Source organism: Hyla sarda, chromosome 4, assembly GCF_029499605.1.
Source record: "Hyla sarda isolate aHylSar1 chromosome 4, aHylSar1.hap1, whole genome shotgun sequence".
NCBI classification, from domain to species: domain Eukaryota; kingdom Metazoa; phylum Chordata; class Amphibia; order Anura; family Hylidae; genus Hyla; species Hyla sarda.
In genome coordinates this window covers 19,758,063-19,897,225 of record NC_079192.1, presented here as the reverse complement: position 1 = coordinate 19,897,225, position 139,163 = coordinate 19,758,063, and the positions used below count along the sequence as shown (strand labels likewise).

General features: G+C 44.8%; 46 non-coding genes across 46 annotated transcripts; 13 read left to right on the top strand and 33 right to left on the bottom strand.

The window, feature by feature from the left end:
• Positions 1-77: 77 nt before the first annotated feature.
• On the bottom strand, positions 78-159 carry TRNAL-AAG (transfer RNA leucine (anticodon AAG)). The gene has a single exon. It is a non-coding gene; the product is annotated as a tRNA-Leu (tRNA).
• A 521-nt stretch (positions 160-680) lies between these two features.
• On the top strand, positions 681-752 carry TRNAQ-CUG (transfer RNA glutamine (anticodon CUG)). The gene has a single exon. It is a non-coding gene; the product is annotated as a tRNA-Gln (tRNA).
• Positions 753-1,435: 683 nt separating this feature from the next.
• TRNAL-AAG (transfer RNA leucine (anticodon AAG)) lies at positions 1,436-1,517 on the bottom strand. The gene has a single exon. It is a non-coding gene; the product is annotated as a tRNA-Leu (tRNA).
• Positions 1,518-6,148: 4,631 nt separating this feature from the next.
• TRNAW-CCA (transfer RNA tryptophan (anticodon CCA)) lies at positions 6,149-6,220 on the top strand. The gene has a single exon. It is a non-coding gene; the product is annotated as a tRNA-Trp (tRNA).
• Positions 6,221-6,618: 398 nt separating this feature from the next.
• On the top strand, positions 6,619-6,690 carry TRNAW-CCA (transfer RNA tryptophan (anticodon CCA)). Its single transcript has one exon. It is a non-coding gene; the product is annotated as a tRNA-Trp (tRNA).
• Positions 6,691-7,088: 398 nt separating this feature from the next.
• On the top strand, positions 7,089-7,161 carry TRNAW-CCA (transfer RNA tryptophan (anticodon CCA)). Its single transcript has one exon. It is a non-coding gene; the product is annotated as a tRNA-Trp (tRNA).
• Positions 7,162-8,205: 1,044 nt separating this feature from the next.
• On the top strand, positions 8,206-8,277 carry TRNAW-CCA (transfer RNA tryptophan (anticodon CCA)). The gene has a single exon. It is a non-coding gene; the product is annotated as a tRNA-Trp (tRNA).
• Positions 8,278-12,371: 4,094 nt separating this feature from the next.
• Positions 12,372-12,443, bottom strand: TRNAW-CCA (transfer RNA tryptophan (anticodon CCA)). The gene has a single exon. It is a non-coding gene; the product is annotated as a tRNA-Trp (tRNA).
• Positions 12,444-13,352: 909 nt separating this feature from the next.
• TRNAW-CCA (transfer RNA tryptophan (anticodon CCA)) lies at positions 13,353-13,424 on the bottom strand. The gene has a single exon. It is a non-coding gene; the product is annotated as a tRNA-Trp (tRNA).
• Positions 13,425-23,746: 10,322 nt separating this feature from the next.
• Positions 23,747-23,818, bottom strand: TRNAW-CCA (transfer RNA tryptophan (anticodon CCA)). The gene has a single exon. It is a non-coding gene; the product is annotated as a tRNA-Trp (tRNA).
• Positions 23,819-31,127: 7,309 nt separating this feature from the next.
• On the bottom strand, positions 31,128-31,199 carry TRNAW-CCA (transfer RNA tryptophan (anticodon CCA)). The gene has a single exon. It is a non-coding gene; the product is annotated as a tRNA-Trp (tRNA).
• A 7,311-nt stretch (positions 31,200-38,510) lies between these two features.
• TRNAW-CCA (transfer RNA tryptophan (anticodon CCA)) lies at positions 38,511-38,582 on the bottom strand. Its single transcript has one exon. It is a non-coding gene; the product is annotated as a tRNA-Trp (tRNA).
• Positions 38,583-38,982: 400 nt separating this feature from the next.
• On the bottom strand, positions 38,983-39,054 carry TRNAW-CCA (transfer RNA tryptophan (anticodon CCA)). Its single transcript has one exon. It is a non-coding gene; the product is annotated as a tRNA-Trp (tRNA).
• Positions 39,055-45,892: 6,838 nt separating this feature from the next.
• Positions 45,893-45,964, bottom strand: TRNAW-CCA (transfer RNA tryptophan (anticodon CCA)). Its single transcript has one exon. It is a non-coding gene; the product is annotated as a tRNA-Trp (tRNA).
• Positions 45,965-46,364: 400 nt separating this feature from the next.
• TRNAW-CCA (transfer RNA tryptophan (anticodon CCA)) lies at positions 46,365-46,436 on the bottom strand. The gene has a single exon. It is a non-coding gene; the product is annotated as a tRNA-Trp (tRNA).
• Positions 46,437-46,834: 398 nt separating this feature from the next.
• On the bottom strand, positions 46,835-46,906 carry TRNAW-CCA (transfer RNA tryptophan (anticodon CCA)). The gene has a single exon. It is a non-coding gene; the product is annotated as a tRNA-Trp (tRNA).
• A 5,563-nt stretch (positions 46,907-52,469) lies between these two features.
• TRNAL-UAA (transfer RNA leucine (anticodon UAA)) lies at positions 52,470-52,672 on the bottom strand. Its single transcript has 2 exons — positions 52,636-52,672; positions 52,470-52,514 (listed from the first exon to the last, which is right to left on the bottom strand). It is a non-coding gene; the product is annotated as a tRNA-Leu (tRNA).
• Positions 52,673-53,344: 672 nt separating this feature from the next.
• On the bottom strand, positions 53,345-53,426 carry TRNAS-UGA (transfer RNA serine (anticodon UGA)). The gene has a single exon. It is a non-coding gene; the product is annotated as a tRNA-Ser (tRNA).
• Positions 53,427-54,101: 675 nt separating this feature from the next.
• TRNAS-UGA (transfer RNA serine (anticodon UGA)) lies at positions 54,102-54,183 on the bottom strand. The gene has a single exon. It is a non-coding gene; the product is annotated as a tRNA-Ser (tRNA).
• A 1,416-nt stretch (positions 54,184-55,599) lies between these two features.
• TRNAS-UGA (transfer RNA serine (anticodon UGA)) lies at positions 55,600-55,681 on the bottom strand. Its single transcript has one exon. It is a non-coding gene; the product is annotated as a tRNA-Ser (tRNA).
• A 1,339-nt stretch (positions 55,682-57,020) lies between these two features.
• TRNAL-CAA (transfer RNA leucine (anticodon CAA)) lies at positions 57,021-57,102 on the bottom strand. The gene has a single exon. It is a non-coding gene; the product is annotated as a tRNA-Leu (tRNA).
• Positions 57,103-57,774: 672 nt separating this feature from the next.
• TRNAS-UGA (transfer RNA serine (anticodon UGA)) lies at positions 57,775-57,856 on the bottom strand. Its single transcript has one exon. It is a non-coding gene; the product is annotated as a tRNA-Ser (tRNA).
• Positions 57,857-65,121: 7,265 nt separating this feature from the next.
• Positions 65,122-65,203, bottom strand: TRNAS-UGA (transfer RNA serine (anticodon UGA)). Its single transcript has one exon. It is a non-coding gene; the product is annotated as a tRNA-Ser (tRNA).
• Positions 65,204-65,872: 669 nt separating this feature from the next.
• On the bottom strand, positions 65,873-65,956 carry TRNAS-UGA (transfer RNA serine (anticodon UGA)). Its single transcript has one exon. It is a non-coding gene; the product is annotated as a tRNA-Ser (tRNA).
• A 539-nt stretch (positions 65,957-66,495) lies between these two features.
• Positions 66,496-66,577, bottom strand: TRNAS-CGA (transfer RNA serine (anticodon CGA)). Its single transcript has one exon. It is a non-coding gene; the product is annotated as a tRNA-Ser (tRNA).
• A 672-nt stretch (positions 66,578-67,249) lies between these two features.
• On the bottom strand, positions 67,250-67,331 carry TRNAS-UGA (transfer RNA serine (anticodon UGA)). Its single transcript has one exon. It is a non-coding gene; the product is annotated as a tRNA-Ser (tRNA).
• Positions 67,332-67,490: 159 nt separating this feature from the next.
• Positions 67,491-67,573, top strand: TRNAL-AAG (transfer RNA leucine (anticodon AAG)). The gene has a single exon. It is a non-coding gene; the product is annotated as a tRNA-Leu (tRNA).
• A 903-nt stretch (positions 67,574-68,476) lies between these two features.
• Positions 68,477-68,558, top strand: TRNAL-UAG (transfer RNA leucine (anticodon UAG)). Its single transcript has one exon. It is a non-coding gene; the product is annotated as a tRNA-Leu (tRNA).
• A 1,043-nt stretch (positions 68,559-69,601) lies between these two features.
• On the bottom strand, positions 69,602-69,673 carry TRNAQ-CUG (transfer RNA glutamine (anticodon CUG)). Its single transcript has one exon. It is a non-coding gene; the product is annotated as a tRNA-Gln (tRNA).
• Positions 69,674-70,192: 519 nt separating this feature from the next.
• Positions 70,193-70,275, top strand: TRNAL-AAG (transfer RNA leucine (anticodon AAG)). Its single transcript has one exon. It is a non-coding gene; the product is annotated as a tRNA-Leu (tRNA).
• An 896-nt stretch (positions 70,276-71,171) lies between these two features.
• On the top strand, positions 71,172-71,253 carry TRNAL-UAG (transfer RNA leucine (anticodon UAG)). The gene has a single exon. It is a non-coding gene; the product is annotated as a tRNA-Leu (tRNA).
• Positions 71,254-72,679: 1,426 nt separating this feature from the next.
• Positions 72,680-72,751, bottom strand: TRNAW-CCA (transfer RNA tryptophan (anticodon CCA)). Its single transcript has one exon. It is a non-coding gene; the product is annotated as a tRNA-Trp (tRNA).
• A 1,476-nt stretch (positions 72,752-74,227) lies between these two features.
• TRNAW-CCA (transfer RNA tryptophan (anticodon CCA)) lies at positions 74,228-74,299 on the top strand. Its single transcript has one exon. It is a non-coding gene; the product is annotated as a tRNA-Trp (tRNA).
• A 472-nt stretch (positions 74,300-74,771) lies between these two features.
• TRNAW-CCA (transfer RNA tryptophan (anticodon CCA)) lies at positions 74,772-74,843 on the top strand. Its single transcript has one exon. It is a non-coding gene; the product is annotated as a tRNA-Trp (tRNA).
• A 479-nt stretch (positions 74,844-75,322) lies between these two features.
• Positions 75,323-75,394, top strand: TRNAW-CCA (transfer RNA tryptophan (anticodon CCA)). The gene has a single exon. It is a non-coding gene; the product is annotated as a tRNA-Trp (tRNA).
• A 1,521-nt stretch (positions 75,395-76,915) lies between these two features.
• Positions 76,916-76,987, bottom strand: TRNAW-CCA (transfer RNA tryptophan (anticodon CCA)). The gene has a single exon. It is a non-coding gene; the product is annotated as a tRNA-Trp (tRNA).
• A 1,040-nt stretch (positions 76,988-78,027) lies between these two features.
• On the bottom strand, positions 78,028-78,099 carry TRNAW-CCA (transfer RNA tryptophan (anticodon CCA)). The gene has a single exon. It is a non-coding gene; the product is annotated as a tRNA-Trp (tRNA).
• Positions 78,100-84,070: 5,971 nt separating this feature from the next.
• TRNAW-CCA (transfer RNA tryptophan (anticodon CCA)) lies at positions 84,071-84,142 on the bottom strand. The gene has a single exon. It is a non-coding gene; the product is annotated as a tRNA-Trp (tRNA).
• A 12,316-nt stretch (positions 84,143-96,458) lies between these two features.
• Positions 96,459-96,540, bottom strand: TRNAL-UAG (transfer RNA leucine (anticodon UAG)). The gene has a single exon. It is a non-coding gene; the product is annotated as a tRNA-Leu (tRNA).
• A 155-nt stretch (positions 96,541-96,695) lies between these two features.
• Positions 96,696-96,767, top strand: TRNAQ-CUG (transfer RNA glutamine (anticodon CUG)). The gene has a single exon. It is a non-coding gene; the product is annotated as a tRNA-Gln (tRNA).
• A 686-nt stretch (positions 96,768-97,453) lies between these two features.
• TRNAL-AAG (transfer RNA leucine (anticodon AAG)) lies at positions 97,454-97,535 on the bottom strand. Its single transcript has one exon. It is a non-coding gene; the product is annotated as a tRNA-Leu (tRNA).
• A 1,337-nt stretch (positions 97,536-98,872) lies between these two features.
• TRNAL-UAG (transfer RNA leucine (anticodon UAG)) lies at positions 98,873-98,954 on the bottom strand. Its single transcript has one exon. It is a non-coding gene; the product is annotated as a tRNA-Leu (tRNA).
• A 3,691-nt stretch (positions 98,955-102,645) lies between these two features.
• TRNAL-UAG (transfer RNA leucine (anticodon UAG)) lies at positions 102,646-102,727 on the bottom strand. Its single transcript has one exon. It is a non-coding gene; the product is annotated as a tRNA-Leu (tRNA).
• Positions 102,728-103,667: 940 nt separating this feature from the next.
• TRNAL-AAG (transfer RNA leucine (anticodon AAG)) lies at positions 103,668-103,749 on the bottom strand. Its single transcript has one exon. It is a non-coding gene; the product is annotated as a tRNA-Leu (tRNA).
• A 284-nt stretch (positions 103,750-104,033) lies between these two features.
• TRNAL-UAG (transfer RNA leucine (anticodon UAG)) lies at positions 104,034-104,115 on the bottom strand. Its single transcript has one exon. It is a non-coding gene; the product is annotated as a tRNA-Leu (tRNA).
• Positions 104,116-105,063: 948 nt separating this feature from the next.
• On the bottom strand, positions 105,064-105,145 carry TRNAL-AAG (transfer RNA leucine (anticodon AAG)). The gene has a single exon. It is a non-coding gene; the product is annotated as a tRNA-Leu (tRNA).
• Between the last annotated feature and the right edge of the window lie 34,018 nt (positions 105,146-139,163).

Below are 139,163 nucleotides of genomic sequence, written 5' to 3'. Positions count from 1 at the left end.
GGTACCTGCCTCAACCAATCCATATTCTGGGCATGTAACGTGAGCTGAAAGAGCAAGTAAAAGCAAAAGCTACTCAATGGCAACGGTGGGATTCGAACCCACGACCCCGAAGAGACTGGAGCCTTAATCCAGCGCCTTAGACCGCTCGGCCACGCTACCACATGGTGTTGCAGCTTTCCGACCCTACCTGGGGACATAGACCTAAGTAAAGGGCAAAACAAGCATAGCTTCCCCTTCGGGAATTCGGAGCCTGGATACCTGCATGACAGGCAGGAATACTCACAACTATACTAACGAGGAACAACCTATGCCTGCTGCTCCATGGTAATGTCCTTAAAGGGTCAGCGTTTAATAGTTCTGAAGGGAGAATTAAACGCTTTAGCTCAGCGCTAGGGATCAAAGGTGTAATCGTTATCCCTCTGAAAACAGCAAAAAGTGCCTAATGGCAGCGGTGGGATTCAAACCCACGCCTCCAAAGAGACTGGAGCCTAAATCCTGCACCTTAGACGGCTCGGCCACGCTACCACACACAACTGCTGCTTTTCAACCCTACCTGAGGACGCAGACCTAAGTAAGGGGCGAAATAATCATAGCCACCCCATCTGGGAACCGTACCCCGGTTTTCTGGAGATCTGGAGGAAGAATTAAAAGTTTTAGTGTGGCAGGTGAAGGTACTTAATGGTTCCATGGTGTAATGGTTAGCACTCTGGACTCTGAATCCAGTGATCCGAGTTCAAATCTCGGTGGGACCTTTCTTTACTTTCCTCTCATTACTCAGTACTGTATTAAAATTATTTAACCTTCTTCCAGATGTGAGCTTTTCACATCCTTAAATGCTGCTTCCATACCTTTGTGTTCTGTCGCACCAAGGTGCAATTAGTTGAGAACTTGGATGAAAACTCATGCCTCAAAGAAACCCAGAGCACTCAAATCCCCCCGGGAGCCATAATGCCAGACATATGTGTTATCCAGGATTAGAAAATAAAGTTAAAATGCCTCTTTCTTGCAGAAACAGTGCCAGCTCTGGCTAGTATAGAGTGGAGTTCCTGATTGGTTAACCTCTGTGAATATCCCTGGCTTTTGCAGCTCGGTGCAGATTATGGTGTACGCTGCTCTGTGCCTATGTTTCAGATCTAGGGAAGGATTAAGGCAAGACAGCAAGGGTCAGTTTTGTAGTTCTTCCTGTTCACCCTATTCACCCTATTCATCACAGAGTACATCTGATCCCTGGGGATCCCTCATCAAGGATTGTATTCCAGATTGTTCGCGCAACATCTTAGCAGGTGGTAATACAGCGCCAATACTGAGAGAGGGACGAGAGGTTCTCCTGCATTAAAAGGGGAAGCGCTGATTAGTTAGCTGGCGGCAGGTACCTGCCTCAACCAATCCATATTCTGGGCATGTAACGTGAGCTGAAAGAGCAAGTAAAAGCAAATGACAACGGTGGGATTTGAACCCACGCCCCCGAAGAGACTGGAGCCTTAATCCAGTGCCTTAGACCGCTCGGCCACGCTACCACATGGTGTTGCAGCTTTCCGACCCTACCTGGGGACACAGACCTAAGTAAAGGGCAAAACAAGCATAGCTTCCCCTTCGGGAATTCGGAGCCTGGTCACCTGCATGACAGGCAGGAATACTCACAACTATACTAACGAGGAACAACGTATGCCTGCTGCTCCATGGTAATGTCCTTAAAGGGTCAGCGTTTAATAGTTCTGGAGGGAGAATTAATCGCTTTAGCTCAGCGCTAGGGATCCAAGGTGTAATCGTTATCCCTCTGGAAACAGCAAAAAGTGCCTAATGGCAGCGGTGCAATTCGAACCCACGCCTCCGAAGAGACTGGAGCCTAAATCCAGCACCTTAGACCGCTCGGCCACGCTACCACACACAACTGCTGCTTTTCAACCCTACCGGGGTACGGTTCCCAGACGGGGTACCTAAGTAAGGGGCGAAATAATCATAGCCACCCCGTCTGGGAACCGTACCCCGGTTTTCTGGAGATCTGCTAGTTTTAACCAGTTCTCAGTCCTTCTTCAAGAAGGGTATCACTGGCTTTCATGTCTATTTTTTAAGAACATAAGCTTTCCTAACTTTCCTACTTCTGTCTTAGTCTTCTTTCTGAAATGTTTCTCAAGAGCAAGACAGGACTATCAGATAGGCAGTTGCCGATAGCCTCAGTTTAGGGGGAGGAATGAAAGAAGGCTTAGAAGGTCAAGAGCAAGACAGGACTATCAGATAGGCAGTTGCCGATAGCCTCAGTTTAGGGGGAGAAATGAAAGAAGGCTGAAAAGGTAACTTTTAGAGATTGGTTGTTTCTTGAAAATGTTTTTTTGGAACAAAAAGCTGTCCATGGATAAAAGCTGTCCATGGAAATGTCTTTCTAGGATATGAAATCAAGGGTCCTAAAACAATGTGAGAGCTTACAGTGCCAGTTGACCTCGTGGCCCAACGGTAGCGCATCTGACTCCACATCAGAAATTTGCGTATTCAAATCACGTCGGGGTCAGGAGACCTTTTACTCCTTGCTTAAGCACAGAAACATTGCTCTTAACCTGATAATTTTCACCAGTTCTCAGTCCTTCTTCAAGAAGGGTATCACTGACTTTCATGTTAATTTTTTACGAACATAAGCTTTCCTAAGTTTCCTAACACTGTCTTAGTCTTCTTTCTGAAATGTTTCTCAAGAGCAAAACAGGACTATTAGATAGGCAATTGCCGATAGCCTCAGTTTAGGGGGAGAAATGAAAGAAGGCTAAAAAGGTAACTTTTAGAGGTTGGTTGTTTCTTGAAAAGGTTTTTAATGGAACAAAAAGCTGCCCATGGAAAAAAGCTGTCCATGGAAATGTCTTTCAAGGATATGAAATCAAGGGTCCTGAATCAATGTGAGAGCTTACAGTGCCAGATGAACTTGTGGAGCAACGGTAGCGCGTCTGACTCCAGATCAGAAGGTTGCGTGTTCAAATCACGTCAGGGTCAGGAGTTCTTTTCCTCCTTGCTTAAGCACAGAAACATTGCTCTTAACCTGCTAATTTTAACCAGTTCTCAGTCCTTCTTCAGGAAGGGTATCACTGGTCTTCGTGTCAATATTTTACGAACTTAAGCTTTCCTAAGTTTCCAACCTCTGTCTTAGTCTTCTTTCTGAAATTTTTCTCAAGCGCAAGACAGGACTATCAGATAGGCAGTTGCCGATAGCCTCAGTTTAGGGGGAGAAATGAAAGAAGGCTAAAAAGGTAACTTTTAGAGGTTGGTTGTTTCTTGGAAATGTTTCTATTGGAACAAAAAGCTGTCCATGGAAAAAAGCTGTCCATGAAAAAGTCTTTCTAGGATATGAAATCATGGGTCCTGAATCAATGTGAGAGTTCACAGTGCCAGTTGATCTCGTGGTGCAACGGTAGCGCGTCTGACTCCAGATCAGAAGGTTGTGTGTTCAAATCACGTCGGGGGTCAGAAGGTTGGTTGTCTCTTGGAAATATTTTTATTGGAACAAAAAGCTGTCCATTGAAAAAAGCTGTCTATGGAAATGTCTTTCTATGATATGAAATCAAAGGTCCTGAATCAATGTGAGAGCTCATAGTGCCAGTTGACCTCGTGGTGCAACGGTAGCGAGTCTGACTCCAGATCGGAAGGTTGTGTGTTCAAATCACGTCGGGGGTCAGGAGTCACTTTCCCCCTTGCTTAAGCACAGAAACATTGCTCTTAACCTGCTAATTTTAACCAGTTCTCATTCCTTCTTCAAGAAGAGTATAACTGGCCTTCATGTCAATTTTTTTTACGAACATAAGCTTTCCTAAGTTTACTACTTCTGTCTTAGTCTTCTTTCTGAAATGTTTCTCAAGAGCAAAACAGGACTATTAGATAGGGAATTGCCGATAGCCTCAGTTTAGGGGGAGAAATGAAAGAAGGCTAAAAAGGTAACTTTTAGAGGTTGGTTGTTTCTTGAAAAGGTTTTTAATGGAACAAAAAGCTGCCCATGGAAAAAAGCTGTCCATGAAAATGTCTTTCAAGGATATGAAATCAAGGGTCCTGAATCAATGTGAGAGCTTACAGTGCCAGATGAACTTGTGGAGCAACGGTAGCGCGTCTGACTCCAGATCAGAAGGTTGCGTGTTCAAATCACGTCAGGGTCAGGAGTTCTTTTCCTCCTTGCTTAAGCACAGAAACATTGCTCTTAACCTGCTAATTTTAACCAGTTCTCAGTCCTTCTTCAGGAAGGGTATCACTGGTCTTCGTGTCAATATTTTACGAACTTAAGCTTTCCTAAGTTTCCAACCTCTGTCTTAGTCTTCTTTCTGAAATTTTTCTCAAGCGCAAGACAGGACTATCAGATAGGCAGTTGCCGATAGCCTCAGTTTAGGGGGAGAAATGAAAGAAGGCTAAAAAGGTAACTTTTAGAGGTTGGTTGTTTCTTGGAAATGTTTCTATTGGAACAAAAAGCTGTCCATGGAAAAAAGCTGTCCATGAAAAAGTCTTTCTAGGATATGAAATCATGGGTCCTGAATCAATGTGAGAGTTCACAGTGCCAGTTGATCTCGTGGTGCAACGGTAGCGCGTCTGACTCCAGATCAGAAGGTTGTGTGTTCAAATCACGTCGGGGGTCAGAAGGTTGGTTGTCTCTTGGAAATATTTTTATTGGAACAAAAAGCTGTCCATTGAAAAAAGCTGTCTATGGAAATGTCTTTCTATGATATGAAATCAAAGGTCCTGAATCAATGTGAGAGCTCATAGTGCCAGTTGACCTCGTGGTGCAACGGTAGCGAGTCTGACTCCAGATCGGAAGGTTGTGTGTTCAAATCACGTCGGGGGTCAGGAGTCACTTTCCCCCTTGCTTAAGCACAGAAACATTGCTCTTAACCTGCTAATTTTAACCAGTTCTCATTCCTTCTTCAAGAAGAGTATAACTGGCCTTCATGTCAATTTTTTTTACGAACATAAGCTTTCCTAAGTTTACTACTTCTGTCTTAGTCTTCTTTCTGAAATGTTTCTCAAGAGCAAAACAGGACTATTAGATAGGGAATTGCCGATAGCCTCAGTTTAGGGGGAGAAATGAAAGAAGGCTAAAAAGGTAACTTTTAGAGGTTGGTTGTTTCTTGAAAAGGTTTTTAATGGAACAAAAAGCTGCCCATGGAAAAAAGCTGTCCATGAAAATGTCTTTCAAGGATATGAAATCAAGGGTCCTGAATCAATGTGAGAGCTTACAGTGCCAGATGAACTTGTGGAGCAACGGTAGCGCGTCTGACTCCAGATCAGAAGGTTGCGTGTTCAAATCACGTCAGGTCAGGAGTTCTTTTCCTCCTTGCTTAAGCACAGAAACATTGCTCTTAACCTGCTAATTTTAACCAGTTCTCAGTCCTTCTTCAGGAAGGGTATCACTGGTCTTCGTGTCAATATTTTACGAACTTAAGCTTTCCTAAGTTTCCAACCTCTGTCTTAGTCTTCTTTCTGAAATTTTTCTCAAGCGCAAGACAGGACTATCAGATAGGCAGTTGCCGATAGCCTCAGTTTAGGGGGAGAAATGAAAGAAGGCTAAAAAGGTAACTTTTAGAGGTTGGTTGTTTCTTGGAAATGTTTCTATTGGAACAAAAAGCTGTCCATGGAAAAAAGCTGTCTATGGAAATGTCTTTCTATGATATGAAATCAAAGGTCCTGAATCAATGTGAGAGCTCATAGTGCCAGTTGACCTCGTGGTGCAACGGTAGCGAGTCTGACTCCAGATCGGAAGGTTGTGTGTTCAAATCACGTCGGGGGTCAGGAGTCACTTTCCCCCTTGCTTAAGCACAGAAACATTGCTCTTAACCTGCTAATTTTAACCAGTTCAAATTCCTTCTTCAAGAAGAGTATAACTGGCCTTCATGTCAATTTTTTTTACGAACATAAGCTTTCCTAAGTTTCTTACTTCTGTCTTAGTCTTCTTTCTGATATGTTTCTCAAGAGCAAGACAGGACTATCAGGTAGGCAGTTGCCGATAGCCTCAGTTTAGGGGGAGAAATGAAAGAAGGCTAAAAAGGTAACATTTAGAGGTTGGTTGTTTCTTGGAAATGTTTTTATTGGAGCAATAAGCTGTCCATGGAAAAAAGCTGTCCATCGAAACGTCTTTCTAGGATATGAAATCACGGGTCCTGAATCAATGTAAGAGCTCACAGTGCCGGTTGACCTCGTGGCGCAATGGTAGCGCGTCTGACTCCAGATCAGAAGGTTGCGTGTTCAAATCACGTCAGGGTCAGGAGTCCTTTTCTTCCTTGCTTAAGCGCAGAAACATTGCTCTTAACCTGCTAATTTTAACCAGTTCTCAGTCCTTCTTCAAGTACGGTATCACTGGCTTTCATGTCAATTTTTTACGAACATAAGCTTTCCTAAGTTTCCTACATCTGTCTTAGTCTTCTTTCTGAAATGTTTCTCAAGAGCAAGACAGGACTATCAGATAGGCAGTTGCCGATAGCCTCAGTTTTGGGGGAGGAATGAAAGAATGCTAAAAAGGTAACATTTAGAGGTTGGTTGTTTCTTGGAAATGTTTTTATTGGAGCAATAAGCTGTCCATGGAAAAAAGCTGTCCATCGAAACGTCTTTCTAGGATATGAAATCACGGGTCCTGAATCAATGTAAGAGCTCACAGTGCCGGTTGACCTCGTGGCGCAATGGTAGCGCGTCTGACTCCAGATCAGAAGGTTGCGTGTTCAAATCACGTCAGGGTCAGGAGTCCTTTTCTTCCTTGCTTAAGCACAGAAACATTGCTCTTAACCTGCTAATTTTAACCAGTTCTCAGTCCTTCTTCAAGTAGGGTATCACTGGCTTTCATGTCAATTTTTTACGAACATAAGCTTTCCTAAGTTTCCTACATCTGTCTTAGTCTTCTTTCTGAAATGTTTCTCAAGAGCAAGACAGGACTATCAGATAGGCAGTTGCCGATAGCCTCAGTTTTGGGGGAGGAATGAAAGAAGGCTAAAAAGGTAACTTTTAGAGGTTGGTTGTTTCTTGGAAATGTTTTTATTGGAACAAATAGCTGTCCATGGAAAAATGCTGTCCATGGAAATGTCTTTTTAGGATATGAAATCAAGGGTCCTGAATCAACGTGAGAGCTCACACTGCCAGTTGACTTTGTGGCGCAACGGTAGCGCGTCTGACTCCAGATCAGAAGGTTGCATGTTCAAATCACGTCGGGGGTCAGAAGGCCCTTTCCTCCTTGCTTAAGCACAGAAACATTGCTCTTAACCAGCTAATTTTAACCAGTTCTCAGTCCTTCTACAAGAAGGAAATCACAGTCCTCTACCTCCTTGCTTAAGCAGGGAAACATTGCTCTTAACCAGTTCTCAGTTCTTCTTCAAGTAGGGTATCACTGGCTTTCATGTCAATCTTTTACGAACATAAGCTTTGTTAAGTTTCCTACCCCTGTCTTAGTCTTCTTTCTGAAATGTTTCTCAAGAGCAAGACAGGACTATCAGCTAGGCAGTTGCCGATAGCCTCAGTTTAGGGGGAGGAATTAAAGAAGGCTGCGTGTTCAAATCACGTCGGGGTCAGGAGTCCTTTTCCTCCTTGCTTAAGCACAGAAATTTTGCTATTAACCTGCTAATTTTAACCAGGTTTTGTCCATGTCTTTCTAGGATATGAAATCACGGGTCCTGTATCAATGTGAGAGCTCACAGTGCCAGTTGACCTCGTTGCGCAACGGTAGCGCGTCTGACTTCAGATCAGAAGGTTGCGTGTTCAAATCACGTCGGGGTCAGGAGTCCTTTTTCTCCTTGCTTAAGCACAGAAACATTGCTCTTAACCTGCTAATTTTAACCAGTTCTCAGTCCTTCTGCAGGAAGGGTATCACTGGTCTTCATGTCAATTTTTTACGAACATAAGCTTTCCTAAGTTTCCTACTTCTGTCTTAGTCTTCTTTCTGAAATGTTTCTCAAGAGCAAGACAGGACTATCAGATAGGCAGTTGCCGATAGCCTCAGTTTAGGGGGAGGAATGAAAGAAGGCTAAGAAGGTCAAGAGCAAGACAGGACTATCAGATAGGCAGTTGCCGATAGCCTCAGTTTAGGGGGAGGAATTAAAGAAGGCTGCGTGTTCAAATCACGTCGGGGACAGGAGTCCTTTTCCTCCTTGCTTAAGCACAGAAATTTTGCTATTAACCTGCTAATTTTAACCAGGTTTTGTCCATGTCTTTCTAGGATATGAAATCACGGGTCCTGAATCAATGTGAGAGCTCATACTGCCAGTTGACCTTGTGGCGCAACGGTAGCGAGTCTGACTCCAGATCAGAAGGTTGCATGTTCAAATCATGTCAGGGTCAGGAGGCGCTTGCTTAAGCACAGAAACATTGCTCTTAACCTGCTAATTTTAACCAGTTCTCAGTCCTTCTTCAAGAATTGAATCACAGTTCTTTTCCTCCTTGCTTAAGCACAGAAATTTTGCTCTTAACCTGCTAATTTTAACCAGTTCTCAGTCCTTCTTCAGGAAGGGTATCACTGGTCTTCATGTCAATTTTTTACGAACATAAAAAATTGACATGAAATGAAAGAAGGCTCTAAAAGTTACCTTTTTAGCCTTCTTTCATTCCTCCCCCTAAACTGAGGCTATCGGCATCTGCCTATCTGATAGTCCTGTCTTGCGCTTGAGAAAAATTTCAGAAAGAAGACTAAGACAGAAGTTGGAAACTTAGGAAAGCTTAAGTTCGTAAAATATTGACACAAAGGCCAGTGATACCCTTCTTGAAGAAGGACTGAGAACTGGTTAAAATTAGCAGGTTAAGATCAATATTTCTGTGCTTAAGCAAGGAGGAAATGGACTCCTGACCCCGACGTGATTTGAACACGAAACCATCTGATTTGGAGTCAGAGGAGCTACTGCAGCGCCACGAGGTCACCTGACTCTGTAAGCTCTCACATTGATTCAGGACCCGTGAATTCATATCCTAGAAAGACATTTCCATGGACAGCTTTCTTCCATGGACAGCTTTTTGTTCCAATAAAAACATTTCCAAGAAACAACCAACCTTTAAAAGTGAACTTTTTAGCCTTCTTTCATTTCATGTCAATTTTTTATGTTCGTAAAAAATTGACATGAAGACCAGTGATACCCTTCCTGAAGAAGGACTGAGAACTGGTTAAAATTAGCAGGTTAATAGCAAAATCTGTGCTTAAGCAAGGAGGAAAAGGACTCCAGACCCCAATGTGATTTGAACACGCAGCCTTCTTTCATTCCTCCCCCTAAACTGAGGCTATCGGCAACTGCCTATCTGATAGTCCTGTCTTGCTCTTGACCTTCTTAACCTTCTTTTATTCCTCCCCCTAAACTGAGGCTATCGGCAACTGCCTATCTGATAGTCATGTCTTGCTCTTGAGAAACATTTCAGAAAGAAGACTAAGACAGGGGTAGGAAACTTAGGAAAGCTTATGTTCGTAAAAAATTGACATGAAAGCCAGTGATACCCTTCTTGAAGAAGGACTGAGAATTGGTTAAAATTAGGTTAAGAGCAATATTTCTGTGCTTAAGCAAGGAGGAAAAGGACTCCTGACCCCGACATGATTTGAACACGCAACCTTCTGATCTGGAGTCAGGCGTGCTACCGTTGCGCCACGAGGTCAACTTGCACTGTGAGCTCTCACATTGATTCAGGACCCTTGATTTCATATCCTAGAAAGACATTTCCATGGACAGCTTTTTTCCATGGACAGCTTTATGTTCCAATAAAAACATTTCCAAGAAACAACCAACCTCTAAAAGTGACCTTTTTAGGTTGGTTGTTTCTTGGAAATGTTTTTATTGGAACAAATAGCTGTCCATGGAAAAAAGCTGTCCATGGAAATGTCTTTCTAGGATATGAAATCACGGGTCCTGAATCAATGTGAGAGCTCTCAGTGCCAGTTGACCTTGTGGTGCAACGGTAGCGCGTCTGACTCCAGATCAGAAGGTTGCGTGGTCAAAACACGTTGGGGGTCAGAAGGCCCTTTCCTCCTTGCTTAAGCACAGAAACATTGCTCTTAACCAGTTCTCAGTTCTTCTTCTAGTAGGGTATCACTGGCTTTCATGTCAATCTTTTACGAACATAAGCTTTATTAAGTTTCCTACCCCTGTCTTAGTCTTCTTTCTGAAATGTTTCTCAAGAGCAAGACAGGACTATCATATAGGCAGTTGCCGATAGCCTCAGTTTAGGGGGAGACATGAAAGAAGGCTAAAAAGGTAACTTTTAGAGGTTGGTTGTTTCTTGGAAATAAGCAATATTTCTGTGCTTAAGCAAGGAGGAAAAGGACTCCTGACCCCGACATGATTTGAACACGCAACCTTCTGATCTGGAGTCAGGCGTGCTACCGTTGCGCCACGAGGTCAACTTGCACTGTGAGCTCTCACATTGATTCAGGACACTTGATTTCATATCCTAGAAAGACATTTCCATGGACAGCTTTTTTCCATGGACAGCTTTATGTTCCAATAAAAACATTTCCAAGAAACAACCAACCTCTAAAAGTGACCTTTTTAGGTTGGTTGTTTCTTGGAAATGTTTTTATTGGAACAAAAAGCTGTCCATTGAAAAAAGCTGTCCATGGAAATGTCTTACTAGGATATGAAATCAAAGGTCCTGAATCAATGTGAGAGCTCATACTGCCAGTTGACCTCGTGGCGCAACGGTAGCAAGTCTGACTCCAGATCAGAAGGTTGCATGTTCAAATCACGTCGGGGTCAGGAGGCCCTTTCTTTCTTGCTTAAGCACAGAAACATTGCTCTTAACCTGTTAATTTTAACCAGTTCTCAGTCCTTCTTCAAGAAGGGAATCACAGTTCTCTTCCTCCTTGCTTAAGCACAGAAACATTGCTCTTAACCTGCTAATTTTAACCAGTTCTCGGTCCTTCTTCAGGAAGGGTATCACTGGTCTTCATGTCAATTTTTTACGAACATAAGCTTTCCTAAGTTTCTTACTTCTGTCTTAGTCTTCTTTCTGAAATGTTTCTCAAGAGCAAGACAGGACTATCAGATAGGCAGTTGCCAACAGCCTCAGTTTAGGGGGAGGAATGAAAGAAGGCAGCGTGTTCAAATCACGTCAGGGTCTGGAATCCTTTTCCTCCTTGCTTAAGCACAGAAATTTTGCTATTAACCTGCTAATTTTAACCAGTTCTCAGTCTTTCTTCAGGAAGGGTATCACTGGTCTTCATGTCAATTTTTTACGAACATAAAAAATTGACATTAAATGAAAGAAGGCTAAAAAGGTCACTTTTAGAGGTTGGTTGTTTCTTGGAAATGTTTTTATTGGTACATAAAGCTGTCCATGGAAAAAAGCTGTCCAGGTAAATGTCTTTCTAGGATATGAAATCAAGGGTCCTGAATCAATGTGAGAGCTCACAGTGCAAGTTGATCTCGTGTTGCAACGGTAGCACGCCTGACTCCAGATCAGAAGGTTGCGTGTTCAAATCATGTCGAGGTCAGGAGTCCTTTTCCTCCTTGCTTAAGCACAGAAATATTGCTCTTAACCTGCTAATTTTAACCAGTTCTCAGTCCTTCTTCAAGAAGGGTATCACTGGCCTTCAAGTCGATATTTTACGAACTTAAGCTTTCCTAAGTTTCCAACCTCTGTCTTAGTCTTCTTTCTGAAATTTTTCTCAAGAGCAAGAAAGGACTATCAGATAGGCACTTGCCGATAGCCTCAGTTTAGGGGGAGAAATGAAAGAAGGCTAAGAAGGTCAAGAGCAAGACAGGACTATCAGATAGTCAGTTGCCGATAGCCTCAGTTTAGGGGGAGGAATGAAAGAAGGCTAAAAAGGTAACTTTTAGAGGTTGGTTGTTTCTTGGAAATGTTTTTATTGGAACAAATAGCTGTCCATGGAAAAAAGCTGTCCATGGAAATGTCTTTTTAGCATATGAAATCAAGGGTCCTGAATCAATGTGAGAGCTCACACTGCCAGTTGACCTCGAGAATCAACAGTAGCGCGTCTGACTCCAGATCAGAAGGTTGCGTGTTCAAATCACGTCGGGGTGAGGAGTCCTTTTCCTCCTTGCTTAAGCACAGAAATTTTGCTATTAACCTGCTAATTTTAACCAGTTCTCAGTCCTTCTTCAGGAAGGGTATCACTGGTCTTCATGTCAATTTTTTACGAACATAAAAAATTGACATGAAATGAAAGAAGGCTCTAAAAGTTACCTTTTTAGCCTTCTTTCATTCCTCCCCCTAAACTGAGGCTATCGGCATCTGCCTATCTGATAGTCCTGTCTTGCGCTTGAGAAAAATTTCAGAAAGAAGACTAAGACAGAGGTTGGAAACTTAGGAAAGCTTAAGTACGTAAAATATCGACACGAAGGCCAGTGATACCCTTCTTGAAGAAGGACTGAGAACTGGTTAAAATTAGCAGGTTAAGAGCAAAATTTCTGTGCTTAAGCAAGGAGGTAAAGGACTCCTGACCCCGACGTGATTTGAACACGCAACCTTCTGATCTGGAGTCAGACGCGCTACCGTTGCACCACGAGGTCAACTTTCACTGTGAGCTCTCACATTGATTCAGGACCCGTGATTTCATATCCTAGAAAGACATTTCCATGGAATGCTTTTTTTCCATGGACAGCTTTATGTTCCAATAAAAACATTTCCAAGAAACAACCAACCTCTAAAAGTGACCTTTTTAGCCCTCTTTCATTTCTCGCCCTAAACTGAGGCTATCGGCAACTGCCTATCTGATACTCATGTCTTGCTCTTGAGATACATTTCAGAAAGAATAATAAGACAGACGTAGAAAACTTAAAAAATTGACATGAAGGCCAGTGATAAATTGACATGAAGGCCAGTGATACCCTTCTTGAAGAAGGACTGAGAACTGGTTAAAATTAGCAGGTTAAGAGCAATGTTTCTGTGCTTAAGCAAGGAGGAAAAGGACTCCTGACCTCGACGTCGCGCCACTAGGTCAACTGGCACTGTGAGCTCTCACATTGATTCAGGACCCTTGATTTCATATCCTAAAAAGACATTTCCATGGACAGCTTTTTTCCATGGACAGCTATTTGTTCCAATAAAAACATTTCCAAGAAACAACCAACCTCTAAAAGTTACCTTTTTAGCCTTCTTTCATTCCTCCCCCTAAACTGAGGCTATCGGCAGCTGCCTATCTGATAGTCCTGTCTTGCTCTTGACCTTCTTAGCCTTCGTTCATTTCTCCCCCTAAACTGAGGCTATTGGCAACTGCCTATCTGATAGTCCTTTCTTGCTCTTGAGAAAAATTTCAGAAAGAAGACTAAGACAGAGGTTGGAAACTTAGGAAAGCTTAAGTTCGTAAAATATCGACACGAAGGCCAGTGATACCCTTCTTGAAGATGGACAGAGAACTGGTTAAAATTAGCAGGTTAAGAGCAAAATTTCTGTGCTTAAGTAAGGAGGAAAAGGACTCCTGACCCCGACGTGATTTGAACACGCAACCTTCTGATCTGGAGTCAGACGCGCTACCGTTGCGCCACGAGGTCAACTTGCAGTGTGAGCTCTCACATTGATTCAGGACCCTTGATTTCATATCCTAGAAAGACATTTCCATGGAATGCTTTTTTTCCATGGACAGCTTTATGTTCCAATAAAAACATTTCCAAGAAACAACCAACCTCTAAAAGTGACCTTTTTAGCCCTCTTTCATTTCTCCCCCTAAACTGAGGCTATCGGCAACTGCCTATCTGATACTCATGTCTTGCTCTTGAGATACATTTCAGAAAGAATAATAAGACAGAGGTAGAAAACTTAAAAAATTGACATGAAGGCCAGTGATAAATTGACATGAAGGCCAGTGATACCCTTCTTGAAGAAGGACTGAGAACTGGTTAAAATTAGCAGGTTAAGAGCAATGTTTCTGTGCTTAAGCAAGGAGGAAAAGGACTCCTGACCTCGACGTTGCGCCACGAGGTCAACTGGCACTGTGAGCTCTCACATTGATTCAGGACCCTTGATTTCATATCCTAGAAAGACATTTCCATGGACAGCTTTTTTCCATGGACAGCTTTTTGTTCCAATAAAAACATTTCCAAGAAACAACCAACCTCTAAAAGTTACCTTTTTAGCCTTCTTTCATTTCTCCCCCTAAACTGAGGCTATCGGCAACTGCCTATCTGATAGTCCTGTCTTGCTCTTGACCTTCTTAGCCTTCTTTCATTTCTCCCCCTAAAATGAAGCTATCGGCAACTGCCTATCTGATAAGTAGGAAACTTAGGAAAGCTTATGTTCGTAAAAAATTGACATGAAGGCCAGTGATACCCTTCTTGAAGAAGGACTGAGAACTGGTTAAAATTAGCAGGTTAAGAGCAATGTTTCTGTGCTTAAGCAAGCTTTATGTTCCAATAAAAACATTTCCAAGAAACAACCAACCTCTAAAAGTTACCTTTTTAGCCTTCTTTCATTTCTCCCCCTAAACTGAGGCTATCCGCAACTGCCTATCTGATAGTCCTGTTTTGCTCTTGAGAAACATTTCAGAAAGAAGACTAAGACAGGGGGTAGGAAACTTAGGAAAGCTTATGTTCGTAAAAAATTGACATGAAGGACTTCCGGTTCCGGCGCACGGATGTAAGGAGTGCTCAGACAGAGCTCCGTCCGCACCGCTGCCTTCACCCGTTAACTGCCGCACATATCTGCACATCCAGGGACTCTGAATAGCTGCACTATCTTCTGAACGCTCCTGGGAACAAGATGGATCGTTTTATCTCCCGAGGCGGGGACGGACAAGGTCAGAGAGCGGGATTTCCTTCTCAGGCCGTGGGGGAGGGAGGAGGAGGTAAGATGGCGGAGATGCGCGCCACAACGGAAGTAACGGGACAGAATGCCCCACTTACACAGCAGGAGATACCGGCCCCCCTGCCACCTGATACTGACAACAGTCTTATCCCAGGACTGCCTTTCTCTATTAAAACTCTGGCCACACTTCTGGCGGCTGAAGTGGCTAAATTAGTGCTGACTGACATAAAACAACAGTTGGATTCCACTATAACGTCCTCCCTGTCAGCCATACAGGGGGAGGTTTCTCGTCACTCCTCTCAAATTGCTGAACTTGAAGAGAGATTAAATGTGGCTGAGGGGGAGATAATGATGACGAAGCAGCAACTACATAAATCTCAGAAACTTACAGCAGCGCTCCAGGAGAAAACGGATGACCTGGAAAATCGCTCCAGAAGGAGTAACCTTAGGCTAGTGGGTCTTCCTGAATCCATTCCGGGTCATATATTGCATATAATCTGCGCTGAAGAGTTGCCAACGGCGCTGGGGCTATCGGCCAAATGCTCAGTGGAGAGGGCCCACAGACTGGGACCTTTACGGCACACACTTCCTTCTACTACCACTACAGCTGACAGGTGATCGCCAAATATCTTAATTACGCTGAAAAAACTCTTATTCTGACAACTTACAAGAAACTGACTACCCCACTAATGATTAGAGGTCACCGTATACTCCTATTCAATGACTTTTCTGCTGAGGTGACCAAAAAACGGAAGGCCTTTTCCACAATATGCTCCCAGTTGGTGGCACAGCAGCGAAAATTTGTATTACAATACCCGGCTATCCTGAAAATTTTTAAGCCTGATGGTTCTATGGAGATATATCGCTCACCTGACGAAGCGCTGGCATCGCTACGCCTACGGGAGGTAGTGGAGTCCCATTCTGAGACAGAGAAGCACAAACGCCGCCGCCACAAAAGCCCGCCGCTGATCTTGGAAAGCATGGAGTGAGCTGTCCTCTTGTTTCTCTTCTGGAATATTGGACTGTTCTATGAATGAAGACCATCTCTCCTTACTAAGGAACTATGGAGGGACTATTGGATCTCTGTTTTCCTATTATTATTCTCCCTGGACGAGGAACGCTTCTGCATACAATCTCCGAGACAATTTGTTCCCCCTTTTCTTTTTTTTTTCTCTCTCTCTCTTTCTCTTTCCTTCTCTCCCTCCCCCTCTCCTCCTTCTCTGCTCATCTCGATTTCCCCCTTGCTCCTCCCTCCCTGCATCTCTTCTTATCCCGTGTTTCTCTTATCTTGTTACACTTCTTACTGCGTCCATACGGACGCTTATGGTCGGGGCCCGTCCTCAAGGGTCAGGTTGCCAACTGATAGATACATCGTATATGTGGATGTGCGAGGATCCGCTAATGGTCCATGGAAGAAGTGAAGTCCTGACTTTACTTACCTCGCTAGGGCTCTTAGAGCCAAGATGGTTCTTATTGTTACAGTCTTGTTGTTATTTATTCGGTTTCATATTACTGTTTTGTGAGGCCATTCCCCCATGCTATGCAAGTCGTGTCGTCTGTGATACTTGTGCACATTGCTTTTGGTATACTGCTTACCTTGTTGTTTATATAGTCTTTAACTGCATTTCTATCCTTTTAATGCAAATTATTTAGTAATGAAAGTAGTAACGTGGAAAGTAAAAGGATTGCGGTCTCCTGGAAAGCGGTCACTAGTACTTCGACATTTGCAAAAATGAAAGGCTGATGTGGCGCTTCTCCAGGAGACCCACCTACTTACTGAGGACTTCATACGCCTTCAGAAGAGGTGGGTGGGGGCAGTAATAGGTTCTCCGGCAGTTGAGAGAAAAGGTGGTGTTTTAATCCTACTGCATAAAAACTTAGCTCAGTCTGTCCACTCACATTGGGAAGACTCAGGAGGTATGCTACAACATATGGTACTAGAAGAGGGGGGTCGCTTATATAGTATTTACAATGCATATGGCCCACATATAGGTAAACAGACCTTTTATGATACTTTGAGTGCGCGCCTCAGAGCAGACAATAACATATACAAAATACTCGGGGGAGATCTTAATACTGTGATGCGCACATCAGAAGATAGGAGACGCAGCACTGCGATCACTACCTCGTCTGAGGAGTTGTTTCTACAGAACCTCACACAAACTACTGATATGATTGACTCCTGAAGGTATTATAACCCGACTGACAGGGTGTTTACTCACTTTTCCCACGCACACCACTCGTGGTCGAGACTAGATTATCTTTTTCTTTCCCAGACACTTCTGCCCCAGACCATTAATGTTACGCCTAGCGCTCCGGGTCCCCGCTCCTCCCCGGAGCGCTCACGGCGTCTTTCTCCCTGCAGCGCCCCGGTCAGTCCCGCTGACCGGGAGCGCTGCACTGTTTTGGCCGTTGGGGATGCGATTCGCACAGCGGGACGCACCCGCTCGCGAGTCGCATCCCAGGTCACTTACCCGTCCCGGTCCCCTGCTGTCATGTGCTGGCGCGCGCGGCTCCGCTCTCTAGGGCGCGCGCGCGCCAGCTCTCTGAGACTTAAAGGGCCAGTGCACCAATGATTGGTGCCTGGCCCAATTAGCTTAATTGGCTCCCACCTGCTCCCTGCCTTTATCTAGTCTCCTCCCTTGCACTCCCTTGCCGGATCTTGTTGCCTTGTGCCAGTGAAAGCGTTTAGTGTGTCCAAAGCCTGTGTACCTGAACTTCTGCTACCCATCCTGACTACGAACCTTGCCGCCTGCCCCCGACCTTCTGCTACGTCTGACCTTGCTTCTGCCTACTCCCTTGTACCGCGCCCATCTTCAGCAGCCAGAGAGGTGAGCCGTTGCTAGTGGATACGACCTGGTCACTACCGCCGCAGCAAGACCATCCCGCTTTGCGGCGGGCTCTGGTGAAAACCAGTAGTGGCTTAGAACCGGTCCACTAGCACGGTCCACGCCAATCCCTCTCTGGCACAGAGGATCCACTACCTGGAAGCCGAATCGTGACAGTAGATCCGGCCATGGATCCCGCTGAGGTGCCGCTGCCAAGTCTCGCTGATCTTCCCACGGTGGTCGCTCAGCAATCGCAGCAGATTGCCCAACAAGGACAGCAGCTGTCGCAGTTGACCGCCATGTTACAGCAAATTCTGCCCCTGCTACAGCAGCAACCATCTCCTCCGCCAGCTCCTGCACCTCCTCCGCAGCGAGTGGCCGCTCCTAACCTCCGCTTGTCCCTGCCGGACAAATTTGATGGGGACTCCAGACTCTGCCGTGGATTTTTGTCTCAGTGTTCCCTGCATATGGAGATGTTGTCAGACTTGTTTCCTACAGAACGGTCTAAGGTGGCGTTCGTAGTAAGCCTTCTTTCAGGAAAGGCCTTGTCTTGGGCCACACCGCTCTGGGACCGCAATGATCCTGCCACAGCCACAGTCCAGTCCTTTTTTGCTGAAGTCCGAAGTGTCTTTGAGGAACCTGCCCGAGCCTCTTCTGCTGAGACTGCCCTGCTGAACCTGGTCCAGGGTAATTCTTCCGTTGGCGAGTACGCCATACAATTCCGTACTTTTGCATCTGAACTATCCTGGAATAATGAGGCTCTCTGCGCGACCTTTAAAAAAGGCCTATCCAGTCGCATCAAGGATGTGCTGGCCGCACGAGAGATTCCTGCCAACCTCCAAGAACTCATCCATTTGGCTACCCGCATTGACATGCGTTTTTCTGAGCGACACCAAGAGCTCCGCCAGGAAAAAGACTTAGATCTCTGGGCACCTCTCCCACAGCATCCTTTGCAGTCTATGCCTGGGCCTCCCGCCGAGGAGGCCATGCAAGTGGATCGGTCTCGCCTGACCCAGGAAGAGAGGAATCGCCGTAGAGAAGAAAATCTCTGTCTGTACTGTGCCAGTACCGAGCATTTCTTGGTGGATTGCCCTATCCGTCCTCCACGCCTGGGAAACGCACGCACGCACCCAGCTCACGTGGGTGTGGCATCTCTTGGTTCTAAATCTTCTTCTCCACGTCTCACGGTGCCCGTGCGGATTTCTCCTACAGCCAACTCCTCCCTCTCAGCCGTGGCCTGCTTGGACTCTGGTGCCTCCGGGAATTTTATTTTGGAGTCCTTTGTCAATAAATTCTGCATCCCGGTGACCCGTCTCGCCAAACCGCTCTACATTTCCGCGGTCAACGGAGCCAGATTGGACTGCACCGTGCGTTACCGCACAGAACCCCTCCTGATGTCTATCGGACCCCACCACGAAAGGATTCAGTTCTTCATTCTCCCCAGTTGTACCTCTGAGGTCCTCCTCGGTCTGCCATGGCTCCGGCTTCATTCCCCCACCCTTGATTGGACCACCGGGGAGATAAAGAACTGGGACTCTGCCTGCCATAGGAAGTGCCTCTCCCCCCCTCCCAGTCCCGTCAGGCAAACCTCTGTGCCTCCTCATGGCCCCCGTCCTGGTGTCACACTGCCCCGTGCCCGGCTTCGCCCTCTGCCCTCCCTCCCCATTCCCACTCCTGCTGTACTGCCTGCCGTTGAGGAAACCCTCCATTCTTTCCCGGGGTCCTCATCCCAGGGGAGGCAGTTGCCGGTCAAAGAAAAGGGGAGACCTAAGGGGGGGGGTACTGTTACGCCTAGCGCTCCGGGTCCCCGCTCCTCCCCGGAGCGCTCACGGCGTCTTTCTCCCTGCAGCGCCCCGGTCAGTCCCGCTGACCGGGAGCGCTGCACTGTTTTGGCCGTTGGGGATGCGATTCGCACAGCGGGACGCACCCGCTCGCGAGTCGCATCCCAGGTCACTTACCCGTCCCGGTCCCCTGCTGTCATGTGCTGGCGCGCGCGGCTCCGCTCTCTAGGGCGCGCGCGCGCCAGCTCTCTGAGACTTAAAGGGCCAGTGCACCAATGATTGGTGCCTGGCCCAATTAGCTTAATTGGCTCCCACCTGCTCCCTGCCTTTATCTAGTCTCCTCCCTTGCACTCCCTTGCCGGATCTTGTTGCCTTGTGCCAGTGAAAGCGTTTAGTGTGTCCAAAGCCTGTGTACCTGAACTTCTGCTACCCATCCTGACTACGAACCTTGCCGCCTGCCCCCGACCTTCTGCTACGTCTGACCTTGCTTCTGCCTACTCCCTTGTACCGCGCCCATCTTCAGCAGCCAGAGAGGTGAGCCGTTGCTAGTGGATACGACCTGGTCACTACCGCCGCAGCAAGACCATCCCGCTTTGCGGCGGGCTCTGGTGAAAACCAGTAGTGGCTTAGAACCGGTCCACTAGCACGGTCCACGCCAATCCCTCTCTGGCACAGAGGATCCACTACCTGGAAGCCGAATCGTGACAATTAACACCCAAATACATAACATTGTGATATCAGACCACGTCCCGGTGTCCTTAGACCTACTAGACTCATATCCTCAGGGTACTGATAGGGTATGGAGATTCCCATCGTACCTACTAAAAGATGAACACTTTACACAACTGTTAAAACACTGGTGGGAAGAGTATAGTGATAACAACAACCAACATATGTCTGAACCCTTTTTATTTTGGGAGGCAGGTAAAGCAGTTCTGCGGGGGAAGATAATAGCGTATATTACTCATCAGAAGAAGAAGGCTTCGGAACAATACTCACGTGTGTCAAACACTTTAAGACAGGCCTACACGGAATTTTTGTCTACACCGACAAAGTCTAATAAGGAGATATGGGTACAAGCTCAGCGTGGTTTTGAGGCTTCCCAGGCAGCATTAGAGACTTTCCGCTCTGACCGATTTGCGGCTGAATTCTATAAATTTAGCAACAAGTCTGGCAGACTATTAGCCAATTTGGCAAGGGGACAGAGGAGGGTGACGCCCATTAAGCCAATGGTAGATGAGAGAGGTGTGTTAAAGAAGAACCCTAAGGACATAGCTGACATTCTGGGTCATTTTTATCAACAATTATATTCCAAGCAACACATAGATGAGGAGGGGGCTGCCTCCTTTATAAACACACTATCCCTGCCTTCCCTACACATGGATGACCTGTACATCCTCAATGCCCCTATCTCTGTGGAGGAGATAGAATCGACAATAAAAAACTTGAAAAACCAAAAGGCTCCGGGTCCAGACGGATATTCTGGAGAGTTCTTTAAAATCTTAAAAGATAAACTTAGTGTACCCTTGCAAAATGTTTATAATACTATTCTATCCACAGGTCATTTGCCACAATCGAGCAACATGGCCTACATAAAGGTTCTACATAAAGAGGGTAAGGACCCTTCCATGCCAGGTGCATACCGCCCAATATCGCTAATCAATGTGGATATAAAAATTCTAGCTAAGCTGCTCGCAGATAGATTAGCTTTGGTCATGCACAAACTAATTGGACACCACCAAGTAGGCTTTATTAAAAATAGAGCAGCAGTTTACAATATTAGAACTGTTCTGGCGGTGCAGGGAGCGGTTACTTCACAGCCTTACTCCAGCCAGGTCCCGGCTTTGTTAGCATTGGATGCGGAAAAAGCATTTGACCGCGTGGACTGGGCCTGGCTGGACATGGTATTAGACAAAGCTGGCATCCAGGGACAATTTAGATCCTTTTTAAGGGCATTCTATTCTGCCCCGGTGTCTAGGGTACATTTGCCAGGTTTTCTCTCTGCTCCTTTCCCCCTCCAGCGAGGTACAAGACAAGGATGTCCCTTATCGCCCCTCCTTTTCAATTTAACTTTGGAGCCATTGGCACAATATCTCTTACAGACCCAGGTGTATCGGGGAATTAGAGTGGGATCCACCGAGGTAAAAATTAGCTTCTTTGCAGACGACGCATTGTTGTATTTGAGTCAGCCGGAGACACAACTGGGAGAGGTCTTTAAGGCTCTAGATATGTTTGGGTCATACTCGGGTTACAGAGTTAATGTGGACAAATGTCAATTATTGTTCTTGGGGAATACCCCGTCCTTGCCTCTGCAGGTTCCGTCAGTCCAGGTGGCCAGACAACATATCACCTATCTCGGAATTAAGATTGGACGTACCCCCCTGTCACTTTATAACTTAAATTATCCCCCACTCATTAAAAAAATAGACAGGGAACTGCAACGCTGGAGCAAATTACCTTTGTCCCTCTCAGGTAGAACACAGCTCATAAAGATGATGAGTTTCTCTAAACTCTTATATATGTTACAGACGGTTCCACTGCTTCTACGACATGTTGATGTCAGGAAATTGCAGGCCATATCTACGAAATTTATTTGGTCCAATAAAAGGCCTAGGGTAGCATACGACACTCTGTGTTTAGCGAAGGGGACGGGGGGATTACGTATTCCTAATGTACGTCTATATAATTTAGCGGCCGTTTTTCGCCATGTGCGGGACTGGATATTTGACACGTCTTATTTTTCAAATACCAAATTGGAGGAGGAGTTATGTCCTATAGGTAATCTCAAAATACTATTTCATCTCCCCTACAGAGATATCCCATCTCAGATAAGGAAAAACGTTTTATTTAGTGATACTCTGGCCACCTGGAAGACGTTGAGAAAATCATATGGACTACCATGGTGCCTCTCTAGATTCTATAGTTTGTGGCATGCACCAGCGTTGAAACATTGCTTCAGTAACCCGGTTCGTAAGATATGGGAGGACAGACGTGTAACTTCATTTGGGGATTTTCTTGACAATAGAGATGGGATTCTTTTAAGTTGGGAGGCCTTTAGAGAGAAATATGCTCTTCCAAACTCACATCATTGGTTCTATAATCAGCTATGTTCATATTTTGGCAGTCTGGTCCGAAGCTATAGATCAGTAGAAAAACAAGGGAAATTTTGCACGCTCATGTGTACCTCCGCAAGTCATAAATCCTTATCACTCATCTACACAAACATCAGGGATGTAGTGTTAAGAGGGGCGGAAGAGAAGGCACTTTTAAAATGGTCTACCCACATTAATGACCCGGATTTACAGTCCCATATACGAGAAGGTCTTTTAGCGGTAGGCAATTCTACTCCGAGTTCACAGCTTCAAGAAATACACTGGCGTATCATTCATAAAGCAACATATGCATTCAACTGGAAAGGCACTCACCCTCCCCCTCCATACTTGGACCATTGTCCCACATGTCACTTACCTAGAGCAGATTTGTGGCATTGCCTATGGGAGTGCCCACGGGTGCGTGAGTTATGGAACGACATCAGGTCATTAATTCTCACAGTTTGGAGCCTTGGGCTCCCTCCCACACCGGAGCCATATCTATTTCATTATTTACCTACACGAGAATCGAATCCTCCAGACAGAGGAAAACTGACTAAGAGCATACATATCTTACTTTTGGTCACCAAGCTGTGCCTACTTAGACATTGGCTTACCCCCACGCTCCCTACTATAGCTGAAATACTGAAGGAACTGCACTGTATAGTACATAGGGAATTATTACTAGCTATACGGAATTCTGAGTTGCACGCTAAAAAGTTCTTTCAGAAATGGAGGGCCTATTTACACTATCTACCAGACGAGAGTGAGCGACACAGGATAGTGACATATTTTGCATCTACCACATGGTACAGCCTGGAATTTTTGAAGGGAACATTGGGGAATCTAGCTCTCCCACCTGATGGGCCTGCTGGTAATGTCACACACTGAAACATGAGTGGTGTGCTAATCTATGATGTGTATGAATGTCAGCATATGACACAGATGTTCTTTTGTATTCATGCATTCTTTTTTTCACATTATGTGGGGAAATGTGTTTTGCCTCTTTTTTCTTTAGTTTTTTCTGTTGTTGATTGATAACATTGCTATGTTAAAAAGCACTATATTGGAAAATGCTGAAGTTTCATACAGAAGGTTGATGTCGTTGCTTAAGACGAGTGACATCCACGGACTCTCTGTCATGAAGTTTTGTACAAATCCTTGTATGTTGTTCCAGTGTCATATACTGTATGCTTCTGAGAATAAAAACTTTATTTAAAAAAAAAAATTTGAAATGAAGGCCAGGAAAGCTTATGTTCTTAAAAAATTGACATGAAGGCCAGTGATACCCTTCTTGAAGAAGGGCTGAGAACTGGTTAAAATTAGCAGGTTAAGAGCAATGTTTCTGTGCTTAAGCAAGGAGGAAAAGGACTCCTGACCCCAACGTGATTTGAACACACAACCTTCTGATCTGGAGTCAGATACGCTACCATTGCGCCACGGGGTTTAACTGGCACTGTGAGCTCTCACATTGATTCAGGACCCTTGATTTCATATCCTAGAAAGAAATTTCCATGGACAGCTTTTTTTCCATGGACAGCTATTTGTTCCAATAAAAACATTTCCAAGAAACAACCAACCTCTAAAAATTACCTTTTTAGCCTTCTTTCATTTCTCCCCCTAAACTGAGGCTATCGGCAACTGCCTATCTGATAGTCCTGTCTTGCTCTTGAGAAACATTTCAGAAAGAAGACTAAGACAGAAGTAGGAAACTTAGGAAAGCTTATGTTCGTAAAAAATTGACATGAAGGCCAGTGATACCCTTCTTGAAGAAGGACTGAGAACTGGTTAAAATTAGCAGGTTAAGAGCAATGTTTCTGTGCTTAAGCAAGAAGGGAGAGTACTACTGACCCCGACGTGATTTGAACACACAACCTTCTGATCTGGAGTGAGATGCGCTACCGTTGCACCACGAGGTCAACTCGCACTGTGGCCTTTCGCATTGATTCAGGACCCTTGATTTCATATCCTAGAAAGACATTTCCATGGACAGCTTTTTTCCATGGACAGCTTTTTGTTCCAATAAAAACATTTGTAAGAAGCAACCTACCTCTAAAAGTGACCTTTTTAGCATTCTTTCATTTCTCCCCCTAAACTGAGGCTATCGGCAACTGCCTATCTGATAGTCCTGTCTTGCTCTTGAGAAACATTTCAGAAAGAAGACTAAGACAGGGGGTAGGAAACTTAGGAAAGCTTATGTTTGTAAAATCTTGACATGAAGGCCAGTGATACCCTTCTTGAAGAAGGACTGAGAACTGGTTAAAATTAGCAGGTTAAGAGCAATGTTTCTGTGCTTAAGCAAGCTTTATGTTCCAATAAAAACATTTCCAAGAAACAACCAACCTCTAAAAGTTACCTTTTTAGCCTTCTTTCATTTCTCCCCCTAAACTGAGGCTATCCGCAACTGCCTATCTGATAGTCCTGTTTTGCTCTTGAGAAACATTTCAGAAAGAAGACTAAGACAGGGGGTAGGAAACTTAGGAAAGCTTATGTTCGTAAAAAATTGACATGAAGGACTTCCGGTTCCGGCGCACGGATGTAAGGAGTGCTCAGACAGAGCTCCGTCCGCACCGCTGCCTTCACCCGTTAACTGCCGCACATATCTGCACATCCAGGGACTCTGAATAGCTGCACTATCTTCTGAACGCTCCTGGGAACAAGATGGATCGTTTTATCTCCCGAGGCGGGGACGGACAAGGTCAGAGAGCGGGATTTCCTTCTCAGGCCGTGGGGGAGGGAGGAGGAGGTAAGATGGCGGAGATGCGCGCCACAACGGAAGTAACGGGACAGAATGCCCCACTTACACAGCAGGAGATACCGGCCCCCCTGCCACCTGATACTGACAACAGTCTTATCCCAGGACTGCCTTTCTCTATTAAAACTCTGGCCACACTTCTGGCGGCTGAAGTGGCTAAATTAGTGCTGACTGACATAAAACAACAGTTGGATTCCACTATAACGTCCTCCCTGTCAGCCATACAGGGGGAGGTTTCTCGTCACTCCTCTCAAATTGCTGAACTTGAAGAGAGATTAAATGTGGCTGAGGGGGAGATAATGATGACGAAGCAGCAACTACATAAATCTCAGAAACTTACAGCAGCGCTCCAGGAGAAAACGGATGACCTGGAAAATCGCTCCAGAAGGAGTAACCTTAGGCTAGTGGGTCTTCCTGAATCCATTCCGGGTCATATATTGCATATAATCTGCGCTGAAGAGTTGCCAACGGCGCTGGGGCTATCGGCCAAATGCTCAGTGGAGAGGGCCCACAGACTGGGACCTTTACGGCACACACTTCCTTCTACTACCACTACAGCTGACAGGTGATCGCCAAATATCTTAATTACGCTGAAAAAACTCTTATTCTGACAACTTACAAGAAACTGACTACCCCACTAATGATTAGAGGTCACCGTATACTCCTATTCAATGACTTTTCTGCTGAGGTGACCAAAAAACGGAAGGCCTTTTCCACAATATGCTCCCAGTTGGTGGCACAGCAGCGAAAATTTGTATTACAATACCCGGCTATCCTGAAAATTTTTAAGCCTGATGGTTCTATGGAGATATATCGCTCACCTGACGAAGCGCTGGCATCGCTACGCCTACGGGAGGTAGTGGAGTCCCATTCTGAGACAGAGAAGCACAAACGCCGCCGCCACAAAAGCCCGCCGCTGATCTTGGAAAGCATGGAGTGAGCTGTCCTCTTGTTTCTCTTCTGGAATATTGGACTGTTCTATGAATGAAGACCATCTCTCCTTACTAAGGAACTATGGAGGGACTATTGGATCTCTGTTTTCCTATTATTATTCTCCCTGGACGAGGAACGCTTCTGCATACAATCTCCGAGACAATTTGTTCCCCCTTTTTTTTTTTTTTTCTCTCTCTCTCTTTCTCTTTCCTTCTCTCCCTCCCCCTCTCCTCCTTCTCTGCTCATCTCGATTTCCCCCTTGCTCCTCCCTCCCTGCATCTCTTCTTATCCCGTGTTTCTCTTATCTTGTTACACTTCTTACTGCGTCCATACGGACGCTTATGGTCGGGGCCCGTCCTCAAGGGTCAGGTTGCCAACTGATAGATACATCGTATATGTGGATGTGCGAGGATCCGCTAATGGTCCGTGGAAGAAGTGAAGTCCTGACTTTACTTACCTCGCTAGGGCTCTTAGAGCCAAGATGGTTCTTATTGTTACAGTCTTGTTGTTATTTATTCGGTTTCATATTACTGTTTTGTGAGGCCATTCCCCCATGCTATGCAAGTCGTGTCGTCTGTGATACTTGTGCACATTGCTTTTGGTATACTGCTTACCTTGTTGTTTATATAGTCTTTAACTGCATTTCTATCCTTTTAATGCAAATTATTTAGTAATGAAAGTAGTAACGTGGAAAGTAAAAGGATTGCGGTCTCCTGGAAAGCGGTCACTAGTACTTCGACATTTGCAAAAATGAAAGGCTGATGTGGCGCTTCTCCAGGAGACCCACCTACTTACTGAGGACTTCATACGCCTTCAGAAGAGGTGGGTGGGGGCAGTAATAGGTTCTCCGGCAGTTGAGAGAAAAGGTGGTGTTTTAATCCTACTGCATTAAAACTTAGCTCAGTCTGTCCACTCACATTGGGAAGACTCAGGAGGTATGCTACAACATATGGTACTAGAAGAGGGGGGTCGCTTATATAGTATTTACAATGCATATGGCCCACATATAGGTAAACAGACCTTTTATGATACTTTGAGTGCGCGCCTCAGAGCAGACAATAACATATACAAAATACTCGGGGGAGATCTTAATACTGTGATGCGCACATCAGAAGATAGGAGACGCAGCACTGCGATCACTACCTCGTCTGAGGAGTTGTTTCTACAGAACCTCACACAAACTACTGATATGATTGACTCCTGAAGGTATTATAACCCGACTGACAGGGTGTTTACTCACTTTTCCCACGCACACCACTCGTGGTCGAGACTAGATTATCTTTTTCTTTCCCAGACACTTCTGCCCCAGACCATTAACACCCAAATACATAACATTGTGATATCAGACCACGTCCCGGTGTCCTTAGACCTACTAGACTCATATCCTCAGGGTACTGATAGGGTATGGAGATTCCCATCGTACCTACTAAAAGATGAACACTTTACACAACTGTTAAAACACTGGTGGGAAGAGTATAGTGATAACAACAACCAACATATGTCTGAACCCTTTTTATTTTGGGAGGCAGGTAAAGCAGTTCTGCGGGGGAAGATAATAGCGTATATTACTCATCAGAAGAAGAAGGCTTCGGAACAATACTCACGTGTGTCAAACACTTTAAGACAGGCCTACACGGAATTTTTGTCTACACCGACAAAGTCTAATAAGGAGATATGGGTACAAGCTCAGCGTGGTTTTGAGGCTTCCCAGGCAGCATTAGAGACTTTCCGCTCTGACCGATTTGCGGCTGAATTCTATAAATTTAGCAACAAGTCTGGCAGACTATTAGCCAATTTGGCAAGGGGACAGAGGAGGGTGACGCCCATTAAGCCAATGGTAGATGAGAGAGGTGTGTTAAAGAAGAACCCTAAGGACATAGCTGACATTCTTGGTCATTTTTATCAACAATTATATTCCAAGCAACACATAGATGAGGAGGGGGCTGCCTCCTTTATAAACACACTATCCCTGCCTTCCCTACACATGGATGACCTGTACATCCTCAATGCCCCTATCTCTGTGGAGGAGATAGAATCGACAATAAAAAACTTGAAAAACCAAAAGGCTCCGGGTCCAGACGGATATTCTGGAGAGTTCTTTAAAATCTTAAAAGATAAACTTAGTGTACCCTTGCAAAATGTTTATAATACTATTCTATCCACAGGTCATTTGCCACAATCGAGCAACATGGCCTACATAAAGGTTCTACATAAAGAGGGTAAGGACCCTTCCATGCCAGGTGCATACCGCCCAATATCGCTAATCAATGTGGATATAAAAATTCTAGCTAAGCTGCTCGCAGATAGATTAGCTTTGGTCATGCACAAACTAATTGGACACCACCAAGTAGGCTTTATTAAAAATAGAGCAGCAGTTTACAATATTAGAACTGTTCTGGCGGTGCAGGGAGCGGTTACTTCACAGCCTTACTCCAGCCAGGTCCCGGCTTTGTTAGCATTGGATGCGGAAAAAGCATTTGACCGCGTGGACTGGGCCTGGCTGGACATGGTATTAGACAAAGCTGGCATCCAGGGACAATTTAGATCCTTTTTAAGGGCATTCTATTCTGCCCCGGTGTCTAGGGTACATTTGCCAGGTTTTCTCTCTGCTCCTTTCCCCCTCCAGCGAGGTACAAGACAAGGATGTCCCTTATCGCCCCTCCTTTTCAATTTAACTTTGGAGCCATTGGCACAATATCTCTTACAGACCCAGGTGTATCGGGGAATTAGAGTGGGATCCACCGAGGTAAAAATTAGCTTCTTTGCAGACGACGCATTGTTGTATTTGAGTCAGCCGGAGACACAACTGGGAGAGGTCTTTAAGGCTCTAGATATGTTTGGGTCATACTCGGGTTACAGAGTTAATGTGGACAAATGTCAATTATTGTTCTTGGGGAATACCCCGTCCTTGCCTCTGCAGGTTCCGTCAGTCCAGGTGGCCAGACAACATATCACCTATCTCGGAATTAAGATTGGACGTACCCCCCTGTCACTTTATAACTTAAATTATCCCCCACTCATTAAAAAAATAGACAGGGAACTGCAACGCTGGAGCAAATTACCTTTGTCCCTCTCAGGTAGAACACAGCTCATAAAGATGATGAGTTTCTCTAAACTCTTATATATGTTACAGACGGTTCCACTGCTTCTACGACATGTTGATGTCAGGAAATTGCAGGCCATATCTACGAAATTTATTTGGTCCAATAAAAGGCCTAGGGTAGCATACGACACTCTGTGTTTAGCGAAGGGGACGGGGGATTACGTATTCCTAATGTACGTCTATATAATTTAGCGGCCGTTTTTCGCCATGTGCGGGACTGGATATTTGACACGTCTTATTTTTCAAATACCAAATTGGAGGAGGAGTTATGTCCTATAGGTAATCTCAAAATACTATTTCATCTCCCCTACAGAGATATCCCATCTCAGATAAGGAAAAACGTTTTATTTAGTGATACTCTGGCCACCTGGAAGACGTTGAGAAAATCATATGGACTACCATGGTGCCTCTCTAGATTCTATAGTTTGTGGCATGCACCAGCGTTGAAACATTGCTTCAGTAACCCGGTTCGTAAGATATGGGAGGACAGACGTGTAACTTCATTTGGGGATTTTCTTGACAATAGAGATGGGATTCTTTTAAGTTGGGAGGCCTTTAGAGAGAAATATGCTCTTCCAAACTCACATCATTGGTTCTATAATCAGCTATGTTCATATTTTGGCAGTCTGGTCCGAAGCTATAGATCAGTAGAAAAAAAAGGGAAATTTTGCACGCTCATGTGTACCTCCGCAAGTCATAAATCCTTATCACTCATCTACACAAACATCAGGGATGTAGTGTTAAGAGGGGCGGAAGAGAAGGCACTTTTAAAATGGTCTACCCACATTAATGACCCGGATTTACAGTCCCATATACGAGAAGGTCTTTTAGCGGTAGGCAATTCTACTCCGAGTTCACAGCTTCAAGAAATACACTGGCGTATCATTCATAAAGCAACATATGCATTCAACTGGAAAGGCACTCACCCTCCCCCTCCATACTTGGACCATTGTCCCACATGTCACTTACCTAGAGCAGATTTGTGGCATTGCCTATGGGAGTGCCCACGGGTGCGTGAGTTATGGAACGACATCAGGTCATTAATTCTCACAGTTTGGAGCCTTGGGCTCCCTCCCACACCGGAGCCATATCTATTTCATTATTTACCTACACGAGAATCGAATCCTCCAGACAGAGGAAAACTGACTAAGAGCATACATATCTTACTTTTGGTCACCAAGCTGTGCCTACTTAGACATTGGCTTACCCCCACGCTCCCTACTATAGCTGAAATACTGAAGGAACTGCACTGTATAGTACATAGGGAATTATTACTAGCTATACGGAATTCTGAGTTGCACGCTAAAAAGTTCTTTCAGAAATGGAGGGCCTATTTACACTATCTACCAGACGAGAGTGAGCGACACAGGATAGTGACATATTTTGCATCTACCACATGGTACAGCCTGGAATTTTTGAAGGGAACATTGGGGAATCTAGCTCTCCCACCTGATGGGCCTGCTGGTAATGTCACACACTGAAACATGAGTGGTGTGCTAATCTATGATGTGTATGAATGTCAGCATATGACACAGATGTTCTTTTGTATTCATGCATTCTTTTTTTCACATTATGTGGGGAAATGTGTTTTGCCTCTTTTTTCTTTAGTTTTTTCTGTTGTTGATTGATAACATTGCTATGTTAAAAAGCACTATATTGGAAAATGCTGAAGTTTCATACAGAAGGTTGATGTCGTTGCTTAAGACGAGTGACATCCACGGACTCTCTGTCATGAAGTTTTGTACAAATCCTTGTATGTTGTTCCAGTGTCATATACTGTATGCTTCTGAGAATAAAAACTTTATTTAAAAAAAAAAATTTGAAATGAAGGCCAGGAAAGCTTATGTTCTTAAAAAATTGACATGAAGGCCAGTGATACCCTTCTTGAAGAAGGGCTGAGAACTGGTTAAAATTAGCAGGTTAAGAGCAATGTTTCTGTGCTTAAGCAAGGAGGAAAAGGACTCCTGACCCCAACGTGATTTGAACACACAACCTTCTGATCTGGAGTCAGATACGCTACCATTGCGCCACGGGGTTTAACTGGCACTGTGAGCTCTCACATTGATTCAGGACCCTTGATTTCATATCCTAGAAAGAAATTTCCATGGACAGCTTTTTTTCCATGGACAGCTATTTGTTCCAATAAAAACATTTCCAAGAAACAACCAACCTCTAAAAATTACCTTTTTAGCCTTCTTTCATTTCTCCCCCTAAACTGAGGCTATCGGCAACTGCCTATCTGATAGTCCTGTCTTGCTCTTGAGAAACATTTCAGAAAGAAGACTAAGACAGAAGTAGGAAACTTAGGAAAGCTTATGTTCGTAAAAAATTGACATGAAGGCCAGTGATACCCTTCTTGAAGAAGGACTGAGAACTGGTTAAAATTAGCAGGTTAAGAGCAATGTTTCTGTGCTTAAGCAAGAAGGGAGAGTACTACTGACCCCGACGTGATTTGAACACACAACCTTCTGATCTGGAGTGAGATGCGCTACCGTTGCACCACGAGGTCAACTCGCACTGTGGCCTTTCGCATTGATTCAGGACCCTTGATTTCATATCCTAGAAAGACATTTCCATGGACAGCTTTTTTCCATGGACAGCTTTTTGTTCCAATAAAAACATTTGTAAGAAGCAACCTACCTCTAAAAGTGACCTTTTTAGCATTCTTTCATTTCTCCCCCTAAACTGAGGCTATCGGCAACTGCCTATCTGATAGTCCTGTCTTGCTCTTGAGAAACATTTCAGAAAGAAGACTAAGACAGGGGGTAGGAAACTTAGGAAAGCTTATGTTTGTAAAATCTTGACATGAAGGCCAGTGATACCCTTCTTGAAGAAGGACTGAGAACTGGTTAAAATTAGCAGGTTAAGAGCAATGTTTCTGTGCTTAAGCAAGCTTTATGTTCCAATAAAAACATTTCCAAGAAACAACCAACCTCTAAAAGTTACCTTTTTAGCCTTCTTTCATTTCTCCCCCTAAACTGAGGCTATCCGCAACTGCCTATCTGATAGTCCTGTTTTGCTCTTGAGAAACATTTCAGAAAGAAGACTAAGACAGGGGGTAGGAAACTTAGGAAAGCTTATGTTCGTAAAAAATTGACATGAAGGACTTCCGGTTCCGGCGCACGGATGTAAGGAGTGCTCAGACAGAGCTCCGTCCGCACCGCTGCCTTCACCCGTTAACTGCCGCACATATCTGCACATCCAGGGACTCTGAATAGCTGCACTATCTTCTGAACGCTCCTGGGAACAAGATGGATCGTTTTATCTCCCGAGGCGGGGACGGACAAGGTCAGAGAGCGGGATTTCCTTCTCAGGCCGTGGGGGAAGGAGGAGGAGGTAAGATGGCGGAGATGCGCGCCACAACGGAAGTAACGGGACAGAATGCCCCACTTACACAGCAGGAGATACCGGCCCCCCTGCCACCTGATACTGACAACAGTCTTATCCCAGGACTGCCTTTCTCTATTAAAACTCTGGCCACACTTCTGGCGGCTGAAGTGGCTAAATTAGTGCTGACTGACATAAAACAACAGTTGGATTCCACTATAACGTCCTCCCTGTCAGCCATACAGGGGGAGGTTTCTCGTCACTCCTCTCAAATTGCTGAACTTGAAGAGAGATTAAATGTGGCTGAGGGGGAGATAATGATGACGAAGCAGCAACTACATAAATCTCAGAAACTTACAGCAGCGCTCCAGGAGAAAACGGATGACCTGGAAAATCGCTCCAGAAGGAGTAACCTTAGGCTAGTGGGTCTTCCTGAATCCATTCCGGGTCATATATTGCATATAATCTGCGCTGAAGAGTTGCCAACGGCGCTGGGGCTATCGGCCAAATGCTCAGTGGAGAGGGCCCACAGACTGGGACCTTTACGGCACACACTTCCTTCTACTACCACTACAGCTGACAGGTGATCGCCAAATATCTTAATTACGCTGAAAAAACTCTTATTCTGACAACTTACAAGAAACTGACTACCCCACTAATGATTAGAGGTCACCGTATACTCCTATTCAATGACTTTTCTGCTGAGGTGACCAAAAAACGGAAGGCCTTTTCCACAATATGCTCCCAGTTGGTGGCACAGCAGCGAAAATTTGTATTACAATACCCGGCTATCCTGAAAATTTTTAAGCCTGATGGTTCTATGGAGATATATCGCTCACCTGACGAAGCGCTGGCATCGCTACGCCTACGGGAGGTAGTGGAGTCCCATTCTGAGACAGAGAAGCACAAACGCCGCCGCCACAAAAGCCCGCCGCTGATCTTGGAAAGCATGGAGTGAGCTGTCCTCTTGTTTCTCTTCTGGAATATTGGACTGTTCTATGAATGAAGACCATCTCTCCTTACTAAGGAACTATGGAGGGACTATTGGATCTCTGTTTTCCTATTATTATTCTCCCTGGACGAGGAACGCTTCTGCATACAATCTCCGAGACAATTTGTTCCCCCTTTTTTTTTTTTTTTCTCTCTCTCTCTTTCTCTTTCCTTCTCTCCCTCCCCCTCTCCTCCTTCTCTGCTCATCTCGATTTCCCCCTTGCTCCTCCCTCCCTGCATCTCTTCTTATCCCGTGTTTCTCTTATCTTGTTACACTTCTTACTGCGTCCATACGGACGCTTATGGTCGGGGCCCGTCCTCAAGGGTCAGGTTGCCAACTGATAGATACATCGTATATGTGGATGTGCGAGGATCCGCTAATGGTCCGTGGAAGAAGTGAAGTCCTGACTTTACTTACCTCGCTAGGGCTCTTAGAGCCAAGATGGTTCTTATTGTTACAGTCTTGTTGTTATTTATTCGGTTTCATATTACTGTTTTGTGAGGCCATTCCCCCATGCTATGCAAGTCGTGTCGTCTGTGATACTTGTGCACATTGCTTTTGGTATACTGCTTACCTTGTTGTTTATATAGTCTTTAACTGCATTTCTATCCTTTTAATGCAAATTATTTAGTAATGAAAGTAGTAACGTGGAAAGTAAAAGGATTGCGGTCTCCTGGAAAGCGGTCACTAGTACTTCGACATTTGCAAAAATGAAAGGCTGATGTGGCGCTTCTCCAGGAGACCCACCTACTTACTGAGGACTTCATACGCCTTCAGAAGAGGTGGGTGGGGGCAGTAATAGGTTCTCCGGCAGTTGAGAGAAAAGGTGGTGTTTTAATCCTACTGCATAAAAACTTAGCTCAGTCTGTCCACTCACATTGGGAAGACTCAGGAGGTATGCTACAACATATGATACTAGAAGAGGGGGGTCGCTTATATAGTATTTACAATGCATATGGCCCACATATAGGTAAACAGACCTTTTATGATACTTTGAGTGCGCGCCTCAGAGCAGACAATAACATATACAAAATACTCGGGGGAGATCTTAATACTGTGATGCGCACATCAGAAGATAGGAGACGCAGCACTGCGATCACTACCTCGTCTGAGGAGTTGTTTCTACAGAACCTCACACAAACTACTGATATGATTGACTCCTGAAGGTATTATAACCCGACTGACAGGGTGTTTACTCACTTTTCCCACGCACACCACTCGTGGTCGAGACTAGATTATCTTTTTCTTTCCCAGACACTTCTGCCCCAGACCATTAACACCCAAATACATAACATTGTGATATCAGACCACGTCCCGGTGTCCTTAGACCTACTAGACTCATATCCTCAGGGTACTGATAGGGTATGGAGATTCCCATCGTACCTACTAAAAGATGAACACTTTACACAACTGTTAAAACACTGGTGGGAAGAGTATAGTGATAACAACAACCAACATATGTCTGAACCCTTTTTATTTTGGGAGGCAGGTAAAGCAGTTCTGCGGGGGAAGATAATAGCGTATATTACTCATCAGAAGAAGAAGGCTTCGGAACAATACTCACGTGTGTCAAACACTTTAAGACAGGCCTACACGGAATTTTTGTCTACACCGACAAAGTCTAATAAGGAGATATGGGTACAAGCTCAGCGTGGTTTTGAGGCTTCCCAGGCAGCATTAGAGACTTTCCGCTCTGACCGATTTGCGGCTGAATTCTATAAATTTAGCAACAAGTCTGGCAGACTATTAGCCAATTTGGCAAGGGGACAGAGGAGGGTGACGCCCATTAAGCCAATGGTAGATGAGAGAGGTGTGTTAAAGAAGAACCCTAAGGACATAGCTGACATTCTGGGTCATTTTTATCAACAATTATATTCCAAGCAACACATAGATGAGGAGGGGGCTGCCTCCTTTATAAACACACTATCCCTGCCTTCCCTACACATGGATGACCTGTACATCCTCAATGCCCCTATCTCTGTGGAGGAGATAGAATCGACAATAAAAAACTTGAAAAACCAAAAGGCTCCGGGTCCAGACGGATATTCTGGAGAGTTCTTTAAAATCTTAAAAGATAAACTTAGTGTACCCTTGCAAAATGTTTATAATACTATTCTATCCACAGGTCATTTGCCACAATCGAGCAACATGGCCTACATAAAGGTTCTACATAAAGAGGGTAAGGACCCTTCCATGCCAGGTGCATACCGCCCAATATCGCTAATCAATGTGGATATAAAAATTCTAGCTAAGCTGCTCGCAGATAGATTAGCTTTGGTCATGCACAAACTAATTGGACACCACCAAGTAGGCTTTATTAAAAATAGAGCAGCAGTTTACAATATTAGAACTGTTCTGGCGGTGCAGGGAGCGGTTACTTCACAGCCTTACTCCAGCCAGGTCCCGGCTTTGTTAGCATTGGATGCGGAAAAAGCATTTGACCGCGTGGACTGGGCCTGGCTGGACATGGTATTAGACAAAGCTGGCATCCAGGGACAATTTAGATCCTTTTTAAGGGCATTCTATTCTGCCCCGGTGTCTAGGGTACATTTGCCAGGTTTTCTCTCTGCTCCTTTCCCCCTCCAGCGAGGTACAAGACAAGGATGTCCCTTATCGCCCCTCCTTTTCAATTTAACTTTGGAGCCATTGGCACAATATCTCTTACAGACCCAGGTGTATCGGGGAATTAGAGTGGGATCCACCGAGGTAAAAATTAGCTTCTTTGCAGACGACGCATTGTTGTATTTGAGTCAGCCGGAGACACAACTGGGAGAGGTCTTTAAGGCTCTAGATATGTTTGGGTCATACTCGGGTTACAGAGTTAATGTGGACAAATGTCAATTATTGTTCTTGGGGAATACCCCGTCCTTGCCTCTGCAGGTTCCGTCAGTCCAGGTGGCCAGACAACATATCACCTATCTCGGAATTAAGATTGGACGTACCCCCCTGTCACTTTATAACTTAAATTATCCCCCACTCATTAAAAAAATAGACAGGGAACTGCAACGCTGGAGCAAATTACCTTTGTCCCTCTCAGGTAGAACACAGCTCATAAAGATGATGAGTTTCTCTAAACTCTTATATATGTTACAGACGGTTCCACTGCTTCTACGACATGTTGATGTCAGGAAATTGCAGGCCATATCTACGAAATTTATTTGGTCCAATAAAAGGCCTAGGGTAGCATACGACACTCTGTGTTTAGCGAAGGGGACGGGGGGATTACGTATTCCTAATGTACGTCTATATAATTTAGCGGCCGTTTTTCGCCATGTGCGGGACTGGATATTTGACACGTCTTATTTTTCAAATACCAAATTGGAGGAGGAGTTATGTCCTATAGGTAATCTCAAAATACTATTTCATCTCCCCTACAGAGATATCCCATCTCAGATAAGGAAAAACGTTTTATTTAGTGATACTCTGGCCACCTGGAAGACGTTGAGAAAATCATATGGACTACCATGGTGCCTCTCTAGATTCTATAGTTTGTGGCATGCACCAGCGTTGAAACATTGCTTCAGTAACCCGGTTCGTAAGATATGGGAGGACAGACGTGTAACTTCATTTGGGGATTTTCTTGACAATAGAGATGGGATTCTTTTAAGTTGGGAGGCCTTTAGAGAGAAATATGCTCTTCCAAACTCACATCATTGGTTCTATAATCAGCTATGTTCATATTTTGGCAGTCTGGTCCGAAGCTATAGATCAGTAGAAAAACAAGGGAAATTTTGCACGCTCATGTGTACCTCCGCAAGTCATAAATCCTTATCACTCATCTACACAAACATCAGGGATGTAGTGTTAAGAGGGGCGGAAGAGAAGGCACTTTTAAAATGGTCTACCCACATTAATGACCCGGATTTACAGTCCCATATACGAGAAGGTCTTTTAGCGGTAGGCAATTCTACTCCGAGTTCACAGCTTCAAGAAATACACTGGCGTATCATTCATAAAGCAACATATGCATTCAACTGGAAAGGCACTCACCCTCCCCCTCCATACTTGGACCATTGTCCCACATGTCACTTACCTAGAGCAGATTTGTGGCATTGCCTATGGGAGTGCCCACGGGTGCGTGAGTTATGGAACGACATCAGGTCATTAATTCTCACAGTTTGGAGCCTTGGGCTCCCTCCCACACCGGAGCCATATCTATTTCATTATTTACCTACACGAGAATCGAATCCTCCAGACAGAGGAAAACTGACTAAGAGCATACATATCTTACTTTTGGTCACCAAGCTGTGCCTACTTAGACATTGGCTTACCCCCACGCTCCCTACTATAGCTGAAATACTGAAGGAACTGCACTGTATAGTACATAGGGAATTATTACTAGCTATACGGAATTCTGAGTTGCACGCTAAAAAGTTCTTTCAGAAATGGAGGGCCTATTTACACTATCTACCAGACGAGAGTGAGCGACACAGGATAGTGACATATTTTGCATCTACCACATGGTACAGCCTGGAATTTTTGAAGGGAACATTGGGGAATCTAGCTCTCCCACCTGATGGGCCTGCTGGTAATGTCACACACTGAAACATGAGTGGTGTGCTAATCTATGATGTGTATGAATGTCAGCATATGACACAGATGTTCTTTTGTATTCATGCATTCTTTTTTTCACATTATGTGGGGAAATGTGTTTTGCCTCTTTTTTCTTTAGTTTTTTCTGTTGTTGATTGATAACATTGCTATGTTAAAAAGCACTATATTGGAAAATGCTGAAGTTTCATACAGAAGGTTGATGTCGTTGCTTAAGACGAGTGACATCCACGGACTCTCTGTCATGAAGTTTTGTACAAATCCTTGTATGTTGTTCCAGTGTCATATACTGTATGCTTCTGAGAATAAAAACTTTATTTAAAAAAAAAAAATTTGAAATGAAGGCCAGGAAAGCTTATGTTCTTAAAAAATTGACATGAAGGCCAGTGATACCCTTCTTGAAGAAGGGCTGAGAACTGGTTAAAATTAGCAGGTTAAGAGCAATGTTTCTGTGCTTAAGCAAGGAGGAAAAGGACTCCTGACCCCAACGTGATTTGAACACACAACCTTCTGATCTGGAGTCAGATACGCTACCATTGCGCCACGGGGTTTAACTGGCACTGTGAGCTCTCACATTGATTCAGGACCCTTGATTTCATATCCTAGAAAGAAATTTCCATGGACAGCTTTTTTTCCATGGACAGCTATTTGTTCCAATAAAAACATTTCCAAGAAACAACCAACCTCTAAAAATTACCTTTTTAGCCTTCTTTCATTTCTCCCCCTAAACTGAGGCTATCGGCAACTGCCTATCTGATAGTCCTGTCTTGCTCTTGAGAAACATTTCAGAAAGAAGACTAAGACAGAAGTAGGAAACTTAGGAAAGCTTATGTTCGTAAAAAATTGACATGAAGGCCAGTGATACCCTTCTTGAAGAAGGACTGAGAACTGGTTAAAATTAGCAGGTTAAGAGCAATGTTTCTGTGCTTAAGCAAGAAGGGAGAGTACTACTGACCCCGACGTGATTTGAACACGCAACCTTCTGATCTGGAGTGAGATGCGCTACCGTTGCACCACGAGGTCAACTCGCACTGTGGCCTTTCGCATTGATTCAGGACCCTTGATTTCATATCCTAGAAAGACATTTCCATGGACAGCTTTTTTCCATGGACAGCTTTTTGTTCCAATAAAAACATTTGTAAGAAGCAACCTACCTCTAAAAGTGACCTTTTTAGCATTCTTTCATTTCTCCCCCTAAACTGAGGCTATCGGCAACTGCCTATCTGATAGTCCTGTCTTGCTCTTGAGAAACATTTCAGAAAGAAGACTAAGACAGGGGGTAGGAAACTTAGGAAAGCTTATGTTTGTAAAATCTTGACATGAAGGCCAGTGATACCCTTCTTGAAGAAGGACTGAGAACTGGTTAAAATTAGCAGGTTAAGAGCAATGTTTCTGTGCTTAAGCAAGCTTTATGTTCCAATAAAAACATTTCCAAGAAACAACCAACCTCTAAAAGTTACCTTTTTAGCCTTCTTTCATTTCTCCCCCTAAACTGAGGCTATCCGCAACTGCCTATCTGATAGTCCTGTTTTGCTCTTGAGAAACATTTCAGAAAGAAGACTAAGACAGGGGGTAGGAAACTTAGGAAAGCTTATGTTCGTAAAAAATTGACATGAAGGACTTCCGGTTCCGGCGCACGGATGTAAGGAGTGCTCAGACAGAGCTCCGTCCGCACCGCTGCCTTCACCCGTTAACTGCCGCACATATCTGCACATCCAGGGACTCTGAATAGCTGCACTATCTTCTGAACGCTCCTGGGAACAAGATGGATCGTTTTATCTCCCGAGGCGGGGACGGACAAGGTCAGAGAGCGGGATTTCCTTCTCAGGCCGTGGGGGAGGGAGGAGGAGGTAAGATGGCGGAGATGCGCGCCACAACGGAAGTAACGGGACAGAATGCCCCACTTACACAGCAGGAGATACCGGCCCCCCTGCCACCTGATACTGACAACAGTCTTATCCCAGGACTGCCTTTCTCTATTAAAACTCTGGCCACACTTCTGGCGGCTGAAGTGGCTAAATTAGTGCTGACTGACATAAAACAACAGTTGGATTCCACTATAACGTCCTCCCTGTCAGCCATACAGGGGGAGGTTTCTCGTCACTCCTCTCAAATTGCTGAACTTGAAGAGAGATTAAATGTGGCTGAGGGGGAGATAATGATGACGAAGCAGCAACTACATAAATCTCAGAAACTTACAGCAGCGCTCCAGGAGAAAACGGATGACCTGGAAAATCGCTCCAGAAGGAGTAACCTTAGGCTAGTGGGTCTTCCTGAATCCATTCCGGGTCATATATTGCATATAATCTGCGCTGAAGAGTTGCCAACGGCGCTGGGGCTATCGGCCAAATGCTCAGTGGAGAGGGCCCACAGACTGGGACCTTTACGGCACACACTTCCTTCTACTACCACTACAGCTGACAGGTGATCGCCAAATATCTTAATTACGCTGAAAAAACTCTTATTCTGACAACTTACAAGAAACTGACTACCCCACTAATGATTAGAGGTCACCGTATACTCCTATTCAATGACTTTTCTGCTGAGGTGACCAAAAAACGGAAGGCCTTTTCCACAATATGCTCCCAGTTGGTGGCACAGCAGCGAAAATTTGTATTACAATACCCGGCTATCCTGAAAATTTTTAAGCCTGATGGTTCTATGGAGATATATCGCTCACCTGACGAAGCGCTGGCATCGCTACGCCTACGGGAGGTAGTGGAGTCCCATTCTGAGACAGAGAAGCACAAACGCCGCCGCCACAAAAGCCCGCCGCTGATCTTGGAAAGCATGGAGTGAGCTGTCCTCTTGTTTCTCTTCTGGAATATTGGACTGTTCTATGAATGAAGACCATCTCTCCTTACTAAGGAACTATGGAGGGACTATTGGATCTCTGTTTTCCTATTATTATTCTCCCTGGACGAGGAACGCTTCTGCATACAATCTCCGAGACAATTTGTTCCCCCTTTTTTTTTTTTTTTTCTCTCTCTCTTTCTCTTTCCTTCTCTCCCTCCCCCTCTCCTCCTTCTCTGCTCATCTCGATTTCCCCCTTGCTCCTCCCTCCCTGCATCTCTTCTTATCCCGTGTTTCTCTTATCTTGTTACACTTCTTACTGCGTCCATACGGACGCTTATGGTCGGGGCCCGTCCTCAAGGGTCAGGTTGCCAACTGATAGATACATCGTATATGTGGATGTGCGAGGATCCGCTAATGGTCCGTGGAAGAAGTGAAGTCCTGACTTTACTTACCTCGCTAGGGCTCTTAGAGCCAAGATGGTTCTTATTGTTACAGTCTTGTTGTTATTTATTCGGTTTCATATTACTGTTTTGTGAGGCCATTCCCCCATGCTATGCAAGTCGTGTCGTCTGTGATACTTGTGCACATTGCTTTTGGTATACTGCTTACCTTGTTGTTTATATAGTCTTTAACTGCATTTCTATCCTTTTAATGCAAATTATTTAGTAATGAAAGTAGTAACGTGGAAAGTAAAAGGATTGCGGTCTCCTGGAAAGCGGTCACTAGTACTTCGACATTTGCAAAAATGAAAGGCTGATGTGGCGCTTCTCCAGGAGACCCACCTACTTACTGAGGACTTCATACGCCTTCAGAAGAGGTGGGTGGGGGCAGTAATAGGTTCTCCGGCAGTTGAGAGAAAAGGTGGTGTTTTAATCCTACTGCATAAAAACTTAGCTCAGTCTGTCCACTCACATTGGGAAGACTCAGGAGGTATGCTACAACATATGGTACTAGAAGAGGGGGGTCGCTTATATAGTATTTACAATGCATATGGCCCACATATAGGTAAACAGACCTTTTATGATACTTTGAGTGCGCGCCTCAGAGCAGACAATAACATATACAAAATACTCGGGGGAGATCTTAATACTGTGATGCGCACATCAGAAGATAGGAGACGCAGCACTGCGATCACTACCTCGTCTGAGGAGTTGTTTCTACAGAACCTCACACAAACTACTGATATGATTGACTCCTGAAGGTATTATAACCCGACTGACAGGGTGTTTACTCACTTTTCCCACGCACACCACTCGTGGTCGAGACTAGATTATCTTTTTCTTTCCCAGACACTTCTGCCCCAGACCATTAACACCCAAATACATAACATTGTGATATCAGACCACGTCCCGGTGTCCTTAGACCTACTAGACTCATATCCTCAGGGTACTGATAGGGTATGGAGATTCCCATCGTACCTACTAAAAGATGAACACTTTACACAACTGTTAAAACACTGGTGGGAAGAGTATAGTGATAACAACAACCAACATATGTCTGAACCCTTTTTATTTTGGGAGGCAGGTAAAGCAGTTCTGCGGGGGAAGATAATAGCGTATATTACTCATCAGAAGAAGAAGGCTTCGGAACAATACTCACGTGTGTCAAACACTTTAAGACAGGCCTACACGGAATTTTTGTCTACACCGACAAAGTCTAATAAGGAGATATGGGTACAAGCTCAGCGTGGTTTTGAGGCTTCCCAGGCAGCATTAGAGACTTTCCGCTCTGACCGATTTGCGGCTGAATTCTATAAATTTAGCAACAAGTCTGGCAGACTATTAGCCAATTTGGCAAGGGGACAGAGGAGGGTGACGCCCATTAAGCCAATGGTAGATGAGAGAGGTGTGTTAAAGAAGAACCCTAAGGACATAGCTGACATTCTGGGTCATTTTTATCAACAATTATATTCCAAGCAACACATAGATGAGGAGGGGGCTGCCTCCTTTATAAACACACTATCCCTGCCTTCCCTACACATGGATGACCTGTACATCCTCAATGCCCCTATCTCTGTGGAGGAGATAGAATCGACAATAAAAAACTTGAAAAACCAAAAGGCTCCGGGTCCAGACGGATATTCTGGAGAGTTCTTTAAAATCTTAAAAGATAAACTTAGTGTACCCTTGCAAAATGTTTATAATACTATTCTATCCACAGGTCATTTGCCACAATCGAGCAACATGGCCTACATAAAGGTTCTACATAAAGAGGGTAAGGACCCTTCCATGCCAGGTGCATACCGCCCAATATCGCTAATCAATGTGGATATAAAAATTCTAGCTAAGCTGCTCGCAGATAGATTAGCTTTGGTCATGCACAAACTAATTGGACACCACCAAGTAGGCTTTATTAAAAATAGAGCAGCAGTTTACAATATTAGAACTGTTCTGGCGGTGCAGGGAGCGGTTACTTCACAGCCTTACTCCAGCCAGGTCCCGGCTTTGTTAGCATTGGATGCGGAAAAAGCATTTGACCGCGTGGACTGGGCCTGGCTGGACATGGTATTAGACAAAGCTGGCATCCAGGGACAATTTAGATCCTTTTTAAGGGCATTCTATTCTGCCCCGGTGTCTAGGGTACATTTGCCAGGTTTTCTCTCTGCTCCTTTCCCCCTCCAGCGAGGTACAAGACAAGGATGTCCCTTATCGCCCCTCCTTTTCAATTTAACTTTGGAGCCATTGGCACAATATCTCTTACAGACCCAGGTGTATCGGGGAATTAGAGTGGGATCCACCGAGGTAAAAATTAGCTGCTTTGCAGACGACGCATTGTTGTATTTGAGTCAGCCGGAGACACAACTGGGAGAGGTCTTTAAGGCTCTAGATATGTTTGGGTCATACTCGGGTTACAGAGTTAATGTGGACAAATGTCAATTATTGTTCTTGGGGAATACCCCGTCTTTGCCTCTGCAGGTTCCGTCAGTCCAGGTGGCCAGACAACATATCACCTATCTCGGAATTAAGATTGGACGTACCCCCCTGTCACTTTATAACTTAAATTATCCCCCACTCATTAAAAAAATAGACAGGGAACTGCAACGCTGGAGCAAATTACCTTTGTCCCTCTCAGGTAGAACACAGCTCATAAAGATGATGAGTTTCTCTAAACTCTTATATATGTTACAGACGGTTCCACTGCTTCTACGACATGTTGATGTCAGGAAATTGCAGGCCATATCTACGAAATTTATTTGGTCCAATAAAAGGCCTAGGGTAGCATACGACACTCTGTGTTTAGCGAAGGGGACGGGGGGATTACGTATTCCTAATGTACGTCTATATAATTTAGCGGCCGTTTTTCGCCATGTGCGGGACTGGATATTTGACACGTCTTATTTTTCAAATACCAAATTGGAGGAGGAGTTATGTCCTATAGGTAATCTCAAAATACTATTTCATCTCCCCTACAGAGATATCCCATCTCAGATAAGGAAAAACGTTTTATTTAGTGATACTCTGGCCACCTGGAAGACGTTGAGAAAATCATATGGACTACCATGGTGCCTCTCTAGATTCTATAGTTTGTGGCATGCACCAGCGTTGAAACATTGCTTCAGTAACCCGGTTCGTAAGATATGGGAGGACAGACGTGTAACTTCATTTGGGGATTTTCTTGACAATAGAGATGGGATTCTTTTAAGTTGGGAGGCCTTTAGAGAGAAATATGCTCTTCCAAACTCACATCATTGGTTCTATAATCAGCTATGTTCATATTTTGGCAGTCTGGTCCGAAGCTATAGATCAGTAGAAAAACAAGGGAAATTTTGCACGCTCATGTGTACCTCCGCAAGTCATAAATCCTTATCACTCATCTACACAAACATCAGGGATGTAGTGTTAAGAGGGGCGGAAGAGAAGGCACTTTTAAAATGGTCTACCCACATTAATGACCCGGATTTACAGTCCCATATACGAGAAGGTCTTTTAGCGGTAGGCAATTCTACTCCGAGTTCACAGCTTCAAGAAATACACTGGCGTATCATTCATAAAGCAACATATGCATTCAACTGGAAAGGCACTCACCCTCCCCCTCCATACTTGGACCATTGTCCCACATGTCACTTACCTAGAGCAGATTTGTGGCATTGCCTATGGGAGTGCCCACGGGTGCGTGAGTTATGGAACGACATCAGGTCATTAATTCTCACAGTTTGGAGCCTTGGGCTCCCTCCCACACCGGAGCCATATCTATTTCATTATTTACCTACACGAGAATCGAATCCTCCAGACAGAGGAAAACTGACTAAGAGCATACATATCTTACTTTTGGTCACCAAGCTGTGCCTACTTAGACATTGGCTTACCCCCACGCTCCCTACTATAGCTGAAATACTGAAGGAACTGCACTGTATAGTACATAGGGAATTATTACTAGCTATACGGAATTCTGAGTTGCACGCTAAAAAGTTCTTTCAGAAATGGAGGGCCTATTTACACTATCTACCAGACGAGAGTGAGCGACACAGGATAGTGACATATTTTGCATCTACCACATGGTACAGCCTGGAATTTTTGAAGGGAACATTGGGGAATCTAGCTCTCCCACCTGATGGGCCTGCTGGTAATGTCACACACTGAAACATGAGTGGTGTGCTAATCTATGATGTGTATGAATGTCAGCATATGACACAGATGTTCTTTTGTATTCATGCATTCTTTTTTTCACATTATGTGGGGAAATGTGTTTTGCCTCTTTTTTCTTTAGTTTTTTCTGTTGTTGATTGATAACATTGCTATGTTAAAAAGCACTATATTGGAAAATGCTGAAGTTTCATACAGAAGGTTGATGTCGTTGCTTAAGACGAGTGACATCCACGGACTCTCTGTCATGAAGTTTTGTACAAATCCTTGTATGTTGTTCCAGTGTCATATACTGTATGCTTCTGAGAATAAAAACTTTATTTAAAAAAAAAAAATTTGAAATGAAGGCCAGGAAAGCTTATGTTCTTAAAAAATTGACATGAAGGCCAGTGATACCCTTCTTGAAGAAGGGCTGAGAACTGGTTAAAATTAGCAGGTTAAGAGCAATGTTTCTGTGCTTAAGCAAGGAGGAAAAGGACTCCTGACCCCAACGTGATTTGAACACACAACCTTCTGATCTGGAGTCAGATACGCTACCATTGCGCCACGGGGTTTAACTGGCACTGTGAGCTCTCACATTGATTCAGGACCCTTGATTTCATATCCTAGAAAGAAATTTCCATGGACAGCTTTTTTTCCATGGACAGCTATTTGTTCCAATAAAAACATTTCCAAGAAACAACCAACCTCTAAAAATTACCTTTTTAGCCTTCTTTCATTTCTCCCCCTAAACTGAGGCTATCGGCAACTGCCTATCTGATAGTCCTGTCTTGCTCTTGAGAAACATTTCAGAAAGAAGACTAAGACAGAAGTAGGAAACTTAGGAAAGCTTATGTTCGTAAAAAATTGACATGAAGGCCAGTGATACCCTTCTTGAAGAAGGACTGAGAACTGGTTAAAATTAGCAGGTTAAGAGCAATGTTTCTGTGCTTAAGCAAGAAGGGAGAGTACTACTGACCCCGACGTGATTTGAACACGCAACCTTCTGATCTGGAGTGAGATGCGCTACCGTTGCACCACGAGGTCAACTCGCACTGTGGCCTTTCGCATTGATTCAGGACCCTTGATTTCATATCCTAGAAAGACATTTCCATGGACAGCTTTTTTCCATGGACAGCTTTTTGTTCCAATAAAAACATTTGTAAGAAGCAACCTACCTCTAAAAGTGACCTTTTTAGCCTTCTTTCATTTCTCCCCCTAAACTGAGGCTATCGGCAACTGCCTATCTGATAGTCCTGTCTTGCTCTTGAGAAACATTTCAGAAAGAAGACTAAGACAGAAGTAGGAAACTTAGGAAAGCTTATGTTCGTAAAAAATTGACATGAAGGCCAGTGATACCCTTCTTGAAGAAGGACTGAGAACTGGTTAAAATCAGCAGGTTAAGAGCAATGTTTCTGTATTTAAGCAAGGAGGAAAAGGACTCCTGACCCCAACGTGACTTGAACACGCAACCTTCTGATCTGGAGTCAGACGCGCTACCGTTGCACCACGAGGTCAACTGGTACTGGGAGCTCTCACATTGATTCAAGACCTTTGATTATTATTATAGTTTATTGATATGACCATTACCCCAGTCAAACCCCATTCAAACCCTTCTCCCTTCTTACTTCTTCTTTTCCTTTTCTCCCCTCCCCTGGGTTTAGGGAAGGGGTTTAGTTATCACGCTATGGAATTTATATATACTAACATTTTTGTTCCTATACCAATGGTCTCTCTTCCCCTTTTTGGGGATTCGACCACTAATCAAGAATAATGCCTTAGATAGATAGTGCTGTTTTTTAATGCTGATTCTTTTTCAATTTTCATCCACTAATATGTCCAATACTTACCCTGCGAATCAAATAATTGTTTTTTACATACAGCTAATATCCTTACTGTATACTTACCTGGGAGGTATCCTGCAATAAATTTAACCCCTTAAGGACACATGACGTACTGGAACGTCATGTGTCCACTCCCGATCTATAACGCGGGGCCACGGCGTGGCCCCGCGTCATAGCGGTTCGGGCCCGGCCTCTAACAACGGCCGGGACCCGTGGCTAATAGCGCGCGGCATTGATTGCTGTGCCGCGCGCTATTAACCCTTTAGACGCGGCGTTCAAAGTTGAACGCCGCGTCTAAAGTGAAACCGAAAGCATGCCGGCTAGCTCAGTGGGCTGTTCGGGATAGCCGCGGTGAAATCGCGGCATCCCGAACAGCTGACAGGACAGCGGGAGGGCCCCTACCTGCCTCCTCGCTGTCCGATCGCCGAATGACAGCTCAGTGCCTGAGATCCAGGCATGAGCAGTCATGCGGCAGAATCATCGATCACTGGTTTCTTATGAGAAACCAGTGATCAATGTAAAAGATCAGTGTGTGCAGTGTTATAGGTCCCTATGGGACCTATAACACTGCAAAAAAAAGTGCAAAAAAAAAGTGAATAAACATCATTTAACCCCTTCCCTATTAAAAGTTTGAATCACCCCCCTTTTCCCATAAAAGAAAAAACACAGTGTAAATAAAAATAAAAATAAACATAAATGGTATCGCCGCGTGCGGAAATGTCCGAATTATAAAAATATATCGTTAATTAAACCGCACGGTCAATGGCGTGCGCGCAAAAAAATTCCAAAGTCCAAAATAGTGCATTTTTGGTCACTTTTTATATCATGTAAAAATGGTACCGTTAAAAACTTCAGATCACGGCGCAAAAAATGAGCCCTCATACCGCCCCATACACGGAAAAATAAAAAAGTTATAGGGGTCAGAAGATGACAATTTTAAACGTATTAATTTTCCTGCATGTAGTTATGATTTTTTCCAGAAGTCCGACAAAATCAAACCTATATAAGTAGGGTATCATTTTAATCGTATGGACCTACAGAATACATATCAGGTGTCATTTTTACCGAAAAATGTACTACGTAGAAACGGAAGCCCCCAAAAGTTACAAAACAGCGTTTTTTTTTCAATTTTGTCGCACAATGATTTTTTTTCCCGCTTCACCATAGATTTTTGGGCAAAATGACTGACGTCATTACAAAGTAGAATTGGTGGCGCAAAAAATAAGCCATCATATGGATTTTTAGGTGTAAATTTGAAAGAGTTATGATTTTTTAAAGGCAAGGAGCAAAAAACGAAAATGCAAAAACGGAAAAACCTCCGGTCCTTAAGGGGTTAAATAATGTGTAACACTAAATAGTATTTTATTAATTTAATTCACTTTACTTTAATTTACTTCATTTATATAATTTCTCTTCTTTCTCTCTCTACTGTCAGCTCTGAATCTAAGTGTCTGTGTCTCCATTGTTCTTCCTGGTAGATGGTTAAGTGTTCGCGCACCTTCTAGTGCGCAGGCACTATTGGCGCATACAATGAGTAAGTGAAATGACTGCTAAGTTCTCGCGCAGCTGAGAACGGGCAGTCTGGACCCCGGCACATGCGCTGTCGGCATCTCAGGAACTCACAGATACGAAGTCCGCGCGCAGCTTGTTCTGCGCATTGTTTACACATGACGTCGGTGCCGGAAGTCCGGACGAACTCCTATTAGGAAGAGAGACGTGGCAGACATTCAATGGTGAGTTTCTTGAGCTATATGGTTGGCTATCAAACTTGTCACTCATTACTTGATACAGACCGATTGGAGGGTTCGCCACAATGACTGATGGGAGTCAATTTTGATTGGTACTAATATCAGTGACATCATAACAGAAGGTGTTAAAAGGTCCGGTCGGCGTTTCTGATCGCCATTGCCCATTTGCCTCTTGACAAAGCCACTTGGTGGCGAAACGTTGAGGGGGGCAGTGTTATGGTTTTAACTGCTATGTGCCCTAACAATTAGTAGTTCTGGGATGCAAAAATACAATGTATCTCCTACGAATTAAGGAAAGTGATGGAGCCAGTCGAGCCCAATAAGCTCTACCAATTCAGCTATTAGTTAGGAGCACATAGTGTTTTTAAATGTGTGATTTTTTCCTTCTTTTCTCACTATTACAATTTTGGACTCGTAAACTAAAGTCCTGTATATAGTAAATTTTTGGTTGGAACCCTCATGGCCTTTATTGGATTGCCTTTCGCAATCTATCAGTGATTATTGTGTATTTTGCCCTCCAACCATAAGTCTCGCCTTTTTGTATTATTGGCACAATACCATCTCTACATTAAGCCAGTTCAATACATTACATGATGTGTTACCAGCACTCACCTGGCCAATGTCAGCTCCTTTTTCCATAGTGTATACAGAACTAAAGAACCCATTCAGTAGCTCCGCTTTCTCTTTATCGCCTGTGAAAACCTCCCCATTATCATTATTAAGGGGTCCTACATGCTCTGTCCTTGGTTTTTTCGCATTTATATATGTAAAAAAATATTTAGGATTAGTTTTGCTTTCTTTGGCCACCTGTCTCTCATTTTGAATTTTTGCTGTTTTTATAACATTTTTACAGATTTTATTAAGCTCTTTGTACTGTTTAAATGTTATAGCTGACCCATCAGATTTGTATTTTTTGAAGGCTTTTTTTTTGTTGTTTATTGCTCTTTTAACATCATTTGTTAGCCATGTAGGATTTAGTTTTAATCGTTTATATTTGTTCCCCTTTGGTATATATTTAGCTGTACAGTTATTTAGAGTTGATTTAAAGATGTCCCATTTCCCTTCTGTATCAGTATTTGACAACACCTCCCCCCAGTCTATGTCCTGTAGTGCAGCTCTCAGCCCAGGGAAGTTTGCCTTTTTAAAGTTATATGTTTTTGCCTTCCCTGCCTGTCTTTGTTTTCTACATTTTAAGACAAAAGTAACTATATTGTGGTCGCTATTACCAAGGTTTTCCCACACAGTTACATTACCAACCAGCTCTGCGTTGTTGGAAATGATCAGATCCAACAAGGCATCACTTGTTGGGTCCTCCACAAACTGGCCCATAAAATTATCCTGCAATAAATTTAGGAATTGTCGCCCCTTTGTAGTTTTAGCCACCCCCGGACCCCAATCTATATCTGGATAGTTAAAATCTCCCATTATTACCACTGTACCTGCCCGGGCGGCCCTCTCTATTTGTTTATACAGCTGACCTTCTATCTCTTCAGTGATATTAGGGGGTCTGTAGATTACACCAAATACTATTTTTTCAGTATTTCCCTCCTTTTGTAATTCTACCCACAGTGATTCCACCTCCTCAGAATCATCACACACTATTGCATCGTTCACACTGACTTTCATACCACTTCTTACATACAGACAGACTCCACCACCTTTTCTGTTCATTCTATCTTTGCGAAACAATGTAAACCCCTGCAGATTGACAGCCCAGTCATGAGAGGAGTCCAGCCATGTCTCAGTGACCCCAACTATATCAATGTGTTCCTCCAGTATCAAGGCTTCAAGCTCCCCAATTTTATTTGCTAGGCTTCTGGCATTTGTGAACATACACTTTACATTTCCATCCTTTATGTTATTGGGGTTAATGGGATTCAAGGGTGTATGTTTTATTTTCCTATGAAGCCTATTCCTATTAACTATTCTAACCCCTCCCTCCGCTCCACCCCCAGGTACATTTATAATTCCCACCTCTCTATCTACACTGTCTTCCCCCTCTTTGCTGTAGGTTCCCTCCCCCCAAGTCCATAGTTTAAACACTCCTCCACCCTTCTAGCCATCTTCTCCCCAAGCACAGCTGCACCCTCCCCATTGAGGTGCAGCCAGTCCCTACGGTAGAGCCGGTAACCGACAGCGAAGTCAGCCCAGTTCTCCATGAACCCAAACCCTTCCTTCCTACACCAGCTTCTGAGCCACTTGTTTACCTCCCTGATCTCCCGCTGCCTCTCTGGTGTGGCTCGTGGTACTGGTAGTATTTCAGAAAATACTACCTTGGAGGTCCTTGCCTTAAGCTTGCAGCCTAAGTCCCTGAAATCATTTTTTAAGGACACTCCACCTACCTAGTACTTTGTCATTGGTGCCAATATGTACCATGACTGCTGGGTCCTCTCCAGCCCCGCCCAGCAACCCGTCAACCCGATCCGCGATGTGACGAACTTGTGCTCCAGGCAGAGAACACACTGTTCGGCGATCCCGGTCTTTGTGACAGATCGCCCTGTCTGTCCCCCTAATAATTGAGTCCTCCACCACTAGTACCTGTCTGGCCTGCCCTGTACTCCTCCCTCCCTCCTTACTGGAGCAGACACCCCCCTGGCGGTCAGAGGCACTATCCTGCTGCAGTTTTGCTAGCGCTGTAATGGCATCCCCCTCATCTGCCAAGCGGGCAAACTTGTTGGGGTGTGCCAGTTCAGGACTAGCCTCCCTGACACTTTTTCCCCTACCCCGCTTTCTAACTGTAACCCAGCTAACTGCCTGACTGTCCTGCAACTCCGTCCCACTGTCCTCCCCCACCTCTACTCCCAAGAGTGCCTGCTCAGTGAGCAGGAGACTCCTCTCCATGTTGTTAATGCTTCTCATTGTTGCCAGTCGCCCCTCTAGATGCAGGATCTGGGCTTCCAAATGGACAACTAGCACACATCTCGCACAACAATATGCACCCTCAAACTGTTGTTCAAGGATTGCATACATTGAACAGGATGTACATTGGACTGCATTTTCCAACATGGAGGCCATCTAGTTATGGGAATTTCACAAATGTATAGGCAAAAACAGACAGTCAAAATTACACTTCAAATTTTTTGTAGACCTTGTGGGTTCAGAAATTAACACTCACAGTCATCTCAATCTCCTGCTTTCAAACTCCAGTTTTTGAAACTCCTCTTTCACGCCCCCTCTTACACAGCAACACTCAGAAGAGCAAGTTGAACAGCAAGTTCAGTAGATATATTTTTGTGATAATTCCCATGAAATATTCTACGGATGACAGGATTTGAAGGTTGAAGGGGGGATCTCAATGGATTTCTAGTCCACTTGTCTATTACATAACTCTTTACATATTTCTAGCAATTTTAACCTGAAGGAAAAGATAGGGCAGGTTCAGAGGGTGGAAGTGAAAGGCTTACTTTACATTATTATACATCCCCTTACTATTGAGTTCGGCAATCTTGCTATCACCAGATTCCTCTCCCTCGGCGCATAATACACACCGCTGTGAACAGGGTTTGAACCTGTGCGGGAAAAACCCATTGCAAAATGAGTATTGTTTTACTTAGCTCTCAAAACTTCTTTTGTGTGAGCTTTCAATTGCAAGGTTTAATCTTTCAAAAGGTATAGCCTAGCGCTTTGAAACTGTGCGGGGAGACCCCTTTGGATTTTAAGCCCAACGCCTTAACCACTCAGCCATCACAGCTTTCTCTGAAGTTGCATTTCTCTGATGTCTCTGATTTCTGCAGTGTCTCCCATGTCTACTGGGTCCTTCAGTTTAGGGCTTTAGGATTGATTGTTGGATTGGAGTTTATGATTGCCTACTGAGCTTTTGGTTTGGGCTCTTTGTCACTGTCTGTTACAGTTGCCTATTGAAAGGTCAGACCTGAGGTTTCCGAGAATGAAGGAGGAAACCGATATGCTGTCAGGTAAACATACAGTGTTATTTTTTAGGTTTCATACGTATAAAGTTTAGGAGATACATTTCTTGGATAATTCCCATGAAATATTCTACGGAGGACAGGATTTGAAGGTTGAAAGGGGGATCTCATTGGATTTCTTGTCCACTTGGTCATCACATAACTCTTTACATATTTCTTTCCATTTTAACCTGAAGGAAGAGATAGGGCAGGTTCAGAGGGGAGAAGTGAAAGGCTTTCTTTACATTACTTATACATCCCCTCACTATTGAGTTGGGGCAATCTTGCTCTCACCAGATTCCTCTCCCTCGGCGCATAAAACACACCGCTGTGAACAGGGTTTGAACCTGTGCGGGAAAACCCCATTGCAAAATGAGTGTTGTTTTACTTAGCTCTCAAAATTACTTTTGTGTGAACTTTCAATTGCAAGGTTTAATCTTTCAAATGGTATAGCCTAGAGCTGTGAACAGGATTTGAACCTTTGCGGGTAGACCCTATTGCATTTCAAGTCCAATGCCTTAACCACTCAGCCATCACAGCTTTCCCAGAAGTTGCGTTTCTCTGATGTCTCTGATTTCTGCAGTGTCTCCCATGTCTACTGCGTCCTTCAGTTTAGGGCTTTAGGATTGATTGTTGGATTGGGTTTCTGATTGCCTACTGAGCTTTTGGTTTGGGCTCTTTGTCACTGTCTGTTCCAGTTGCCTATTGAAAGGTCAGACCTGAGGTTTCCGAGAATGAAGGAGGAAACGGATATGCTGTCAGGTAAACATACAGAGTTATTTTTTAGGTTTCATACGTATAAAGTTTAGGAGATACATTTCTGGTACAATTCCCAATAAATATTCTACGGAGGGCAGGATTTGAAGGGTGAAAGGATTGGATTTCTCATTGGATTTCTTGTCCACTTGGCCATCACATAACTCTTTACATATTTCTTACCATTTTAACCTGAAGGAAGAGATAAGGCAGGTCCAGAGGGTGGAAGTGAAAGGCTTTCTTTACATTACTTATTCATCCCCTCACTATTGAGTTCGGGTAATCTTGCTCTCACCAGATTCTTCTCCCTCGGCGCATAAAACACACCGCTGTAAACATGATTTGAACCTGAGCGGGAAAACCCCATTGCAAAATGAGTGTTGTTTTACTTAGCTCTCAAAACTTCTTTTGTGTGAACTGTGAATTGCAAGGTTTAATCTTTCAAAAGGTATATCCTAGCGCTGTAAACAGGATTTGAACCTGTGCGGGGAGACGCCGTTGGATTTCAAGTCCAATGCCTTAACCACTCAGCCTTCACAGCTTTCTCAAAGGTGTATTTCTCCGATGTCTCTGATTTCTGCAGTGTCTCCCATGTCTACTAGGTCCTTCAGTTTAGGGCTTTAGGATTGATTGTTGGATTGGGTTTCTGATTGCCGACTGAGCTTTTGGTTTGGGCTCTTTGTCACTGTCTGTTACAGTTGCCTATTGAAAGGTCAGACCTGAGGTTTCCGAGAATGAAGGAGGAAACGGATATGCTGTCAGGTAAACATACAGTGTTATTTTTTAGGTTTCATACGTATAAAGTTTAGGAGATACATTTCTTGGATAATTCCCATTAAATATTCTACGGAGGAAAGCATTTGAAGGTTGAAAGGGGGATCTCATTGGATTTCTTGTCCACTTGGTCATCACATAACTCTTTACATATTTCTTACCATTTTAACCTGAAGGAAGAGATAAGGCAGGTCCAGAGGGTGGAAGTGAAAGGCTTTCTTTACATTACTTATACATCCCCTCACTATTGAGTTAGGGTAATCTTGCTCTCACCAGATTCTTCTCCCTCGGCGCATAAAACACACCGCTGTAAACATGATTTGAACCTGAGCGGGAAAACCCCATTGCAAAATGAGTGTTGATTTACTTAGCTCTCAAAACTTCTTTTGCGTGAACTGTGAATTGCAAGGTTTAATCTTTCAAAATATCGAGCCAAGCGCTGTGAACATGATTTGAACCTATGCGGAAGACCTCCATTGGATTTCAAGTCCAACGCCTTAACCATCACAGCTTTCTCGGAAGTTGCATTTCTCTGATGTCTCTGATTTCTGCAGTGTCTCCCATGTCTACTGGGTCCTTCAGTATAGGGCTTTAGGATTGATTGTTGGATTGGAGTTTATGATTGCCTACTGAGCTTTTGGTTTGGGCTCTTTGTCACTGTCTGTTACAGTTGACTATTGAAAGGTCAGACCTGAGGTTTCCGAGAATGAAGGAGGAAACGGATATGCTGTCAGGTAAACACACAGTGTTATTTTTTAGGTTTCATAAGTATAAAGTTTAGGAGATACATTTCTGGGAAAATTCCCATGAAATATTCTACGGAGGAAAGGATTTGAGGTTTGAAAGGGGGATCTCATTGCATTTCTTGTCCACTTGGCCATCACATAACTCTTTACATATTTCTTACCATTTTAACCTGAAGGAAGTGATAGGGCAGGTCCAGAGGGTGGAAGTGAAAGGCTTTCTTTACATTACTTATACATCCCCTCACTATTGAGTTCGGGTAATCTTGCTCTCACCAGATTCCTCTCCCTCGGCGCATAAAATACACCGCTGTAAACAGGATTTGAAAATGTGCGGGAAAACCCTATTGCAAAATGAGTGTTGTTTTACTTAGCTCTCAAAACTTCTTTTGCTTGAACTTTCAATTGCAAGGTTTAATCTTTCAAAACAAAGAGCCAAGCGCTGTGAACAGGATTTGAACCTATGCGGGAGACCTCCATTGGATTTCAAGTCCAACGCCTTAACCACTCGGCCATCACAGCTTTCGTGGAAGTTGCATTTCTCCGATGTCTCTGATTTCTGCAGTGTCTCCCATGTCTACTGGGTCCTTCAGTTTAGGGCTTTAGGATTGATTGTTGGATTATGTTTCTGATTGCCTACTGAGCTTTTGGTTTGGGCTCTTTGTCACTGTCTGTTACAGTTGCCTATTGAAAGGTCAGACCTGAGGTTTCCGAGAATGAAGGAGGAAATGGATATGCTGTCAGGTAAACACGCAGTGTTATTTTTTAGGTTTCATAAGTATAAAGTTTAGGAGATACATTTCTGGGAAAATTCCCATGAAATATTCTACGGAGGACAGAATTTGAAGTTTGAAAGGGGGATCTCATTGGATTTCTTTGCCACTTGGCCATCACACAACTCTTTACATATTTCTTACCATTTTAACCTGAAGGAAGAGATAGGGCAGGTCCAGAGGGTGGAAGTGAAAGGCTTTCTTTACATTACTTATACATCCCCTCACTAGGGCTTTAGAATTGATTGTTGGATTATGTTTCTGATTGCCTACTGAGCTTTTGGTTTGGGCTCTTTGTCACTGTCTGTTACAGTTGCCTATTGAAAGGTCAGACCTGAGGTTTCCGAGAATGAAGGAGGAAACGGATATGTTGTCAGGTAAACACACAGTGTTATTTTTTAGGTTTCATAAGCATAAAGTTTAGGAGATACATTTCTGGGAAAATTCCCATGAAATATTCTACGGAGGACAGGATTTGAAGTTTGAAAGGGGGATCTCATTGGATTTCTTTGCCACTTGGCCATCACACAACTCTTTACATATTTCTTACCATTTTAACCTGAAGGAAGAGATAGGGCAGGTCCAGAGGGTGGAAGTGAAAGGCTTTCTTTACATTACCTATACATCCCCTCACTAGGGCTTTAGAATTGATTGTTGGATTATGTTTCTGATTGCCTACTGAGCTTTTGGTTTGGGCTCTTTGTCACTGTCTGTTACATTTGCCTATTGAAAGGTCAGACCTGAGGTTTCCGAGAATGAAGGAGGAAACGGATATGTTGTCAGGTAAACACACAGTGTTATTTTTTAGGTTTCATAAACATAAAGTTTAGGAGATACGATTCTGGGAAAATTCCCATGAAATATTCTACGGAGGACAGGATTTGAAGTTTGAAAGGGGGATCTCATTGGATTTCTTGTCCACTTGGCCATCACATAACTCTTACCATTTTAACCTGAAGGAAGAGATAGGGCAAGTCAAGAGGGTGGAAGTGAAAGGCTTTCTTTACATTACTTATACAACCCCTCACTATTGAGTTCGGGTAATCTTGCTCTCACCAAATTCCTCTCCCTCGGCGCATAAAAAACACCTCTGTAAACAGGATTTGAACCTGTGCGGGGAAACCCCATTGGATTTTGAGCCCAACGCCTTAACCACTCGGCCATCACAGCTTTCTCGGAAGTTGCATTTCTCCGATGTCTCTGATTTCTGCATTGTCTCCCATGTCTACTGAGTCCTTCAGTATAGGGCTTTAGGATTGATTGTTGGATTGGAATTTATGATTGCCTACTGAGCTTTTGGTTTGGGCTCTTTGTCACTGTCTGTTACAGTTGACTATTGAAAGGTCAGACCTGAGGTTTCCGAGAATGAAGGAGGAAACGGATATGCTGTCAGGTAAACACACAGTGTTATTTTTTAGGTTTCATAAGCATAAAGTTTAGGAGGTACATTTCTGGGAAAATTCCCATGAAATATTCTACGGAGGACAGGATTTGAAGTTTGAAAGGGGGATCTCATTGGATTTCTTGTCCACTTGGTCATCACATAACTCTTTACATATTTCTTACCATTTTAACCAGAAGGAAGAGATAGGGCAGGTCCAGAGGGTGGAAGTGAAAGGCTTTCTTTACATTACTTATACATCCCCTCACTATTGAGTTCGGGTAATCTTGCTCTCACCAGATTCCACTCCCTCGGCGCATAAAATACACCGCTGTAAACAGGATTTGAACCTGTGCGTGAAAACCCCATTGCAAAATGAGTGTTGTTTTACTTAGCTCTCAAAACTTCTTTTGCTTGAACTTTCAATTGCAAGGTTTAATCTTTCAAAAGGTAGAGCCTGGCGCTGTAAACAGGATTTGAACCCGTGCGGGGAGACTCCATTGGATTTCAAGTCCAACGCCTTAACCACTCGGCCATCACAGCTTTCTTGGAAGTTGTGTTTCTCTGATGTCTCTGATTTCTGCAGTGTCTCCCATGTCTACTGCGTCCTTCAGTTTAGGGCTTTAGGATTGATTGTTGGATTGGGTTTTTGATTGCCTACTGAGCTTTTGGTTTGGGCTCTTTGTCACTGTCTGTTACAGTTGCCTATTGAAAGGTCAGACCTGAGGTTTCCAAGAATGAAGGAGGAAACGGATATGCTGTCAGGTAAACATACAGAGTTATTTTTTAGGTTTCATACGTATAAAGTTTAGGAGATACATTTCTGGTACAATTCCCAAGAAATATTCTACGGAGGGCAGGATTTGAAGGTTGAAAGGATTGGATTTCTGATTGGATTTCTTGTCCACTTGGCCATCACATAACTCTATACATATTTCTTACCATTTTAGTGTCAAAATGAGAAATTTATTGGTAGCAATAGATAAAAAGACAATACAATATCAACAGTCTTATAAAGGGCTATGATTGCCAACAACAATAACACATCATGTAATACAATGTAGTCAATGCGATCTTCCCTCAATCCAGCAGCATGAATGGAAGAGAGAAGACCGACATTCGCTAACATGAAAATGTACAAGGGGAACAGGGTAGGATAGGGGTGGGTATACAGAGACGTCAAGGGGTATCCAGGTAAGCCAGTCAGGGTTCACACTTCACGAGTCAAACAATATGGACAGTAGAACAACAGATAAGCATCTGACTATTATATCATTAAATAATAAGAAATGTCAGGAGCGTGAGAAGAGGAGATCCAAGGGTCCCAGACCTTTAGGAAGCTATCCATAGTATCAGCTCTGATAGCGTTCAATTTTTCCGAGAGGAGTATGTTATTGATTCTGGTGATAATCATATTAAGAGATAGGGTCATAGAGCGTAACTGTGCTGCAATATGGATTCGCGCTGCAAGAAGTATGAGTTGTGCCAAGCAAAAGGTGGGATTATTAAAGCCCGCCGGTTTTGAACCTAAAAGGCATATCTTGGGACATAGGGGGCATTCTCTATCCGTGATTGTTGAAATAAGATCAACCACCTGTTGCCATATGAGGGCGACGTGTGGGCAAGACCACCATATATGGTACATGGATCCCCTCTCTCCACATCCCCTGAAACACAATGGGGAGACTTCCGGATAGATGGCATTCAGTCTAGTGGGAACGTAGTAAGTCCTATGCAATAGTTTGAGTGAGGTTTTCACCAGAGAGACTTGCCAGCTCCCCCTACTGAGAGTCTCACAGCAGGAGTGCCACTCTTGAGTAGTGAGTGATTCCTCAATGTCCTCCTCCCACTGTGTCATGAAAGGCAGTTTACCGTCAGGTGGTGGTCGATTTAAGGAAGAGTAGATCAGGGAGAGTGAGCCTGTTCTCATAGGTGAATACAACGCTGTCAATTCATATGAGGTGGGGTTGTGTATCATATGAGGGGGAGATATGAGGCGTAAAAAGGAAAAAACTTGTGTCATTCTAAAGTGTTCTGAGGGAGGAGGGTGGAAGCGGGATATAAACATTTCCGAGGACATGAGTTTGTTAGCCACCAAAAAGTGGTTGAGTAGCGTAAGATTATTATCTTTCCACCATGCAAATTCAGGAGTATTAACTCCAGGTGGGAAATATGGGTTCGCTAGGATGGATACTACAGGGGATATTCGTGATTGAAGCAAGAGCTTAAACCTGACCGCCCTCCACAATAGTAAAGAGTATAAAGAAATAGAAGCCTTTACAGGTACATGTGCCATGATCGGACCCGATTGCCACATCAGGGATGAGAGAGTGTAAGGATGTAGTAATTCATTCTCCAACTGTACCCACCTAGGGGAGGAGGAGGTAGCATTGCACAACAACAGCTGGGAGAGCCATGCTGCCTTGTAGTATAAGGTGAAGTTGGGAACTGAGAGACCCCCCAGGCGTTTGTGGTAAAACATAATGGATCTAGAAATGCGTGGATGGAGGCCTCTCCAGAGGAATTTGAAGACCTCAGCCTGTAGCAATTTCAGATCAGCCACACGTATCGGGATCGGGAGAGTCCGAAACAAATAGAGAAGCTTTGGCAGGACTACCATTTTTATAGAATGTAAGCGGCCCAGCCACGATATGTGTGGTAGATTCCATCTGGCGAGGTCTGCTCTGATCGATCTGTACAAAGGTAAGTAATTAAGCCTATATAGAGCAGATAGAGAAGTAGGGAGGGAGATGCCAAGATATGGTAGATGAGAGGTAAGAATTTTGAGAGGAAAGTTAGAGGAGAGAAGTGTCCGAATACCTGAGGGAGTGTTACATAGAAGAACCTCCGACTTGGTTCTCTTAACCACCAGGCCTGAGATAGTCGCAAATTTGTCTAATAGGGGAAAAAGGTTGGGGATGGAAATAATGGGATTCGTGATAGTAAGTAATAAGTCATCTGCGAACAAGTTAACTTTGTATTCCGAGTTCCCAATCCGCGCCCCCTTAATGTCCGGGTGGTGGCGTATGAGGTTCGCCAGGGGCTCCATGATCAAAGCAAATAATGCTGGAGACAATGGAAATCCCTGACGAGTACCCCTTTGTATGGGGATTGGAGACGGGTATGTATAGGGAAGTTTAAGGTATGCCAGGGGAGAAGAGTACAACATCCGCAAGGCCTCCACAAAAGGACCCGCAAATCTCATAGCCTTCAAGACTCCAAACATATAGTCCCAAGAGACAGAATCAAACGCCTTTTCTATATCCAGCCCTAAGAGCGCTAGCGGTGTGTCCGTCTGCGATGCCCATTGAACAATATTGAGAACCTTGCGGATGTTGTCAGGTGCTTGCCTCCCCGGAATGAATCCTACTTGATCGTTATGCACTAGGTCAGGGAGAAGCCTATTGAGTCTCCTGGCCAAGATTGTAGTAAATATTTTAGCGTCTAAATTGATTAAAGAAATGGGACGATAATTAGAGGGGAGTAAGGGGTCTTTGCGGGGCTTGGGGATAACCACAATTGATGCTTGCAAGAATTCTTGGGGTAGAGGGGTACCGGACATTATAGAATTACATAAATTGGTAATATGTGGGGCTAGTAGGGGACTAAATTTTTTATAGTACGTAGCAGAGAGACCATGAGGGCCTGGTGCTTTGCCTAGTTTCAAGCCGGAGATAACGTCGGACACTTCCTCAAGTGTGATAGCGGCATTCAGAGAGTCCCTAGCAGTAGAAGAAAGATGAGGTAGAGATATAGAGTGTAGAAAGGCATCCACCTCAACAGAGGGAGGAGAAGAGCGTTTAGAATAGAGAGAGGTTTAGAAAGAGTGAAAGGTGTCGTAGATCCGTGAGGGATGGGAAGTGGTGACACCGGGTCTCATTTGGATGCTATGCACCTTAGTAGACTCTTGTTTCTGCTTCAACATGGAAGCAAGTAGTTTATCGGGTTTGTTAGCCCATTTGTAGTATGTAGCTTTAGTCCACCTCAGGGCTTTTTCCGTGGCATTCAATAAAATAGCATCAAGCTGTAGCCTAGTCGTTTGAATAGCTCTATATAAGTATGTAGTGGGGTTAAGTTGGTGGGCCATAGTTAAACGGGTCAATCGAGCTTCCAGTGTGGTCTGGGCCTGGAGTCTGCCGCGTTTAAGTTTGGATGCTAAAGCAATAAGCTTCCCTCTAATGACAGCTTTGTGGGCAGTCCAGACCCATCCCACATCGGAATCAGGAGAAAGGTTGTTAGAAAAGTAGGTCGGGATTTCCTCTTCCAACTGGTCTCGAACAGTAGGACGAGTCAGAAGCGACTCATTAAGTCGCCATGAAAAGGGGGTGAGGCATTTGGTGGCAAACTGAAAATGGGAAAAGACTATGTCGTGGTCCGACCATGCACAGTGGATGTGTCTGGAGTAAAGTAAATAGGATAGAGTGGAGGAGGTAGCCAGGATCCAATCTATTCTTGTGTAAAGATTGTGTGCGGGTGAGTAGTATGTATATCCACGCGTTCCCAAGTTATGCTCCCTCCAAGTGTCAGCTAGGTCAAGTAATTGTAAGGTTCCAATGAGGAGCCTCTGCTGAGGGCCTGTGCGTCTGAATAAACTGGTGCTGGAGCGGTCCAAGACACCGTTGTATACCAAATTAAAATCACCGCACCATATCAAGTGGTCAAAGGCGAGGGAGCCCAGTCGACACACCATCTGAACCAGAAATTGCAAAGGGTCCTCATTGGGAGAATATGAATTCACCATACAGAGTTTAGTTTCCTGTAAGGAGCCCTCCAGTATCAGGAATCTACCTTTCGGGTCCGTGTGTGTTGTGTGGAGAACGAAGGGGAAGGAATTGTGTAGGAGAGTAGCTACACCTCTGGATTTGGAAGTAAAAGAGGACAAGTGAACTCTAGAGTAGTGGGGGTTGATATATTTAGGAAATGAGGTCTGGGTGAAGTGTGTTTCCTGCAGACAAATTATTTCCGGGTGATGCCTCTGGTAGTCTAGAAACGCTTTTTTGTGCTTAATTGGAGAGTTGAATCCCCTAATATTATGTGAGAGCACTCTACACATACTAAGTGAAGGGGAATGGGGTGTAATCAGATGAGTGTGAACTAAGACGATGCAATAAACCCTCTACAAGTAGGGGGCAGTCAAATAGTATAACCAGCGACTTAATAGTTATTGATGGGTGGAGGGTTACCTTGACGTCACAAAGCAGGTAAGGGTAGGGGATAGGAGATGGGGAAAAGGCCAAATACAAAGGTAAGTACATAAAAAAAAGGGTAAACAATAATTCAACATAAATATAACATGCACCAGCAGTCGCCGACAGGGGTACACCACCTCCACTTCTCTCCCCTGTCGGTCGATCACATACCGGTAAGCGAGGCAACATGATAATCCACTCTGCCAAACAGCCTAGCCATAGTGATAGGAGTGAGAGTGATATGAGGGTAAACATCATGGTCACTAAGTAAAATAATGAGACAGGTAAATTAACCCACTGCCCACCCCCCAAACCAAGCAACAGTCCCAGAGATATCAAAATGAATATCGGCCATAATGGCTAAGACTCTTGGGTTCCGAGAGTAAGAGGCCATAGTCAAACAAACAGTCAAGGATCAAAGGGTCAACAATAAGAACCTGTAATCTGGCAGACCCGAACTCGTCCGGCTTCCGAGTGTAGATGTAGCCCCTCGAAGAACAGGAACCACAGGAGAAGAACAGCAAAGTCCCTTTGCTTAACCAGGAGTAATGGGAGTCAGGGGATCAAACAAGGCCTCTTGTCCCAGGTATGAACAGATCAATCAGGAACCAAATACCCGCACAGCATCAAGTCAGCCGGTTTCTGGGATTGAGTGCGGTGTCTCTTGTGTGACGAATCCACTCGGTTCCACATTCTTTTAAGCTGGGGTTGTCTCCTGGGTAACGGCGGTGGGTCCTCGTAAGGGACACGTTCTTTGCGGAGGAGCTCCATAGCCTCTTGTGGAGGGCGTACAGTGTAAGTGGAAGAGTTAAGCACAAACTGCAGGCTGAAGGGGAACCCCCATTTGTAACGGATCTGAGCTTTTTGAAGTGCCAGGGTCACAGGTCGCATGTTGCGGCGGCGTTCCAAGGTGGAAGGAGCTAAGTCCGCATACAAATGGACAGAGGACGGCATGCCCGGTATCGGAGACACGTTCCTAGCAGCTTGAAGTATGCGATCCCTCGCCTCAGGGTAATGGAGTCGGAGCACAACATCTCTGGGTACCTCTGCGTTTTTAGGTTTAGTCAGAGCTCTGTGGATCCTGTCCATCCGCAGGAGTGATGTGTCCGCCTGAGGTAGGAGAACCTGAAACAATGCAGTCACCGGACCGGGTAGATCAGTGAACGACTCAGGTAAGCCTCTGATGCGTATATTGGCCCTTCTGGACCTGTTCTCCAGGTCCTCAATCTTAAGTTCCAGGAGGTCCAGTCTCTCAGAATGTTCGGCAATGGAGGTGCGGTCAGCCTCCACCGCATCAGCAATCTCGTCCGCTCGGACCTCCAGGTCAGCCACTCTCTGGCCCAACTCTCCCACTTGCCTGGTAAATTCAGCTATCGCGGAGGCCAGCTCGGCCTTAAACATGGCCTGGATGTTGCGGAATAGGTCGCTCTGGTCCGGCAGGTCAGCCTGTGCGACCAGGGTAGGAGCTGTGTCAGTAATGTCCTCCTCCTCCGCCACTTGGCCATCACACAACTCTTTACATATTTCTTACCATTTTAACCTGAAGGAAGAGATAGGGCAGGTCCAGAGGGTGGAAGTGAAAGGCTTTCTTTACATTACTTATACATCCCCTCACTAGGGCTTTAGAATTGATTGTTGGATTATGTTTCTGATTGCCTACTGAGCTTTTGGTTTGGGCTCTTTGTCACTGTCTGTTACAGTTGCCTTTTGAAAGGTCAGACCTGAGGATTCCGAGAATGAAGGAGGAAATGGATATGCTGTCAGGTAAACACACAGTGTTATTTTTTAGGTTTCATAAGTATAAAGTTTAGGAGATACATTTCTGGGAAAATTCCCATGAAATATTCTACGGAGGACAGAATTTGAAGTTTGAAAGGGGGATCTCATTGGATTTCTTTGCCACTTGGCCATCACACAACTCTTTACATATTTCTTACCATTTTAACCTGAAGGAAGAGATAGGGCAGGTCCAGAGGGTGGAAGTGAAAGGCTTTCTTTACATTACTTATACATCCCCTCACTAGGGCTTTAGAATTGATTGTTGGATTATGTTTCTGATTGCCTACTGAGCTTTTGGTTTGGGCTCTTTGTCACTGTCTGTTACAGTTGCCTATTGAAAGGTCAGACCTGAGGTTTCCGAGAATGAAGGAGGAAACGGATATGTTGTCAGGTAAACACACAGTGTTATTTTTTAGGTTTCATAAGCATACAGTTTAGGAGATACATTTCTGGGAAAATTCCCATGAAATATTCTACGGAGGACAGGATTTGAAGTTTGAAAGGGGGATCTCATTGGATTTCTTGTCCACTTGGCCATCACATAACTCTTTACATATTTCTTACCATTTTAACCAGAAGGAAGAGATAGGGCAGGTCCAGAGGGTGGAAGTGAAAGGATTTGTTTACATTACTTATACATCCCCTCACTATTGAGTTCGGGTAATCTTGCTCTCACCAGATTGCACTCCCTCGGCGCATAAAATACACCGCTGTAAACAGGATTTGAACCTGTGCGTGAAAACCCGATTGCAAAATGAGTGTTGTTTTACTTAGCTCTCAAAACTTCTTTTGCTTGAACTTTCAATTACAAGGTTTAATCTTTCAAAATATAGAGCCTAGTGCTGTGAAGAGGATTTGAAACTGTGCGGGGAGACCCCATTGGATTTCAAGTACAACGCCTTAACCACTCAGCCATCACAGCTTTCTCGGAAGTTGTATTTCTCCGATGTCTCTGATTTCTGCAGTGTCTCCCATGTCTACTGGGTCCTTCAGTTTAGGGCTTTAGGATTGATTGTTGGATTATGTTTCTGATTGCCTACTGAGCTTTTGGTTTGGGCTCTTTGTCACTGTCTGTTACACTTGCCTATTGAAAGGTCAGACCTGAGGTTTCCGAGAATGAAGGAGGAAACGGATATGCTGTCAGGTAAACACACAGTGTTATTTTTTAGGTTTCATAAGTATAAAGTTTAGGAGATACATTTCTGGGAAAATTCCCATGAAATATTCTACGGAGGACAGGATTTGAAGTTTGAAAGGGGGATCTCATTGGATTTCTTGTCCACTTGGCCATCACATAACTCTTTACATATTTCTTACCATTTTAACCTGAAGGAAGAGATAGGGCAGGTCAAGAGGGTGGAAGTGAAAGACTTTATGTACATTACTTATACATCCCCTCACGATTGAGTTCGGGCAATCTTGCTCTTACCAGATTTCTCTCCCTCGGCACATAAAATACATCGCTGTAAACAGAAGTTGAACCTGTGCGGGAAAACCCCATTGCAAAATGAATGTTGTTTTACTTAGTTCTCAAAACTTCTTTTGCTTGAACTTTCAATTGCAAGGTTTAATCTTTCAAAACATAGAGCCTAGCCCTGTGAACAGGATTTGAAACTGAGCGGGGAGACCCCATTGGATTTCAAGTCCAACGCCTTAACCACTCGGCCATCACAGCTTTCTCGGAAGTGGCATTTCTCCGATGTCTCTGATTTCTGCAGTGTCTATCATGTCTACTGGGTCCTTCAGTTTAGGGCTTTAGGATTGATTGTTGGATTATGTTTCTGATTGCCTACTGAGCTTTTGGTTTGGGCTCTTTGTCACTGTCTGTTACAGATGCCTATTGAAAGGTCAGAACTGAGGTTTCCGAGAATGAAGGAGGAAACGGATATGCTGTCAGGTAAACACACAGTGTTATTTTTTAGGTTTCATAAGTATAAAGTTTAGGAGATACATTTCTGGGAAAATTCCCATGAAATATTCTACGGAGGACAGGATTTGAAGTTTGAAAGGGGAATCTCATTGGATTTCTTGTCCACTTGGCCATCACATAACTCTTTACATATTTCTTACCATTTTAACCTGAAGGAAGAGATAGGGCAGGTCAAGAGGGTGGAAGTGAAAGGCTTTCTTGACATTACTTATACAACCCCTCACTATTGAGTTCGGGTAATCTTGCTCTCACCAGATTCCTCTCCCTCGGCGCATAAAAAACACTGCTGTAAACAGGATTTGAACCTGTGCGGGAAAACCCCATCTGTTTTCGAGTCCAACGCCTTAACCACTCGGCCATCACAGCTTTCTCAGAAGTTGCATTTCTCCGATGTCTCTGATATCTGAAGTGTCTCCCATGTCTACTGGGTCCTTCAGTATAGGGCTTTAGGATTGATTGTTAGATTGGAGTTTATGATTGCCTACTGAGCTTTTGGTTTGGGCTCTTTGTCACTGTCTGTTACAGTTGCCTATTGAAAGGTCAGACCTGAGGTTTCCGAGAATGAAGGAGGAAACGGATATGCTGTCAGGAAAACATACAGTGTTATTTTTTAGGTTTCATATGTATAAAGTTTAGGAGATATATTTCTGGGATAATTCCCATAAAATATTCTACGGAGGACAGGATTTGAAGGTTGAAAGGGGGATCTCATTGGATTTCTTGTCCACTTGGCCATCACATAACTCTTTACATATTTCTTACCATTTTAACCTGAAGGAAGAGATAGGGCAGGTCAAGAGGGTGGAAGTGAAAGACTTTATTTACATTACTTATACATCCCCTCACTATTGAGTTCGGGCAATCTTGCTCTCACCAAATTCCTCTCCCTCGGCACATAAAATACACAGCTGTAAACAGAATTTGAACCTGTGCGGGAAAACCCCATTGCAAAATTAGTGTTGTTTTACTTAGCTCTCAAAACTTCTTTTGCTTGAACTTTCAATAGCAAGGTTTAATCTTTCAAAATATAGAGCCTTGTGCTGTGAACAGGATTTGAACCTGTGCAGGGAGACCCCATTGGATTTCAAGTCCAGCGCCTTAACCACTCGGCCATCACTGCTCTCTCAGAAGTTGCATTTCTCCGATGTCTCTGATTTCTGCAGTGTCTCCCATATCTATTGGGTCCTTCAGTATAGGGCTTTAGGAAGGGGAAGCTATGCTTGTTTTGCCCTTTACTTAGGTCTGTGTCCCCAGGTAGGGTCGGAAAGCTGTAACATGTGGTAGCGTGGCCGAGCGTTCTAAGGCGTTGGATTAAGGCTCCAGTCTCTTCGGGGAGTGTGGGTTCGAATCCCACCGTTGCCATTGAGTAGCTTTTGCTTTTACTTGCTTTTTCAGCTCACGTTACATGCCCAGAATATGGATTGGTTGAGGCAGGTACCTGCCGCCAGCTAACTAATCAGCGCTTCCCCTTTTAATGCAGGAGAACCTCTCGTCCCTCTCTCAGTATGGGCGCTGTATTACCACCTGCTAAGATGTTGCGCGGACAAACTGAAATACAATCCTTGAGGAGGGATCACCAGGGATCAGATGTACTCTGTGATGAATAGGGTGAACAGGAAGAACTACAAAACTGACCCTTGCTGTCTTGCCTTAATCCTTCCCTAGATCTGAAACATAGCCAAAGAGCAGCGTACACCATAATCTGCACCGAGCTGCAAAAGCCAGGGATATTCACAGAGGTTAACCAATCAGGAACTCCACTCTATACTAGCCAGAGCTGGCACTGTTTCTGGAAGAAAGAGGATATTTAACTTTAATTTCTAATCCTGGATAACCCATATGTCTGGCATTATGGCTACCGGGGGGATGTGAGTGCTCTGGGTTCCTTTGAGGCATGAGTTTTCATCCAAGTTCTCAACTAATTGCACCTTGGGGCGACAGAACACAAAGGTATGGAAGCAGCATTTATGGATTTGAAAAGCTCACATCTGGAAGAAGGTTAAATAATTTTAATACAGTACTGAGTAATGAGAGGAAAGTAAATAACTGTCCCACCGAAATTTGAACTCGGATCACTAGATTCAGAGTCCAGAGTGCTAACCATTACACCATGGAACCATTAAGTACCTTCACCTGCCACACTTAAACTTTTAATTCTTCCTCCAGATCTCCAGAAAACCGGGGTACGGTTCCCAGACTATGATTATTTAGCCCCTTACTTAGGTCTGCGTCCTCAGGTAGGGTTGAACAGCAGGAGTTGTGTATGGTAGCGTGACCGAGCGGTCTAAGGCGCAGGATTTAGGCTCCAGTCTCTTCGGAGGCGTGGGTTCGAATCCCACCGCTGCCATTAGGCACTTTTTGCTGTTTCCAGAGGGATAAAGATTACACCTTTGATCCCTAGCGCTGAGCTAAAGCGATTAATTCTCCCTCCAGAACTATTAAACGCTGACCCTTTAAGGACATTACCATTGATCAGCAGGCATACGTTGTTCCTCGTTAGTATAGTGGTGAGTATTCCTGCCTGTCATGCAGGTGACCAGGCCCCGAATTCCCGAAGGGGAAGCTATGCTTGTTTTGCCCTTTACTTAGGTCTGTGTCCCCAGGTAGGTTCGAAAAGCTGCAACACCATGTGGTATCGTGGCCGAGTGGTCGAAGGTACTGAATTAAGGCTCCAGTTTCTTCGGGGGTGTGGGTTTGAATCCCACAATTGCCATAGAGTAGCTTTTGCTTTTACTTGCTCTTTCAGCTCACGTTACATGCCCAGAATATGGATTGGTTGAGGCAGGTACCTGCCGCCAGCTAACTAATCAGCGCTTCCCCTTTTAATGCAGGAGAACCTCTCGTCCCTCTCTCATTATGGGCGCTGTATTACCACCTGCTAAGATGTTGCGCGGACAATCTGGAATACAATCCTTGATGAGGGATCCCAAGGGATCAGATGTACTCTGTGATGAATGGGGTGAACAGGAAGAACTACCAAACTGACCCTTGCTGTCTTGCCTTAATCCTTCCCTAGATCTGAAACATAGGCACAGAGCAGCGTACACCATAATCTGCACCGAGCTGCAAAAGCCAGGGATATTCACAGAGGTTAACCAATCAGGAACTCCACTCTATACTAGCCAGAGCTGGCACTGTTTCTGGAAGAAAGAGGCAATTTAACTTTATTTTCTAATCCTGGATAACCCATATGTCTGGCATTATGGCTCCCGGGGGGATGTGAGTGCTCTGGGTTCCTTTGAGGCATGAATTTTCATCCAAGTTCTCAACTAATTGCACCTTGGGGTGACAGAACACAAAGGTATGGAAGCAGCATTTATGGATTTGAAAAGCTCACATCTGGAAGAAGATTAAATAATTTTAATACAGTACTGAGTAGAAAGTAAAGAAAGGTCCCACCGAGATTTGAACTCGGATCACTGGATTCAGAGTCCAGAGTGCTAACCATTACACCATGGAACCATTAAGTACCTTCACCTGCCACACTAAAACTTTTAATTCTTCCTCCAGACCTCCAGAAAACCGGGGTACGGTTCCCAGACGAGCTGGCTATGATTATTTCGCCCCTTACTTAGGTCTCCGTCCTCAGGTAGGGTTGAAAAGCAGCGGTTGTGTGGTAGGGTGGCCGAGCGGTCTAAGTTGCTTGATTTAGGCTCCAGTCTCTTTGGAGGCGTGGGTTCGAATCCCACTACTGCCATTAGGCACTTTTTGCTGTTTCCAGAGGGATAACGATTACACCTTTGATCCCTAGCGCTGAGCTAAAGCGATTAATTCTCCCTCCAGAACTATTAAACGCTGACCCTTTAAGGACATTACCATGGAGCAGCAGGCATACGTTGTTCCTCGTTAGTATAGTGGTGAGTATTCCTGCCTGTCATGCAGGTGACCAGGCTCCGAATTCCCGAAGGGGAAGCTATGCTTGTTTTGCCCTTTACTTAGGTCTGTGTCCCCAGGTAGGGTCGGAAAGCTGCAACACCATGTGGTAGCGTGGCCGAGCTTTCTAAGGCGTTGGATTAAGGCTCCAGTCTCTTCGGGGAGCGTGGGTTCAAATCCCACCGTTGCCATTGAGTAGCTTTTGCTTTTACTTGCTTTTTCAGCTCACGTTACATGCCCAAAATATGGATTGGTTGAGGCAGGTACCTTCCGCCAGCTAACTAATCAGCGCTTCCCCTTTTAATGCAGGAGAACCTCTCGTCCCTCTCTCAGTATGGGCGCTGTATTATCACCTGCTAAGATGTTGCGCGGACAAACTGGAATACAATCCTTGAGGAGGGATCCCCAGGGATCAGATGTACTCTGTAATGAATAGGGTGAACAGGAAGAACTACAAAACTGACCCTTGCTGTCTTGCCTTAATCCTTCCCTAGGTCTGAAACATAGCCAAAGAGCAGCGTACACCATAATCTGCACCGAGCTGCAAAAGCCAGGGATATTCACAGAGGTTAACCAATCAGGAACTCCACTCTATACTAGCCAGAGCTGGCACTGTTTCTGGAAGAAAGAGGCAATTTAACTTTAATTTCTAATCCTGGTTAACCCATATGTCTGGCATTATGGCTCCCGGGGGGGTGTGAGTGATCTGGGTTCCTTTGAGGCATGAATTTTCATCCAAGTTCTCAACTAATTGCACCTTGGGGCGACAGAACACAAAGGTATGGAAGCAGCATTTATGGATTTGAAAAGCTCACATCTGGAAGAAGGTTAAATAATTTTAATACAGTACTGAGAGGAAAGTAAAGAACTGTCCCACCGAAATTTGAACTCGGATCACTGGCTTCAGAGTCCAGAGTGCTAACCATTACACCATGGAACCATTAAGTACCTTCACCTGCCACACTTAAACTTTTAATTCTTCCTCCAGATCTCCAGAAAACCGGGGTACGGTTCCCAGACTATGATTATTTCGCCCCTTACTTAGGTCTGCGTCCTCAGGTAGGGTTGAAAAGCAGGAGTTGTGTGTGGTAGCGTGGCCGAGCGGTCTAAGGTGCAGGATTTAGGCTCCAGTCTCTTCGGAGGCGTGGGTTCGAATCCCACCGCTGCCATTAGGCACTTTTTGCTGTTTCCAGAGGGATAACGATTACACCTTTGATCCCTAGCGCTGAGTTAAAGCGATTAATTCTCCCTCCAGAACTATTAAACGCTGACCCTTTAAGGACATTACCATTGAGCAGCAGGCATACGTTGTTCCTCGTTAGTATAGTGGTGAGTATTCCTGCCTGTCATGCAGGTGACCAGGCCCCGAATTCCCGAAGTGGAAGCTATGCTTGTTTTGCCCTTTACTTAGGTCTGTGTCCCCAGGTAGGTTCGGAAAGCTGCAACACCATGTGGTATCGTGGCCAAGCGGTCTAAGGCGCTGAATTAAGGCTCCAGTCTCTTCGGGGGCGTGGGTTCGAATCCCACAAATGCCATAGAGTAGCTTTTGCTTTTACTTGCTCTTTCAGCTCACGTTACATGCCCAGAATATGGATTGGTTGAGGCAGGTACCTGCCGCCAGCTAACTAATCAGCGCTTCCCCTTTTAATGCAGGAGAACCTCTCGTCCCTCTCTCAGTATCCCTTGATTTCATATCCTAGAACGACATTTCCATGGACAGCTTTTTTCCATGGACAGCTTTTTGTTCCAATAAAAACATTTCCAAAAAACAACCAACCTCTAAAAGTTACCTTTTTAGCCTTCTTTCATTTCTCCCCCTAAACTGAGTCTATCGGCAACTGCCTATCTGATAGTCCTGTATTGCTCTTGAGAAACATTTCAGAAAGAAGTCTAAGACAGAAGTAGGAAACTTAGGAAAGCTTATGTTCGTAAAAAATTGACATGAAGACCAGTGATACCCTTCCTGAAGAAGAACTGAGAACTGTTTAAAATTAGCAGGTTAAGAGCAATGTTTCTGTGCTTAAGCAAGGAGGAAAATGACTCCTGACCCCAACGTGATTTGAACATGCAACCTTCTAATCTAGAGTCAGACGTGCTAACGTTGCACCACGAGGTCAAATGACACTGTATGCTCTCACATTGATTCAGGACCCTTGATTTCATCTCCTAGAAAGACATTTCCATGGATAGCTTTTTTCCATGGACAGCTTTTTGTTCCAATAAAAACTTTTCCAAGAAACAACCAACCTCTATAAGTTACCTTTTTAGCCTTCTTTCATTTCTCCCCCTAAACTGGGGCTATCGGCAACTAACTATCTGGTAGTCCTGTCTTGCAATTGACCTTTTTAGCCTTCTTTCATTTCTCCCTCTAAAATGATGCTATCGGCAACTGCCTATCTGATAGTCCTGTCTTGCTCTTGAGAAATATTTCAGAAAGAAGACTAAGATAGAAGTAGAAAACTTAAGAAAGCGTATGTTCGTAAAAAATTGACATGAAGGCCAGTGATACCCTTCTTGAAGAAGGACTGAGAACTGGTTAAAATTAGCAGGTTAAGAGCAATATTTCTGTGCTTAAGCAAGTAGGAAAAGGACTCCTGATCCCGACGTGATTTGAACACGCAACCTTCTGATCTGGAGACAGACGCGCTACCGTTGCGCCACGAGGTCAACTGGCACTAAGAGCTCTCACATTGATTCAGGACCTTTGCTTTCATATCCTAGAAAGACATTTCCATGGACAGCTATTTTCAATGGACAGCTTTTTGTTCCAATAAAAATATTTCCAAGAAACAACCAACCTCTAAAAGTTACCTTTTTAGCCTTCTTTCATTTCTCCCCCTAAACTGAGGCTATCGGCAACTAACTATCTGGTAGTCCTGTCTTGCAATTGACCTTTTTAGCCTTCTTTCATTTCTCCCTCTAAAATGATGCTATCGGCAACTGCCTATCTGATAGTCCTGTCTTGCTCTTGAGAAATATTTCAGAAAGAAGACTAAGATAGAAGTAGAAAACTTAAGAAAGCGTATGTTCGTAAAAAATTGACATGAAGGCCAGTGATACCCTTCTTGAAGAAGGACTGAGAACTGGTTAAAATTAGCAGGTTAAGAGCAATATTTCTGTGCTTAAGCAAGTAGGAAAAGGACTCCTGATCCCGACGTGATTTGTACACGCAACCTTCTGATGTGGTGTCGGACGCGCTACCGTTGCGCCACGAGGTCAACTGGCACTGTGAGCCCTCACATTGATTCAGGACCCTTGATTCCAAATCCTGGAAAGACATTTCCATGGACAGCTTTTATTCATGGACAGCTTATTGTTCCAGTAAAAACATTTCCAAGATACAACCAACCTCTAAAAGTGACCTTTTTAGGTTGGTTGTTTCTTGGAAATATTTTTATTGGAACAAAAAGCTGTCCATTGAAAAAAGCTGTCCATGGAAATGTCTTTCTAGGATATGAAATCAAAGGTCCTGAATCAATGTGAGAGCTCATAGTGCCAGTTGACCTCGTGGCGCAACGGTAGCGAGTATGACTCCAGATCAGAAGGTTGAATGTTCAAATCACTTCGGGGTCAGGAGGCCCTTTCCTTCTTTCTTAAGCACAGAAACATTGCTCTTAACCTTCTAATTTTAACCAGTTCTCAGTCCTTCTTCAAGAAGAGAATCACAGTTCTCTTCCTCCTTGCTTAAACACAGAAATTTTGCTCTTAACCTGCTAATTTTAACCAGTTCTTAGTCTTTCTTCAAGAAGGGTATCACTGGCCTTCGTGTCGATATTTTATGAACTTAAGCTTTCCTAAGTTTCCAACCTCTGTCTTAGTCTTCTTTCTGAAACTTTTCTCAAGAGCAAGAAAGGACTATCAGATAGGCAGTTGCCGATATTCTCAGTTTAGGGGGAGAAATGAAAGAAGGCTAAGAAGGTCAAGAACAAGACAGGACTATCAGATAGGCAGTTGCCGATAGCCTCAGTTTAGGGGGAGGAATGAAAGAAGGCTAAAAAGGTAACTTTTAGAGGTTGGTTGTTTCTTGGAAATGTTTTTATTGGAACAAATAGCTGTCCATGGAAAAAAGCTGTCCATGGAATTGTCTTTCTAGGATATGAAATCAAGGGTCCTGAATCAATGTGAGAGCTCAGAGTGGCAGTTGACCTCGTGCCGCAACGGTAGCGCGTCTGACTCCAGGTCAGAAGGTTGCGTGTTCAAATCACGTCGGGGTCAGGAGTCCTTTTCCTCCTTGCTTAAACACAGAAACATTGCTCTTAACCTGCTAATTTTAACCAGTTCTCTGTCCTTCTTCAAGAAGGGAATCACAGTCATCTACCTCATTGCTTAAGCAGGGAAACATTGCTCTTAACCTGCTAATCTTAACCAGTTCTCTGTCCTTCTTCAAGTAGGGTATCACTGGCCTTCATGTCAATCTTTTACGAACAAAAGCTTTATTAAGTTTCCTACTTCTGTCTTAGTCTTCTTTCTGAAATGTTTCCCAAGAGCAAGACAGGACTATCAGATAGGCAGGTGCCGATAGCCTCAGTTTAGGGGGAGGAATGAACGAAGGCTAAAAAGGTAACTTTTAGAGGTTGGTTGTTTCTTGGAAATGTTTTTATAGGAACAAAAAGCTGTATATGGAAATTTCTTTCTAGGATTTGAAAACAAGGGTCCTGAATCAATGTGAGAGCTCACAGTGCCAGATGACCTTGTGGCGCAACGGTAGCGCGTCTGACTCCAGATCAGAAGGTTGTGTATTCAAATCACGTCGGGGTCAGGAGTCCTTTTCCTCCTTGCTTAAGCACAGAAATTTTGCTCTTAACCTGCTCATTTTAACCAGTTCTCAGTCCTTCTTCAAGAAGGGTATCACTGGCCTTCGTGTCAATATTTTACGAACTTAAGCATTCCTAAGTTTCCAACCTCTGTCTTAGTCTTCTTTCTGAAATTTTTCTCAAGAGCAAGACAGGACTATCAGATAGGCAGTTGCCGATAGCCTCAGTTTAGGGGGAGAAATGAAAGAAGGCTAAGAAGGTCAAGAGCAAGACAGGACTATCAGAAAGGCAGTTGCCGATAGACTCAGTTTAGGGGGTGGAATGAAAGAAGGCTAAAAAGGTAACTTTTAGAGGTTGGTTGTTTCTTGGAAATGTTTTTATTGGAGCAATAAGCTGTCCATGTCATAAAGCTGTCCATGGAAATGTCTTTGTAGGATATGAAATCAAAGGTCCTGAATCAATGTGAGAGCTCATAGTGCCAGTTGACCTCGTGGCGCAATGGTTGCGCGTCTGATTCCAGATCAGAAGGTTGTGTGTTCAAATCACGTCGGGGTCAGGAGGCCATTTCCTCCTTGCTTAAGCACAGAAACATTGCTCTTAATCTGCTAATTTTAACCAGTTCTCAGTCCTTCTTCAAGAAGGGAATCACAGTCCTCTACCTCCTTGCTTAAGCAGGGAAACATTGCTCTTAACCTGCTAATCTTAACCAGTTCTCAATCCTTCTTCAAGTAGGGTATCACTGGCCTTCATGTGAATCTTTTACGAACATAAGCTTTATTAAGTTTCCTACTTCTGTCTTAGTCTTCTTTCTGAAATCTTTCTCAAGAGCAAGACAGGACTATCAGATAGGCAGTTGCCGATAGCCTCAGTTTAGGGGGAGAAATGAAAGAAGGCTAAAAAGGTAACTTTTAGAGGTTGGTTGTTTCTTGGAAATGTTTTTATTGGAGCAATAAACTGTCCATGTCATAAAGCTGTCCATGGAAATTTCTTTCTAGGATATGAAATCAAATGTCCTGAATCAATGTGAGAGCCCACAGTGTCAGTTGACCTTGTGGTGCAACGGTAGCGCATCTGACTCAAGATCAGAAGGTTGCGTGTTCAAATCATGTCGGGGTCAGAAGGCCCTTTCCTCTTTGCTTAAGCACAGAAACATTGCTCTTAACCTGCTAATTTTAACCAGTTCTCAGTCCTTCTTCAAGAATGGAATCACAGTCCTCTACCTCCTTGCTTAAGCAGGTAAACATTGCTCTTAACCAGTTCTCAGTCCTTCTTCAAGTAGGGTATCACTGGCCTTCATGTGAATCCTTTACGAACATAAGCTTTATTAAGTTTCCTACTTCTGTCTTAGTTTTCTTTCTGAAATGTTTCTCAAGAGCAAGACAGGACTATCAGATAGGCAGTTGCCGATAGCCTCAGTTTAGAGGGAGGAATGAAAGAAGGCTAAAAGGGTAACTTTAAGAGGTTGGTTGTTTCTTGGAAATGTTTTTATTAGAACAAATAGCTGTCCATGGAAAAAAGCTGTCCACGGAAATGTCTTTCTAGGATATGAAATCAAGGGTCCTGAATCAATGTGAGAGCTCTCAGTGCCAGTTGACTGCGTGGCGCTACGGTAGTGTGTCTGACTTCAGATCAGAAGGTTACATGTTCAAATCACGTCGGGGTCAGGAGTCCTTTTCCTCCTTGCTTAAGCACAGAAACATTGCTCTTGACCTGCTAATTTTAACCAGTTCTCAGTCCTTTTTTAAGAAGGGTATCACTGGCTTTCATGTCAATTTTTTACGAACATAAGCTTTCCTAAGTTTCCTACCCCTGTCTTAGTCTTCTTTCTGAAATGTTTCTCAAGAGCAAGACAGGACTATCAGATAGGCAGTTGCCGATAGCCTCAGTTTAGGGGGAGACGTTAAAGAAGTCTAAAAAGGTAACTTTTAGAGCCTTCTTTCATTTCATGTCAATTTTTTATGTTCGTAAAAAATTGACATGAAGACCAGTGATACCCTTCCTGAAGGACTGAGAACTGGTTAAAATTAGCAGGTTAAGAGCAACATTTCTGTGCTTAAGCAAGGAGGAAAAGGACTCCTGACCCCGACGTGACTTGAACACGCAACCTTCTGATCTGGAGTCAGACGCGCTACCGTTGCGCCACGAGGTCAACTGGCAGTGTGAGTTCTCACATTGATTCAGGACCCTTGATTTCATATCCTAAAAAGACATTTCCATGGACAGCTTTTTTCCATGGACAGCTATTTGTTCCAATAAAAACATTTCCAAGAAACAACCAACCTCTAAAAGTTACCTTTTTAGCCTTCTTTCATTCTTCCCACTAAACTGAAGCTATCGGCAACTGTCTATCTGATAGTCCTGTCTTGCTCTTGACCTTCTTAGCCTTCTTTCATTCCTCCCCCTAAACTGAGGCTATCGGCAACTGCCTATCTGATAGTCCTGTCTTGCTCTTGAGAAACATTTCAGAAAGAAGACTAAGACAGAAGTAAGAAACTTAGGAAAGCTTATGTTCGTAAAAAATTGACATGAAGACCAGTGATACCCTTACTGAAGAAGGACTGAGAACTGGTTAAAATTAGCAGGTTAAGAGCAATGTTTCTGTGCTTAAGCAAGTAGGAAGAGAACTGTGATTCCCTTCTTGAAGAAGGACTGAGAACTGGTTAAAATTAGCAGGTTAAGTGCAATGTTTCTGTGCTTAAGCAAGAAGGAAAGGGCCTCCTTACCCCGACGTGATTTGAACACGCAACCTTCTGATCTGGAGTCAGACTCGCTACCGTTGCGCCACGAGGTCAACTGGCAGTATGAGCTCTCACATTGATTCAGGACCCGTGAATTCATATCCTAGAAAGACATTTCCATGGACAGCTTTTTTCCATGGACAGCTTTATGTTCCAATAAAAACATTTCCAAGAAACAACTAACCTCTAAAAGTGAACTTTTTAGCCTTCTTTCATTTCTCCCCCTAAACTGAGGCTATCGGCAACTGCCTATCTGATAGTCCTTTCTTGCTCTTGAGAAACATCTCAGAAAGAAGACTAAGACAGAGGTAGGAAACTTAGGAAAGCTTATGTTCGTAAAAAATTGACATGAAGACCAGTGATACCCTTCCTGAAGAAGGACTGAGAACTGGTTAAAATTAGCAGGTTAAGAGCAAAATTTCTGTGCTTAAGCAAGGAGAAAAAGGACTCCTGACCCCAACGTGATTTGAACACGCAACCTTCTGATCTGGAGTCAGACGTGCTACCGTTGCGCCACGAGGTCAACTGGCAGCGTGAGCTCTCACATTGATTCAGGACCCTTGATTTCATATCCTAAAAAGACATTTCCATGGACAGCTTTTTTCCATGGACAGCTATTTGTTGAGTCTGGTTTCAACTTACGATGGTCCAGAAAAGACCATTGTATGTTGAAACTATTGTATGTTGAGGCCATTGTAAGTTGAGGGATCACTGTAAATTGTAGTCATGGCTCAGAAGTGGTAAACGGCGTTTAGTGTGTGTGTGTGTGTGTGTTTATTACATTTTTTTAACACAGTTTTTTTCTCCCTAAATGTACTTACACTTTTTTTTTTTTTGGTTACTTCTTCTACAGATCTGTGTATCCTGTGGACTCCTTCGGATTCGGTGGACTACTTCGATGACCAGCGTTTTTCTTTGCTTGATGTTAATAAAATGGTTAACGAGGGCTTGTGGGGGAGTGTTTTTTGTAATAAATTTTTTTTAAAACCTGTTGTGTTTTATTTTACTTTACTAGACAGGCTTAGTAGTGGAAGCTGTCTTATAGACTGAGTCCATTATTAAGCCGGGCTTAGCGTTAGCCACAAAAACAGCTAGCGCTAACCCCCTATTATTACCCCGGAACCCAACGCCACAGAGGTGCCGGGAAGAGCCGGTACCAACAGGCCTGGAGTGTCAAAAATGGCGCTCCTGGGCCTAGGCGGTAACAGGCTGGCGTTATTTAGGCTGGGGAGGGCCAGTAACAATGGTCCTCGCCCACCCTGGGAACGTCAGGCTGTTACTGTTTGGTTGGTATTTGGCTGAGAATGAAAATAGGGGGGACCCTATGCGTTTTTTTTTTTTTAATAAATAATTAAATATATTAAAAAAACGCATAGGGTCCCCCTATTTTTATTCTCAACCAAATACCAACCAAACAGTAACAGCCTGACGTGGACAGATGGGAGTTGTGTGGCGCTGGCAGGTGAGAGGGGGGGATATAAATCACTGCAGTGTCCCGGTAGCGCAGTGAGGGTAGCGGGGAGAAAGTATGTCGGAGCCCGGGCGGCAGCAGCTTTTCCTGCTCCATGTTGGAGCTGGAGTAAATTTAGTCAATTTTTATGGCCGTTGCGACAGTTTATTGCGCAACTGCGACTGTCTCACTTAATAAATTCCTGACCACTGCAAGTCAAAACTGAAAACTTGCGTAAATTAAGCGGGAATTTTTTTTTTGACTTTCTAGCTCTTGCTAGGGAAAGTCGCACAATTTATAGGGTAGGCGCAATTGCGACAATTTTGCGCCAAAAATAGTCAGAAAAAAATGACTAAACCCCTTAGTAAATGCCCCCCCAATGTTCGTAAAAGATTGACATGAAAGCCAGTGATACCCTACTTGAAGAAGAACTGAGAACTGGTTAAGAGCAATGTTTCCCTGCTTAAGCAAGGAGGTAGAGGACTGTGATTTCCTTCTTGTAGAAGGACTGAGAACTGGTTAAAATTAGCAGGTTAAGAGCAATGTTTCTGTGCTCAAGGAAGGAGGAAAGGGCCTTCTGACCCCCTGACGTGTTTTGAACACGCAACCTTCTGATCTGGAGTTAGACGCGCTACCGTTGCTCCACAAGGTCAACTGGCACTGTGAGCTCTCACATTGATTCAGGACCCGTGATTTCATATCCTAGAAAGACATTTCCATGGACAGCTTTTTTCCATGGACAGCTATTTGTTCCAATAAAAACATTTCCAAGAAACAACCAACCTCTAAAAGTTACCTTTTTAGCCTTCTTTCATTCCTCCCCCTAAACTGAGGCTATCGGCATCTGCCTATCTGATAGTCCTGTCTTGCGCTTGAGAAAAATTTCAGAAAGAAGACTAAGACAGAGGTTGGAAACTTAGGAAAGCTTAAGTTCGTAAAATATTGACACGAAGGCCAGTGATACCCTTCTTGAAGAAGGACTGAGAACTGGTTAAAATTAGCAGGTTAAGATCAATATTTCTGTGCTTAAGCAAGGAGAAAATGGACTCCTGACCCCGACGTGATTTGAACACGAAACCATCTGATTTGGAGTCAGAGGAGCTACTGCAGCGCCACGAGGTCACCTGACTCTGTAAGCTCTCACATTGATTCAGGACCCGTGAATTCATATCCTAGAAAGACATTTCCATGGACAGCTTTTTTCCATGGACAGCTTTTTGTTCCAATAAAAACATTTCCAAGAAACAACCAACCTTTAAAAGTGAACTTTTTAGCCTTCTTTCATTTCATGTCAATTTTTTATGTTCGTAAAAAATTGACATGAAGACCAGTGATACCCTTCCTGAAGAAGGACTGAGAACTGGTTAAAATTAGCAGGTTAATAGCAAAATCTGTGCTTAAGCAAGGAGGAAAAGGGCTCCAGACCCCAATGTGATTTGAACACGCAGCCTTCTTTCATTCCTCCCCCTAAACTGAGGCGATCGGCAACTGCCTATCTGATAGTCCTGTCTTGCTCTTGACCTTCTTAGCCTTCTTTCATTCCTCCCCCTAAACTGAGGCTATCGGCAACTGCCTATCTGATAGTCCTGTCTTGCTCTTGAGAAACATTTCAGAAAGAAGACTAAGACAGGGGTAGGAAACTTAGGAAAGCTTATGTTCGTAAAAAATTTACATGAAAGCCAGTGATACCCTTCTTGAAGAAGGACTGAGAATTGGTTAAAATTAGCAGGTCAAGAGCAATGTTTCTGTGCTTAAGCAAGGAGGAAAAGGACTTCTGACCCCGACGTGATTTGAACATGTAACCTTCTGATCTGGAGTCAAACGCGCTACCGTAGCACCACAAGGTCAACTGGCCCTGCGAGCTCTCACATTGATTCAGGACCCTTGATTTCATATCCTAGAAAGACATTTCCATGGACAGCTATTTTCCATGGACAGCTATTTGTTCCAATAAAAACATTTCCAAGCAACAACCAACCTCTAAAAGTTACCTTTTTAGCCTTCTTTCATTCCTCCCCCTAAACTGAGGCTATCGGCAACTGCCTATCTGATAGTCCTTTCTTGCTGTTGAGAAAAATTTCAGAAAGAAGACTAAGGCTGGGTTCACACTACGTTTTGTCCCATACGGGAGCGCATACGGCAGGAGGGAGCTAAAACCTCGCGCTCCCGTATGTGACCGTATGCGCTCCCGTATGCCATTCACTTCAATGAGCCGACCGGAGTGAAACGTTCGGTCCGGTCGGCTCATTTTTGTGCCGTATGCGCTTTTACAACCGGACCTAAAACCGTGGTTGACCACGGTTTTAGGTCCGGTTGTAAAAGCGCTTACGGCGCAAAAATGAGCCGACCGGACCGAACGTTTCACTCCGGTCGGCCCATTGAAATGAATGACATACGGGAGCGCATACGGTTACATACGGGAGCGCGAGCTTTTAGCTCCCTCCTGCCGTATGCGCTCCCGTATGGGACAAAACGTAGTGTGGACCCAGCCTAAGACAGAGGTTGGAGACTTAGGAAAGCTTAAGTTCGTAAAATATCGACACGAAGGCCAGTGATACCCTTCTTGAAGAAGGACTGAGAACTGGTTAAAATTAGGAGGTTAAGAGCAATATTTCTGTGCTTAAGCAAGGAGGAAAAGGACTCCTGACCCCGACATGATTTGAACACGCAACCTTCTGATCTGGAGTCAGGCGTGCTACCATTGCGCCACAAGGTCAACTTGCACTGTGAGCTCTCACATTGATTCAGGACCCTTGATTTCATATCCTAGAAAGACATTTCCATGGACAGCTTTTTTCCATGGACAGCTTTATGTTCCAATAAAAACATTTCCAAGAAACAACCAACCTCTAAAAGTGACCTTTTTAGCCTTCTTTCATTTCATGTCAATTTTTTATGTTCGTAAAAAATTGACATGAAGACCAGTGATACCCTCCATGAAGAAGGACTGAGAACTGGTTAAAATTAGCAGGTTAATAGCAAAATTTCTGTGCTTAAGCAAGGAGGAAAAGGACTCCAGATCCCGACGTGATTTGAACACGCAGCCTTCTTTCATTCCTCCCCCTAAACTGAGCCTATCGGCAACTGCCTATCTGATAGTCCTGTCTTGCTCTTGACCTTCTTAGCCTTCTTTCATTCCTCCCCCTAAACTGAGGCTATCGGCAACTGCCTATCTGATAGTCCTGTCTTGCTCTTGAGAAACATTTCAGAAAGAAGACTAAGACAGAAGTAAGAAACTTAGGAAAGCTTATGTTCGTAAAAAATTGACATGAAGACCAGTGATACCCTTCCTGAAGAAGGACTGAGAACTGGTTAAAATTAGCAGGTTAAGAGCAATGTTTCTGTGCTTAAGCAAGGAGGAAGAGAACTGTGATTCCCTTCTTGAAGAAGGACTGAGAACTGGTTAAAATTAGCAGGTTAAGAGCAATGTTTCTGTGCTTAAGCAAGAAGGAAAAGGCCTCCTGACCCCGACGTGATTTGAACATGCAACCTTCTGATCTGGAGTCAGACTCGCTACCGTTTTGCCACGAGGTCAACTGGCAGTATGAGCTCTCACATTGATTCAGGACCCGTGAATTCATATCCTAGAAAGACATTTCCATGAACAGCTTTTTTCCATGGACAGCTTTTTGTTCCAATAAAAACATTTCCAAGAAACAACCAACCTCTAAAAGTGAACTTTTTAGCCTTCTTTCATTTCTCCCCCTAAACTGAGGCTATCGGCAACTGCCTATCTGATAGTCCTTTCTTGCTCTTGAGAAACATCTCAGAAAGAAGACTAAGACAGAGGTAGGAAACTTAGGAAAGCTTATGTTCGTAAAAAATTGACATGAAGACCAGTGATACCCTTCCTGAAGAAGGACTGAGAACTGGTTAAAATTAGCAGGTTAAGAGCAATGTTTCTGTGCTTAAGCAAGGAGGAAGAGAACTGTGATTCCCTTCTTGAAGAAGGACTGAGAACTGGTTAAAATTAGCAGGTTAAGAGCAATGTTTCTGTGCTTAAGCAAGAAGGAAAAGGCCTCCTGACCCCGACGTGATTTGAACATGCAACCTTCTGATCTGGAGTCAGACTCGCTACCGTTTTGCCACGAGGTCAACTGGCAGTATGAGCTCTCACATTGATTCAGGACCCGTGAATTCATATCCTAGAAAGACATTTCCATGGACAGCTTTTTTCCATGGACAGCTTTTTGTTCCAATAAAAACATTTCCAAGAAACAACCAACCTCTAAAAGTGAACTTTTTAGCCTTCTTTCATTTCTCCCCCTAAACTGAGGCTATCGGCAACTGCCTATCTGATAGTCCTTTCTTGCTCTTGAGAAACATCTCAGAAAGAAGACTAAGACAGAGGTAGGAAACTTAGGAAAGCTTATGTTCGGAAAAAATTGACATGAAGACCAGTGATACCCTTCCTGAAGAAGGACTGAGAACTGGTTAAAATTAGCAGGTTAAGAGCAAAATTTCTGTGCTTAAGCAAGGAGAAAAAGGACTCCTGACCCCAACGTGATTTGAACATGCAACCTTCTGATCTGGAGTCAGACGTGCTACCGTTGCGCCACGAGGTCAACTGGCAGCGTGAGCTCTCACATTGATTCAGGACCCTTGATTTCATATCCTAAAAAGACATTTCCATGGACAGCTTTTTTCCATGGACAGCTATTTGTTCCAATAAAAACATTTCCAAGAAACAACCAACCTCTAAAAGTTACCTTTTTAGCCTTCTTTCATTCCTCCCCCTAAACTGAGGCTATTGGCAACTGCCTATCTGATAGTCCTGTCTTGCTCTTGACCTTCTTAGCCTTCTTTCATTTCTCCCCCTAAACTGAGGCTATTGGCAACTGCCTATCTGATAGTCCTTTCTTGCTCTTGGGAAAAATTTCAGAAAGAAGACTAAGACAGAGGTTGGAAACTTAGGAAAGCTTAAGTTCGTAAAATATCGACACGAAGGCCAGTGATACCCTTCTTGAAGAAGGACTGAGAACTGGTTAAAATTAGCAGGTTAAGAGCAAAATTTCTGTGCTTAAGCAAGGAGGAAAAGGACTCCTGACCCCGACATGATTTGAACACGCAACCTTCTGATCTGGAGTCAGACTCGCTACCATTGCGCCACGAGGTCAACTGGCACTGTATACTCTCACATTGATTCAGGACCCGTGATTTCATATCCTAGAAAGACATTTCCATGGACAGCTTTTTTCCATGGACAGCTTTATGTTCCAATAAAAACATTTCCAAGAAACAACCAACCTCTAAAAGTGACCTTTTTAGCCTTCTTTCATTTCATGTCAATTTTTTATGTTCGTAAAAAATTGACATGAAGACCAGTGATACCCTTCCTGAAGAAGGACTGAGAACTGGTTAAAATTAGCAGGTTAATAGCAAAATTTCTGTGCTTAAGCAAGGAGGAAAAGGACTCCAGACCCCGACGTGATTTCAACACGCAGCCTTCTTTCATTCCTCCCCCTAAACTGAGGCTATCGGCAACTGCCTATCTGATAGTCCTGTCTTGCTATTGACCTTCTTAGCCTTCTTTCATTCCTCCCCCTAAACTGAGGCTATCGGCAACTGCCTATCTGATAGTCCTGTCTTGCTCTTGAGAAACATTTCAGAAAGAAGACTAAGACAGAAGTAAGAAACTTAGGAAAGCTTATGTTCGTAAAAAATTTGACATGAAGACCAGTTATACCCTTCCTGAAGAAGGACTGAGAACTGGTTAAAATTAGCAGGTTAAGAGCAATGTTTCTGTGCTTAAGCAAGGAGGAAGAGAACTGTGATTCCCTTCTTGAAGAAGGACTGAGAACTGGTTAAAATTAGCAGGTTAAGAGCAATGTTTCTGTGGTTAAGCAAGAAGGAAAGGGCCTCCTGACCCCGACGTGATTTGAACATGCAACCTTCTGATCTGGAGTCAGACTCGCTACCGTTGCGCCACAAGGTCAACTGGCAGTATGAGCTCTCACATTGATTCAGGACCCGTGATTTCATATCCTAGAAAGACCTTTCCATGGACAGCTTTTTTCCATGGACAGCTATTTTTTCCAATAAAAACATTTCCAAGAAACAACCAACCTCTAAAAGTTACCTTTTTAGCCTTCTTTCATTTCTCCCCCTAAACTGAGGCTATCGGCAACTGATAGTCCTTTCTTGCTCTTGAGAAACATCTCAGAAAGAAGACTAAGACAGAGGTAGGAAACTTAGGAAAGCTTATGTTCGTAAAAAATTGACATGAAGACCAGTGATACCCTTCCTGAAGAAGGACTGAGAACTGGTTAAAATTAGCAGGTTAAGAGCAAAATTTCTGTGCTTAAGCAAGGAGGAAAAGGACTCCTGACCCCGACGTGATTTGAACACGCAACCTTCTGATCTGGAGTCAGACGCGCTACCGTTGCTTCTCGAGGTCAACTGGCAGGGTGAGCTCTCACATTGATTCAGGACCCTTGATTTCATATCCTAAAAAGACATTTCCATGGACAGCATTTTTCCATGGACAGCTTTTTGTTCCAATAAAAACATTTCCAAGAAACAACCAACCTCTAAAAGTTACCTTTTTAGCCTTCTTTCATTCCTCCCCCTAAACTGAGGCTATCGGCAACTGCCTATCTGATAGTCCTTTCTTGCTCTTGAGAAAAATTTCAGAAAGAAGACTAAGACAGAGGTTGGAAACTTAGGAAAGCTTAAGTTCGTAAAATATCGACACGAAGGCCAGTGATACCCTTCTTGAAGAAGGACTGAGAACTGGTTAAAATTAGCAGGTTAAGAGCAATATTTCTGTGCTTAAGCAAGGAGGAAAAGGACTCCTGACCCCGACATGATTTGAACACGCAACCTTCTGATCTGGAGTCAGGCGTGCTACCGTTGCGCCACGAGGTCAACTTGCACTGTGAGCTCTCACATTGATTCAGGACCCTTGATTTCATATCCTAGAAAGACATTTCCATGGACAGCTTTTTTCCATGGACAGCTTTATGTACCAATAAAAACATTTCCAAGAAACAACCAACCTCTAAAAGTGACCTTTTTAGCCATATTTCATTTGTTCCCTAAACTGAGGCTATCGGCAACTGCCTATCTGAAAGTCCTGTCTTGCTTTTGAGAACAAGACTAAGACAGAAGTAGGTAACTTAGGAAAGCTTATGTTCATAAAAAATTGACATGAAGGCCAGTGATATCCTTCTTGAAGAACGACTGAAAACTGGTTAAAATTAGCAGGTTAAGAGCAATGTTTCTGTGCTTAAGCAAGGAGGAAAAGGACTCCTGACCCCGACGTGATTTGAACATGCAACCTTCTGATTAGAGATGAGTGAACTTTTCAAAAATTTGATTCGGCCGATTCGCCGAATTTTCCAGAAAAGTTTGTTTCGATCCGAATTTATTAGCGGCGAATCAATGTTAAAAAAAAAGTCTATTTCTAGCCTATATTCAGCCTCTATAGGGGTATAGAACACTTTGCTTTGTCCTAAAACGCATATGGAGTGTGCTTGGGTAGTGAAATAATACTGTTATTCAGAATAGCATGCAGATTACCGGCATCGCTCTTAGAATCACTGCCGCACAGCAGCACAATGACAGAGCCTAGTGGTGTCATCAGTGTCAGGAGACCATATAGTGACTGAATGACATAGCATGGACATGTTGCCAGCAAGAGGAGACCATTTAGTGGCTGAATGGCACAGCGTGGAGTTGGCTGATGCACTAGAACACTACACACCAGGGCTTCACAATCCCCCCCCAAAAAAACAACACAATATATGACATTTTTGACAATGATTTCTCATTGGTAGCACCCGCTATCCAAAAATTTCAAATTTCCAGACCCAGGCCCTACCTCTGCGGCATCAGTAATCCATAAATTGCCCGTAGGACAAAGCCTGGAGTTGGATGATGCACCAGTACACACCAGGGCTTCACAATCCCCCCTCCAAAATCAACACAATGATACATTTTTGTCAAAGATTTCTCATTGGTAGCACCCGCTATCCAAAAATGTTAAATTTCCAGAACCAGGCCCCACCCCTGTGGCATCAGTAACCCATATATTGCCTGCATGATACAGCCTGGAGTTGGCTGTTGCAAGAGTACACACCAGGGCTTCACAATCCCCCCCAAAAAACCAACACAATATATGACATTTGGAGTCTGGAGTTGACTGATGCACGAGTACACACTACACACCCGTCACCGGGGCTTTACAATCCACCCCAAAAAAACGCAAATTTTTTTCAAAATTGGCTGACAAAATACCTTTTTGTTAAAACAAGCGCATATACAGCAGTTCAGAAGACTCTATAATGCAGGATGGTGGACCACCAAAAGACATTCTTCTCAAAAGTAATAAACCACACAATGTTTAAAATTTGGTTAAAAAAATTATTACATGTGTGTAAGTGCATCTGTCTTCAAAAAATCAGATGCCAAAAGGATTCTATTCACCAAAAAGGATTAAGCAGAGTTAATCCCTCTCCATCAATTTTATTTTTCATTAAAAAATCACACGCAACAAGTGTTCCCTTGTGTAACGGTTAGCATTCTGCAAAATTCTATTTTATTACTGATAAAATTACCAGTAAATTTAACAATAACACTACCCAATGTTTGAGTGTTTAATTACCCCAAACATTGCACCAGGAGCAGTCAGGAGTAGGCCTCAGCAGTACCCAAGAGGCTTTAATAACCCCTTAACTTGCCCGACCAATTGCGAGATCGAGCAATAACAGGTGTGTTATGGCCTCAGATGTCCTGGGCCGCACTAGCGCTCCACTGAACGGATTAGCGTCTCTCTATCTTTCAAGGACAGGTGCGTGTTGCACGCTGAAACCAGTTCGTGATAGGGATCTGTGATTGCAATTATTTAATCTTAAAACGAGGAATTACCAGTAAGTGAGGGTCATAAGATGGCGTTTATTAAGTCCCCGCCCTTTGTACACACCGCTCGTAGCTATAAGCGATTGGATTAGTTAGTGAGTTGGTTAGTGAGGTCCTCGGATCGGCCCAGGTGGGGTAGGAGAAGGCCCTGGCAGAGCGCCGAGAATTTAACGATCATTGTTGAAATTTGCATTAAGCATGTACTTAGCTACTGCTAAACATCCAAAAATTTAAGGCCCAAGGCCAGAGGCACCAGGGAGGCAAGTAGTTCCTGAAAGACACAGAATGAGTCTGGAGCATACATTTGCAGTACCCAAGAGGTTTTCATAACCCCTTACATTTAAAGATCAATGTTTACATTTGCATTAAGCATATATTTAGCTACTGCTAAACTTCAAAAAATTATAGGCCCAAGGCCTGAGGCACCAGGGAGGCAAGTAGTTTGTGAAAGACACAGAATGAGTCTGGAGCAGTCATTCGTAGTACCCAAGAGGGTTTCATAACCCCTTACATTTAAAAATCAATGTTGACATTTGCATTAAGCATGTATTTAGCTACTGCTAAACTTCAAAAAATTATAGGCCCAAAGCCAGAAGCTTCAGTTTTCCCCATATTAGGAGCATAGTTGTCCCCCAGATTAGGCAGCATAGATGTCCCCCAGATTAGGACCATAGTTGCCCCCAGATTAGGCAGCATAGATGTCACCCAGATTAGGAGCATACTTGTCCCCCAGATTAGGCAGCATAGTTGTCCCCCAATCAGAGCCAATTAAAGGGCCGTATGTGTCAAGCAGGCCATACAATCCCCAGGTCTGCCCCAGAGGGTTTCATAACCAATCACAATAGAGAAAATTTTGTTGTAGGAGCATGGTCAATCTACTCAGACCCATCTGTCATTGGTGGCTGGAAATCTTGGCTGATCCATCCCTGATTCATCTTGACAAACGTCAGTCTCTCCACATTTTTAGTGGACAGACGAGTTCGCCTTGGGGTGACTATGGCCCCGGCCGCACTTAACACCAGCTCTGATGTCACACTACTAGCCGGGCAGGACAGCTTTTCCAGGGCAAACTCCGCTATTTGCGTCCATAAATCGAGTTTGGCTGCCTAGAAGTCCAGCGGATCTTCAACGGTTGTTGGCAGGGTCATGTCGAGGTAAGCCATCACCTTCTGGTTCAGGTCCTGCTCCATGTCCACCTGCTGCTGATGAGTAGCTTCACTATGCGGCTGAAGGAAGCTACTCATCAGCGACTGTAGACTCAGGCTGCTGCTGATTGAGCCGGTACTGCTCCTGCCACCCCTCCCCTCCCCAGCAGCTGTGGCAGTGGAAGGTGAGCGCAGAGGGCCCCCCGAGTCAGACCTGCGAGTGGATGGACCATGTGGCCGATAGGCGAACCGACTACGTAGAAGCTCCCTGAAGTAGGTCAGTTTGTCACCCCTCTCAGTGGGTGTAAAAAAAGGCCCCCATTCTGGGCCGGAAGCGAGGATCTAATAAGGTGGAGATCCAGAAGTCATCGCGCTGACGAATTTTGACAATTCGGGGGTCACTACGCAAGCAACTCAGCATGCATCGTGTTATTTGTGACAGTGACTCGCTGGGACTACCTGTCTCCATCTCCACTGCATATTGCCATGGTGTGTCTGGGTCCTCTGTCTCGCCTCCCTCATAATAACCCTACAGCTCCTCTGGCTGCTCCTCCTCTCCTGTCCAATGACCAGAAACACCGGCCATCTCATCCACCGTAAACTGTTCTCCGCTCTGCCCCTCATCATCCTCCTCCAGTTCATCCCCCACAGGACTCATGTAGCCTTCTGATGTTGGCGCAACGTCTCCATTGCCGTGACCAGCCATGTTTTCGATCATTTTTTGGAGTAAATGTAGGAGTGGAATTACGCCGTTCATGGCGTAATTCGAGCGACTAACAAAAAATGTGGCGGATACGCTAAGGTCCTCCGGATTCTTTATGAAGAACAACCACACCGCAGAGTAGCTGATTTTCCCACCCACAGTCCGCACTATTTGACTGCTATTTGCGCCGTCTCCAGGAACCCCTGTTCCCCTACCTCCCTGAATGGTAGGTTGCCGCAAGCAGGTGGTCTCCCCCTGGCACGTTTGGCTCCTGAATTTCCACTACTGCCACCACCACGCTGACTGCCAACCGTGCTACCGCCTTGCTGACTCATGGCCAAACAGCAAATCTCTTCTCCTGATGATGATGAAGCCCTGGCTTCTGCACCCGGCTCCCAATTGCGATCGGCTTCATCATCATCAAAAGATCTGTGCACATCACTGATGTCCTCCTCAGGTTCCACAACAGTGTCGGCTTCAGGACCCTGAACAATTGCAACACTGTCTCCCACATCACTCTCCGCATCACTACTTGGCCACCTTGCGGAGCAAGGGACGCATGTCTCCTCACTTTCTTGGGTGCCCATTAGCTGCTGAATGTCCTCTATTACATCGTCCTCACTAAATAGTGGAGCTGAACCCAAAGCATGAGATACTTCTTTGGGAGAGGGAACAGCATAGGACAAAGGCAATGGGATTACGGGGACTGCTCCCGGGCCATGCCACTAAGGGTTGTGTCTAAGGAACCCACTGACTCTTGACTGGGGATGTCAGATGTCGCTTGTGATGATGAGGATGAGTGTGCAAACCAATTGACGAGGAGAGATGGGTCGACGACACGACCGCTGGATGTTAACGGGAGCTCAGGCCTATTGCTGCGACTCCTGCTGCTACTCGCCCCAAGTCTGCTGCCAACTCTGCCTGACATATGTAGGCCTCTGCCCCTTCTCTGTGCACGTCCTGGCACTTCCCTGCCTGACATACCGTGTGGTATAACACTGAATTTAGCACAGAGACAGAAAAAAGGTAGTATATGGTACGCTATTTGCTTGTATGTAGGCCCTTTGCAATGATAAGGGCACTGTTAAGCATATTTCTACGCAGGAAATAAAAAAATGTTTCTTTCATACACCAGCAGGTGTATAACGTGTGGTATAACACTGAATTTAGCACAGAGACAGATTAACAGGTGAAAAATGGTAAAAAGGCACTGAAGTTCACACTAATATAACGTATTTCTGAACAGCAGCAGGACCCAACTGGGCAGCACCACAGATTTTTTTTTTTACAGGGATTAAACCCTAAATTGAACTCAATTTGTGGAGCAACAGAAAAAACTCAATTGGGCTGAAAAAAGAGAAGATTAGATGCTCCATACAGGTAAAACAGCTGTGAGATCTATGACACAGCTGACTGCTATGCAGCACCTCTATGCCTGCTATATTGAGTAACAAGAATACAAGGTTTTGCTAGAATCGTTCACGGTCAGAACAGCAGAAACACTGTGCCCTGTATCTTTCCCTAATGCTGATGTCACCGCTACTCGTAGCGGTCGTATGCTGTAGAACGCCGTTGTATGAAATTAGCACACAGACGTGCAGTCACTTCCTTTCCCTATCTCGTGCATAGAAGAAATGACCAGAGGGAAGATGGCCACCGATTATATAGGGCTGTTACATCATAGGGGTCAGTGAACACTGATAGGCTGCATCTGACATGTGATTCAGGGTCAGCCCGCCTACCTTGATTCCCGCATCAGTTTCCCGCCCTCCCATGGTGCCTTGCCCCATGTACTTACATGTGGAGCTGCCATCTTAGGTCTAAAACAGCCTAGAATGCAGGAAAATGGAGTTTAATAAATCAATTTGTACGATCGAATCGTGCCGAAGTTCGTATTCGATCAGAATCAAATTTTTCATGAAATTCCTCTCTGTGAATATCCCTGGCTTTTGCAGCTTGGTGCAGATTATGGTGTACGCTGCTCTGTTTCATATCTAGGGAAGGATTAAGGCAAGATAGCAAGGGTCAGTTTTGTAGTTCTTCCTGTTCATCCTATTCATCACACAGTTCATCTGATCCCTGGGGATCCCTCCTCAAGGATTGAATTCCAGATTGTCTGCGCAACATCTTAGCAGGTGGTAATACAGCGCCCATACTGAGAAAGGGACGAGAGGTTCTCCTGCATTAAACGGGGAATCGTTAATTTCTAACGATAATTTGTTTTCCCTTAGTCCTAACAGTGGCACAGATGGGGTATTCTGCCCCCCGTGGACTGGTTAGGACCGGTGGAAATTTATTGACAACCTAATAAAACAAAGAAACAGACTCTCCCACCCCCCACCCCCCTATAAGTAGGGGAAAGGAACTCCACCCCCTTGTGTAATTACAAGTAGAAGAAGAAAAGAATAGTCAGTAAGGGAGGGATGGTTGTGCCACTGTTAGGACTAAGGGAAAACAAATTATTGTTAGAAATTAACGATTCCCGGGGGGGGGGGGGTGGAGCTAGCCGGCAGACAGAGAAGACGTGCTTCAGTGCCTCTCTCCCTGGAGCTGAGACAATTGTCGGGTTAACCCCGCTTACAGCACCCCAACGCACTCAAAACCCACTCCTGTGGTTTCCTCAAGAGGTGGGGAACACTCAGACTCTGGGGGTCTGCCAAGACAAGTGTAGCAGCAGTGCTAATTCAGAGCTCTCACCACACATTTACTATACTGTGGGGTTTGCACTGTGACTAAGGAGCTCTCCTGTTCTATAATATCCCAGCTCTGCATTTATCTCAAAGGGATCTGCTGGGCAACTGAACTTTCAGAACTCATATTACTAAGCTATAGCACTTGCATTCTCAGCTCTCTGCCTCCATCTTGTGGCCACTCTCCAAACTGCACCTCATTTGCTATTACTGCTCAGTGTCAAATTCTATGTTATACCATTCTAGCTCTGGGTGCCTCTCCCCCCCTTATTGCACCTGTCACCCCCTGGCGTGCTAGCAGCCGATAGCTAGCAAAACCGAAACCAAAACCAAAACCAAAACCTGAACCTCTAACCTCTGACCACCGCTCCATTAATCAATTTTGTCTGCCTGACATGTGAGAATGCCGCTGTGAAACTACCTAATGTTCAACAGGGACTGTGAGATGTGAAACGAATTCCTACCAGTTTTCCTCCCCATATTGGTTGCAGAGCAATACTCTACTACTTAACTAATACTACAGGATGGTCAAAGTCGGTCCACCCAAAACCAGACCAGACTCTCCTTACCACAAAAAAGGTGGCTTAGACATTTTCATGAAGAAGTCCGGACACCCAGAGACGGGGAAATCTCTAGAAATGGCCGCTACCTACGAAAAACTACAGACACCTAAAGCACGTAAAGGTACGGCGGTTGAACACGAAAGTGATTCTGAGGATCTAGTATTGAATAATGCCCTGCCTCTTTCCCGCACATTCATGGACAAGCTACTCAGGACGGCTCTGGAACCGGTCTCTAAGGACTTACAGGAATTAAAATCTGACATGAAGCAGATCGGGCATAGGGTCGAACAGCTGGAATCTACACAATCGCAGGTCATATCCTACACGTCGGCTTCCACCTCGGCTTTAACCTCCTGTCAGTCTCACCTCAACAAAGTGATTGATTGGCTAGAAGATCAGGACAATAGGGGCAGGAGAAATAACCTGAGAATCAAGGGCCTGCCTGAGACAGTCTTGCCGGAATCCCTCAGCTCCACGCTAAAACTCATCTTCATAAATATCTTAGGTGACACGTACCCTTTAGAGATTCAAATTGAACGGGCTCATAGGTCCCTGCAGGCGAAGCCTAAGCCACAAGATCCCCCGAGGGACGTCATTTGCCGCCTTATGAACTCCACGGTGAGGGATGACATCCTGAAAAAGGCAAGATCTGTCCCGGACCTAGCTTTTGAGGGCACACACCTGGGCATATTCCAAGATTTAGCAAGGCTCATCCTGTCTAAAAGAAATATGCTGCGACCACTGACATCACACCTGCGCTCCAAGAATATCGTATATAGATGGCTGTTCCCCTTTGGGATCTCATTCATGGTGGACGGTAAAAGATTTGTCATAAGAACCAGATAAGAGCTGTCCCCGGCGTTGGAAATACTTGGACAGAACGACTTAGATGTACCTGACTGGTCCGCTGTTACTGACTTGACCGAACTCCCAGCGATCTCAGAAGGGCAAGAAGAAAACCAACAAGATGACCCCTAAACGGATCGATATGGACTCAGTGTGATGTCGACCCTAGTCCTTTCTCTTTTTCTCCTTTTGTCCCCCACAGGCTAAAACAGCTGGACCCACTCTTCTCCCGGCAAGCCGCGGGAGTACAACAGGCCCCTCCCTCTTCCATCATCCGGGGAGGGAATGACGGGCCTCCAGGTGTAAGCTATCTGCTTTGATTTATTCCTCATGAACACTACTCGCATAACCAACTGACCCTAGACTGGTCACCATATAGTCACCACTTCTAGTTAATATAATTTAAGATGTGCATGTGCTCACTGAACAAGGTCGATATTTGTACTCAAGTCACCTAGTTCCTCCTCCCCCTACTAGTTTCCCGTACTCTAGCCAGGAACTGGGCAGCTATACCGGGGATCATATGGTTTAAACTCACATCAGGGTACATTGAGTGGATTGTTATTACTATTTGATTTGATTGCTTAGATTTATTCTTATTGCACACCACCTACACTCCCAAGCCACTCTAAATTAGTTCAAGTATAGCAGTTATTTCTTGTTAGCGTAACCTAAAATGTGCATGTTTTCATTGACCGAAGACGATATGTGTCTGGCCCCCTCCTGGTCCCTTGTTCCCACTCCGGGACCAGATGGTCGCGCTACTGGTACACAAGTTTAATCCTACCCTCAGGCACAGTGGTTAGATAGTTCTTCTTACATTCTTACATTGTTATTTTACCTGGTACTCCAACGTTTAAATGTTCCCGGGTATACATCTGTGTCTAACTCCCACTCGCTCTGTATCCATACTCGATGTGCCCTAACCCCCCCCTCCCTCGCCCATGGCCTTCCCAGAGCTCTGCATCCCACGTAACCTCTTACCTCCCCCTCCCCCCCTCACTAACTATCCTAACCTTTATTCCGCTGACCTCCCCCCCTGCTCACAATCTCCCCCCCCCTTTTTCTACTCCCCCCCCTCCCTATTCCTCTACTGGTGGATGTCCTTATCCTCCACATGTCCCTGTAACCCTAATGCCCCCCCTCTCCTCTCCTCAGACCCCCCCTAGGCAATACTCTATACGTGAGGTACCCTACTTCCCTCCCTCTACTGGGATTTCCACCCTCCTCCCTCCCCCTGTGTACTGACTAGTGAGCAACCTCACCCCCCCTGCTTCTCTAAGCCACATCTCCTCCCTCTTATTTCTAGCCCCCCTTCTCCCCCCCCCCCCGCACACACCGCGCCATGTGTGGATTCTAGTCCCTCCCTTACTCCTTTCACTTCCCCTCTCCCTCCCCCCCCCTTCCACTGCCTCCCCCCTTCCCCGCCTTTCCCCGCTCCATGAGACTACTGGTAGACATGTTACATGTTGCATTCACAGTTTTTGCATCTAAAATGTCTTTACGGTCCCGTGATAAACCTAAAACCGCTAAATAGGTAGAATTGTACGAAGTTTCATTGTTATTTGCTCAGTTCAATATATAGTAACTGATACTTGAGGGGTGTTGGTCATAGATTCGACCGCTCCCATTTTAACACCCTCCTGGTGTTTTTTGTATTCTTCACCCGAAAGAGTCTACCTAGGCTCTTGACACAACCCACTTAGGGTTGCTTGCTTTCACTGTTCTTCCCTCTTCTATTATCTTAACTTCTCTGACCTCAGAGATCCTCCTCTTCCTCTCACCCCTTCTGCTGCTTCTCTCTTTTCCGCTCCTACTTCCTTCTTTTAACCCCCCATTTTTTTACACACTTCTCTCTTGCCCAATCACCCTACGCCCTCACCCATCACACCCCTACACTTACGCCTTCCTAACACCAACATATCGATATCTCCCAGTCCTCTGGGTGTCTGTAGACTTATATGGCACAGGTGAAGTTCTGTTCATATAATATTAAAGGGTTTAACTCTCCCGCCAAGAGACATGGAGTTTTGTCTATCCTGAAAAAAAGACAAAGTTTCAGTACTGTTTTTACAGGAAACACATTTTAAGCATAAAAGACTGCCTAAACTTCCCACTCAATACTTCTCTTCTTGGTTCCATAGCTGCAGTTCCAACTCATCTTCCAGAGGCGTCGCGGTTGCATTCCACAGGGACGTGCCCTTCACCCTCCAGGAGAGCTGTGATGGAGGAGATGGCCGCTCACTGTTTTTGAAAGGTAAAGTGGGGTCGATGACGTACACCTTTGCTTCTTTATATGCACCCAATACACAACCGGTTCGGTGGCTGCTGGGGACTCTGGAGAGACTGCGTGTCTTTGCGGAAGGCCCTATAATATTTGGGGCTGACCTAAATTTAGCCCTAGATCCGATAATGGACTCCTCTACCAGACGTTCCTCGGTGTCTCCGGCAGCCCTGCAAACCTTGAAGAACAAACTAATGGACTTGGGTCTCATAGACGTGTGGAATACTCACCACTATACTAACGAGGAACAACATATGCCTGCTGCTCCATGGTAATGTCCTTAAAGGGTCAGGGATCAAAGGTGTAATCGTTATCCCTCTGGAAACAGCAAAAGGGGCCTAATGGCAGCGGTGGGATTCAAACCCACGCCTCCGAAGAGACTGGAGCCTAAATCCAGCGCCTTAGACCGCTCGGCCACGCTACCACACACAACTCCTTCTTTTCAACCCTACCTGAGGACGCAGACCTAAGTAAGGGCCGAATAAATGATAGCCACCCCGCCTGGGAACTGTACCCCGGTTTTCTGGAGATCTGGAGGAAGAATTAAAAGTTTTAGTGTGGCAGGTGAAGGTACTTAATGGTTCCATGGTGTAATGGTTAGCACTCTGGACTCTGAATCCAGTGATCCGAGTTCAAATCTCGGTGGGACCTTTCTTTACTTTCCTCTCATTACTCAGTACTGTATTAAAATTATTTAACCTTCTTCCAGATGTGAGCTTTTCAAATCCATAAATGCTGCTTCCATACCTTTGTGTTCTGTCGCCCCAAGGTGCAATTAGTTGAGAACTTGGATGAAAACTCATGCCTCAAAGAAACCCAGAGCACTCACATCCCCCCGGGAGCCATAATGCCAGACATATGTGTTATCCAGGATTAGAAAATAAAGTTAAATTGCCTCTTTCTTCCAGAAACAGTGCCAGCTCTGGCTAGTATAGAGTGGAGTTCCTGATTAGTTAACCTCTCTGTGAATATCCCTGGCTTTTGCAGCTTGGTGCAGATTATGGTGTACGCTGCTCTGTGCCTATGTTTCAGATCTAGGGAAGGATTAAGGCAAGATAGCAAGGGTCAGTTTTGTAGTTCTTCCTGTTCCTCCTATTCATCACAGAGTACATCTGATCCCTGGGGATCCCTCCTCAAGGATTGTATTCCAGATTGTCTGCACAACATCTTAGCAGGTGGTAATACAGCGCCCATACTGAGAGAGGGACGAGAGGTTCTCCTGCATTGAAAGGGGAAGCCCTGATTAGTTAGCTGGCGCCAGGTACCTGCCTCAACCAATCCATATTCTGGGCATGTAACGTGAGCTGAAAGAGCAAGTAAAAGCAAAAGCTACTCAATGGCAACAGTGGGATTTGAACCCACGCCCCCGAAGAGACTGGAGCCTTAATCCAGCGCCTTAGTCCGCTCAGCCACTCTACCACATGGTGTTGCAGCTTTCTGACCCTACCTGGGGACACAGACCTAAGTAAAGGGCAAAACAAGCATAGCTTCCCCTTCGGGAATTCGGAGCCTGGTCACCTGCATGACAGGCAGGAATACTCACAACTATACTAACGAGGAACAACATATGCCTGCTGCTCCATGATAATGTCCTTAACCTCCCTGGCGGTATGATTCTGTCTGGAAATGTGTACCAAAAGCGGTACAATTTTTTTTTACTGAATTTCACATCTCCCTCCGCCCATTTCACATCTCCCCCGTCACATTCCCCTCTCCCTTGTCACATCCCCCGTCACACTCTCCCCCCTCCTTGTCACATTCTCCCCCCTCCTTGTCACATTCTTTCCCCCTTGTCACATTCCCCCCCTTGTCACATTCTCCCCCTTCATGTTACATTCCCCTCCCCCTGTCACATTCCCCCCTTGTCACATCCCCCCTTCATGTCACATTCCCCTCCCCCCTGTCACATCCCCCCTTCATGTCACATCCCACCCCTGTCACATCCCCCCCCCCACAGTCACATCCCCCCCCCCCCAGTCACATTCTCCCCCTTGTCACATTCCCCCCTTGTCACCTTGTCCTGCAGCAAATACACTGGGTTTGCCGGCAGATTTCAAACCTAGTGTATTTGCTGCAGAACAAGTCCTTTCCCCTTCAGCCAATCACAGGCTTTACACCACTGCGGCCTGTGATTGGCTGAAAAGTGAAAGGTCCTAGAAGATGAATAGTGAAGAGAGGACACCCCGGACCGCACGGAGGGGAACGGCATCTGCAGGGAACGGGACTAGGTGAGCAAAAGGTTTTTTTATTTTGCTACTTCTTCCTTTTACACTTAGCTCAGTGTTTTTCTACCAGGGGGCCTCCAGCTGTTGTGAAACTACTACTCCCAGCATGCCCGGACAGCCTTTGGCTGTTCGGGCATGCTGAGAGTTGTAGTTTTGCAACAGCTGGAGGCCCCCTGTTAGGGAAACACTGACTTTTAGTATTTTTCTTTACCTGCTCTGGCCGGCCCCCGCAACGGGAGCCGACGAGAGCAGATAATCGCATGTTTTCCCGGGGGCTGCATCCCTATATCTCATTGCTTTTGCGATATATCGTGCAGCCCGGCCGGGAACTCTGCAATTCTACCCCGAGCGTGACTCGGGGTTACCGATCCTGGCAGGGAAAATTAACCCCGAGTCATGCTCGGGATTACCACTCAGGAGGTTAAAGGGTCATCGTTTAATAGTTCTGAAGGGAGAATTAATCGCTTTAGCTCAGCGCTAGGGATCAAAGGTGTAATCGTTATCCCTCTGGAAACAGCAAAAAGTGCCTAATGGCAGCGGTGGGATTCAAACCCACGCCTCCAAAGAGACTGGAGCCTAAATCCAGAGCCTTAGACCGCTCGGCCACGCTACCACACACAACTCCTTCTTTTCAACCCTACCTGAGGACGCAGACCTAAGTAAGGGCTGAAATAATCATAGCCACCCCATCTGGGAACCGTACCCCGGTTTTCTGGAGATCTGGAGGAAGAATTAAAAGTTTTAGTGTGGCAGGTCAAGGTACTTAATGGTTCCATGGTGTAATGGTTAGCACTCTGGACTCTGAATCCAGTGATCCGAGTTCAAATCTTGGTGCGTCTTTTCTTTACTTTCCTCTCATTACTCAGTACTGTATTAAAATTGTTTAACCTTCTTCCAGATGTGAGCTTTTCAAATCCATAAATGCTGCTTCCATACCTTTGTGTTCTGTCGCCCCAAGGGGCAATTAGTTGAGAACTTGGATGAAAACTCATGCCTCAAAGGAACCCAGAGCACTCACATCCCCCCGGGAGCCATAATGCCAGACATATGTGTGGATTAGAAAATAAAGTTAAATTGCCTCTTTCTTCCAGAAACAGTGCCATCTCTGGCTAGTATAGAGTGGATTTCCTGATTGGTTAACCTCTGTGAATATCCCTGGCTTTTGCAGCTCGGTGCAGATTATGGTGTACGCTGCTCTGTGCTATGTTTCAGATCTAGGGAAGGATTAAGGCAAGATAGAAACAGGCCCGTCGCTACCGGACCGGCAAACCAAGCAATTGCTTGGGGCCCCGAGCTGGCTGCGGGCCCCGAGCTGAGCCGGTGCTTGCACGTCCTGTAGCGAGGGGGGCCCGCACATTTGAATGAAATTACATTTTTGTATAAAGCGTGAGGGGAAAAATTCAAATCGGCACCGGACAGGTCAGGGGCTGATTGGAGTAGAGACGTCACGTGCCCCGCGCAGACACGCACGTCTACGCCAATCACCTGACCTGTCCATGCTTACGTCCCCACACGAACCTCCAGCATCCTCCGTGCAGTGACAGGAGCAGCAGAAGAAGACTCACACCGCTGCAACGATCCCCAGCAGGGTAAGTAAACTGGCGCGGGGGGGGGGGAGGATTGTATGGTGGTTAGGGGACTGCAATGGTGATGAGAGGTGTGTGTGTGTGTGTTGGGGGGATATGGGGGTTATGAGAGATGCAGGGGGGGTATGGGGGTCATGAGAGTTGCAAGGGGGGTATGGGGGTCATGAGAGATGCAGGGGGGTATGGGTGTCATGAGAGATGCAAGGGGGGTATGGGGGTCATGAGAGATGCAGGGGGGGTATGGGGGTCATGAGAGATGCAGGGGGGTATGGGGGGTCATGAGAGATGCAGGGGGGTATGGGGGTCATGAGAGATTCAGGGGGGGTATGGGGGTCATGAGAGATGCAGGGGGGGTATGGGGGTCATGAGAGATGCAGGGGGGGTATGGGGGTCATGAGAGATGCAGGTGGGTATGGGGGTCATGAGAGATGCAGGGGGGGTATGGGGGTCATGAGAGATGCATGGGGGGTGTTATAGGGGGGATGAGAGGTGCAGGGGGGTGTTATGGGGGTGATGAGAGGTGCAGGGGGGTGTTATGGGGGTGATGAGAGATGCAGGGGTGGTGTTATGGGGTGATGAGAGGTGCAGGGGGGTGTTATGGGGGTGATGAGAGGTGCAGGGGGGTGTTATGGGGGTGATGAGAGGTGCAGGGAGGGTGTTATGGGGGTGATGAGAGGTGCAGGGGGGTGTTATGGGGGTGATGAGAGGTGCAGGCGGTGTTATGGGGGTGATGAGAGGTGCAGGGGGGTGTTATGGGGGTGATGAGAGGTGCAGGGGGGTGTTATGGGGGTGATGAGAGGTGCAGGGGGTGTTATGGGGGTGATGAGAGGTGCAGGGGGTGTTATGGGGGTGATGAGAGGTGCAGGGGGTGTTATGGGGGTGATGAGATGTGCAGGGGGGGTGTTATGGGGTGATGAGAGGTGGGGGGGGAGTTATAGTAATGATGAGGAGAGGTTTGGTGGGGGGGGGTTATGGGGGTGATGAAGACACAGAGGATAAGAGGGGGTATATATATATATATATATATATGATGTGTATGCATGTGTGGCAGTATTGTATTCAGTGGATACAGTGTGTGGCAGTATTATATTCAGGGTACAGTGTGTGGCAGCATTATATTCAGGGTACAGTGTGTGGCAGTAGTATATTCAGGGTACAGTGTGTGGCAGTATTATATTTAGTGGGTATAGTGTATAGCAGTATTATATTCAGGGTACAGTGTATAGCAGTATTATATTCAGGGTACAGTGTATAGCAGTATTATATTCAGGGTACAGTGTGTGGCAGGATTATATTTAGTGGGTACAGTGTATAGCATTATTATATTCAGGGTACAGTGTGTGGCAGGATTATATTCAGGGTACAGTGTATAGCAGGATTATATTCAGGGTACAGTGTATAGCAGTATTATATTCAGGGTGCAGTGTGGGGCAGTATTATATTCAGGGTACAGTGTGGGGCAGTATTATATTCAGGGTACAGTGTGTGGCAGGATTATATTCAGGGTACAGTGTATAGCAGTATTATATTCAGGGTGCAGTGTGGGGCAGTATTATATTCATGGTACAGTGTGTGGCAGAATTATATTCAGGGTACAGTGTATGGCAGTATTATACTCCAGGGTACAGTGTGGGGCAGTATTTTATTTAGGGTACACTTTCTGGCAAGGTTATAATGATTACTGTCTTCATGCAGAGGATGAGGATCTGGTGAGGAGCCAATGATGTCTGGATGTCAGACTCTGCAGAGAAGATGGAGCTGGAGGAAGACCTGGTCTCTGGACCAGATGAAGAAAAAAAGATAACAGAGAAGATGTCACTCAAGTCAGAAGACGTCACTCAGGTCACTGATATCATTGTGTATTCTCCTGACTGTCCCATCAGAGCTGTAGTCACTTGTTAGTTCTGCAGTGATGATGGGTAAAACTGTGTCCAATCTGTGTCTCTCCAGCTGTTACAAAACTACAACTCCCATTGCCAGAGGCTCTTCAGACATAATGGGAGTTTTAGCTTTCCAACAACTGGAGAACCACTTCAACCGAGGTGATCGGTGGGGGTCTCAGCAGTTGGACCCCCACCAAAAAAATTGAACACTGCCTACCTAATGTGGGGGGAACTCTGCTGCAACTAATGTGGGGGGAACTCTGCTGCACCTAATGTGGGGGGAACTCTGCTGCACCTAATGTGTGTCGTATCGACGTTCGCTCACAGAATTCAAGGGCTGGCATTACTATGTCCTGACGCCGGCCCTAGAGAGTGACGTGCGTGAACATCAAGGGGGGGGGCCTCCATGTCCATTTTGCTTGGGGCCACCAAATTCCTTCAAACGGCCCTGGATAGAAAGGGTCAGTTTTGTAATTCTTCCTGTTCATCCTATAGTACATCTGATCCTTGGGGCCTTAATCCAGCGCCTTAGACCGCTCGGCCACGCTACCACATAGGGTTGCTGCTTTCCGACCCTACCTGGGGACACAGACCTAAGTAAAGGGAAAAACAAGCATAGCTTCCCCTTCGGGAAATCAAAGCCTGGTCACCTGCATGACAGGCAGGAATACTCACCACTACACTAACGAGGAACAACGTATGCCTGCTGCTCCATGGTAATGTCCTTAAAGGGTTAGCGTTTAATAGTTCTGGAGGGAGAATTAATCGCTTTAGCTCAGGGCTACGGATCAAAGGTGTAATCGTTATCCCTCTGGAAACAGCAAAAGGGGCCTAATGGCAGCGGTGGGATCCAAACCCACGCCTCCGAAGAGACTGGAGCCTAAATCCAGCGCCTTAGACCGCTCGGCCACGCTACCACACACAACTCCTTCTTTTCAACCCTACCTGAGGACGCAGACCTAAGTAAGGGGCGAAATAATCATAGCCACCCCGTCTGGGAACCGTACCCTGGTTTTCTGGAGATCTGGAGGAAGAATTAAAAGTTTTAGTGTGGCAGTGGCAGGGGCAGGGGCAGGGGCAGGTGCAGGTGGAAGTACTTAATGGTTCCATGGTGTAATGGTTAGCACTCTGGACTTTGCATCCAGTGATCCAAGTTCAAATTTCGGTGGGACCTTTCTTTACTTTCCTCTCATTACTCAGTACTGTGTTAAAATTATTTAACCTTCCAGATGTGAGCTTTTCAAATCCATAAAAGCTGCTTCCATACCTTTGTGTTCTGTCGCCCCAAGGTGCAATTAGTTGAGAACTTGGATGAAAACTCATGCCTCAAAGGAACCCAGAGCACTCACATCTCCCCTGGAGCCATAAAGCCAAACATATGGGTTATCCAGGATTAGAAAATAATGTTAAATTGCCTCTTTCTTCCAGAAACAGTGCCATCTCTGGCTAGTATAGAGTGGAGTTCCTGATTGGTTAACCTCTCTGTGAATATCCCTGGCTTTTGCAGCTCGGTGCAGATTATAGTGTACGCTGCTCTGTGCCTATGTTTCAGATCTAGGGAAGGATTAAGGCAAGACAGCAAGGGTCAATTTTATAGTTCTTCCTGTTCATCCTATTCATCACAGAGTACATCTGATCCCTGGGGATCCCTCCTCAAGGATTGTATTCCAGATTGTCCGCGCAACATCTTAGCAGGTGATAATACAGCGCCCATACTGAGAGAGGGACGAGAGGTTCTCCTGCATTAAAAGGGGAAGCGCTGATTAGTTAGCTGGCGGCAGGTACCTGCCTCAACCAATCCATATTCTGGGCATGTAACGTGAGCTGAAAGAGCAAGTAAAAGCAAAAGCTACTCAATGGCAACAGTGGGATTCGACCCCACGCCCCCAAAGAGACTGGAGCCTTAATCCAGCGCCTTAGACCACTCGGCCACGCTACCACATGGGGTTGCTGTTTTCCGACCCTAACTGGGGACACAGACCTAAGTAAAGGGAAAAACAAGCATAGCTTCCCCTTCGGGAAATCGGAGCCTGGTCACCTGCATGACAGGCAGGAATACTCACCACTATACTAACGAGGAACAATGTATGCCTGCTGCTCCATGATAATATCCTTAAAGGGTCAGCGTTTAATTGTTCTGGAGGGAGAATTAATCGCTTTAGCTCAGCGCTAGGGATCAAAGGTGTAATCGTTATCCCTCTGGAAACAGCAAAAGGGGCCTAATGGCAGCAGTGGGATTCAAACCCACGCCTCCGAAGAGACTGGAGCCTAAATCCAGCGCCTTAGACTGCTCGGCCACGCTACCACACACAGCTCCTTCTTTTCAACCCTACCTGAGGACGCAGACCTAAGTAAGGGGCGAAATAATCATAGCCACCCCGTCTGGGAACCTTACCCCGGTTTTCTGGAGATCTGGAGGAAGAATTAAAAGTTTTAGTGTGGCAGGGGCAGGGCAGGGGCAGGGGCAGGGGCAGGGGCAGGTGGAAGCACTTAATGGTTCCATGGTGTAATGGTTAGCACTCTGGACTCTGCATCCAGTGATCCAAGTTCAAATCTCGGTGGGACCTTTCTTTACCTTCCTCTCATTACTCAGTACTGTGTTAAAATTATTTAACCTTCTTCCAGATGTGAGCTTTTCAAATCCATAAAAGCTGCTTCCATACCTTTGTGTTCTGTCGCCCCAAGGTGCAATTAGTTGAGAACTTGGATGAAAACTCATGCCTCAAAGGAACCCAGAGCACTCACATCTCCCCTGGAGCCATAAAGCAAAACATATGGGTTATCTAGGATTAGAAAATAAAGTTAAATTGCCTCTTTCTTCCAGAAACAATGCCAGCTCTGGCTAGTATAGAGTGGAGTTCCTGATTGGTTAACCTCTCTGTGAATATCCTTGGCTTTTGCAGCTCGGTGAAGATTATAGTGTACGCTGCTCTGTGTCTATGTTTCAGATCTAGGGAAGGATTAAGGCAAGATAGCAAGGGTCAATTTTGTAGTTCTTCCTGTTCATCTTAATTATTACAGAGTACATCTGATCCCTGGGGATCCCTCCTCAAGGATTGTATTCCAGATTGTCCGCGCAACATCTTAGCAGGTGGTAATACAGCGCCCATACTGAGAGAGGGACGAGAGGTTCTCCTGCATTAAAAGGGGAAGCACTGATTAGTTAGCTGGCGCCAGGTACCTGCTTCAACCAATCCATATTCTGGGCATGTAACGTGAGCTGAAAGAGCAAGTAAAAGCAAAAGCTACTAAATGACAACGGTGGGATTCAAACCCACACCCCCGAAGAGACTGGAGCCTTAATCCAGCACCTTAGACCGCTCAGCCACGCTACCACACAGTGTAGCTGCTTTCTGACCCTACCTGGTGACACAGACCTAAGTAAAGGACAAAACAAGCATAGCTTCCCCGTCGGGAAATCGGAGCCTGGTCACCTGCATGACAGGCCGGTATACTCACCATTATACTAACGAGGAACAACGTATGCCTGCTGCTCCATGGTAATGTCCTTAAAGGGTCAGCGTTTACTAGTTCTGGAGGGAGAATTAATCGCTTTAGCTCAGCGCTAGGGATCAAAGGTGTAATCGTTATCCCTCTGGAAACAGCAAAAGTGGCCTAATGGCAGCTGTGAAATTCAAACCCACACCTCCGAAGGGACTGGAGCCTAAATCCAGCGCCTTAGACTGCTTGGCCACATTACCACACACAGCTCCTTCTTTTCGGCCCTACTTGAGGACGCAGACCTAAGTAAGGGGCGAAATAAGCATAGCCACCCCGTCTGGGAACCGTACCCCAGTTTTCCGCTTGACAGATGGGGACTCCTATCACAATACTAATGAGGAATGACTTACACCTACAGCCCCGTGGTAATGTCCTTAAAGGATTAGTGCTTAATAATTCTGGAGGAAGAATTAAAAGTTTTAGTGTGGCAGGTGGAGGTACTTAATGGTTCCATGGTGTAATGGTTAGCACTCTGGGCTCTGAATCCAGCGATCTGAATTCAAATCTCAGTGGGACCTTTCCTCTCATTACTCAATATTATTTAAACTTCTTCCAGATGTGAGCTTTTCAATTCCAGAAATGCTTCCTCCATACATTTGCGTTCTGTCGCCCCAAGGTGCAATCAGTTGAGAACTTGGATGAAAACTCATGCCTCAAAGGAACACAGAGCACTCACATCCCCCCGGGAGTCATAATGCCAGACATATGGGTTATACAGGATTAGAAAAAAAGTTAAATTGCCTCTTTCTTCCTGAAACAGTGCCAGCTCTGGCTAGTATAGAGTGGAGTTCCTGATTGGTTAACCTCTGTGAATATCCCTGGCTTTTGCAGCTTGGTGCAGATTATGGTGTATGCTGCTCTGTGCCTATGTTTCAGATCTAGGGAAGGATTAAGGCAAGATAGCAAGGGTCGATTTTGTAGTTCTTCCTGGTCATCCTATTCATCACAGAGTACAGCTGATCCCTAGGGATCCCTCCTCAAAGATTATATTCCAGACTTTCTGCGCAACATCTTAGCAGGTGGTAATACAATGCCCGTGCATGTCGTGGAAAGCCAAAGTTCTAAGGTCTGGGAGTGTTCTCCAGCATTCTATCAGTTGATTCAGCCCAAACGTCCATATCGCAATGCATACCAAGAGTCTCTGACCAATCTGTGGAGACCTAGAAGAAAATGAACATTTAAAGAAAAACAAGAGCAGACCTATCGCTAACGTCTCATACTGAGTCCATATCTATTCATTTAGTGGTCATCTTATTGGCCTTCTTCTTAGACTTATGTGTTTTACATAGTTACATAGTTAGTATGGTTGAAAAAAGACATACGTCCATCAAGTCCAACCAGGGGATTGAACGGAAGGGTGTAAGGGGATAAGGGGAAGGGATATAGTTTTATAATTCTACATAAGCATTAATGTTATTTTGTTCCAGGAATGTATCTAATCCTGTTTTAAAGCTGTTAATTGTTCCTGCTGTGACCAGTTCCTGAGGTAGACTGTTCCATAAATTCACAGTTCTTATGGTAAAGAAGGCGTGTCGCCCCTTTAGACTAAACCTTTTCTTCTCCAGACGGAGGGAGTGCCCCCTCGTCCTTTGGGGGGGTTTAACCTGGAACAGTTTTTCTCCATATTTTTTGTATGGGCCATTAATATACTTATATACATTTATCATATCCCCCCTTAACCTTTTAAGGACCAATGACGTTGTGGAACGTCATGGCACCCAGTGCTTTAAGGACCAATGACGTTCCACAACGTCATGGCTTTTTCCGGTCCCTGCCGCTCGCCGGGCAGAGATCGGAACGGCATGCCTGCTGAAATCCTTCAGCAGGCATGCCATGCAAATGCCGAGGGGGGTCCCGGGACCCCCGCATGTCGGCGATTGCCGCAGATCGCTTGCGAAATCACGCAAGCGATCTTCGGCGATTCGGGTCATTCGGGACCCGGTAATAAATGGTGATCGGCGGTGTACAATTCACCGCCAATCACCTACCGTTGCTGGGGAGCGGTGACAATTCTGTCACCGCCCCAGCAACGCTGCTATTGGCCGGCGATCGTCCGGCCAATAGCAGAGCGGCAGAGGAGGGGTTAACGGCTCCTTCCCGCTGCTGGACCCGCTGTTTTCATTCAGTCAGCGGGTGCAGCAGTGAGAAGAAGACGTTGATCCCCCCTCGGAGCCGGAGCCCCCTCAGGAGCCTTTAGAACAGGGAAAGCTGAGTGCAGGGACAGGTAGGAGTCTAATAAGAGTCTAAAAGTTATATAAAAGTAAAAAAAAAAGTAAAAAAAAAAAAAGTACCCCCCCTCTGACCCCCTAATAGGTCCCCAGGGTCCTATTAGGGTCTGATCCCTGACCCCGGGACCTATTAGGTGTTCGGGAGCTGCGTGTGCCATCCCCTTTTTTTTTTGGCCACAGCTTTTTTTATTTTTTATTTTTTTTTAATAAAAAAAAATCCCCCCCTGACCCCCTAATAGGTCCCCCAGGGTCCTATTAGGCTCTGATCCCTTACCCCGGGTTCTATTAGGGGTTCAGGGAGCTGCGTTTGCCACCCCTTTTTTTTGGGGCCTCAGCTTTTTTTTTTCTTTTCTTTTTCTGTTGTACATACTTCACCCCCCCCCCCCCCCCGCTGCATATGGGCCTGGCCAAAAAACCAAGTGCTCGTCAGTACTGGAGCGGGGACATCCTCTACCAGACCCCACTTTACAGTATGGCGATGACACGGAGGCGGTTCGAGGCCATTCGGAAATGCCTGCATTATGCAGAAAATGCGGCATGTCCGCCCCGAGGTGATCCCGCCCATGACCGGCTTTACAAAGTGAGGCCGGTCATCGATCACTTTGGGGCCAAATTTTTGGAGGCCTACATACCCCTCAGGGACCTCTCGGTAGATGAGTCTCTCATCAGTTTTAAGGGGAGACTCATCTTCCGCCAGTATATTCCCTCAAAGCGGGCGCGGTATGGCGTGAAGCTCTATAAATTTTGCGAGAGTACCTCCGGGTACACTTGCAAGTTTAGAGTTTATGAGGGACGAGATTCCCGTATTGAACCCCCAGATTGTTCCCCCACTCTGGGTGTTCTCGGGAAAATCGTTTGGGACCTTATGCACCCATTGCTGGATAAGGGTTACCACGTGTACGTGGACAACTTTTATACCAGCATCCCTCTCTTCACATCCCTTTCTGCCAGATCCACGTCCGCTTGTGGGACCGTGCGGAAGAACCAGAGAAGCCTCCCTCTAAATTTGGTCCAGACGCCTATCCCCAAGGGTGAGTCCCGTGCCCTGACCCACGATATCCTGTTGTTGGTGAAGTATAAGAGGGATGTCCTTATACTCACGACTATTCATGGGAATGGCAGCACCCCTGTCCCTGTGCGAGGTACCGTGGGACCGGTCCTCAAGCCCGATTGTATTCTGGACTACAATCGGTATATGGGGGGAGTTGATCTCTCAGATCAAGTCCTCAAGCCATACAACGCCATGCGGAAAACACGGGCATGGTACAAAAAAGTTGCGGTCTACTTGGTACAGGTTGCCATGTACAATGCTTTTGTACTATCCCAGTTCGCTGGCAACACAGGGACATTCCTCCAGTACCAAGAAGAAGTCCTAAGGTTCCTGATCTTTGCTGACCGGGAAAGATCAGGCCGGACTTCCCAAGGGTCTGGAGTTATAGGCGCCAGGATTGTTCCAGGCCAGCACTTTCCAGGTGAGGTCCCCCACAGTGGAAAGAAGGGACGATCCCAGAAAAGATGCAGAGTGTGTTACAGGAGGGGGATTCGGAGGGACACCAGGTACCAATGTGACACTTGCCCAGATAATCCGGGCCTCTGCATTGGCTGCTTCAGGGAGTATCACACTTCCATGGAGCACTAAATTTTCCCTTTTTATTTGAATTTTCCATAATTTGACCAATGTACCAAGTCCAGAGTACATTCCAAAATATAACCCCCATAAATCACTAAATTGCCCAAAAAAAACTAAAAAAAAAAAAAACCTGATAAGACCTCTGGGGGTGTTTTTTCAAAAATGGGTCATAGGTCACTGAGTCACCATCATCGGGGACTTTTTATGTTGCCTGAAATGTGCAGCGCTCTCTCTCCACCTGAGCGGGTGCGCATTTGAGGCAACAGGTTAAGAACAGCCACACACATCACATTCCCAGAATGATGATTCAGAGCATAGGGTTTGGGGTGGGCATATTTTTTTTTTTTTTGGCTATGCTCTGGGTCATCATTCTGGCAACATATCCTATTTTATTATGTTTTATAATTTTCTGTCCCACTGTACCCCATATTACGGGCCTCTGTACCCCACCTTGAGCTTGAGGCCTTGATACTGGAGGAACATATTGATATAGTTGGGGTCACTGAGACATGGCTGGACTCCTCGCATGACTGGGCTGTCAATCTGCAGGGGTTTACATTGTTTCGCAAGGATAGAATGAACAGAAAAGGTGGTGGAGTCTGTCTGTATGTAAGAAGTGGTATGAAAGTCAGTGTGAACGATGCCATAGTGTGTGATGATTTTGAGGAGGTGGAATCACTGTGGGTAGAATTACAAAAGGAGGGAAATACTGAAAAAAATAATATTTGGGGTAATCTACAGACCCCCTAATATCACTGAAGAGATAGATGTTCGGCTTCATAAACAAATAGAGAGGGCCACCCGGGCAGGTACAGTGGTAATAATGGGAGATTTTAACTATCCAGATATAGATTGGGGTCCGGGGTTGGCTAAAACTACAAAGGGGCGACAATTCCTAAATTTATTGCAGGATAATTTTATGGGCCAGTTTGTGGAGGACCCAACAAGAAGTGATGCCTTGTTGGATCTGATCATTTCCAACAACGCAGAGCTGATTGGTAATGTAACTGTGCGGGAAAACCTTGGTAATAGCGACCACAATATAGTTACTTTTGACTTAAAATGTAGAAAACAAAGACAGGCGGGGAAGGCAAAAACATATAACTTTAAAAAGGCAAACTTCCCTGGGCTGAGGGCTGCACTACAGGACATAGACTGGGGGGAAGTGTTCTCAAATACTGATACAGAAGGTAAATGGGACATCTTTAAATCAACTCTAAATAACTATACAGCTAAATATATACCAAAGGGGAACAAATATAAACGATTAAAATTAAATCCTACATGGCTGACACATGATGTTAAAAGAGCAATAAACAACAAAAAAATTGCCTTCAAAAAATACAAATCTGATGGGTCAGCGATAACATTTAAACAGTACAAAGAGCTTAATAAAATCTGTAAAAATGTAATAAAAACAGCAAAAATTCAAAATGAGAGACAGGTGGCCAAAGAAAGCAAAACTAATCCTAAATATTTTTTTAGATATATAAATGCAAAAAAAAAAAGGACAGAGCATGTAGGACCCCTTAATAATGATAATGGGGAGGTTGTCACAGGCGATCAAGAGAAGGCGGAGCTACTGAATGGGTTCTTTAGTTCTGTATATACTAGGGAAAAAGGAGCTGACATTGGACAGGTCAGTGCTGCTAACACATCATGTAATGTACTGAACTGGCTTAATGTAGAGATGGTACAAGGTAAGTTAAGTGATATAAATGTAAGCAAATCCCCAGGGCCGGATGGACTACACCCAAGAGTTCTTAGAGAGGTAAGTTCAGTAATATCTGTACCCCTGTTCATGATATTTAGAGATTCTATGGTGTCTGGTATTGTGCCAAGGGACTGGCGCAAGGCGAATGTGGTGCCAATCTTCAAGAAGGGCTCTAGGTCTTCCCCAGGAAACTATAGACCGGTAAGTTTAACGTGCATTGTGGGTAAATTGTTTGAAGGACTTATAAGGGATTACATACAGGAATACATAGGGGATAATTGTATTATAAGTGATAGCCAGCATGGGTTTACTAAGGATAGAAGTTGTCAAACCAATCTAATTTGCTTTTATGAAGAGGTGAGTAGAAGCCTTGACAGAGGAATGGCTGTGGATATAGTGTTTCTGGATTTTGCCAAAGCATTTGATACTGTCCCTCACAGACGTTTGACAGGTAAGTTAAGGTCTTTGGGTTTGGAAACTTTAGTTTGTAACTGGATTGAACACTGGCTCATGGATCGTACCCAGAGAGTGGTGGTCAATGATTCGTACTCTGATTGGTCCCCGGTAATTAGTGGTGTACCCCAAGGTTCAGTACTGGGCCCGCTGTTGTTTAATTTATTTATCAATGATATAGAGGATGGTATTAACAGCTCTGTTTCTATCTTTGCAGATGACACCAAGCTTTGTAGCACGGTACAGTCTATAGAGGATGTGCATAAGTTACAGGATGACTTGGATAGACTAAGTGTCTGGGCATCCACTTGGCAAATGAGGTTCAATGTGGATAAATGTAAAGTTATGCATCTGGGTACTAATAACCTGCATGCATCGTATGTCTTAGGGGGGATTAAACTGGCAGAGTCACTGGTAGAGAAGGATCTGGGTGTACTTGTAGATCACAGACTACAGAATAGCATGCAATGTCAGGCTGCTGCTTCCAAAGCCGGCAGGATATTGTCATGTATAAAAAGAGGCATGGACTCAAGGGACAGGGACATAATACTCCCCCTTTATAAAGCATTGGTACGGCCTCACCTGGAATATGCTGTTCAGTTTTGGGCACCTGTCCATAAAAGGGACACTGCGGAGTTGGAAAGGGTGCAGAGACGCGCGACTAAACTAATATGGGGCATGGAACATCTTAGCTATGAGGAGCGATTAAAGGAGTTACAATTGTTTAGTCTTGAGAAGAGACGTTTAAGGGGGGATATGATAAACGTATATAAGTATATTAATGGCCCATACAAAAAATATGGAGAAAAACTGTTCCAGGTTAAACCCCCCCAAAGGACGAGGGGACACTCCCTCCGTCTGGAGAAGAAAAAGTTTAGTCTCAAGGGGCGACACGCCTTCTTTACCGTGAGGACTGTGAATTTATGGAACTGTCTACCTCAGGAACTGGTCACAGTAGGAACAATTAACAGCTTTAAAACAGGATTAGATACATTTATGGAACAAAATAACATTAATGCTTATGAAGAAATATAAAATCCCATCCCTTCCCCAATATCGCGCCACACCCCTAACCCTTAATTCCCTGGTTGAACTTGATGGACATATGTCTTTTTTCGACCGTACTAACTATGTAACTATGTAACTATGTAACCTGTCTAACCCAGTTACGGCCCGTTGTCCCCCATAGTGTTCCCCTATTTTAGGGCTCAGTGCTCGCCCCATTAGCGCTCCTTGAGGGGGGGTCCCACATCCTAGCTCCATATCAGGCTCAAGGTCCCTGACTGCGCTCCCACTCAAGCAAGACCTGCTGTGCATCCGCCAAGCCAAAATCATCAAAAAATAAGGTATGTCCTTACTCCAAAGAAATGTATTTACAAATTGTGGGGGGTCTTTTCTGATATTAACCCTTGTAAAAATGTAAAATTTGGGGGGAAAACACATTTTAGTGAAAAAAAATATATATTTTTTACATATGCAAAAGTTGTGAAACCCCTGTGGGGTATTAAGGCTTACTTTACCACTTGTCACATTCCTCGAGGGGACTAGTTTCCAAAAAGGTATGCCATGTGTTTTTTTTTTTGCTGTCCTGGCACTATAGGGGCTTCCTAAATGCGACATGTCCCCCCCATTTCAGCAAAGTTTGCAAATGTGACTCCTTCTCTTCTGAGCATTGTGGCACTCCTGCAGTGCACTTGACGTCCACTTATGGGGTACCTCCATACTCAGAAGAGATGGGGTTACAAATTTTGGGGGGTCTTTTCTACTATTAACCCTTTTTAAAAATGTCAAATTTGTGGGGAAACCCACATTTTAGTGAAAATAAAAATATATTTTTTTTTACATATGCAAAAGTCGTGAAACCCCTGTGGGATATTAAGGTTCACTTTACCCCTTGTTACGTTACCCAAGGGGTCTAATTTCCAAAATATAATGCCATGTGTTTTTTTTTTGCTGTCCTGGCACCATAGGGGCTTCCTAAATGCGGCATGCCCCTAGAGCAAAATTTGCTTCCAAAAAGCCAAATGTGACTACTCCTCTTCTGAGACCTGTAGTGTGCCAGCAGAGCACTTTTCACCCCCACATGGGGTGTTTTCTGAATCGGGAGAAATTGGGCTTCAAAGTTTGGGTGGTATTTTCTGCTTTTACCCCCTTGTAAAAATGTTACATTTTTGGGAAACCAAGCATTTTCGTAATTTTTTATTTTTTTTTTTTACATATGCAAAAGTCGTGAAACCCCTGTGGGGTATTAAGGTTCACTTTACCCCTTGTTACATTCCGCAAGGGGTCTAGTTTCCAAAATGTAATGCCATGTGTTTTTTTTTTGCTGTCCTGGCACCATAGGGGCTTCCTAAATGCGGCATGCCCCCAGAGCAAAATTTGCTTCCAAAAAGCCAAATGTGACTACTCCTCTTCTGAGACCTTTAGTGCGCAAGCAGAGCACTTTTCAACCCCACATGGGGTGTTTTCTGAATCGGGAGAAATTGGGCTTAAAATTTTGGTGGGTATTTTCTGCTTTAACCTTTTGTAAAAATGTAAAATTTTTGGGAAACCAAGCATTTTTGTAAATATATATATTTTTTTTACATATGCAAAAGTCGTGAAAACCCTGTGGGGTATTAAGGTTCACTTTACCCCTTGTTACGTTCCCCAAGGGGTCTAGTTTCCAAAATATAATGCCATGTGTTTTTTTTTGCTCTCCTGGCACCATAGGGGCTTCCTAAATGCGGCATGCCCCCAGAGCAAAATTTGCTTCCAAAAAGCCAAATGTGACTACTCCTCTTCTGAGACCTGTAGTGCGCCAGCAGAGCACTTTTCACCCCCACATGGGTGTTTTCTGAATCGGAAGAAATTTGGCTTCAAATGTTGGGGGGTATTTTCTGCTTTAACCCTATGTAAAAATGTAAAATTATTAGGAAAACAAGCATTTTATGTAAAATTATTATTATTTTTTTTTACATTTGCAAAAGTCATGAAACACCTGTGGGGTATTAAGGCTCACTTATTTCCTTGTTACGTTCCTCGAGGGGTCTAGTTTCCAAAATGGTATGCCATGTGTTTTTATTTTGCTGTTTTGGCACCCTAGGGGCTTCCTAAAGGTGACATGCCCCACAAAAACCATTTCAGGAAAATGTTCTCTCCAAAATCCCCTTGTCGCTCCTTCCCTTCTGAGCCCTCTACTGCACCCGCCGAACACTTTACACAGACATATGAGGTATGTGCTTACTCGAGAGAAATTGGGCTACAAATACCAGTAAAAATGTTCTCCTTTTACTCCTTGAAAATATTCAAAAATTGGGTCTACAAGAACATGCGAGTGTAAAAAATGAAGATTTTGAATTTTCTCCTTCACTTTGCTGCTATTCCTGTGAAACACCAAAAGGGTTAAAACACTTACTGAATGTCACTTTGAATACTTTGAGGGGTGCAGTTTTTATAATGGGGTACACCACTAATAACTGGGGACCAATCAGAGTACGAATCATTGACCACCACTCTGTGGGTACGATCCATGAGCCAGTGTTCAATTCAGTTACAAACTAAAGTTTCCAAACCAAAATACCTTAACTTACCTGTCAGACGTCTGTGAGGGACAGTATCAAACGCTTTAGCAAAATCCAGAAACACTATATCCACAGCCATTCCTCTGTCAAGGCTTCTACTCACCTCTTCATAGAAGCAAATTAGATTGGTTTGACAACTTCTATCCTTAGTAAACCCTTGCTGGCTATCACTTATGATACAATTATCCCCTATGTCTTCCTGTATGTAATCCCTTATAAGTCCTTCAAACAATTTACCCACAATGCACATTAGACTTACTGGTCTATAATTGCCTGGCGAAGACCTAGAGCCCTTCTTGAAGATTGGCACCACATTCGCCTTGCACCAGTCCCTTGGCACAATACCAGACACCAGAGAATCTCGAAATATCATGAACAAGGGTACAGATATTACTGAACTTACCTCTCTAAGAACTCTTGGGTGTAGTCCATAAGGTCCTGGAGATTTGCTTACAATTACTTTACTTAACTTACCTTGTGCCATCTCTACATTAAGCCAGTTCAGTACATTACATGATGTGTTACCAGCACTGACCTGTCCAATGTCAGCTGCTCCTTCTTTCATAGTATATAAAGAACTAAAGAACCCATTCAGTAACTCCGTCTTCTCTTCATCGCCTGTGACAACCTCCCCATTATCATTATTAAGGGGTCCTACATGCTCTGTCCTTGTTTTTTTTTGTATTTATATATCTAAAAAAACATATTTAGGATTAGCTTTGCTTTCTTTGGCCACCTGTCTCTCATTTAGAATTTTTGCTGTTTTTATTACATTTTTACAGATTTTATTAAGCTCCTTGTACTGTTTAAATGTTATAGCTGACCCATCAGATTTGAATTTTTTGAAGGCTATTTTTGTTGTTGTTTATTGCTCAACTATTTCCCAGGGGGGTGGGAGGTGTAATTGCGGGCAGGTCCATCAGGTCAGTTACAGCCGACCAATCCGGGATTTCTAAGTCGCTTTGTCCTATAGCTTGCAGTACAGAAGTCAGTTCCTGTCTAGTTCTGATGGTGAATCTCTGACCCTCAACTTGGAAGGAGATGCCAAAGGAGAACAACCACCTATAAGCAATATTTTTGGAGTGTAGATAGGTCATCTATCATGTAGCATACCTCTCTTTGACAGCGTGATCCTGGCCAGATCCTGGAAAATGGCTATAGGTGCATCTTCGAACATCAGGCTCGTGGATGATCGTGCCTTCCAGAGTATCTCATCTCTAACCGAGGAGTTTAAAAGGCGGCATATAAAGTCTCGAGGAGATTCTATTTCTTTAGGCTTCGCTCTAAGTGCCCTATGTGCACGTTCAATGTTAATCTCCAGAGGGAATGTGTCTCCAAGTAGTTGCACAAATAACAATTTCAGAGTGGAATTTAGAGATTCAGACAGAACAGATACTGTCAGACCTTTGATTCTCAGATTGTTGCGCCTTCCTCTGTTGTCTTGGTCTTCCAACCAATCGAGGACCTTGTTAAGGTGCGTCTGGCAGGAGGTGAGAGTGGCTGAGGAAGCTGTGGTGAAGGCCATGACCTGGGATTGGGTGGTTTCCAACAGCTCAACTCTACCGCCAATGTCTCTCATTTTGGTTTTCAACTCTTGGAGATCTTTAGAGACTGGCTCCACAGCCGATCTTAGAAATCTGTCCATAAACGTACGAGAAAGTGGCAGGGAATTGTTCAACACTAACTCCTCACATTCCTTAGCATTATCAATGGAAGCATCTCTGCATAGTTAAGGAGTGGCTGATCTGTCTTGTGAAGACACCATTTCGGTATGCTTCTTAGAATCGTTACATGAGGACCATTTACAAAGTGCTCAATACCGCCTTTTCTGCTGTAAGGTGAGTCGATCCTAGGCTGGGGAGGGCCAATCTTGACCATTATTGTGCATTAATCAGAAGAAAGGACATAATAGGTTGCCGACATCAGGGGATAAATGACACTGGCTAGGTAATTGCAGATTCCCTGTTGCCCCTGGAGGGGTAACATTTTAACAGTAGCAAAGTTAAATGGGCATATGAAAGAACTTGTTGTGATGTGAGTGAGCATCACCAACTATGGGCTGTTGGCACGCCACAGGGGGAGATGAGAGGGAGTGGAGGGAAGCGGTAATGCAGGAATCAGTATTGTAACTTATTTGCAGGGGAGCAGCAATTGCAAACTTCACTTACTGGTTTGAGGATACAGTAACCCCCCGACATGCGATGGCCCCGACATATGATCAAATCGACAAAAGATGGCCTCTCAGAGGCCATCGCATGTCGATGTCAGCATCGACATACGATGCTTTTATATGTCGGGGCCATCACATTAACTGCTATCCGACAGCGCAAAATGCTTAAGCTGCTGTCGGATAACAGTTTAAGCATCCCGGACAGGTTCACTTACCTATCCCCACTGCTCCGGGTCCACTTCGCAATCCTTCGGCGTCTTCTTCATCTTCTCCGGGGTCCGGGCCTCGCTCTCCCGGGTCGTTATTAAGTCTCTGAGCACGCTGTCCTGGCGCAGCAATGTAATAACGTCACCAGAAAGCGAGGCTCGGACACCGGAGAAGATGCAGAAGAAGCTGGAGGATCCCGAAGAAGACCCCGGAGCATCGGGACAGCATCGGGAGCCCCTGGGACAGCTTCGGGAGCAGTGAGGACGCGGTCCGGAGAGGCGGGGACAGGTGAGTATTAAATGCACTTTTTACATTGCACGAATCCCTCAACATACGATGGATTCGACAAACGATGGGTCGTTTGGAACGAATTACCATCGTATGTTGAGGGACCACTGTATAAATGAAAAATAAGGTTGCAGTAACACAAATGGGCAGAAGGTGGCAGCAAAGACCAGCTGCAGTGAACTGTAGATCAGAAAAGTTGATTTCACTATTAGAGTTGTGCTGGTGTCCAAAAAGGGTTCATACAGGTATGTGATGTCACAGGCTGTGTGGCACAAGTGATGTAAAAGACCACCAGTTTGCAGGCAAGTACTGTCAGTTGTTTCTAAAGTTTCTGCAGCGCAAGTCTGCAGAGCGCTGTCTGCTGACCTGAGACAGGAAAGATGAGTCCGTTTGTAAGGAGCCCTCAGCCCATCTAAGGAGAAAGTCTGAGCCCCGGCAGTCAGGTCTCACTCCCACTGTCGGACCACAATGGCGCCCATTAGTAGAACACGGCGGGAGAATCCAGCAGCCGGCTCAAAACTGCAGTAGGGACTGGCCTTGCAGCAAGTGCCGACAGCAGCAATATATCAGGGAGGGCAGTGAAGTGGCTTACCCACCGCAGCTGATCATCTCGTGAACTGGTGCCGTGTCTTCTACTCGTCAGAGGCTGCAGGCAGTTTAAGTCAGCAAAGAGTGTGGTGCTAATAACACAAAGGTTGTGGGTACAATCCCTGTACTGGCCAATTTGCCTTCTTTTTTTTAGACCGTAGCAGTCTCAATCTCCTATTTCTCCCTACTGCCTAGATCTGGTGTGCGGCACATGATAAGTGTTAAAGCCTGCAGGGCTGTATTTGTGGGAGGGGCGGGAGCCTATTTAACCTGTTAAGGACACAGGGCATACAGGTATGCCCTGACCTTCTGGTACTTAAGGATGCAGTGCGTACCTGTATGCCAGTGGGAATTCCGGTCCCCGCCACTCACAGGGATGCCTGCTGAAATCATTCAGCAGGCACCCCGTGCAAACCACTGGTCCTGAGACACCCCCCCCCCCCCCCATGTAGGCGATCGACGCAAAACGCAATTAATTCAGATCGGCGATTTTGGGTTGATCGGGTCTGTGGTGACCCGATTGCCGGAAAATAGGGATGATCGGAGCTGTCAGAGACAGCCTCGATCATCCTGAAGTATAGGAGTGAGGTGGCAGGGGTACCACCTCCTCCTATCCTGTGCCATTGGTCGATCAGGACAGGAGTTGAAATCCAGGGGTGGGCAGAGCGGGAGGAAGATAGAGGCGGGTGCCAGAGTACCTGAGGACAGTGAGGGACTGGTGATCGCAGCAGGACGGGCAGCAGGCAGCTGTGGGATCGGCGGCAGTAAGGAGGCGGCGGTGGAGGCAGCAGTGAAGATCAGTGGTAAGTGATCTTCACTGCTGCTTTCAAGGAGTATCCAAACTACAACTCCCAGCTTGCCCAGACAGCCAAAGGCTGTCTGAGCATGCTGGAAGTTGTAGTTTTGCAACATCTGGTCACTCAATGCTGCCATGACCCTCCCGTAGACTTGCATTGGGAGGACGTGGCTGTGACGACATGACCCCCACAGTCTGTATTCAGTATTTTGAACAAGATGTTCTGAACGCTGAAGCCCCATTAAGATATTGTGAAAAAAACTGTCAGCATCTAAGAGTGGAACTATAAAGTAGGCGCCAATAACTTAACTGTTTTGGTAACCTACAATGTTACCAAAACAGTCCAACGAGGATGGGATTCAAACCCACGCGTGCAGAGCACAATGGATTGGCAGTCGATCGCATTAATCACTCGGCCACCTCATCTGCTATTTGCCAATTTTTTTTCCACTGTCTATGTGGAGGATTTATAGGTCGGATGAGTCCCTCCTCTCATAACTTGCCATACAAGATACCTAAATAACAGGGTGGCATCGGCAGCTAAACACAGGCTTTATGTTTTTTTGTTCATGTCCAATGATTATTTAGTATTATATGTTTTATTTCTGGAAGATACGGCAGATAATAAGGCTTTTTCTACTTTTTCATCCAGACATAACAAAGGAATATTGGAACAGGAACCAACATTAGCAGATCATCACCTTAAATGGGTACTCCGGAGGAAAAAAACTGTTTCCAAATAAACTTGTGCCAGAAAGTTAAACAGATTTGTAAATGTCTTCTATTTGAAAATCTTAATCCTCCAGTACTTATCAGCTGCTGTATGCTCTACATGAAGTTCTTTTCTTTTTTAGTTTCTTTTCTGTCTGACCACAGTGCTCTCTGCTGACACCTCTGTCCATGTCAGGAACTGTCCAGAGCAGGAGCAAATCCCCACAGTAAACCTCTCTTTCTCTGGACAGTTCCTGACCTGGACATAGGTGGCAGCAGAGAGCACTGTGGTCAGAATGGAAATAACTACATGTGGTAGCCCTTGGGGGGTGTATGGTAGTGGGGGTGTTGTTTCGGTAAATGAGGGGTTAATGTTAACCCTATAGTTCGTGACGTCAGGCTGAGGGCTAGTATGCTGAGGAAATTCTCCGGCCTATCACCGCCCTTCCCAGTAACGATGGGTGCATGCATAAAATGACTGAAGGTCCACAAAGTACTTGAACTTGGATAACTTTACTTAAATGCTTGGGGTACATCCAATGCACAATAACAGTCTCAGGAATACAGTCTCTATCTAGTGCAACAACTGACAGTTGTTGCGGACCTTGACTTCTCATTCAAGTCTCTGAATTAGGGAATATTGCGAAGATCCGTCCAGATTTAGGGGATAGATAAGGTCCGGTGATCTTGCAGAGTGTTTAGGGATTGACACACTCACAATTTAGCAGATAGCCGTCGCTGCAAGGCTCATGCCTAAACTCACTGATGACAGCAGCGCAGATCCTTCTCCACCAACAGCCCACGAGGAAAGAGAGTGAGCAATGGCCATCGCTCCCTTATATGGGCAGGGCCGCTTTTACTGGTCCAATCAACTGTCATTCATCGTTACAAGGAGTGATGGGAGATAAACATCACAGGGACCTCCGAAGGTCCTCAAGCACAAAACCATAGAGTTCACCCGGTCACGTGACCCGCAGGTCCTGTTCTGCTATGCCTAGGTAATTAACCATTTATATACACTCTTACAATCCTATATATATATATATACAAATCCTGAAGAATTATTAGATAACTAATACTTAGATGAGAGGTGACTAGGGGCGGGCTAGTTAAGAAGAACCCCGACGTCCTAGGGACTCTGGCTATGGGGACTTATATACAAAGGTACCGGATAGGATTTGGTACCGGGACACCGCATACACAACTTCCTCTGGAGCATACAGCATCTGATAAGTACTGGAAGGGTTAAAAAAAATTAAATAGAAGCAATTTGCAAATAACTTTCTGCCACTAGTTGATTTGAAAACATTTTTTTCTTCTTCTGGAGTACTCCTTTAAACTTCCAGATTCCTCAACCTTCTCAGCCATGACTTGATTAGACAAATGCTAAATGTAGGCTAATTAAGAATTAGAAAAACCTGGCTAATTTCTTCCAAAACAGCGACCCCCCCCTTGTTTACAGGTTGTGCGCAGTATTACAGCTCAGTTCTATTAGTGCTAGTAAATTGAGCCAAGTTATCTATACACACAAAGATAAAACAAATGTATGTCGATTTTATCCCCTAAGTGACCGAGCCCATTTGGACCTTATTGTCCAAAATTTAAAAAAAAATGTTTGCTCCTTTTTTTCATTATTTTATTTTAAAAGTAGTATTTTTTCTTCTTTCCTCTGACATATAAGGGTTTTGTTTTGGGGTTGTGACAATCCCTAAACCATGGAAATCTCCAATGGTGCCTGAGCATTTGCGCCCTATCTCGCTCCTTCACTCAGATTTAAAACTGTATTCTAAATTATGTGCTAGTAGGATCCATCACTGATCCATTTGGACCAATTGGGTTTCTGAAGCATCGCCAATCACAGGATGGCACTAGGCGGTTTGTTGACATCATAGCAGCAGCAGCACACGGTCAAAATCCTTCTCTACTCCTTTCCTTGGATATGGAGAAGGCATTCGACCGTGTGTACTGGGGATTACTAAAGGCGGTACTTCATAAATTTGGATTTTCGGATAATCTTATCACAGCTTTTATGGTGCTCTATTCTACTCCTTCTGCTAGGATTAACACTGCAGGTTTTTTTTCACCTTCCTTTTCTATCACTAATGGCCCACATACAGAGTGTCTCCTTTCTCCACTTATTTTTACTTTAATTGTGGAAATATTTGCACAAAAAAAATTGAGATTCACCGGAAATTAAAGGAGTGAAGGTAGGGAAGCAAGAACATAAAATAGGAGTTTTCGCCGATGAAGTCCTTATTGCACTTTTTTCACCGGTTCAGTCCCTTTCAGCAGTAATACAAATAATACAAGACTTTAGCTGAGTAAGCCAGTGGCGTAGCTATAGAGGTCGCAGGGGTCACAATCGCGACCGGGCCCCATAGCCTGGGGGGCTACTATACTATGCCGTTACAGCAACAGGTCCGCCACTCGGGCGCAGCCCGAGGGCCCAGGCCCGTCGCTGCCAGCAATCTTAATTTTTTTTTTACCTGAGCGCCGGCCCTTTAAAAATCAGCGCAGAGTCAGGGGCATGATGGGAGGCCAGGGGCTGATGGGAGTAGACGTGCTCCGCGGAGGTACGCACACACGTCAGCTCAAAGTCCCTGACACTTCCCTGCCTCTGACCCTGTGTTATCGATATCAGGCAGGTGCAGTCGCCCGCCCACCCCACATCACTGCAGTGAGAAGGTGAGGAGAAATGGGACGGGCTGCCGGAGGGGGGTGCTGGGACCTGGGGAGATACATTCATGAGGAGATTGTGGATGGGTGTGTGTGTGTGTGTATATTAGTTATTCATTGATGAGGAGTCTGAGGATGGGGTGATTGATGAGAAGACAGAGGGGAGCCTGATTGACTGACTGATGGGGAAACTGGGGGTGTGAGGGTTATTCACTGATGAGCCGGGGAGGGGGGGGGGGTTGATGAGGAGACCATGGATGGTGATGGTGGGGGTACCTAACAATGAGGAGACTGAGGATGGGAAGCTGGGGGGATTGACTGAGGATGGGATGGTGGGGGGGGGTTTGGACTGGGTGGCAGTGTGTGGGGTGATGAGGAGACTGAGGATGGGGTATGGGGGGGACTGGGTGGTAGTGTATGAGGTGATGAGGAGACTGAGGATGGGGTACGGGGGGGCTGGGTGGTGGTGTATGAGGTGATGAGGAGACTGATGATGGGGTACTGGGGAGGCTGGGTGGTAGTGTATGAGGTGGTGAGGAGACTGAGGATGGGGTACTGGGGGGGGGCTGGGTGGTGGTGTATGAGGTGATGAGGACACTGAGAATGGGGTACTGGGGGGGGCTGGGTGGTGGTGTATGTGGTGATGAGGAGACTGAGGATGGGGTACGGGGGGGCTGGGTGGTGGTGTATGAGGTGATGAGGAGACTGAGCATGGGGTACTGGGGGGGGGCAGGGTGGTGGAGTATGAGGTAATGAGGAGACTGAGGATGGGGTACGGAGAGGGGGGGCTCAGTGGTGGTGTATGAGGTGATGAGGAGACTGAGGATAAGGTATGGGGTGGCTGGGTGGTGGTGTATGAGGTGATGAGGAGACTGAGGATGGGGTACTGGGGGGGCTGGGTGGTGGTGTATGAGGTGAAGAGGACACTGAGAATGGGGTACTGGGGGGGGCTGGGTGGTGGTGTATGTGGTGATGAGGAGACTGAGGATGGGGTACGGGGGGCTGGGTGGTGGTGTATGAGGTGATGAGGAGACTGAGCATGGGGTACTGGGGGGGGGGGCTGGGTGGTGGTGTATGAGCTAATGAGGAGACTGAGGATGGGGTACGGGGAGGGGGGGCTCGGTGGTGGTGTATGAGGTGATGAGGAGACTGAGGATAAGATATGGGGTGGCTGGGTGGCGGTGTATGAGGTGATGAGGAGACTGAGGATGGGGTACTGGGGGGTGATGGGTGGCGGTGTATGAGGTAATGAGACTGAGGATGGGGTACGGGGGGGCTGGGTGGTGGTGTATGAGGTGATGAGGAGACTGAGGATGGGGTACTAGGGGGGCTGGGTGGCGGTGTATGAGGTGATGAGGAGACTGAGGATGGGGTACGGGGGGGTTGTGGGTGGCGGTGTATGAGGTAATGACTTGGGTAAAGACTTAGGGGTCCTGGGGGGGCAGAGAAGCCTGGAGGAGGACAGTGCAGGGGTGGGATTCAGCCGGACTAAGAAGAAACACTGTGTGACGGTATTATTATTATTATGGGAACAGTGTGAGACAGTGTTATATTTGGAGGGTACAGTTTGTGGCAGTATTTTGCTCAGGGCTTACAGTGAGTAGCATAATTATATTCAGGGGGTACAGTGTGTAGCAATAATATATTTAGAGGGTACAGTGGGTGGTAGTATTATATTTAGGGGTACAGTGTATAGCAATAATATATTTAGAGGGTACAGTGTATGGCAGTGTTATATTCAGGGGTTACAGTTTGTGGCAATATTTTACTCAGGGGTTACAGTGTGTAGCAGAATTAAATTCAGGGGGTACCGTGTGTAGCAATAATATATTTAGAGGGTACAGTGTATAGCAATAATATATTTAGAGGGTACAGTGTATAGCAATAATATATTTAGAGGGTACAGTGTATAGCAATAATATATTTAGAGGGTACAGTGTATAGCAATAATATATTTAGAGGGTACCGTGTGTAGCAATAATATATTTAGAGGGTACAGTGTATAGCAATAATATATTCAGAGGGTACAGTGGGTGGTAGTATTATATTTAGGGGTACATTGTATAGCAATAATATATTTAGAGGGTACAGTGTATGCCAGTGTTATATTCAGGGGTTACAGTTTGTGGCAATATTTTACTCAGGGGTTACAGTGTGTAGCAGAATTATATTCAGGGGTACAGTGTAGCAGAATTATATTCAGGGGGTACAGTGTGTACCAATAATATATTTAGAGGGTACAGTGTGTCGTAGTATTATATTCAAGGGGTACAGTGGTTGGCAGTATTATATTCAGGGGGTGCAGTTTCTGGCAGTATTATATTCAGGGGACACAGTATTTGGCAGGATTATAATGATTAATGTCTTTATATAGAGAATGAGGATCTGCTGACAAGCTGAGGAATCAATGATATCCGGGAGTCAGACTCTGCAGAGAAGATGGAGCTGGAAGAAGACCTGGTGCCCGGACAAGATGAGAAAGAGAAGACAACAGAGAAGATGTCACTCAGGTCACTGATATCACTGTGTGTTCTGTCTGACCCAATTGGTGGTTCTCCAGCTGTTGCAAAACAACAACTTCCATAATGCCTGAGGATCTCCAGACAGGATGGGAATTGTAGCTTTATAACAGCTGGAGAGCCACTTGAACCAAGGTGATTGGTGGGGGTCTAAGCAGTTGGACTCCCACCATAAAAATGGGCTGCTTATTTTAAAATGCCTGGGCTTATTTTTGTCCCCAGTCCGGCCCTGCCTGTAAGTCATTCTTATCTTTGTGCGGTCGAGGCCGGGTGAGGAGTTCGTCAGGGATTGGGGAAGCGGGTCGTCGAGGGGTAGGGGGGTCCAGGACAATTTTTTGCATCGGGGCCCTGTGATTTCTAGCTACGCCCCGGGAGTAAGCGATTATAAATTGAATGATTCAAAATCTTTAATTCTTCCCATTGCAATAGAAGATAAAATATGTATATGTATATATATAATATATATATAATTAACTTCATTATATCCTTTTATCTGGTCTCCGGGGGGAATAAAATATCTAAATATCTATCGGCTAAATGCTCCTCTTCTAATTTCTAACATAGCTAATGATATTAAACAATTTTCTAATTTTTCACCATCATGGTTGGGTAGAATGGCAGTTGTCAAATCATTTCTCCTCCCTAAAATTCTGTATATATTTGGAATTTGTCCATTAGGTCTCCTGGTTCTTGCAATCCCTTCTCCTAAGATGTGTTTGGCAGGGGAAAACCTCAAGAGTGTCTTCCAAAATTCTATGCCTACCCATTAAATTAGGGGGAATGGGGTTCCCAGACCTCTTGGCGTACTATAGAGATATTCATCTGATTCAGGTGAAACAGTGGTGGACCCAGGAATTAGAACCTCAATGGGTATTGATGGAGAAATCCAATTTAGGGGTCACTTCTTTACGACATGTACTCTTGAAATCGGCTCTGACCAAATCTCTTTATGTCACCTATTGTCCAACCATTCAAGCAAGTCTGTCTAGTTGGGAGCACGCTCTATCTTCGGGTCTTCTAAACCCAATTTCTTATTCATCTACTCCTCTGCTTGGTTTAAAGTCTTTACTACCAACTGTAGATTTTTCGACATGGGTAAAAGCGGGTGCAACCGGTTTACAGGATGTGAGTGACAGTAACTCAGTCTTATCCTTTCAGGAGATTAGGAATAAATATTGTATCCCCTCATGTGATTTCTTTAAATATTTACAACTGAGGCACTTTTTAACATCAGTGGTTTGGCCAAGACCACCAGAATATACACAAAACTTTGACCAAGAGTAAAGGATAAAAAAAGGGATATCTAAAACATACTTTCACCTCATGGAGTTGTGTAACCCAAACGCAAGAATCCTTTAAGTCTAAATGGGAAAAGGACTTGGGAACACAAATATTAGTTGATCAATGGTCGTCACTATACACTCTTCCATTCCATCTAGTTGCGCTAATCATTGAGAGTCTTTGCGCAAATTAATGTATAGATGGTATTAAACCCCTCACTTAATATCACTCATGTATCCACAGTCTTCGCCATTATGCTGGGGATGTGGCTTAGATAGAGGTACTTTTTTACACATTCGGTATGGATGCATTTTTATTAAACCATTCTGGACAGGAATCTGTGTGTTACGTTATGCACTCCGGCCACACACGTTGGCCGTGAGCGCATGGTCCCCTTACCTGCTGCTGCTGACGGGGCTGGGACTCACATCACGGGATGCGCCCGCTTGCGAGCCCCAGTCCATCACTCTCCGGGTGTTTCTCCTGCCTCCGCCTCTCTGCTCCGGCGCGCGTATCCCTGTCCCCTAGGGCACGAGCTTTAAGATTTAAAGGGCCAGTATGCTCATTAGTGAAATCCACCTGTGGCTCATTTATAAATTCTTCCACCCTCCTCAGTTCCCTGACGGATTTTTGTTGCCTTGTGCCTTTGAGAAAGCATTTCTCTGTATTGCCTTGCCCTTTATCAGATCTCATGCTCTTGTGACTTGACCTTCCTCCTCTGCTGCCTGCCTACTGAACTTGACTACGCTACTGTGCCGCCTGCCCTGACCTTCTGCTATCCAGACTATGAGCTGCTTTCTCCCTCCTGTGCCTCGCATCTCCTCAGCCACCTGTGTGGTTGAGCCATGCCAGGGGTAGCGACCTGGGTGCCGCTTGCCGCAGCAAGTCCATCCCGCTTTGCGGCGGGCTCTGGTGAAAACCAGCGACACCTTAGACTCTGCTCCCTGGTACGGTCCCAGTCATCTGCCACACAGGTCCAGCAGACCGACATTCACCAGTGTTCCTGTCTTCAGAAACATGAGTGTCACACTATGATTTTCTTCAAATTACTCTTTTACCTAATTTCTTATGGAGGCAAGGATTGGCATTATTATCTTTAGAACTAATAGCTAAATTTACAATATCTAGCAGAACCATCATGTTTCATGTACTAATACCCGCATTCAAATAGCATCATTATGGAGGTCGAAAGACACCACAGATATTTCCACTGCTATCTCTAGAACCCATTACTCCTACACAATGGAAGGTTTAATAGCAATGCGAGAGGGTACTAGTGATAGATTTCAGAAGACATGGCAGAAATGGAAAGTCTAGGAAAAACAACAAACAACATACGATACTTTATATAGATGGAAGAAAACATTTATTTATTTATTAATTAGTAACGATTATTTTTTATTTACTATCTTCTTTTTTTTTTTTGCTCTCTTTTCCCTCGTTTTCCTTTACTATACAGGAAACACTTTATATATCATAATTACTGAACAGCTTTTGTTCTGTATGCATTGTCTTTCTATAATTTGCAAAATTAATTACAAAAATAAAAATAAGGCTTTGTTTTTTCTGAACAAGTTGTTCTTGTTAATGAAATCCCGTTGCTTTTATGTTTTTTACTGCCTTGAATATTTTAATGAGTTTACTTAATTATTATTAATAGTTTTTTTTAGAATTTTGTTGATAATTAACTACATAGGGACGAAGGGCGTACAGGTATGCCTTTGGTCCCTGGTACTTAAGGACCCAGGGTGTACCTGTACACCCATGGGATATCGATCAGCAGGCACCCCTCGCAAATGCCCAGTGGAGTCATCAGACCCTCCCATGTCAGTGATCGCTGCAAATCACAGGTGAATTCACACTTGCAATTTGCGCCGAACCCGGGTCATACGGGTCTATAGTGCCCTGGTGACCCGGAATATAAGGGGGATCATGGTTGTCCATGACACCCACAATCCGCCTGAAGGGATAGAAGTGAGGTGGCAGGGGTGCCACCCCTCCTATCCCTGCTATTGGTGGTCAAGACGCGACGACCAATAGCAGATCGGGGGCGGGGGGATTAACTTTCGGTTAGTAGGCAAGGCAGAACGGGGAAACAGACCGAAAGAGGACCGCGGCCGAATTCCACTCATCCATCGGCGACGGCTGCGGGCTGCGATCGGGAAGGGGATCGGCAAAAGAAGAGGACGGCGATGCGACTCCCTGGATCCTACGGAAGCCGGTGAGTTGCCTAGCAACATCTGGAGGGCAACAGTCTGAGACCACTATACAGTGGTCTATAAACTGTAGCCCTCCAGATGTTGCAAAACTACAACTCCCAGCATGCTCAGACAGCTGTTTGCGGTGTGGGCATGCTGGGAATCGTAGTCTTGCAACAGCTGGAGGGCTGCAGTTTGAAGATGACTGTGCAGTGATCTCTAATCTGTGGCCCTCTAGATCTTGCAAAACAACATCTCCAACATGTCCATCTTTATTTCCATGGAGTCTCTGGAGACTCTGGAGACTTAAGACTTTGGATTCCTTTTTCCTGAGTTTTCTTTGGTGCACTAAGAAAAACAGGTGCCTCCCCGCCGGGGAATCGAACCCTGGTCTCCCGCATGACAGGCGGGTATTCTCACCACTATACTAACGAGGAATGGGTATGGTGCTTGCCATCACGGTAACCTGCTTAAATGAAGACAGCAGCAATTTCCACCCACCAGATCTAACTCTCTTAGTTATAAAAGAGCGGTTCGCCACCGTTTGTTAAAGCCCACCCGCCGCTGTCTTTTTTTTGTGGTGCCGTCGCTTTTTTTCGCATTTTCTAGCGCTTTTTTGCACCCATAAGCGGTCCGTGCCACCAGTAGCAGGCGTGTACAGTGTTGCCGAACCTTACCTGTGTGTGCGGCGTGCCTCACCGCTGTCAGTGATTTATCACTGATCAGCGTTTTTTTTGGTTCAGGCGGGTGCATTTTTTTCGGGGTTAAGTGTTTTTTTATTTTATTTTTCAGGTTTTTTGTGTGGGGGTCTGTGTACAAGCCACCAGCCACTGTTCTGGGCTGAGTGGCCGGACCCCCCTCTGACTTCTGCGCCCCCTGCCGCCACAAGCGCTAATCAGTGCGCACACCACAAACCCTTTTTTTTTTTTTGGCACAGGGCTTTTTTGCGCTAGAAGTCCCTTTTTTTTTTTTTTAAGTCCCTTTTTTTTTATGTTAGGGTGGGTTAGTTTAGTTAGGTTAGGTTAGGGCGGGTTAGGGTGGTAGTATCAAACCACACCACACACAGCACATACACCAATAAAGTTTTCCCCCCCCCCACACACACACACACCCGTATCCCCATTAGAGTAGGGAAATGGCCCGCAGAGCGTTTTCGGTAAAGGAGGCATATGCCATAATTGCCTCCGACACCGAGAGCGGCTCAGAGGACGATGAAGACCCCACTTTCCTTATTTAGTCGTCCTCCTCCTCATCATCTAGTCCGTGCGGTGCCGCAAACCTCCTCTGCCCTTGACCCTGTGCCCCATGCTAGTATGAGTCCCCCTGGCGCTCATACTAGTGAAGCCCCCCTGCCAAGGTCACTGGTACCTCGTACCGGAGAACTTGTCTAGGCTGAGCCAGCGGACCACGAGCCCGTGATTCCTGAGTTTGTTGGCGACTCAGGAATCAAGATTAACATCGCCGGGTTCACTGAAAAGGACTTTTTCGGTAATTTTTTCAGTGACGACTTTGTTAATTTGATGGTTACACAGACGAATCTGTATGCCCAACAGTTCATCGCCGCTAACCCGGGCTCACTTTTAGCTAGACCCGGCGGCTGGACTCCAGTCGATGCAGCCGAAATGAGGACCTTTTGGGGCCTCGTGCTGCATATGGCTATAGTTAAAAAACCCAGTGTCAGGCAATATTGGAGTGGGGACGTCTTTTACCAGACATCCCTCTACAGTATGGCCATGGCACGTTCCTGGTTCGAGGCCATTCGGAGATGTTTGCATTATGCTGATAATGCGGCATGTCCCACCCGAACTGATCCCGCGTATGACCGCCTGTATAAAATCAGGCCGGTCATCAATCACTTCGGGGCCAGATTTTGGGTGGCCTATGTCCCTGGAAGGGAGGTCGCTATTAATGAGTCTCTCATCAGCTTTAAGGGGAGACTCAGCTTCCGGCAATACATCCCTACCAAGCGGGCGCGGTATGGGGTGAAGATGTATGAACTTTGCGAGAGTACCTCCGGGTACACTTGCAAGTTTATGGTGTATGAGGGACGAGATTCCCGCATTGAACCCCCAGATTGTTCCCCCACTCTGGGTGTTAGCAGGAAAATCGTTTGGGGCCTTTTGCACCCATTGCTAGATAAAGGTTACCACCTCTTCACATCCCTCGCCACCAGATCCACGCTCGCTTGTGGGACAGTCCGGAAGAATCAAAGAGGCCTTCCTTCCTATCCCCTGCAGACTCCTGCCTTTTCCCATGAGAACCTGTTGTTGGTCCGGTATAAGGACAAGAGGGATGTCCTTATGCTCACCACTATTCATGGGAATGGCAGCACCCCTGTGCCTGTGCGAGGTACCGTGGGACCGGTCCTCAAGCCCGATTGTATTCTGGACTACAATTGGTATATGGGGGGAGTTGATCTTTCTGATCAAGTCCTCAAGCCATATAATGCCATGCGGAAAACAAAGGTATGGTACAAAAAAGTTGCGGTCTACATGGTACAGGTTGCCATGTACAACTCTTTTGTACTGTACAAGTACGCTGGCAACACAGGGACATACCTGGAGTTCCAAGAGGAAGTTCTAAAGGCCCTCATCTATGGTGACCGCCAAAGAGCGGGTCAGAGCACCTCTGGAACTTCAGGTCCCCGGATCGTCCTGGCCAATACTTTCCAGGTGTGATCCCGCACACTGGAAAGAAGGGATGATCTCAGAAGAAAAGCAGAGTGTGTCGCAAGAGGGGGATTTGGAAGGACACCACCACTCAATGCGACACTTGCCCCGATCATCCGGGCCTCTGCATAGGCTGCTTCAGGGAGTATCACACTTCCATGGAGTACAACATTTTCCATCCTTTGCCCTAATTTTCATTCCCCACAATTTGACTCCAATGTAGCAGTCCAGGGTACATTGTCTTCCAAATTTTATACCAAACCCCCCCCCCCCCCCAAAAAAAAAAAAAAAAAAAAAAAAATTCCCAATACCCCCAATATATTTTTTTTCTTCTTCCCCCTAAAAAATGGGTCATGGGACACAGAGTCAACAGCATTGGAGGTTTGCAGGTGCCTCAAATGCGCAACGCTCTCTCTCCCCCCTGAGCGGGTTGCGCATTTGTGGTAACAGAATAGGGTCGGGCTCACACATCCCCTTCCCAGAATGATGATTCAGAGTATAGGGTTTGGGGCGGGCATCATTTTTACTTTTGGCCGTACTCTGGGTCATCATTCTGGGAAAATATTTGGCATATCAGTACTAAAATTGCAATTTTCTTTCCCCCCATAGTACACTTCATCCATTCCTGGAAAATAAATGAAGGGAACACCCGTCTGTTCCAAATCTCCACTTCACCCTATACACCTTCCCTAGGGGGTGTAGTTTGTAATAGGTTCACATGTGGGTGTTCCTTTCTTGTATTTTCCTCCGAATGTATGTAACTGTTAGGTCTGTAACAAACATCCACCTCAAATGCGAAGAGTTCTCGCTGAGCTCTGTCGTATTTCTAGGCGACAATTCGGAGTCACATGTTAGTTGTTCCCAGAAAGATGAAGCAGAGCATAGGTTGAAAATTGCAATTTTCAAAAGCTACCCTTCATCCATTCCTGGAAAATTAATTTAGGAAACACCCGTGCTTTCAAAATGTCCTCTTTACCCCTATACCCATTCCTTAGGGTGGTTACTTTCCGTAATGGTGTCACATGTGGGTGTTTCATTTTTGTATTTTCCTCGGAATGTATGTAAACGTCAGCTACTAATATGCCATAGGCCTCAAATACAAAGTAAATTCACAAATACCCCCTAGAGGGTCTACGGGCACTTATATACCAAACAACAACCTTGGGGATGTATGTCCCCTCAGGGAAACCGTGAATAGAGACCCTCTACGGTCTAAAACTTAGCTTTTAATAATTACAAATTAATATTAAAGGTGCTCAAAAATTTCCACTAGGTGGCAATATGTGTTTAAAATTACAGTCCCTATTAGTAAAGTTTTTTAATGCATTCTATGCAGGATGGTCTTAATCACGGAGTTCAGTTTGCAGCGCTCTGCTCTGACACCGTCTATAGACCTAGTGTCACTGCGCACCGTGATCCATCCATTTTATAACAATGGGACTGAGCTAAAATCTTCTCCTCTTGCTCAACGTTTCGCTAGTTGGACCTAGCTTTTTCAAGAGTATGAGGTACCACATACCTCATACTCTTGAAAAAGCTAGGTCCAACTAGCGAAACGTTGAGCCAGAGGACGAGATTTTAGCTCAGTCCCATTGTTATAAAATGCACATGACCCCCGACTTCAATTTCAACAAAATTTTCACTCCTTTCATTCTGAGCATTGCAGTGCGTCCACAGAGCAATTTACATCCACATATGGGGTATTTTTTTTCTCAGACAAAATTGTTCTACAAATTTTGGGGGCCTTTTGCCCTATTACCCAATGTGAAAATGAAACATTTGGGGTAACACTATCAATATAGTGAAAAAAAAATAAAATGTTTCACTTTTATGGCCCACTGTTCAAAAAACCTCTGTTACGTTCCTTGAGGGGTCTAGTTTCCAAAATGTAATGCCATGTGTTTTTTTCTTTGCTGTCCTGGCACCATAGGGGCTTCCTAAATGCAGCATGCCCCCAGAGCAAAACTTGCTTCCAAAAAGCCAAAATGTGACTCCTTCTCTTCTGAGACCTGTAGTGCGCCAGAAGAGCACTTTTCATCCCCATATGGGGTGTTTTTTTGAATCAGGAGAAAATGAGCTTCAAATTTGGGGGGGGGGGTATTTTCTGCTTTAACCCTTTTTAAAAATGTTAAATTTTTGGAAAACCAAGCATTTTAGGTAAATTATTATTTTTTTTACATATGCAAAAGTCATGAAACCCCTGTGGGGTATTAAGGTTCATTTTACCCCTTGTTACGTTCCCCAAGGGGTCTAGTTTCCAAAATATAATGCCATGTGGTTTTTTTTTTTTTTGCTGTCCTGCCACCATAGGGGCTTCCTAAATGCGGCATGCCCCCAGAGCAAAATTTGCTTCCAAAACGCCAAATGTGACTACTTCTCTTCTGAGACCTGTAGTGCACCAGCAGAGCACTTTTCACCCCCATATGGGGTGTTTTCTGAATTGAGAGAAATTGGTCTTCAAATTTTAGGGGGTATTTTCTGCTTTAACCCTTAGTAAAAATGTAAAATTTTTAAGAAACAAAGCATTTTAGGTAAAAAAAATATGTATTTTTTTACATATACAAAAGTCGTTAACCCCCTGTGGGGTATTAAGGTTCACTTTACCCCTTGTTACGTTCCCCAAGGGGTCTAGTTTCCAAAATGGTATGCCATGTGGTTTTTTTTTTTGCTCTCCTGGCACCATAGGGGCTTCCAAATTGCGGCATGCCCCGAGAGCAAAATTTGCTTCCAAAAAGCCAAATGTGACTCCTTCTCTTCTGAGACCTGTAGTGTGTCAGCAGAGCACTTTTCACCCCCATATGGGGTGTTTTCTGAATCGGGAGAAATTGGGCTTCAAGTTTTGGGGGGTATTTTCTGCTATTATCCTTTTTAAAAATGTAAAATTTTGGGGAAAACAAGCATTTTAGGTAATTTTTTTTTTTACATTTGCAAAAGTCATGAAACCCCTGTGGGGTATTATGGTTCACTTTACCCCTTGTTACGTTCCCCAAGGGGTCTAGTTTCCAAAATGGTATGCCATGTGTTTTTTTTTGCTGTCCTGGCACCATAGGAGCTTCCTAAATGCGGCATGCCCCCAGAGCAAAATTTGCTTCCAAAAAGCCAAATGTGACTCCTTCTCTTCTGAGACCTGTAGTGCCCCAGAAGAGCACTGTTCACCCCCATATGGGGTGTTTTCTGAGTCGGGAGAAATTGGGCTTAAAATTTTGGGGGGTATTTTCTGCTTTAACCCTTTGTAAAAATGTAAAATGTTTGGGAAATTTTTTATTTTTTTTTTACATATGCAAAAGTCGTGAAACCCCTGTGGGGTATTAAGGTTCACTTTACCCCTGGTTACTTTCCCCAAGGGGTCTAGTTTCCAAAATGGTATGCCATGTGGGGTTTTCATGCTGTCCTGGCACCATAGGGGCTTCCTAAATGCGGCATGCCCCCAGAGCAAAATTTGCTTCCAAAAAGCAAAATGTGACTCCTTCTCTTCTGAGACCTGTAGTGCGCCAGCAGAGCACTTTTCACCCCCATATGGGGTGTTTTCTGAATCGGGAGAAAATGGGCTTCAAGTTTTGGGGGGTATTTTCTGCTATTACCCTTTTTAAAAATGTAAAATTTTTGGGAAAACAAGCATTTTAGGTATTTTTTTTTTTTTAACATTAGCAAAAGTCATGAAACCCCTGTGGGGTATTATGGTTCACTTTACCCCTTGTTACGTTCCCCAAGGGGTCTAGTTTCCAAAATGGTATGCCATGTGGTTTTTCTTTTTGCTGTTTTGACTCCCTAGGGGCTTCCTAAAGGTGACATGCCCCCAAAAACCATTTCAGAAAAATGTTCTCTCCAAAATCCCTTGTCACTCCTTCCCCTCTGAGCCCTCTACTGCGCCCGCCGAACACTTTACATATGAGGTATGTGCTTACTTAAGAGAAATTGGGCTACAAATACAAGTAAATATTTTCTCCTTTTACCCCTTGCAAAAATTCAAAAATTGGGTCTACAAGAACATGCGAGTGTAAAAAATGAAGATTTAGAATTTTCTCCTTCACTTTGCTGCTATTCCTGTGAAACAAATAAAGGGTTAAAACACTGACTGAATGTCATTTTGAATACTTTCGGGGGTGCAGTTTTTATAATGGGGTAATTTGTGGGGTATTTCTAATATGAAGACCCTTCAAATCCACTTCAAAACTGAACTGGTCCCTGAAAAATAGCGAGTTTGAAAATTTTGTGGAAAATTGCTGCTGAACTTTGAAGCCCTCTGGTGTCTTCCAAAAGTAAAAACTTATAAATTTTATGATGCAAACATAAAGTGGACATATTGTATATGTGAATAATAAAAACAAAAATTGAAATATCCATTTTCCTTACAAGCAGAGAGCTTCAAAGTTTGAAAAATGCAAAATTTTCTATTTTTTCATGAAATGTTGGGATTTTTCACCAAGAAAGGATGCAAGTTACCACAAAATTTTACCACTATGTTAAAGTAGAATATGTCACGAAAAAGCAATCTCGGAATCAGAATGATAACTAAAAGCATTCCAGAGTTATTAATGTTTAAAGTGACAGTGGTGAGATGTTCAAAAAACGCTCTGGTCCTTAAGGGGTTCCTTACGATCCCTCAGGAAAAACTCCTTTTTCTTGAGTTTTCTTTGGTGCACTAAGAAAGACAGGTGCCTCCCTGTCGGGGAATCGAACAATGGTCTCAGGCGGGGATACTCACCTCTATACTGACGAGGAATGGCTATTCCGCTTGCCATCACGGTAACCTGCTTTTCCACCAATTTCAGCATTTTTCCAGCAATATCCACCCACCAGATATAGGCAGTAGGGAGAAAAAGGGGTTTGAGACTGCTACGGTCTAAAAAGAGTAGATGGACTGGCCTGTACGGGGATTGAAGCCGTGACCATGGCGTTATTAGCACCACGCTCTAACCAGCTGTGCAAACCGGCCACGTTGCGCATGTTGGCTGCCTAGGCCGACACCAGTGGGGATCTCACATGTGTCCCAGTCCTTAGAATAGGCACTGATAGCAGTGTGGATAATGGGAAGGGTGTCTCTTTCTCTGTCCTTGTCAGAGGCGACATCACGAGTGCTAGGGCTGACTGTGATCTGTGAACTGTATCCGAAACTTTATTCCAAAAGAGAATGAATCAGAAAGTATAGGAAATAACACGGCACCTGGAAGAGTTTGCAATCTAAAAGCCATAGGCCTTAGGCACTAGCTACACGGGGCCTTGTTGTAGCACAGTGATTGATGGAAAGCTGCAGTCCGCATTTCAGCTGCAACTAACTCATGACTTTGGGCAAACAGGTCCCAGGCGACGAAATCAGTCGCTGACCGTCTACATTATGCTCTGCTGCAAACTAATGTCAGGAATCCATTGGATAAGGCTCTGGCCGTGGGCATCTCCCGTACGGACGTTTGTTTCCCCTGGCCAATCTCAGCGGGCTCCTTTCGGCATGTGGTTTGGGCCTTTTCACTCCATGGATTGGGGATATCTACAGAGTTTTTCAGCTTAAACCTTCAGGAAACTGAGGTAGGATAAGTGTGGGTTCTCTTGGTGAAACGACTTAATGTCGTCTTTTTCTGTAGATCTCTTTTTAAAATTCCCTCTTTATTTCCATGGAGTCTCTGGAGACTTAAGTTTCCTTCTACCTTTAGGCTAGGTTTCCACTTGGTTTTTTTTCTGGCAGTTTTTGGAAAACTGCCACTGCAGTTTTTGAGCCAAAGCCAGAAGTGTATTCAAAAGGAATAGGACATATAAAGGAAGGACTTACACTTCTCCTCCCTTATGGATCCACTTCTGACTTTGGCTCAAAAACTGCAGTGGCAGTTTTCCAAAAACTGCCAGAAAAAAAAACAAGTGGAAACCTAGCCTTAACGTTCCTTAAGCTCCCTCTAGGATTTTACCTCCTTTTTCCTGAGTTTTCTTTGGTGCACTAAGAAACATAGGTGCCACCCCATCAGGGAATCGTACCCCAGTCTCCCGCGTGACAGGCAGATATACTCACCACTATACTAACGAGGAACGGCTATGGCGCTTGCCATCACGGTAACCTGCTTAAATGAAGACAGCAGCAAATTCCACCCACCAGATCAATACAGTAGGGAGAAAAGGGAGTTTGAGACTGCTACGGTCTAAAAAGAGAAGACGGACTGGCCCGTACAGGGATCAAACCCGCGACCTTGGCGTTATTAGCACCACGCTCTAACCAGCTGAGCTAACCAGCCACATTCCGCATTTTTGCTGCCTTGGCCGACACCAGTGGGGATCTCACATGTGTCCCAGTCCTTAGAATAGGTACTGATAGCAGTGCGGAGAAAGGGAAGGGTGTCTCTTTCTCTGTCCTTGTCAGAGGCGACATCACGAGTGCTAGGGCTGACTGTGAACTGGGAACTGTATCCGAAACTTTATTCCACAAGCGAAGGAATCAGAAAGTATAGGAAATAATACAGCACCTGGAAAAGTTTTCAATCTAAAAGCCATAGGCCTTAGCACGGGCTACACGGGGCCTTGTTGTAGCGCCAGTGATTGAAGGAAAGCTGCAGTCCGCATTTCAGCTGCAACTAACTCATGACTTTGGGCAAATGGGTCCCAGGTGACGAAATCAGTCGCTGACCGTCTACGTTACAAGTTATTGACTCTGGTATATGCTGTGCTGCAAACTAATGTCAGGAATCCATTGGATAAGGCTCTGGCCGTGGGCATCTCCCGTACAGACCTTTGTTTCCCCTGGCCAATCTCAGCTGGCTCCTTTCGGCATGTGGTTTCGGCCTATTCGCTCCATGGATTGGGGATATCTACAGAGTTTTTCAGCTCAAAACCTTCAGGAAACTGAGGTAGGATAAGTGTGGGTTCTCTCGGTGCAATTACTTAATGGCGTCTTTTTCTGTAGATCTCTTTTTAAAATCCCATCTTTATTTCCATGGAGTCTCTGGAGACTTAAGATTCCTTCTACCTTTAACCTCTTAACGACCCAGGACGTATGGGTACGTCCTGGGTCCCGGTCCTGCGATATAACGCGGGGTCACACGGTGACCCCGCATCATATCGTGGCGGGCCCGACGTCATAGTGAAGCCGGGACCCGCCTCTTATAGCGCGCGGCACTGATCGCTGTGCTGCGCGCTATTAACCCTTTAGCCGTGCGCTCAAAGCTGAGCCGCTCGGATAAAAACTAAAGTGAAAGTTGCCGGTTAGCTCAGGGAGTTGTTCGGGATCGCCGCGGTATAATCGCGGCATCCCGAACAGCTGTAGCACAGGAGGAGGTCTTCTTACCTTCTCCTGTGCTGTCTGATCGCCGAATGAATGCTTCAAGCCTGAGATCCAGGCTTGAGCATTCAATCGTCGAAAACACTGATTGATCCATTCCTATGGAGATGGATCAATCAGTGTAAAAGATCAGTTAATACAATGTTATAGTCCCTTATAGGAGCTATAATATTGCATAAGAAAAGTGTAAAAATATCATTAACCCTTTCAATTATCCCTTCCCCTAATAAAAGTTTGAATCACCCGGAATTTCCAAGAATAAAAAAAACACAGTGTAAATAATAATAAAAATAAACATATGTGGTATCGCCGCGTGCGGAAATGTCCGATTTATAAAAATACACCACTTTTAAAACCGTTCATTCAATGGCGTACGCGCAAACAAATTCCAAAGTCCAAAACACCGCATTTTTTATCACTTTTTATACCACAAAAAAGTGAATAAAAAGTGATAAAAAAAAGTCTGATCAGAACAAAAATGGTACTGCTAAAAACATCAGATGACAGTGCAAAAATTGATTTTTTTCTGAAGTGATACAAAATCAAACCCATACAAGTAGGGTATCATTTTAACCGTATGGACCTACAGAATAAAGATAAGGTATCATTTTTGCCGAAAAATGTACTGCGTAAAAAAGGAAGCCCCCAAAACTTACAAAATAGTGTTTTTCATCAATTTTGTCGCACATTGATTTTTTTTCCCCGTTTCACCGTAAATTTTTGGGTAAAATGACTAATGTCTTTACAAGATAGAATTAGTGACACCAAAAATAAACAATCTTATAGAATTTTAGGTGAAAATTTTTAAGAGTTATGATTAGAGATGAGCGATCTTTTCAAAAATTTGATTCGGCCGATTCGCCAAATTTTCCCGAAAAGTTTGTTTCGATCCGAATTTATTCA